Source organism: Drosophila subpulchrella, chromosome 2L, assembly GCF_014743375.2.
Source record: "Drosophila subpulchrella strain 33 F10 #4 breed RU33 chromosome 2L, RU_Dsub_v1.1 Primary Assembly, whole genome shotgun sequence".
NCBI lineage: Eukaryota > Metazoa > Arthropoda > Insecta > Diptera > Drosophilidae > Drosophila > Drosophila subpulchrella.
The window spans coordinates 23,260,016-23,387,694 of record NC_050610.1 but is presented as its reverse complement, the minus strand read 5'-3'; the positions used below and the strand labels follow the sequence as shown (position 1 = coordinate 23,387,694).

General features: G+C 40.8%; 12 protein-coding genes across 23 annotated transcripts; 6 read left to right on the top strand and 6 right to left on the bottom strand.

The window, feature by feature from the left end:
- Positions 1 to 12,572: 12,572 nt before the first annotated feature.
- On the top strand, positions 12,573 to 13,998 carry LOC119547554. The gene is made up of 2 exons (XM_037854454.1): positions 12,573 to 12,605; positions 12,666 to 13,998. The coding sequence occupies exon 2, from the start codon at positions 12,670 to 12,672 to the stop codon at positions 13,996 to 13,998; it is 1,329 nt and encodes a 442-aa protein (XP_037710382.1). The 5' UTR covers positions 12,573 to 12,605; positions 12,666 to 12,669.
- Positions 13,999 to 25,439: 11,441 nt separating this feature from the next.
- Positions 25,440 to 47,907, bottom strand: LOC119548347 (zinc transporter 2). 3 transcript variants are annotated; one of them, XM_037855562.1, is made up of 8 exons: positions 47,754 to 47,907; positions 45,889 to 46,067; positions 40,356 to 40,466; positions 39,434 to 39,554; positions 34,851 to 35,030; positions 26,878 to 27,418; positions 26,176 to 26,323; positions 25,440 to 25,773 (listed from the first exon to the last, which is right to left on the bottom strand). In XM_037855562.1, the coding sequence occupies exons 1-8, from the start codon at positions 47,783 to 47,785 to the stop codon at positions 25,628 to 25,630; spliced, it is 1,458 nt and encodes a 485-aa protein (XP_037711490.1). In that variant the 5' UTR covers positions 47,786 to 47,907; the 3' UTR covers positions 25,440 to 25,627. The 3 variants fall into 3 exon arrangements, with proteins under 3 accessions (XP_037711490.1, XP_037711492.1, XP_037711491.1); XM_037855564.1 differs by lacking the exons at positions 45,889 to 46,067; positions 47,754 to 47,907 and adding an exon at positions 45,356 to 45,689; XM_037855563.1 differs by lacking the exons at positions 45,889 to 46,067; positions 47,754 to 47,907 and adding an exon at positions 43,891 to 44,064.
- Positions 47,908 to 49,005: 1,098 nt separating this feature from the next.
- On the top strand, positions 49,006 to 55,828 carry LOC119547417 (SET and MYND domain-containing protein 4). 2 transcript variants are annotated; one of them, XM_037854268.1, is made up of 6 exons: positions 49,006 to 49,695; positions 50,705 to 50,945; positions 51,334 to 51,614; positions 51,677 to 52,724; positions 53,426 to 53,768; positions 53,826 to 54,351. In XM_037854268.1, exons 1-6 carry the CDS (start codon positions 49,229 to 49,231, stop codon positions 53,915 to 53,917), a joined length of 2,472 nt encoding a protein of 823 aa, XP_037710196.1. In that variant the 5' UTR covers positions 49,006 to 49,228; the 3' UTR covers positions 53,918 to 54,351. The 2 variants fall into 2 exon arrangements, with proteins under 2 accessions (XP_037710196.1, XP_037710195.1); XM_037854267.1 differs by lacking the exon at positions 53,826 to 54,351 and adding an exon at positions 54,390 to 55,828 and having other exon boundaries at positions 49,007 to 49,695.
- A 261-nt stretch (positions 55,829 to 56,089) lies between these two features.
- On the bottom strand, positions 56,090 to 57,545 carry LOC119547419 (muscle M-line assembly protein unc-89). The gene has a single exon (XM_037854269.1). It carries the CDS (start codon positions 57,486 to 57,488, stop codon positions 56,187 to 56,189), a length of 1,302 nt encoding a protein of 433 aa, XP_037710197.1. The 5' UTR covers positions 57,489 to 57,545; the 3' UTR covers positions 56,090 to 56,186.
- Positions 57,546 to 58,166: 621 nt separating this feature from the next.
- LOC119546578 (protein UXT homolog) lies at positions 58,167 to 66,003 on the top strand. Of its 2 annotated transcripts, XM_037852981.1 has the most exons (3): positions 58,167 to 58,302; positions 58,353 to 58,825; positions 65,744 to 66,003. In XM_037852981.1, exons 1-2 carry the CDS (start codon positions 58,256 to 58,258, stop codon positions 58,783 to 58,785), a joined length of 480 nt encoding a protein of 159 aa, XP_037708909.1. In that variant the 5' UTR covers positions 58,167 to 58,255; the 3' UTR covers positions 58,786 to 58,825; positions 65,744 to 66,003. The 2 variants fall into 2 exon arrangements, with proteins under 2 accessions (XP_037708909.1, XP_037708908.1); XM_037852980.1 differs by lacking the exon at positions 65,744 to 66,003 and having other exon boundaries at positions 58,353 to 58,915.
- Positions 58,986 to 67,617, bottom strand: LOC119546577 (early endosome antigen 1). 6 transcript variants are annotated; one of them, XM_037852973.1, is made up of 12 exons: positions 66,643 to 67,617; positions 66,110 to 66,442; positions 65,754 to 65,912; positions 64,819 to 65,133; positions 64,541 to 64,751; positions 64,386 to 64,486; positions 64,071 to 64,193; positions 60,655 to 60,811; positions 60,213 to 60,418; positions 59,885 to 60,153; positions 59,510 to 59,816; positions 58,986 to 59,319 (listed from the first exon to the last, which is right to left on the bottom strand). In XM_037852973.1, the coding sequence occupies exons 1-12, from the start codon at positions 66,994 to 66,996 to the stop codon at positions 59,146 to 59,148; spliced, it is 2,709 nt and encodes a 902-aa protein (XP_037708901.1). In that variant the 5' UTR covers positions 66,997 to 67,617; the 3' UTR covers positions 58,986 to 59,145. The 6 variants fall into 6 exon arrangements, with proteins under 6 accessions (XP_037708901.1, XP_037708902.1, XP_037708903.1 ...); XM_037852974.1 differs by having other exon boundaries at positions 67,404 to 67,617; XM_037852975.1 differs by having other exon boundaries at positions 66,631 to 66,741.
- A 995-nt stretch (positions 67,618 to 68,612) lies between these two features.
- LOC119546893 (cullin-3-A) lies at positions 68,613 to 75,618 on the bottom strand. 3 transcript variants are annotated; one of them, XM_037853516.1, is made up of 11 exons: positions 75,330 to 75,618; positions 74,486 to 74,721; positions 71,981 to 72,364; positions 71,162 to 71,923; positions 70,928 to 71,098; positions 70,698 to 70,868; positions 70,520 to 70,634; positions 70,319 to 70,461; positions 70,031 to 70,254; positions 69,836 to 69,974; positions 69,623 to 69,775 (listed from the first exon to the last, which is right to left on the bottom strand). In XM_037853516.1, the coding sequence occupies exons 2-11, from the start codon at positions 74,543 to 74,545 to the stop codon at positions 69,623 to 69,625; spliced, it is 2,322 nt and encodes a 773-aa protein (XP_037709444.1). In that variant the 5' UTR covers positions 74,546 to 74,721; positions 75,330 to 75,618. The 3 variants fall into 3 exon arrangements, with proteins under 3 accessions (XP_037709442.1, XP_037709444.1, XP_037709443.1); XM_037853515.1 differs by having other exon boundaries at positions 75,445 to 75,618; XM_037853514.1 differs by lacking the exons at positions 74,486 to 74,721; positions 75,330 to 75,618 and adding an exon at positions 72,654 to 73,232 and having other exon boundaries at positions 68,613 to 69,775.
- A 2,264-nt stretch (positions 75,619 to 77,882) lies between these two features.
- On the bottom strand, positions 77,883 to 78,900 carry LOC119546935 (rutC family protein UK114). Its single transcript, XM_037853572.1, has 3 exons — positions 78,742 to 78,900; positions 78,435 to 78,664; positions 77,883 to 78,063 (listed from the first exon to the last, which is right to left on the bottom strand). The coding sequence occupies exons 1-3, from the start codon at positions 78,804 to 78,806 to the stop codon at positions 77,942 to 77,944; spliced, it is 417 nt and encodes a 138-aa protein (XP_037709500.1). The 5' UTR covers positions 78,807 to 78,900; the 3' UTR covers positions 77,883 to 77,941.
- An 11,410-nt stretch (positions 78,901 to 90,310) lies between these two features.
- LOC119547842 lies at positions 90,311 to 91,289 on the top strand. The gene has a single exon (XM_037854871.1). The coding sequence runs from the start codon at positions 90,311 to 90,313 to the stop codon at positions 91,184 to 91,186; it is 876 nt and encodes a 291-aa protein (XP_037710799.1). The 3' UTR covers positions 91,187 to 91,289.
- Positions 91,290 to 97,862: 6,573 nt separating this feature from the next.
- Positions 97,863 to 98,935, bottom strand: LOC119547450. Its single transcript, XM_037854311.1, has one exon. The coding sequence runs from the start codon at positions 98,832 to 98,834 to the stop codon at positions 97,884 to 97,886; it is 951 nt and encodes a 316-aa protein (XP_037710239.1). The 5' UTR covers positions 98,835 to 98,935; the 3' UTR covers positions 97,863 to 97,883.
- A 234-nt stretch (positions 98,936 to 99,169) lies between these two features.
- Positions 99,170 to 100,696, top strand: LOC119547757. The gene is made up of 4 exons (XM_037854762.1): positions 99,170 to 99,349; positions 99,410 to 99,620; positions 99,939 to 100,077; positions 100,137 to 100,696. The coding sequence occupies exons 2-4, from the start codon at positions 99,420 to 99,422 to the stop codon at positions 100,187 to 100,189; spliced, it is 393 nt and encodes a 130-aa protein (XP_037710690.1). The 5' UTR covers positions 99,170 to 99,349; positions 99,410 to 99,419; the 3' UTR covers positions 100,190 to 100,696.
- Positions 100,697 to 106,308: 5,612 nt separating this feature from the next.
- LOC119547404 lies at positions 106,309 to 107,900 on the top strand. Its single transcript, XM_037854253.1, has one exon. The coding sequence runs from the start codon at positions 106,409 to 106,411 to the stop codon at positions 107,708 to 107,710; it is 1,302 nt and encodes a 433-aa protein (XP_037710181.1). The 5' UTR covers positions 106,309 to 106,408; the 3' UTR covers positions 107,711 to 107,900.
- The last annotated feature ends 19,779 nt before the right edge of the window (positions 107,901 to 127,679 follow it).

Sequence of the window (127,679 nt, the reverse complement as noted above, 5' to 3'; positions counted from 1 at the left end):
CGAATGGCAAACAACTCCTCGCCACGCCCACAAATATGTACACATTAGGCGATGGACGGACAACGGACGGGCAAATGAACAAACCATTTGGCTAAAATATTTTTCCAACACAAAATCTAACCAACAACACACTGCGTCCGTGTAGTAGTTCATAGAAAACTCTCTGCCAAAAACTATTCTTTACATAATTTATACAAAATTTCGCACTAATTGCAATAGTTAATGCAGATTTCAACCGCATTTGAATTTGTACGTGCCTCGTCGCCCGCCCACGCTGCCCGACCGCAAAATATCTCATTTACATACAACGCAGAAGGACATGCAGCACATCCACATCCCATCCTGCCGCATCCTGGCACATCCCACTCCATTTCGGAGCCCATCCTTTCGAGAGTCCTGTGTGCTGACCAAAGGCGAACAGCTGTGGACCGCTCATGTGAATTGCATGAAGTGCCGCCACGTGCTCCTCCCGCTCCTGTTCCCGCTCCCGATCCTGTTGTTCCACCTCCGAAACCCCCTCCCCTGGATCCTGCTCCATCAGAGGAGCGGTGGCCAGTGAACCAAATAGTTACACGAACAACCGCAATTGATTTTCGAGGGCTGCGCGGCCAGGGGAGCTTGGCATATCATGTTTGCCGAATAACTGCACTTTTACCACTTTATTAAATTACATGTTTCCCCGAAAAACAATGAAATTAAAACTACTCGAACAGCGTAAATGCAAGACACATGTAATAAATTTAGATTCGTATCTGAATGGGCCAAGTGGAGTGCAGCAAACTTGTGAGTTTTATAGGATATCTTTAGATTATATGGCAGCTTTTGTTTAGGAGTGATTCTTTTGTCAAAATTGCAATCTGCAAATAATTGTAAATAAATACAAAAAGGCTACAGGATCTTTTAAAGAGCTCTTCTTAATAAAAATGACTCGCCTGTGCTTTAAATTTTTATTTTTTGAGTTCACATCTCATGATTCAAATTAAACAGGTACATTTTTCTATAGCAAACCTTTGAGTTAATCGTGTGAGCAATCGATTTCTATTTAAGTATGCCAGACATACGACCGATAAGTGTATTAAGTGCTTTATTAAATGCATGTGATAATCTTAATTGAAATTGCACAATCGTTTTTGGTCACAGACACTTGGCAGGCGGCTTGGACAGTTGAGCTGCTGTTGCTGTTAAGCAGCCAATTAGTTGGACAACAGAACGGAACCGGAAGTGGAAGTGGAAGTGGTCGGGGTGAGGGAAAGGGGAAGAGGAAGCGGCACAAAACGCAGCCGTAACGGAAATCAGGCCGCTTCGGGTCAAATTGGACTTGGATCTGAAGTGGTATGCTGGTCATATAGACACACTTGGCAGGGAAATGGATTACGACGGCTAAATCACTGGGGCTAAATAGACAGCCAAAAAGACGTCCGACGCTTTTGGTCAGTTACAGCTACAGTTACATCAATTGGCAAACAGATGCACTCGCACACTGGCCAAATAGACAGACCCACAAACCTACGAGCCGACCTACAGACGGACCACAATTGTCCGGGGACATGTTGCTCTTGTTGGAATAAACAGCCGGCAGCCAGACAGATATGAGCTGGGAGTATCTCGGGGCGGGCCAAAAGGGGCAATCAAGATTATTATTGTTTGGGGGCAGAAGGACCAACAGCAGGAACAGCTAGCCCTTGGAGCACCCGTTTCGCACACTTTAACTTCAACTCATTCACATTTATGTCACTCCATCCGAACTCAAACCCTCGAAGAACCAACAGAACATTCGGTGGAATTGCTGGGCGTGGCTTGCCTAAAGGACCATTCAAATGCATTGTTGGTGTTTGAGCTCACTAAAACCATAGTTAAACAGAAAAACCAAAAAAAAACACACTAAAAACATTTTTTCATGTTTTATTAGCCCTTGTTTGCATTAACAATTAAGAACTGGGCGGTGGGATGGCAAAAAATGCACATGAACCAAAGTTTGCATACCCATTGTTTGCCTAAAACCATCCGGAAATAAACGAACTTATTATTAGACACGAAAACACAAAAAAATCGATTTTTTAATACAAATTGAAGATGCGCAACGTAATAGAAAACAATTTAAGCTTAATCATATTATATTTGTTCAAGTTTTTAAACCAATTATATTTTTCTGGTTCTAGCACAGCTTAATTCGAAGTGGTCGAAAAGATATTTGTGTCAATTTAAGTATCTATACTTTCTTATTGACATTTTAAAGACAAAAACCAACGTAGCACCTAAATTTATTATTTGTATTAAAATAAATGTATAAGATTAAGTGAAGGAAAGGAAACTGTTCTTTTGGTCGAGCAGGCCACACATTATGTAAAGTATTTTCTTTACCAACCTGAGTTATTATTGTCACAGTTTTGTGGGCAATGTTTAGTTTTCTGCATGCAATACTTGTGTTTGGTCAACCGCCCACAAAAAGTGATGTGAAAAGTACCCAAGTACATACATTTTTATCCTGCCTTTCGGGGAGTATTGGCGTATGTGCAACCCTTTGTGTGCAGGACACTCTCGGATAATGCAGTCCAACTGAAAATATGGAGTACATACTTGTGTACAACATGGTTTTCCATTTGAGGCCTTTGAATAATTAATACCACTCAAAATGTTTGTTTCCCCATTGATATATCATATGTGACACAGCATTATAATACCACATCCACTTGGCACACGTTCGTGTATGGAGAGTTTGTGTCCTGCAGAAGGAAAAGCAAATGACCCTATTCATTAGAAAAATAAATAAGAATTACAAAATGTTTGTACCAAAATGTTGTATAAAATATAACTTGTGTTACCGATGAGAAAATTAATGTGCCCTTACAAGTAATTGACTTTAAAGAGAGAGATTTGAGTTTCACTTCTTTAGATATGATTGAAGACCACCAAAAGAATGCAGTTTAGATATGGCTTTAATAAATATATTGCATTCCTTATTACGCCTGATAGTAAAAACAACAAGCCAACATTGTGTTATGCCTTTGAAAGGGTATACAAAAGCCTTTCCATCCACTTACTTATGCATTGTTGCGGCATACTTTAATTGTCCATTTGTTTAGTCTATGCTGCCTTTGATCATTGGACCTATCTGCAGGACAATTCAATTTATGCGAGATGCTTAAATTTTATGTGGCTGTCGATAGCTGACAATGGACCGCATAAACAGTGGCGAAGGAACAAAGAGATGGGGAGAAAAAATGGTTAAGTGTTCTGGTTAGTATATAAAGAACATGCGGCTTAATCTCTGGACGTTCTTCTTTCGGCTCCATGACAAATCGTCCTTATCACTGGGCCATATAAACATACAAACAAAACCAGGGGAGCCATTCACACGCACCAACAATGCGGACGAAAAGCTGATAAAGATGTTTTTCTAGCAGCTTCTGGTGTTGTCTTTGCTTTTTTTATGACTTCAATTAACTCCGCTCTGCCGTGTCCTTGGACTGCGATATCCTGCCTGGGATATCCGAGCTGTGGATGAGAGGATTTGCGTTCATAATTTTTTATCTGCCCAGCTTAAGTTGTCCGCGTTGTTGTTCTCCACATTGTTGGCCCTCGTTGTTGTTATTATGGTTGTTGTCTGTGGCATGCATCATTAGTTAGCTTAATGTACTGTATGGAATCGCAGTAGTAGACCACGCCCTTCAAGGACCAGGTGCCCAGTCCAACTCCTGAAGTGGGCTGTCGATTGTATGTAGCAGGATGTGGATGGGGATGAGGACGAGGATGGTGCTGGTCATCAGCAGGAACAATAACGCCGGCGTGGCCATGGATATAGATAGCAATCACGATTCGCACACACTCCCAGCACATATACGGCAATACACAAGAGAGAAATTTCCCGCCGAAGAAAAACGGCAATCAATTGCCAAAATAGAACCGTCTTAACGTTTCGCTGCTCTCCGAGCCCGTTGTGTACGGTAGGTACTCGATAAAGAACCTACCTACCTATCTATCTTTAAACGATGCTTAACTTAAGCAGTAATATATATTATTATCATTAGTTATATGTAAACCCTTTAGAACTCGATCTGTTTTTTAGTTATTTCAAGGTAAGATAGAAATTAACTCCATCTTTAATTCTTAAAAGTATTTCAATCACCATAAGTACTTTTCTTTATATTAAAGATAAACAAGTATACGAAATTACTATACTTATATCAAATTTGATATCAATCTTACAATATTTATGATCTCAAAAAAGATTATAGTGGGTTTCTTTTATACACGGCTCAAACGTTCGCTGGAAAGTATGCAATGATTTTTGTAAATTATGGTTTTAAGGTTCTTGTCTAAAGGCTTTTTAATGGTTTTAAATCTCCTTTACAGCTCTAATAATATTTTTACTTTACCCTAATCAAAAATTGCTTTTATCGAGTGCCGCCTGTATTTATCCAGGAAAGATAATCGCAACTAGAACGGCCATTTAGACGGGAGCCTCTGCTTACGACTTTCCAGAGCCTAGTAGTTCCATGGCTGCACTCCAGCTCGATTACCTATACTCCTCCACGGGGATGCCCCTTTCCCCACTTCGCGAACGGCCTTTGTGTGTTTGACGTTTATGTTAACATGTGTGTTGTCTGCCGGCGCGTGTCTCTGCGGTGGGCTCTGCCAGTGTGTGAGTGCGAGTGGTCGTTGTGTGCGTGCCTGGCCGTGTGTGGGTGGGTGGCTGAGCATCTGCGGCGTGCCAGGAGCCCAAAGTCTGGGATCTGGGATCGGGGACCTGGAGCTCGAACCGGAGCCGGAGAATCCCCATCCCGCCCACTCGCCATCCGGCTTATGCTGCGTCTCTCGCGCGGCTAAATCGCTTTTGTGTGCGTCGCACAGTGGGGCAAATGGTGCGGAAAATCGGATGAGCAATCATTTGCGTCTGACTCTCATAATTTAATGGATGACAAAGTACTATCTTTATCAAAAAGAAGACATTTATTCCACGATGGAACAAACCAATACTGTTTATTTTTCCAAAAAGCTATTTTGGACGGTGTAAAATATTATGGAAATGATTAGTATTATTGAAAATACAGATTCAAATAAGAAACATTTCTTATAAGGATTGATAATACATTTTAAATTTAAATTAACTTTTTGTAAAAAAATGTAAATTAACAGAGTTTTGAAAATAGTTAGCTACATAATGGTTTGTTTTTAAATATTATTTAAGGGGGAATCTGCATGGCTATTTATCAAAACGAAATAAGAGTTGTTTCAGATGATACTAAGAAAATCTTTTAAAGGTTCATAGCAACTTTTAGGTTAAGTTAGAGTTCAAATATTCTGATAATCCTTATATCTCTGCTAATCCCGTCCACTGTGCTTTTATGGCCTTTGTTTAACTTTGCTCCTTATAGATGCTTGTTGCTGTCTTTTGTTGTTGTTCTGTTTTGGTTAGCAGTTGAAAAGGCGGGAAGATACCAGTAACAAGGGGAAAGGGGAAGGGTCGAACCCTGATATAAAGATGGTGGGATAGTGGGAGGGGAATACCCATAAAAAAGCGCTCGAGGTTGTTAAATTGACAACGTTAAACACTTTGTTTGGCATTTTCTGCATTATTAGGCCAACTGGCGCCGCTTGTCGCTGTAATTGATGCCAAAACCCCGTCAAGTCTGCCCCTTGGCCTCCCCCTCCACTCGATCCCCATCGAAACAGTGATTTAAATGGCTCAAAAGTTAAGTTTTCGTAATGCGTAAGCGGCTTAGAGGGGTCCGGGTCCTCCATATACATATGAACGATTGGCGCAAAGCCTTTGTAACGACAAAAGGGGTGGCCCACAAGCCGTGCGAACAAACATTTCAGTGTTACAGCCTCGTCAGTTGATTTCACTGTCAATTTAAAATGACATTATTATATTGAAAAGTTTTTAATCCCTTTAAGTGGCTGCCAGCGAGCGGAAGGATGAAATGCGATGAGTTGACTGGATCAAAGCGATGGAGCGCGGCGGGGAAAGAGGAATTGCTATTTTATGCATAAAATTCGATTAAATGCCAGAAAGGTTAAGAACAAAAATCTCTGACTCTGACATCCTGCGCATCCTGATGCGCTACTTTATCCTTAAATTAGGCACGAGCGCACGTAAATCTGTTGAATGTCATGTCAAAAGGGCAAAAAGCCAAAGCTCGTAAAGTCTGCCACTTCCTTTTCCTTTCGTATTTTTTTTTTATTTTTGGTTTTATGACAAAAGGCAAAAAGGATTATACACCAACCGGGCCCCCAAACTTCTCTCAAGCAAATCGCATAAAATGCAAAAACGTATTAAAATTGACAATAAAGCGAATTTTTTATGTTTATGTGCTGGGGGAGGGAACGGCCCAGGATAAGGGGTATCGTTTAAATTTTTTAAAATGCCGAACCACTTTAAAGCTCGTTATGCATTTTTTATGCCGCCTCAAAGGGCCGAACAAGCGGAAAAATAAGCATGAGCACAAGCGAAACCAAAGGAATAAGGCAAGTAAGGTTCTGTTTATTTGCCACTTAATTTGCCTCAGTCTGTTTGCAGCTTAGTTCCACCCGTGCCACCTTGCCACCATCCACTGCAGCTCCACTCGAGTACAAAATATCTGCTCAGCTGCAACTTATGAGGCACCTGCTTCGAACCCCCCACTTCCTTTTCCATATGCATAAGCACGACTCCCTTACATCCAGCAATTCCCAGTTCAAGTTTTTGCCTTTTCATGCAGCCCTCAAGGATCTACCCTATGTACATAGTTTTTCTTAAGATAAGGTGTCAAAAACGAAGTACATAGTACTTAAAAAAATGTATTTAACTTGTATTAGGAAAAACCTTTGCTTATATTATCTTAACATTCAGATACATAGACATACAAGATCTTCTTGCTTTAAAAAACTTCATAATAATGATAATTAAATTATAACTTATTTCTAATAATATTTCGATAGGTTGCCATAATCAGAAGCAATAAGATTTAGCTTAACGAAAAAATTCCTTTAAACATTGTAATTCACCTCAAGCCTATTCCATTTAAATAAAAACATTAAATAAAAACATTTACATAAAGCTCAATCAAATGTAAACTCCGTAATTCATAAATATTGTGATAATTTCTTTTATCAGAGCTCCCTCACTATTTTTTCACTACCTGTAATCAAATTAAAACACTAAATTACATTTGAATGCAAGCCAATGTATGGTATAAATGCAAATCTACCACCATTATGATGATAATTTTTTCACATACCGCATTCACTTACAAAGTGTTTTGAAAAAAATTTGCACTTTGTAAATACGCAGCGCTCACTTTAGTATTCATTTATAATTTATTCATTGTAACACTTGTTTAAATTTCATTTTTTGTTGTCCAAAACCCTAGAGCATTTATGCATCGGCGTTTTGCTTTTGTGGGTTCTGCCAATTTTGCACCCTTTTTTTTGTGTTGGAGTTATTACAGAAAGTTGGGAAGCATAAAAATTTCTTACTACTTGTCTGCAACGAACCGTAAAAACTTATGACTTGTCTGTTGGACGCACACAACCACGCCTTGTAGGTAAAAATAGGAGGGGGTGATAAGAGAGGAACCGGAAACTGACCTGGGAGACGCGGTGCGGAGATCTATATCCGCTTTGTCTGCCTGGAACAGACCTGGGATGATATTGTTGTTGCTTCTGGGCCGCCACTGCCGCTGCACTTTGTTGTTTGTTTGTTTGTGCCGGTAATATTTCCTTAAATCGAGTAAACAAGTGGAGTTCAACAAAGCGGAAACGGAAGCACAACGCGTAGCTTTCGCACACACACCCACTAGAGCACACTGAAACTCACACGAGTGTGAGTGTTGCTTCCTTCACGTAAGGAGCTTCCCAAATGCGAGGGATATTGTCTCAAAATATGGCGGCAAATATATTTTCGCTCAGCTGCAACAACATCCCTGCTCCTCCTGCTCCTCCTTAGACATCCTTTTGTTTTTCTTGGAAATTGCTGTTAAAAATAACAAAAAGCCCGTCGTGAGTTGCTCTTGCCTGCTTGCCAAGTTACATCCTTCCTTTCGCTGCTCGGCTGTTGTTTATCTTAGTTCCACCTTCTCCGCCGTGTCCTCGCATCCTCCAAGGAGGACATCCATGTCCTCCGCCCCTCATTTGCCCACTCAATTGAAATCGAGACCCACACAAAGCGGCAATTGTATTTATTTGCACTGCTAAATGGCATAATCGAAGGCAACTCGGGTCAAGGACTGCCAAATGTTCCCGGGGCCAATTCCACATGGATCCCTGATTCGACAGGCTTTGTTGTCGTCTTGTCTCAATTGCAATGGATCTTGACCTGGTTCTAACAACCCATTTCAGGCACTTAAGATTGACACGCTTTTGGGTTTATATAAGCAAATCAGGGATTCTCCAGAAGGTTGTGTTAATTACAATTAATTATCATTTATATTATTTTAATAACTGAGGAATTATATAGGCTTTGTATCACTTGGATTTTAAAATCACATATAAATGTCAGTTTAGGTGTCTAAAAGTATGCAACAATATTTATTAACTCACAAGTACAATAAATGTACTTGTATTCCAAAAGACGATCCCTTATTGACTGCATACTTTTAGGTTCCTAAAATGACATTTAAAAGAAGTTTTAAAACCCTAGCAATGACGATGGCACCCCTAATAATAAAAACCTTTAATTAAAATGTTTATTTCATTTGAATAAGTAAAACTCAGCTTAAGGATTCCTAGAAAACTCAAGATGTATTGACTTAAAAATACCCATTGACCAATAAATTTATTTAACTAGAGTCGTATTTACTTTTCCTAATTAGTGATAATCAATAAGCAAACAGCAGCTTAGATGGGTTCCCAGCCCCCAAAACGGTTGACAGTTTTCCGTCTCACATTTCAGGAGGCTTATTCAGCTCTTGATGTTGACTAAGAAGAAACCGAGGAATAACTTCAAAGTAATGTTAGGTAAAGTTAAAAAGGGAACATTTATTAAATTCCACTTAACTTCCCTGACGGTCTTTAGTCGCTCCACTCTACTATAGTCAGTCAGCCGGGGGGAAATTCTCGGGAAAAGAGCGGGGAAAGAGCGGGGAAAGCCAACTAAGAAGTTTGAGCTGCTGTTGATGTTTTCGCTGGCATATTTCCCGTGCCTTTTCATCTCTTCAAAACTGCCAACATAGCTGGTCGGTCTCCAAAGGGACGAAGTTCAAGAGTTCGTCGGCAATAACTTTGAATAGGAGAGACACATCTAGCTACCAAATTGTTTGTCATCAAATTATGTATATGGTCGATTGTTTTCGGTTCTCGGCTTTTTTGAAGGAATTCAGTGGGGTGAAAACCACGACGACAGGGTGGAAACCAAAAAACGGGCATCATTAAAATGCTGTTACCGAGCCTTTGGTCTCCGGTCTCTGGTCTCTGGGTTCAGTATTCTGGACTGTGGACTCTGGACTTTGGGCAATGCCATGGCTTGACCCCGAAACTCTTCTGTGTCGACAGAGGGCAACCGCAACCAAGATTGTTCAGGCATATACCCTTTTTTAATTTGCAACATGTCATTGGCAGAAAGACAAGTAAAAGGGAGGTGGGGGATATACCCTGCCACGCCCCCCGCCAGCTCACGCTTTGTTGCCCCTTTTGTTGGTGGGCCTTCTCTCGGTTTTTCCCAACGCTCCTTTTTTGCGCTTTGGCCAAATAACCCAAGCAAAAACAGAATTAGCAGCAACGCCGACGACAGCGACGGGAAAAACACAAGATGGAGCGCAGGCAAAACAGGACACGGCCGAAATTCACGGCGAGGTGTGGATTAAAAGTTATGATAGTATTACGAATATTTCCGAGAGATATTTCCACTTCATATAGGTCAAAAGGGTCCCGAAATCTCCATAAAATCACCAAATCACTAATAGAAGTGCCTAAAAGTATGCAACAAAATATTTGGAAACCAAAAGTCCAATGAATATGTTCTCTAAAAGTTTTTGTTCTGTTTTTACTGCATACTTTTACACAGAAAATGAAAAAAACCTCAGTCATTATTGTGGCACTTCCCATATTTCATTTATTGTATATTTAAAGTTTTCACATTCAATTAATTTATTCAAGACTTTAGTACCGAGTTTGTTTTTTTTATAGTCAATGCTGATGATACACAATATATGTAAATCTTTCATTTTTAGGTATTTGTTAATTTTAAATTGTAAAATTATACTGCTAGTCAATACAGAGTTGACTGACACGTCGAATAGGGAAATATCCTTATTTTTAGTAAGATTTTCATAAGCAATCTTCTGTTTTCACATATGGCACACATCTGTATGATTTATTTCCCAAGTTTCCATTTTGTAATCAATTCTTGCGAACAAATCTTTCAGTCGACCTACGATGGTCACCGCAAAAACATATACAGTGTGATAGACGATGGGAAATGACCAAAAAAAAGAAAAGGCAAGAGAGAAAGGTAGGTGGTTCTGGGGAAAAAGGGAAAACAAAGGAAGGGAGGAAAAGGGGAGATTCGGGAGCAAGTGGGACAGCAGATACAATGTCATACAAATGACCCATATTAAATTTATTACGGCTCCGGGAACAGCACAATGAAATTCAATAGCCCGGAGAGGAGAAAACCTAATGGCAGGCAAAACAAATCAGCACCGCCTAAACCGGCAGACTTATGTTCACATAAGAATATATATTGTGCTATATATAGGAAGTGGTTGGGGGTATACCCTTATAGAGCGAGGGGAAAGCGGAATGCAAATCAGCTTAAAGTCGATTTTTTGGGTAAACTTTTTCCTCTCACTTTTCGTTTTCCGATTATATTTTGTTTCCGTTACTTTTTGGTTACTCCTGGTCGGCTTCCCAAATTGATTTATAATCCTGTCTCGAATTTCCCCCCTTATATTCGGGTGCTGTGGCTGGGTATTTTTAAAGAATGTTTTGCCCCTCCAGCGCAACACTCAGATTTTAATGAAATATTTCAATTACTTTGCGATTAATTGGGAAAACATTTCCCAGCAGCATATTCAAGGTGACGCGTCGCAGCGATTCGTGCTCAGTGGCACCGAATTTTCTTTTTGTTTACCTGCGACATGTGCACGAAGCCCATTATCCTGCAGCTAATTAAGAAACGTGAGACAAATGACAAGCGACTGGATAAAGTGTGGTATGCGACAGCCTCGAAAGAGACATGTACAAATAAAAATGAAAGACAGCAATACTTAAGCAAGATATTGATGGAATATATGAACGAGATTAGAAATACTCAGGGTGTGTGGGTAAATAATAATAAAAGGGTAGTGTTCAAAATATGTAACAAATAAATATCCTATATGACAAGACAACAGTACAATTTCGTAGAAAGAAATAGTTGTCCCTTAACAGTACCTATACTACTCCAGTGTTTTTCTAGAGCTTTTTCCTTATTTTTATGGATTCATGTTCTTTGAGTGATGGAAAAAGATTAAAATATAAAAATTTGTGTATTTAAGAAATCAATCTCAAAATAAAAGCTTTTATTTAAAGAAACTGTTTATTATAATACTGTTTAAAAATATGTTTTTAATCACTTACATTTTTAAAAATATTTTATAATTGTGCAAAACAGTTACTATAATAGATTTGCAATGAATTTAATATTTTTTAATTTTTTTTACAGTTCAAGTATCTTACCCAAAGATCAAGTATACCCCACTTTATGCAAGAATGAGAAGCAAAATAAAACACATAAGCTTAGAAACACATACCCGGCCAATACAGAAGTACATAAAAGCGTGCTGGGCTTAAGACTGTAGCAGGAAATTTATTAATTATCAACTGGCCGAGGTTGAGATTGTAGACATTCTGCCACTTTGGCCTCGAAGGGTCGAGGGAGGAGGTCGCCAGCCCGACAAACACCCACCCAAACACACAGACAATCACAGCAAAGTCCTGATTGGCATTTAAAGCTCTTTAGGATAGCTCTCCAAGCCATCCATCGAATCGAAGGATCTTAGGAAGGGGGGCCCAGGAGATGCCGAGGAGGCTGACAGCAAAAATCGAAGTGAAGTGACTACATTGAGCCTCAGCTGAGCTGCTTAACGCTGCCAGAGTTCTGACATAATCCATGCAATTGTAAATTTAATAAGGCCAACAGAAAAGGGGCAACAGGCGTGGCCCCGGGATTTGTTGTCGTGGTGTTCCATCTCGAGACAGTGAGGAGTCGAGCCAATTAAGCGATCCGAGGGCTGTGGTCATGGGCTTTAAGAAATTAGCCAGGAAAACTCTCAAGTGCCCAAGTGCACCGCCAAGAGCTTGAAAACTTAAACCAATTCCCCTTATGCGGATTCCTTTAGAGCAGGAGTTATGGAAAATAAGCAAGAGCGAATTTAAAGAACCTGCAGATTAGGTAAAACGAGTAGATTTAAAATATCGAATGTCCTTCGGTTGTTTAAAGTAAATATACAAACATGTCCTTTGTCTTCAAGGGACAGTCAGTGCAAATAACCGCATAGGTTTTATTTAAAGAAACCACATTTAAATTTATTAAATCAAGTTGCCTTTGTTCGTTACTTCAAAGGTTGTAAATGAAGCAAGAAAAATATTCAGTCGATAAAGCAGAAGATTATATGTCAAAAAACGTGTGATCAAAAATTTAAAAGGTTTTTAATAGATGCCACAACAAAACTAAGTCTAATATTTACTCTTTTTATAAAGATCAGCATCATGACATCAGAAATCGTGAAAGCCGTATGTTTAAAACTGGTAGAATTTAGAGTGATGGACAATTCGGAGAAATCGGCTAAGAACTTTGCCGAAGATATGCTCTCGAATATGGATCTGTTTTGGGATGGAAAACTGGTGGATGGCCTTCTGGGCTATCTGAAGCACCCAAAGTTCTTGAGGGAGCCCCGTCAATGTGTGAAGTCCTTGAGGGTCCTGCTTGAGATGACCACTCACTGCACTGAAGAGAATTCAAGGCGTCTGGCATTGGGAACGAATATCCTCCATTTCCTAAAAGATATCCTGGAAACCCCGAAAATCCGCGAACTTATCGTGCGCACCTCGCTGGATTTGATCAGCAATCTAGTCCTGTCTGGTTGGCAAGCTCGTGCTGCCGTCGAATCGGATGTACTCGTTGCACTGCTGAAGCTAATGAATCCCCATCGGAAGGACCCCCAGAAGTTCAATGCCTTGTTGGCTCAGATATTATGGTTCCTATATAAAATGCTTGGGTACAAAGTGCCGTTTCCCAATAAGATTGCCCTCGTTGCAATAGCCGTAGCCCTGGAGAAACACTTGCTTCCCAACAGAGATGTGAATATAATCCTGCTCCTATTAAGACTGGCTCGTCTTGTCTCGGAATATAACTCGGTTACGCTGCCGGCGATGATTTACTCGGGTCTATTTGAAAGAGTGGCTCCTTTCGTCCTGAGTCCTGTGACGGAGATCAAACGGGAAGCCATCTTCATTTTGGCCAACACCTGTGAGCAGCCTCGCAAAAGAAGAAAGGATTTACTGTATCGGTTTCCCAAGATCATTATTCTCTATATCAATGATTTCTTCCTTTCGGGAACCGTGGAATTTCGCGTCTTGATGCATCAGCTGCTGGGTGTTATCATCGAAAATAAGTGTATTAGGACGGATATGATGCTGCGCCTCATCCCAAAGATCATTTGGTGTGCAAGTAAAAGAGAACCGGAGCTGGAAGTCCGCCGGGCAGCAGGATGGACCCTGGCCAGCCTGGCTATCCACTTAGAGCCCAAGAACTTCTCACTTTTCATCAAATTCGGTGGCTATCATGTGCTCTGCCAGGTGCTAATTAGCGATCCACCGGCCAAACTTTTGCAAAATATCCTGGCTGTTTTTCTAAAGCTCATCAGATCCCATCCCGACATGAAGCCCTTTCTTTTAAGTGTGTTGCGGCACTGCGGGGTTTGGCCCATTCTTCAGAAGTTACTTGACAGTGAAAACCCCGCAGTCAACACTCTAGCCACTTTGCTGTGCCTTTATGGAGAGACGAATATATATTGTGTTGGGTGGATGGTTAACTAATTATGAAATAACCATAAGTCGATTGGAATGTAGAATTAAACCCAATCACAAAGAACTGTCATTTGAATAAATTCGTTTTAATTTTGTTCTCTGTCCCAAGCTGTAGTGTTCATATCGTAATGTAATCTACTTAATTGTCTTAAATAATAATTTTACAATCCACAGAGTGTTTATAATTATATTATTATATTTATTACTTGTCATCTGTCAACTTTAACAAAGGTTTTATATCTCCTAAAATTATTTGCATAAATTTATTACCAGTCTGAAAAAAAAACCCCTGCTTAAATCAAATTTAGTTACAAGGTTTGAGTAGGGTTAAAAAAGCTTTTACCCGTCAGATGGCCAAGTGTAACCCTTATTAAAATGTCTCCCAATTTTATGTCAAACAACGCACACATTTTCAGTTTATTTTGGGCTGCAAACGATTCAATTATTATTACACACGCTAATTGAATGGCTACCAATCTATGCTAATACATATATTATTTATGCATTTTTCCGAAAATTTGTTTTACTTCCCATTGTTGTTGGCTTACATTTGCGAGGAGAAAACCATAAAAGTTGCTCTGCTGTTGCCGCTTTTACCATTTCAATTTGTTTGTTGATTTTTTTGTGTGTTTCAACATTTTTTTTCCCGTTGCGGTTGTCGTTGCGAGTGTTTGTGCGAATTTACATTTTCGTTTTTGCGCAAAAATTTTCCAAACTAATTGTATGTAAATATGTCAAATGTATGTCGTCAACACCTGCATATTTGTGTGCGTGCGGCAATGGGGTGTGTTTGTATTGCATATTGACAATTTCATAAATGCGGTAACATTTTCAATTAAATATGCGCAGCACCGGCAAACACAGCTGCACAAATCGCCACACACACATTTTTGTGCCACGCCCCCATAGAGAAAGTCCACCCACCCCCCATATGCGCCATCAATCCTTGGAAAGTCGATTGATGCGATATGTACAATGTACATATGTGCAGGTGTGCAGCTTTTTGGTCGGTTACAAATTGCAAATCAATCAATAAATAATTGAAATGAAAATCATTTTGCTGGTTTCAACTTATCTTCTGCAGACTCTTGCTCCGCACTTGCCCCTATGCGATGCGTTTCGATTCGTTTCGATTCGGTTTGGCTGGGTTTGGTTGGGATAGGTTTGGTTTGACTACGTATGCAAATGGGCAAAATTGTGTACATCTATCACTGGGATCGCATCAGAGCCCAAATCGAAATGGCCCAGACAGAACTGGGAAGCTGGGGAACTGGGAAACTGGGCGGAAAGGTGACAGACACCAGGAGCAGAGAATAAATTGAGAGTCCTTCGCCAGGTGTGTGAGATTAGTGATGAACTAAACTATGGCAATACTTCCTATTTCCACCCACTCAAAGCTATACATTTATTTAAAACGTTTGTACCTATAATAATTTGGCCTACAAATGTAATCAATATTTCTTAATTGTTCATATCAATTGGTCTAAAAAATATATGTATATTTGGTATATTTGGATTTCTTAGGAACAATTCAGAATCCATAATTATCCAGTAATTATATAGTATAATTATATAATTCTTATTACCCTTACATCATAACATTAGATAGCTATAATTATTTTTATTACATTATTTATTATTCGGTTTCGGTTTTTAATTCAGTTTTAAATACTTATCATAGAAGTTCAATCAGCCTGCAGTTTTGTTTTTATGTTGTCAAAAGCAGGACTTCAATCTTTAATCAATCGGAGACTTAAGTATATATACCCTCAACTCCCAAATCCCTAAAATACTTACCTTCCTGTTGAATTCCGATTGCCTTATGTTACAGATTTGAATTTTAATTGTATAATAAAAGTGTTTATTTATTTGGTTCGAAAACCAATTTCATAAAATTCACTCTGGCTTTTTATTTTATTGGAAATAATGCTGATAACCGATTTGGCGCCTGCCCAAGCCAAAATGTTTGTCATTTTCAATTTGAAATTCTGTCAAAATCTCGCCATGGGGGTGGGGGGGTTGCCACTTGCCTCAACTTGTGTGCCGGGGGAAAATTCGCTTAGCCAGCCACTCCAGTGAGCTGCTGCATCTACGGGTTAAATTTAATTTCCAAAAAGTTCCCATTTTGTTTCTCCTTTTACTTGCCGCTTTTTTGCTATATTTTTCTTGTTTTTTTTGTTATTCGCGACGCTTTGTTTTTGTCGTTATGCCAAAATCCCGCACAAATCCTTTGAGCCAGCACACGAACAGCTGCTTTTGGCCAGAGTCATATGGTTGTTGGCCCGCCGCTTTTGTTGTTTTAAGCGTTGCTGCATTGGTTGCAGATTTACGCACCAACAAATCGTTGAATTTTATTTTGCACCAGAATAGGACGCAATTTTTCTGGAAAACAGAAAGGAACAGGGGCAGGACCAAAGGGCGCGACATTTTCAATTTGGCCCGTGCACTTTGGCCCTCTGTGTTCGGCTCGATGCCCATCGATCCGATCTTGATTGCATTTTGTAAATACAAACAGCAGTAGGCTAGACAAAACGCACACACATCGCACAATATCCACCCGCTGCGGCGACAATTCAATCAATTTGGACACCTGACAGGTGAGTTCAGGTGACAATTCTCAGCAGGTCTCTCTGCCTGTTTATTTGTCTTGAATCAACTTAAATATTTTACTTGAAGGCCTGTTCATTTTCCATGAGATGACTGGTCATAATCAATTAATTTGTCTAACAATTGAGGGTTTGTGCTGTAAGGAAATTCACAAATAGTTATGCTTGCTTAGCAAACTTGAAGCCCACATTGCGTATGACTAATTTTTGTAATACAAATTTGGAAATCGTTAGAAATTTACAAAGACAAGACAAATTTTACTTAAATGTTAACTTAAAGGTATATTATTTTGTTCTTTGTGGTAGGCAATATAAACTAACATCATTGAGAATTGAAGCCCACAGTGGGTATGATTAATCTGTAAGCCTTAAATATTGAATTGTAAAAATATAGTCCTTCGGATTTTCTTTTTATTAATAGATTTGACTTGATTTATTTCATAATTTACCTGTTTATTTTGTCTTAAGCTGAACGTACTAAATAAACCTTTCTTAATTTAGTAATGTTGTCTATCTGATTTTAATCACCTTACTTTCACGGCCTTAATAGCCTCGCCCATTTAAAGTACATATAGATATTTAGCGAGTAATTTATTCCTCAGTAACCGTAATTTCAAGGACCTTTCATGAGGGCTCGAAACGTTTTTAATTTCTAAATAAACTTTGCGGCTGTGCCAAGGAAGCCGTGTTGGCGATGGCGTGTCAAGAGCAGGTCCTGCCACCAGGACTGGAAAGGGTAAAGGGAAAAGGGTAAGGGGATAAGGGGCAGGTCCTCCTCTGCGGGCCATCACACAGAACCTTGCAATCTAAATAAAGCTGATGCCGAAAAATAACCCGAAAACCCTTGAACCGAACTTTTCCCACTTGCAGCGGCGCAAATGAAGTGCCACATGAGCAAATGCGAATGGTAGTGCGGGTGTAAAAGCGAGTGCAAGTGCATTTGAGCGAGTGCTAGGGCGAGTGTGATTGTGCAAGTGTTTTTATTAAAACGGAATGACAAAGTTTTCCCTCGAACAGAAGCTGCCGTTTCCAACAGTTTTCCAGCCCGAGAGCCAGAGCCCAAAACCCAACAACGTCAACAACAGCCAAAAGCTAATTTACACTTTTGTTGTTTCGGCTACTTTATAGACGGCATCGTATGTTCCTCGGTCTGTGTATGTAACGCCATAATGGAAAAACTATTTTGCGAGGAACAAATGTTGTCAAAAAATTTGTGAATGCTAAAAAACAGTCAAGTGACTGTGTGAATAAAGGAGGCGGGGTTCTGCGGTTCATGGGAAAACAAAAAAAACGAAGTGGTTATAAAAATGAAAAACGGAAGAAAAAAATCAAATCAAATGTGTGAACTTTAACACTATTTACCGCCCGAAAAGAGTGTGCAGCGGAAAAAGTTTATTCATTTAGCTCAACGAGCGCAGACGGCAACAGCCATCCGCCAATTCAGTGCCACGCCCCCATTTCCCATTTCCCAACTCCCTCCACTCGATCCATAGAGCCTTTCGAGCTCATTTTGCACACAAGTGGTCTCAATTTAAATTACGTATGCCGTGTAAGCTCATTAGACTTGATACTGATATGGATGCGGATACCCACATAGTCACAGTTTTATTTTTTATGTATTTATATTTAGGTTTCTCCTTGTCTGTGCACACCTTTGGCATTCGTCTGGCTTAAAAGGATACGTCTCAATTAAAATGTACTTTTATAACCTTCATATTTCCACTTGGTATCGCACGAAGAAAATGTACTGCCTTAAATGTAAGTGAATGTATATGTACATATTTCCAAAAAAATATATATTTAATGTTTATTTTGTTACGCTGGTTAAAAGGATGAAGTATAACCTGCAAAATATAAATCCTTGGAAAAATTATTAGTTATTTATTTAATAATTTTGAGTGTGAACAGTGTGGTTCCTTGTCTGTACATACCATTTTCAGTCCTTAAAGGATACGTCTTAATCAAAACGTATTTCCATAACATTTATATTTAATTTTAGACCCAACTTCAGCCTGGTTTAGTCAAAATTAAATCAGATTAGAGGAATTACAAATGTTTTTAATTTTTGTTTTTAGGAACCTAATTTAAAAGCTCTCAAAAATTTTAGACAGGAGGCTAACATTAATCATAAATATGATTATGATATTATAATATGATGATAAGATAATATGATAAGATGAACAGATATGATCAGTTGATAAGATATGATGATATGATCATAGATGAAGTATTACTATTACTTGAAGCTATATGGCTACTAATTTACCATACATTTTGAACCACCAATCTGATAGTTTATCATTATAGATATTTCCAGCTGATCTCCTGTCTTATACTCATACTTTCAGATCTATCTAAGGATCTATTCCACATCCATCTCCACTCCTAAGTATATTCCCCCGAAAACATGTCTGCGACACTGGTCGTGTAGTTGGCACCCTGTCAGCGGTGAAAAATTTATGTGGATGTGAGTGAAAAAGAAAACCAGCCACCTACCACCAGAATGAAAACAGGGAAAATGCTACAAGCCGGCCAGTGGTGCAAAAAGAGCCTGCTGTCCAGGAAAATGGCTGGGAAAAAAAGCGCGAAAATCTGTGGCGAGTCAATGTGGGTGACCAACTCTTTCGCAATTTTTTCCCCAGCAAACTAAATTGGTTAAGGTGTGGGCGATGGTGGTGGTCATAGTTATTCTAGCGGTTCTAGTTGTCCTGATTCAACTCGCTTGGGTTAATTGTTTTTATTTCGCTAACTCGTCGCGAGAAGCGTGAAAAAATTCAACGAAACGAAACCCAAACCACCGCAGAGCTTTGAATAACTTTCAGCTGCCGCAAAATATTGGCTTAACGTGCCGGGCGTTATATTTTCGGTTAGCATGCAAAAAAAGAAGGGAACCAAGAAAAAAACAGTGGCAAACAAAGGGAATATAAGTAAGAGTGAAAGAAAAGACCCGTGGCTAAGCTGGAATATGCGGTGTGGCCAAAAGAGCAGGTCTCTAAAAAACCCCCCATTTTCTCCACTCGGCCCAAGTTCATTTGCAGTTTTTCTCCGCTAAACCAAGTACAACACAAATAATGTTTAGGCTTCTTTTGGAAGGTGGATTGCAGCAGAGTTGGCAAAAAGTTATGAATGGGCTGAATGCGAATGATGAATGATGTGGAACTGCAGACTGATCCAAAGCCAATAGCTTCCGTGAATGATAAATGTAAAAGCTGTGACATAAAAAGTGTCTTATGGCGGTTTTAAAGCCATTCAAATTGGGCTCGAGGCAAAAAGCCTATGCCGAGTTCCAAAAAAAATGGTTTGGTAAGCCGCAGGGTTTTTTTTTACAACTATTCATACTAAGAATTTCAATACCATACGAACTTACAAACCTTTTTCAGTATTTAAAAGTGAATTAAATATTTTTAGTAGTTTATTTTGATACTTATTTCAATACCGCACAAACATTTGAAAATAAATTAAATCTTTTTTGGAGTTTATTTCGATAGTTATGCATACCTCTCGTAGCTCCCACACTTCTATTGATACACGGTGGTTTTCATACCGATTCAATTCGTATCGGATCGTGTATCTAATTAAATATTATAGGTTGTTCAAACAAAAACACGTTGGCCATGAGCACCAATATCAGTTAAAGTAGTCCTTTTAATCTTTTTAACAACTTACCCCTTTATTGACTTAAATGTATTTATTTTGAGGCCTTTTGTTTGGCTTGCTGTTGTTACTGGTTGTTCGGCGCAATTACACAGTCGCCTATGTAGTTAAACCCTTTTTATTTCCTTGGGTTTTTGTGTTTTGCTTGCATTTTCTCGTTTTTCAACTTCTCCATTGCAATGGCAACAATTGCTGTTTGCTGCCCCTGTGGTTGTTGGCCATTTCTCCATTTCTCCCCCCAGAGCGCATGTATTCCCTATAAATTTTTTACGATTTTATGCAATTGTATAGTTTGCGAAAAGTTTGTTGCAGCCATTTTTCGGTGCCGCCGTCGTGGCATTGTTTTAAACAAAAACAACAATGGCGACTACAATGCACCAGTCGACCCAGAGCGACACGCCCACTGGCCGCCCATCCGCCCTAACGCCCCCTTAACATCCTTTAACCATGGGTCGCCGCAAAACGCGCCGAACAAATGAACTCGAATGTCCTTTATATGCGTTCAGTGTTTATTGTGCCATTTTCTAGGCTCTGCGCTAGAAACTTGGCAACAATTTGTTGGAGCTTCTGCTTTTGCCTCTGCTGGTGGGAAAAAAGAATGCCAGTGCATCTTCAAGGCCCCACTGGCGGACCAGCACAGGCCCACATCGATCCGTTTCGCAAAAGCTTTTGGATTAAATTCTACATAATTCATGGCTATTCTTGCATCAAAAAAAAAAAAACCTGAGAACCCAACAAAATTCTAGACTTTAATGCGGCCAAGTCCTAGATGAGTTCGGCCGGAAGTTGGAAGTTAGCGGAAAAGTTTGTGACACATTGTATCCCTTCTTGTTTGCTGACAAAAAGTGACTGCTTGAACTACTAAACATTTTTGCTGATTGTGTTGCTCGAATTGTTTTGATTCAAACGGAAATAAATAGTTTGTCTCTTAAAAAAAACTTGAAATTGTTTATTATTTCTTTAAGATAATTAATTTATAACATTTTTAAAATATTTAACATTCTACCTCAAAGTGGCTTGGCTAATATATATCTTAATAATATGTTTATTTTCTCAAGCTTGGTTCCAAAAATGTAATGCCTGGTAAATAAAAATCTTTATATATCTGCTTCGCATAAGTACTAAGTATAAATACAGCAAAAGACAGCCTTTTAAAAAATGAATTCCTTACCTTTTTGACTGGCATTTTTCATTTAAGTAAAAGCTGCAGACCCCCTGATCTTTTCACTTCTTCTCTGTAAAATACGCATATTTTGTTTGCCATTAAAAAAATACAGAATTCTGCCCCATTCATCAATTAAATATTTCGCTTGTTCAGCTATGGGCCATGGGGGCTACGGCTATGGCTATGGCATTTTTTAAAGCTTTATTAAGCAACTGCAATGCATCCGATGTGGAATTATATTGGCACTGCCAGCCACCGACTCCCCCGCCCTTCAAAGCCCCCTTCCCCAGCCATCCAGTTGTCGCGGCTTCCTTTCATAGACAAATATTGCACTGGCAGATGCCCTGCAGCGGACCTTCTGCACTTTCCTCATGAACAGGCACGTACTTTCATACCCTTGCGGGGGATATTACAGCTCCACTCGGCTGTTTCGTAATGCAGACAGCTGTGACCCTACAAATGTCAAATGAATAAGATAATTTATGGCTTTGCCAAGGTATTTATTATGCACGATTATCGCTTATAGTTGCACTTTTATTAGTTGCTTAATAGGATATGTCAGTTATGATATATACTATCCACATACTTAATTGAAAATAAATGTTCTTATTGTTTTTCAAACGGTCAACCATTTAGCTACAATATTTATGTGAAATTAAAAAAATATTTCGTTTTAGGTTGTATGTTGTCTATAGCATCTAATATATCAAGTACAGTTTGGAAACTATTTCATGAAGAATTTCCTAAAATTTAACTCAATGTAGTATGTTCCTTCTAATGACATATAAGATAGCTGTTCCTAAAATACTTACGAGGGCATTCAGGTAATATCAGATTTCAATAGTTAGATATTGGATCTATAAGATCGATCATGATCTACAAGCAGATATATTTATTGGAACAAGATGGTATTCTGGGATATTTTTCAAGAACCTACGTATTTTTAGGAATCTGAACCACAAGCACTAGATAGAACCGAACGAGAATTGGTACCAGTGCGTTAAAAAAGGGTATTAACACTTTGACTTTCGGAGGCATGTCTACTTTCCCGTTTTTTTTAATGTCGCTTTCAACGATCTGCGGAGCCTGCTCACATGCCACCCGGCTCGGGCCCCCTTTTCCGAGGGCTCAGGCTCACCCCCCTTTACACAGCGTGGAAATGTCGCGGCTTTTGCTTTCCTCTGCTTTTATTTCAGCTGATTTTTTTATTATGGCTCTTTTTGTTTTGCCGTGCCGCTGTTGTATTGCCGTTGCACTGCCCTTGCCGTTCTGTTCCTGGCCCGGTGGTCAGTTACGGCCACGATGGCCGCGGAGAACGGCCGGTTTATATTGAAAAATTTGAATGCTAGTAAAAAGTTTTAATTGTCGCCGCCACGGCTGTCACATGTTGGCCTGCACGGCGGGGTCATTTAAAAATGCAGCCGCCACCGATGCCTGTTATTGTTAACAATATTTTTCAATACAATTTTCCCTTGATTAAAATATGCAATGCACTTGTTTTCCGCCGGGGCATTCGGCCAATCTATGCCGGCTTAAAGTCGGTGCCATTCTCCTGGCTGCCCATTAATAGTGGCCTGTTTGGTGCCCCATATAAGACGCATTTAAATAAATTTATACATATATTTACAAAATAAAATGCAGCCAGGGATATTTTGCCATCCTGCTCCAGTTTCATGTTTCCAAAAATAAAAAATCTCGCGCCCTTTTCGTTTACTTTGTGCATTTATAATTTACACTCTTCGCCTTGTCTTGCTGGTTGTTTATCTCCCGGCTCGAAAAGTTCGAACTGGCTAAAAGTTTTTAATGAGCAACGACGTTGGACGTCATCGTCTTGGCCCGAAACCCCCGAAAACCCCCTTAAACCCCCTTAAAATTGCACGAGGAATTTCTTGCTGAAATTTGTTGTGCATCTTCGCGAAATGTTGAAGTGAAATCGTGACAGAAAGTTGGGTGGCTTAGTGGGGGGACAAACAATTATCAAAAGCTTTAAGTTTTCCCAGAAATGTTATATTTTAATCAAAAGCTTATCCAATTACGTTGCCAGCGAGAATCTTGGCCAAGCTTGATCAAGTCAATTTATTCTTTTTGCTACAATCTTTTCTTTTGTAATTGTACTATTGTAAGATTAAAATGTTGAACATGTCCTAAAAATGTATACAAATAATTGAATAAGTTTCGAGTATTTAAAAAAAAGTATTATTAAAATAAATTCAAGATCTATGCGTAGGTACCTTCATTTATTTATTTTTTATTTATTGTACTCTGTTGCCAAAAGTTTAAAACTTAAGGTACAAGGAGGAATCGGGCATAGTTGCTAAGACTTTCGGCCGATTATTTATTTTTTATATTTGCCACTAATCGTAATTTGAGTCAAAGAAAAATATTTAAAGCTACAAAAGTTCTCTTTACGAAAAATATGGATATATAGAATATACAGAAGCAACAAAAATGTGTAGGAAAACAAACAAATTTAAAAATAAGTTCTCAATGCTTTACCATATTTATAAACACTAAAGATCATTCAATAAGTGGAAGGGCTTACATGGTTGTAAATACTTACCATAAAATTCACCTTTTGCCAATAAAAATAAAGAATTTAAAAAAATATATACATAGTATGTTCGCTGCTTAACTTTAAAGATACTTAAATTTTACTTGGCATACCTTTTTTCCGCAATCAGCTTATGATGCACAGCCCATTCACCTTTGTTCGAACCTTTCAAGATGATTTTCCTTCATTTATCCCACCGACTTCACATTTAATCTTTCGGTTTTCAAACGGCTGGCATGCAGCCCGTATTTATTATGGATGTGGCCGCTGCATGTTAATCTCTTAAAGTGTGGATCCGCATCCTTTCTGGCGGCGGGGGCGAAGTGCATTCAATTCCAAGTGCAGGTCAAGTGGCCGCCAAAGAAAAAGCCGCAACGTGAGCACATGGACATGGAAAACAAACGACTCTCCTTCGTCGCAGGAGGCTGCTCTTTTTAGACCACTATTCTTTTTAGAACAACAGCAGCTGCGCAGGCGCAAGGAGTGTGGGTTTTGGCCAGCGGTATGTGAGTTCTGGCCACTTTGGGGGGATTACTGGCTCTCGGGGACTCCCCGTACGCAGTCTTTGGTCTTCACTTCAACGGAAATTTGCGGCATTTGTTCAAGGTGACGGTTGGCTGTCGGTGGGATCTTTGTTCGCTGTGAGCCACATGCAAATCTGTCAACAAATTGGCGCCGATTAGGCGCCAACTGTTAGACAGCGACACTCCCGACACTCCTGACACTCCACAACTCCCCGCAGTTTGCTGGTCAACAATTTAGACATAATTTGAAAGCGTCGCTCCGTTCCACACGCAATGTCGCTTACGCAATGGCCACACATCCAAATTATGCATAATGGCATTGACCAGTGGGCCAGGTAAGCCGCCGCCAGGTGGGTTGGCTAGGGAATCTACATCCACCGCCGCCCCCATAAATTGGCATTAGTTTCGGGGCGCGGTGGCCATTTTTGGGTGCAACATCGCCGGTGGCAGCCATCGGCAGCTTAATAACTTTTATGCGTGTTTGCATATCGCTCATGCATCGAATTTGATGGAAAATACGTATACCTACGAGTAGCTTCCCACAGGGAACCATGAACAATTTGCTGGGGGAGAAAAAATAGGGACTGCCATTGGGGAATTCGATTAAAAATTGTAACCAACGAATTTCGATGGAGTTGATTGGTGTCCTCTACCGCTGGCAATCACTTTAATCCGAAATCCATTTCTTTTATCGATTTTAGAGTGGCTTTAGTGGGATAGAGATAGCCAAGCCAGACGAAACACTTTTTAAAAGAGTTTGAAAAATGCAGCGTATTCCGCATTATTCAGATTATAATGTGAGTGATATTTATCACCAGCTTGCGCCATATTCTGTCACCAGCTTATGATGAAGTGAGCGTTATGAGGAGAATATGTTAAACAACTCCAGGTGTTTGACACTTTATGAAGGGTACATGTAAATGCAGCATATATTAATCGAGTCTCAGGTGTTGGCTATGAACTGATAAACAGCTGGGTATATATTTTGTGGCTGATTTGTTTGCCGGATCTAGCCGGCATGGGGAATTTGTTTACTCATTGTGGGGATGGATGGACAGACAGGGTGTCTCAAAAATAAATATTGAATATACATCGAATTATATTATCATATTTTTTGGGGTCATCTGGTATAGGTAGTCTACTTCTCGGGCACATTGCACTGCTGGCAGTTCTCCATTTGGCTGGTATAGTCCTCGATTTGGATGGTCGTCTCGAAAAAATTGTACCGCAAGTGAACCGCCGAGGTGGCTGCATCCAGGATCTTCTTCGGATTGGCATTGGCAGCTGTTTTTTGGGGGGAGCAGATGGGAAACGATTAGGATATTAGAAGGATAACACTAATGGAGCGGGCCAACTCCATTTCTCACTCGCCGGCTCTATCAAAATTGTCCGCGCTTAAAAAGCCATTTCAAAAATAATTAAGCTAATTGCTCACTGTCTGCCCATGGACATGGCCATGAAACAGTGCCAGCAGGGGGGGGTCGGCTTAAAACAACAACAAATCCATTGGGATAATTACCCTCCATGCCCAAAAGCGCGACCCCACAACCCAACCATCCACCCATTTGGACAAACACATGCATCAGGGCAAAAGGCCACCCAACGACCTTTCTGGTCTGATTCGGTTTGGTCTCTGGTTCTGGCCAGTTCTGTTCTGGCCAAAAAAGGCCGGGGGCAGCTACTTACCAATGGCCAAGTGGGCTGATAGCGCCACTTTATTAATGCTCAGCGCCCAGATGCGCAAATTGTGCACCCGCTCAACGCCCTCGATGCCTTGGAATATCTGCAGCACCTCGGCGTAGTGCATGTAGTTCGGGGTCCCCTCCATGAGCACCTGGGGGAGAAGCCAAACGGGGAAGAGTTTACAAGCAATCCGATAAATCAGGGTAAAGTACTCAGCAAACAAAGTACTCAAATAAAATAAACGCAATCTCATGGATCATTGGATAAAGGCTTTCTAAAATGATGATCTCTTAATATTTTAATGATAACAATTGCGTTAATTTTCATCCGTAAGTGAGTCCTTTACTATATGTACATTTTTGTAAACACAAATGTATCTGTAAGCATATTTTTAAGATTTTAATATTAACTGCGAGTACAGTGCGCTTATGGAGCTTCAAAGTTGATCGCTCATACGCACTGTTGGCTTCAATTAAAAATATATTTTAATCCAGGCGGCTTATATTTCAGTAAAACATTTGTTATTTGCTCTATTTAAAAAATATTTCAATGAAAATAAGAGAATGTTAAAAATGAGAGATCTAAATTCCTAATGAAATACGTGTCGTATGAGTAATATCTCTCTCTCTAACGAAAATACCCCTCTATATGAAGATATAAAAGCTAACTAAATTAGGACTCTTCAATATATTATCTTCAACTTACCAGCAGGGCATCCTTCATGATCGTAAACGTGGTGAAGAGTACGATGATGGAAAACACGAATGTGCAAATGGGATCTACGATGGAGTACTCCGGCCAGAAGTAGATCACCCCGGCGGCAACAAACACTCCGACACTCTGGATGACATCGCCGATCACATGGATGAGGGCTGCCCGGACATTCATGTTGACGGCCTCGCGTCCCACGGGTCCTCCATGATGATGGGAGCCTGGAGCAGTCTCTGCCAGAACGGCTGCGATTTCCAGATCCAAAGCGGGATCCACTAACTTGGCGTTCTGGTAGGAGAACGTGGGCAGTCCTCCTCCGGGCAATTCGGCATCTTCGGGAGCAAAGGCCACTCCGCCCTCAATTCGCTGGGTGGGCGATGCGGCACAGGGCGTGGACGAGGCATGGGCGTGCGAGGGAATGGCAGTGGGAGGGTTCTTCTTGGTCGACTTCTTGGGGCCATCGTGGCTGTGGCCATGCCCACCACTTCCTCCGCCCAGACCATGCGAATGACCATGCTGCAGCTGAACGCCCATTCTGACCGAGTTGGAGAGAGAAATTGGAAACGTTATCACAAATATTTAATATGCTTGAAAATGTTGCAAGCTATTTTGTGCCGGTTCTGTGCAGCCACTGCCCCTGCCCCAAAAAAAAAAACCCATCCCCAGACAGGGGGGCACGTTGGCCTGTCCTGGCCACAGTATGAAAACAAAAACGCACCCAAAATGTTTCTCTTTTTTTGTGTGTTTTCCTTGCTGGAAAATGGGGAAACGGGGAGGGCTTTTCCAACGGTATGCGGGCAACGCTTTTGCATTGTTTGGCATTTTATTTCAGCATTTTAATGCACCAACAACAGTCGCACCGCACAGTCAAACAAACACACTCAGGTAACGGACAGTGGAGCCGAATGGCCGAGCAAGTCCCCAAATGGAATTAAACTGCAGGAAGCGACAATCTTTGAATGAAATTTAAAGCGGGAATTGTCAATGGATGCGCCATCGTTGGGATGCCAGAGATTACTGTGCATTTTAATTTCGAAAGTGACATTCTCCATTCCAGAAGATCCAGGATGGATTTTTTGGTATATTTCCACGATATAAAAAAAGAAGTAGTATAATAGAACTGTTTCTAACTATGTATTATTCCCCAAGACAGTACTTCTACTACTACATTTATTACAACTCGACTTTCAAGTTCTTTTTTTTTTCAAAAACAGTCCTAATGGAACATGCAATAAATAAGTACATTTCCCCTTTTAATAACCCAATAAATTCCACTTTATTAAAAGCTATTTTTATGCTTGCCCAACCAAATTGTATTACAAAAAACTGATTCCTTATAAAAATGTAGATAACACTAAATTACCAGGTTTTTAACCTTTTATTTTAGCGTCCATATTTTTTCGAGCCCCTTAACTAGACTTTATAGGTTGTGCAGTCATTTCCATAAATCAATTACACTTTTCTTTTGAAAATAAATAATTTTAGGCACTGTACAGAGTGCCCCCTCATTCCCCCGGTGTGGATGCACCATCCTGCATTCTGAATCCTGGGTTCAGTGCTCACTGTTCACTGTTTTGCTGCTCTGTGTACCGGAAGGTGTGTGCCAGGGGTTCCTCCGAGTCTCCAAACCTCCCAACCGAACCAGCCAAAACTAACCGCTCCCGTCCGATGATTCCGACCGACCCCGGGCCCATCTGGGCTGCTCCAGTTCAGTACGTCCGGACACACATTGCCGCATGCAAATACAAATGTATTGTCGAAAATGGCAACCGGTTGACCAGGCCAGGCCATCCCCATTCCCATTCCAAAACTCCTACTCCTACGCCCATTTCTCCCCAGCTCACGGCATGGATCGGCAGTTAATAGCTCGGCACATTGACTTTTTATTCATTTTAAATGCTCCGACATTGCAGATTTATGGCTTTTCTATTTGGGGAAAAAGGCCATGGTCGACCAAGCGACCGACAGACCGACATGCCAAAAGACCGGCTCTTTCTGTCCGTCGCCGCCGGCTGCACTTAGCCGGCTTTTTGGGGAAACAATGCAGTGCCGGGCATCAATAAATAAACTCGCATAAATTACGCACAACCATTGGCAGGAGCCCACACAAAGCACAAAGTGAGCAGCCACGGAGCGGAACCACTACCATCTACCATCGACCATCGACCATCCTCCATCTAACCATCTCCATCCCTGTAGACCCGGCCAAGTCCCATTCCCCAAAAGGGAAGCTCTGCTGCAGCAATGTCGATCGACTAATTGACGTACTCAATTGATGACTCAAAGACATTTTGATGGTCTTAAAAAGACTTTACGCTGGGTGGTAAAAGCAAAGCATTGCAAAGCATTGCATTGATGGCTTAATTTATTTACCAATTTGACAGTTACGTTCTATAAAAGATACATTTTGGCAAAATATTAACAAAGTGAACTTATAACCCAATGGACCGCTTTTATAAATATATTAAAATTACATTGCTTTCTATAGAAATATTTTAACTATAGTTTAGGGAAAAATTCTAACCATTAAGCTTGGGTAAGTATATTCTATATTAATGAACATGAAAGGTCCCAAATACTGATATTTTTTTATATTTTCACAATAAAAACTTTTACTTTTTTACATACAATTTAGTTTAGATTGAACCGATTAATCGATATAAGTAGGAATACAATTTTAATAAATACTTAGTTAAACAAAACTTATTTTACCGTAAAAAAATCTGAAAAAGTTTCGGCTATTTATTATTTCTGTCTTTATGTAAAAACAAAAAAATAAAGAAAGACTTTTGGAATCATGATATTAAATAATTAATGAATTCCCAGGCTCATAACTGACTCCCAATAGCTCCCAAAATATTTATTTCGAAGCGACCTTTTCGGGAAAATTTACTACAACTGTCTCGAAATCAGGACTAGTCAAATAAATACCAGCTCTGGGTGTAAAATGCGCGTTACGATGAGTGCAATAAACGTGTCCTGTTGTCGTTGTCCGTGGTCCTGGCACTGTGTTCCCGGCTCCGTGGCTCCTTGGACCGACAGCTTAACGAGCTGCTCATCCGGGTGACAGACCAGACCGAGACCAGGATCAGGACCCTCCACACATGCCCCAAGACATCCTCAGTGGCTCCAAATCATGGCAACAGTCACATACGCGACCAAAGCCAAAGCCAAAGCCCAGGGAAAGCCAAGGCGAGCTGAGTCAAGATATGCGCTAATATTTATGTTCCTGTCAATTAAATCAGGACATGGCATACACGCCACACAGCCGGAGCTCTTTTCCCTGGGTCGCAGGACCTGGCTGCTGGTTCCTAACTCCCAGCTACCAACTCCCAACGATTCCCGACTTTCCCGAGTCCTGGTGTTGTCATGGCTGCTGTCGTTTGTTGGCCACTAACGAGGCGAGTAAAGATGCCGCAAAATCAAGGGGAAATGCTTCATTGCGCGCTACAAATTACAGCGCCACAGTTGGAACAACAATGCCTGGGCATCCAGGGGGAAATGGGGAAAATGGGGAAAGTGGGAAAAGTGTGGGGCTCTGCTGATGGTCGGGGAATGTCGCTCGCATTGGCATTTTTTGCGCTCGAGGACACACAGAGCAGGGGGGGAATTGGAGCAGGAGGATGAGGTCCAGGAGGGGGAGGAGCAGCCGTGGTAATGCCTCGGCAATCGGATGTTCAAAGTCGAAAAGCGTATGTGCTCCCATGGAATCCCTGGCGCCAGCATGGTCCACCATCACTGACCACGTGACCACGCTGGTCAGAAGCGACAGATTCGGAGGTGAGATCCTAACAGGCTCTGATATTTTTGGACAATACAAAGTGATGTTTAGAGAAATAAATTCTATATATAAAATATATATAAGATAATTATTTAGACAGTTATTTTTTTTTATTCTGCGTTAAGAGTTTAACTAGCTCCTTTGATCACCAAACCTTTTAGTTTAATTGGAATACGCATTATGCATTTTACATTTCAATTTTAATATTATATAAGCTGGGTCTTAAAAGAAATAAAAAATTATGATATCGGTACAGCAGTAGTCTAATCAGGAACATTTTTATGCATAACGTGTCTGAATAAAAAAATTTAAAGACTATAAAGCTTAGAAACATGGAAGAAAACAAGTATTTATTGACTCCCCTTTAAGTGCTGACCAGGAATATGAAAACATAAATATTTATGGGTCGTTCGAGGATAATGAAATCGGTGTTTTGTTTCCCAGTGATTATATTTTTATACCGGAAAAGGCTGATTTGGCAGCACTGACACCGGCAACTGGAGAACTGGAACTGGTGCTCTGTACAATTTATTTAGTGCCCATCAACGCGATGCCCCACACGAAGCGGCAAAAGAAGCGCTTCTCCTTCTTCATCACCGTTTATATTTATTTCCTCCTTGTTTTTCTCTCCTGGCGTCTCCCATTTTTTTTAGCTTTTTTGCTGTTTGACAAATTATGGCCACATTTGGCCTGGTAACTTCTTCGAACCGAGCTGGCTGCGCCAGCACAGCGTGGTCTTAAGAAATTGAAAATGAAATTGAGTTGTCAGGCTAACAAGCTTTTGGCCAGCTTCGGTCTCAAGTGGCTGGCCAGAATGAAGGAAACCCGACCAGGCTCAATATTCACATGGTGAACACTAAGCATAAACAAGAAGCAAAAATATATCAAGTGGAAGAAGCGAATTCATAAGAGAGATTCAAGGAAAACAATAGTTTTAGTTACTTTATGGTATTGCAAATTGTGGCAGAAACTTTAAAATTGAAACTAAAACTGTACTAAACTTACATTGCAATGCATTGTACAAAACTATTCAAAATCGAATGGCTTTTCAAGCAAGAACAAAACCAAATATTTTGTTAATCCATGTTTGCTGTTATTATCAAGCTGTTATTATCAAAAGTAAAGCTTAAATTGCCACTTTTAATAATGATGTTTTATATTTGTAGTGAATAAATACCATTTCTTATCTAGATGTTACTTAATTCGGTTTAAATTTAGATTGCACTTTTCACGTCCCATTGCCACAAAAACACAATCTGCTCCGTATCAAATTTATTTGATTGCTTTAAAGAAATTTCGTTGTGCATTCATCCATCTGTCCTAACTGCCATTCCCATTGCTAAGCGCCTTCATCTCCACACTCTGGTTGTAATTGCTTTAGCACCTCGCTGCCCCAGCACTTCCCACCGCCGTCCCCACCAGAATAAACCTCTCATATTTCACTGGCATTTGCTCTCGCTAATGTCCCACTTGCAGTTTAAGGTCAGGCTTTATGGGAGTTGGTACAGTAATACCTCTAAATAGGGGTTTTTGTATTTCTAAATTGATGTGATATAAAAATCATTTATTGATAGATCCCTATCAATCGCTATTAAATTAAGATTGGTACTTTTTCATCCCCTTTATAAGAAAAAGTAAAAAAATATTGTAATACTACCTGATATTTTATGTTTGGTTTTTCCATAACAATATATAACCTTATATTTTAACCTTTATCATGATTTTATATGTTTAATAAGGTAATAATAACAATATTCCGATATTGCTTGGTAGTTTTGTGTTTAGAAGTATTACTTCCTAGAAACCAAAATTATAGTTCATCGTTCAGCAATACTGGGTATGTTTCACTCAATATTTGCATCTACATCATTCCTTATAAAAACTATGATACACAATCAAAATGTTCGATTACTTTTTGGATTTCTGTTTATAACTAGTACTTTTCAAGAAACCCATATGATTTTAGGATCAAAACCGCGGTTCATCGGGTGTTATATTACAGTACTTGGGTGATTTCACTCTCTCTTCTTAGATTTCTCGTTCTGTTTCTCCATTTTCCCCGCTTTTGGCCCTAATGGGCGTTTTAACGATGTGAAGTCGACGGACGTCGTTGCCGCCACTCAAAAGTTAACCCAACAACAACACACAAAGCGAATCCGAAAAATTCAGTGCGTATATGTATGTGTATGTGCTGCCCAGCCATTTTCGGCATTGTGCTAATTGAACTAAAAACTCGCAAAAAATAAAATCCAGAGAGTGCTCAACAACTAAATGAAATTAAGTAAAAAGCCTTCAATAACAACGAGAGCAAACCGGACTCTGAAAATAGTTGAAACTTGCTATAAGCTCGTTTGCCCGAACGCATAACGGTAAAAGGTGGCCATTTAATTCCGTTGTTCGAACACAGGTCAAAGGTGCACCGAAAAAAAATGTTTTTTTTTAAATACTTCCTTTCAATATAACACATAGAGTTATACGATGTTTTTCAACTTTACAATGATTTCTTGAAAAAGCCTGGGAACTTGAAAATGTACAATGTTACTTCATTCAATATATTAAGGTGTGTTTTAATATGGCATGTTGTAGTGACCTTAATTCATTAATAAGAATTTTTTGGCAAGTCAAAAAAAGCATAAAACTTCCCTCTAACTATTTTGTAAAACGTAGGATTAGTTAGAGAAGAGTTCTGTTTTATAAAGTCAATTTTTTCTATGTACGAAATTCCGGAGGAAGGGGCAGCCTTGACTTGACTTAACTTCCTACTTTTATGGCAGCTTCCAAAGATGGTCTTAGCCACGCCCCCCGGACCGTCGCCCATCTGCCCCAAGTCCGGTCATCTTCTTCTTCTCCTCCTTGGCCATATCTGTAAGCCAGGAGAGTTGCTTCTGCTGCACGTTTTTCACAATCAATTCACGTAATCAAACAATTCAAGTGGCAAACACTGAAAATGCCAACGTCAACTGGAAAATTTTTGCGCTACCGCCCGACTACCAACAACAAAAGCGACAACAACAACTCGTGCAGGAAAATAGGTGAGCTGAGGTGGGCGTGGCATGGGGTGGTAGATGGTGAGGAGGGATAGGGGTTGGGGTTGCAAGCATAACGTGTGTGTGAGCTCGGCATTGAACGTTGCGATTTATGCGCCAAAAACTATGCTTCGACAGCCACATGAATGAGCATCAATGGGGGCAAGGAGGCGCCGGAAGAGGGGGACGTGGCAGGTATAAGGGGAAAGGTGGGGGGAGGCAGATGCTTGCAGGTTTTGCACTCGACGAAATCAAAACAAGCGAAGCGATTAGTAAATAATCACGCGAACACAGAATGCCCTTCAAAGTCTTTTTTTCTTAAAGGGTTGCCTATTTAAAGGTTCTTGTTTTTACAGTAGTATGAAAATGCGGGTCTTGGGCTTTTAAAATATTTTTCTTTAAACATGCGGTTATTACTTTTTTGATCTCTGGTGTAAGAATAGTTTTAAATGCCTACAATAAAAGGCATTCAAGTAACAAATTGAGTTCCTACAATACATCAGCTCAACTGTTCTGTTCTTTCTCGGAAACGTGTAAAATCAATTGAAAAATTACAATTAAATTAAATAAAGCGTTAAACTTTACCGGCCTCAGTTTATTTTTAGCTTTCCGAAGTTAAAAGAAATTCGATGGCCAGAGTGAGAGAGAGACTCCCCACTGGCCACCGTTTGGAGCATTATCGAAACCCTCTTCGATGGCACGTTACCCCATCCCGCCTAGAGAATTTTCCACCTTTGGGGCTGGCCAACACAAACACCAGCAAACTCGTCGTCGACGCCGCTTTTGGCTTTTGTTGACGCAGGAGGAAAAGTACAAAAAATAAGAAAAAGGGAGGGTAAAAATAGAACGAGAAGAAATTCTAAACTTGTGGAAAAAGTTGTCGCTAAAATGTGGAGAAAGTTGCCGCAACAACTGGCGGATACGTAGGGGAATGCCATCCTGGAATCGCAGTTGGCCTGGGATTGGGATCGGGAGACATTTGGAGTGTGCACTGTGTTGACCCATTTGGTGGCCCATGCCCGGGACAAGTTGATTGCGGCAATTGCAATTGGAAAACTGCCCAGGGGAAAACAGGGGACAAAACTTTGCAGTCGCACTGGCGACGTTCGGCAATCAAAGATCTGCATATCAGGGGAAAAATATACGTTTTTCGTACTCACATGACATTCACCAATATGGCCAGGCCCGAGGTGATCAGCATGATCTTGGCATTCACCTCGTAGTCGCCGCTAATGAGTCGTCCGATGGCCAGCCAGACGAGGATGCCCGTGATGACCCAGATCATGAAGACGGAGGCCATGGCTCCAATAACCTCGGCCCGATACCAGCCGAAGGACATCCTGTCAAAGATAGAAAGAAAACGGAGTGTGCTTAATTAATGTGAAGGCAGGTGAAGATAATGAGGCTGCGATGGAGAGGAGTAGTTTCCACTTGCCACACGATAGCGTTGGCAAAACTTTGTTAGCTTGGCATGGGAATAACTTGGCAAACTAACAAACTATGTATTAAATGCAGCCGCTTGTTTCTAGTAGCCTACAGAAGATAGTCCATTGCATTTAAATTTGTTTAGCATTATCATCTTTTGGTTAAAATTAAGAACATATGGCTAAGAATTTAGTTATCCAAACAAACTGTAAGATCTTTTGAAAGATTACTTAACCTTTAAAAAATATTTTAACCTTCTGAAAATGAAACCTTTATAAAATTAACTGTATGATCTTTAGATGCCTAAGTTTCTAAAACCATTCCATTTCATGTAACATACATGTTCCCTTTAAATTTAACTTGTCCACTTTACTAGAGGAGTGCCCATAAAACGTATGCATAGTACACATTTTTCATAAATTGTCCTTTTCAACAAGGCATCCCTTTAAATACCAGAATAAGTCGCCCTCAATAAAGTGATATATGCTTCATAAAACATCAAGGCAAAGGGGATGTCAAGAGCTGGACTTCTCGGCCGCAAAACGAAACACAAATTGCTGATGACATGAAGAGTGGCCAGTGTGTGGGGTAGTTAAAAATTAACATGAGTTGATAAATGTGACCAAAATTTGTCAAATGCTATTTTAATTTGAGTTCGCTTTGGGGGCGCGGCCTCTTCCCTGGGATGATAATTTTTGGGGTGCAGAAGGAGTGGGGTGTGTTCCCGTATTTCCCTAATGTAATGAGCGTTTTGCATGTGCGCCCCCCTCCGCTTTTATTTCGTGTATTATTTTATTTTATTTTCTGTTTTTTGTTGGGTCAAAGTCAACACCTGAACGGCGGCGGCGGCGACCGAGTCGAGGGTCGTTCAATTAAAGCCCAACCCAGACCAGAAAACAAGCCAAGCCACATCAGGAACAGGACCTAAACGAGGAGCAGGACCAACCAGTAACCGACAGGTGGAAAGAGCAGGGGCGGAGGTGACTACCACTCTCGTTATAAAATTGAAATAATGGCAAAAGGCAACAATTTTGCCAGCCTGCTAACTAATGCGATGCCAGAAGCCAGCAGGCAGCTACAGCAACGAATGTCTCGCCATAATAATACAATTTAATTTCCAGCAAACATCCGTCGTATCCTCACTCCTCAAACCCTATAAAGACCGCCCCGAAAACCCCCTCCCCTCGGCGGTGTCAATGTATGGCGGAGCTTTCTATATGTGTGTATACAAATATATACATACGCAAGTTGGGGCCTTGCAGTTGGCGTTGCAAGTGCAGCCATTTGCTTAATGACCGCCTGCTGCTGGCGGCCCACCCCTCGACCCTCGTCCCCCGTCCTCCGGTCCTTTCTATCCCCCATGGAGGAGCAGCTACATCGCTACCTCAACGGCGGTTCCGGGCACACTGGGACCGGGAGCGATAATTAAAAGAAAGTAGCCAAAACACTTAATTGGGATTAGCGATAATGAAAAACGGTAGTGTGTTATGCCAAACTTTTTGGCAGCCAACAAAAAATTAATAGAGAGAGTGCAAAATAAAACCAAAGCTAGAAAAAGCAAACAAAGATTACGAACATGTGTACATTCCATTTAATATTTATGACCTTTACTATTCTATTAAATAAAACGGATTACTTTGTTTGAAAATAAACTCACACACCCAAAATGTAAATGGGTTATATTCAAAATAATAAAATACTAGCACATAACTCATTCCAAAGATATATAAGAGGGTAAATTATATAAAAAACACAAGAATTAAAATAAGTAAGGATTAAGAGTGATTATAGTTGGTACCTACTACTAAAAATCAAATCAAAATGCATATACAAAGAAAAAATTGAGAACGGAAGAAAGTAAAATTTCGAGAAATCGTCTTCTCACTTTTTCGAGTAGAAACGTTCTTGAAATTTGGACAAAGGTGCTTATGGATTTGTTTTTCAAAAGAAGCTAGCTTTAAATGGATATAAAAGTTGTCTTGGTTTTGTTTTCCGAGACAAAAGTACTTTCGCAAATCGATAAAATGTCATCTTGATCTTGAGATTCTAAGGATGAATTGATATTGGCTCAGTTACGAGGCAGACAGAATGGTTTAAAAAACGGATTCATTTTCTGTGTGTAGGTAAAATACAGGCCAATTGGAATGCATGGCTCGTATCGTTACAAACTAATTAACCCCTTATATAGCAGTACTCCAAAGTGGAGGCTTAATTAACGATCCAATGCTGCTGCAGTTTTAGTACCGCAGGTTATAATTGAATCATTCCACTGTACCGTGCTTAGTTTTCCTCGCTTTTGCATTTCGTTTTCTGCGTTTGCCTTTGCAATTGTGCAAATGTGTTTTGTTTTGATAAATTAGGCTTGTCAACTCGGCAACGCCAGCTCGAGCGCCAAAATGGGTGGTTCTGGGGGGAGGAAAGTGGGAGCTATAGCTAGAGCCAGAGCCAAAAATAAGGTAGAAGGCTGCGAACCGCACTGAAACCAAACCCGGCCAGAGGACCAGGCCCAAAGAGAGAGGCATTCAGCCAGACTGAGACTGGGACTGCTGCAACATGCAGCAACAGCAGCAGCAGCAGCAGCAACAGCAGCAACATGCAGCAACAAGAGCAACTGGAACAGAAACAGCAACTGAAACAGAGGCAGCATCAACGCACAGGAGACGTGGAAGAAGGAGACCCAGGGCCTGAGAGGCTGCGAGTCTGGTGGCAGGAGCGAAATTTACAAAATTACCATGCAACACGCTTGAAATTGCAAAAGTTTTTCATTATTCACTTTGTGGCTGCAGTCGAGTCGTCGAGTGAGTGAGATTTTTGCATGAATGAGCAGAACGTGCCGTTTGCCTCCCTCCTTCTAGTTGAGCCCAAGATGGATGCTGTGGTGGCGGGGGGCAGCAGGAGGAGGGGGCTGTTCCAGGGGCGGAGGCACAGAGGGGTGCTCCCAAAGACCAATTGAAAAATGTGCATCGGCCGAATGTACAGTGCGCAGCAGCAACAGCAACCAACAGTGCTGCAGAAAACCCATTTCAAAAACTAAACATTTTTAGAAAAATATTAAGATAAAGCCTCATTTAAAGTAGTTAAGTACTTTTAACAGACTCTTTTAAGAGATTATGAAACCATCTACAAATTATACAATGATTCAGAACTGCTTATTAACTTTAACCAACCGTTAACTAAACCAAACCCCTTAGATCAAATGCTTTGTTTGTTAGTTTCTAAGCACAGAATTAATATCTCACAATATTTAAAATGAGTTCTTTTAATTAGTGCAACCTTTTAAATTATTAAGTTATACATACATCTCTTTTATTTTTAAAGAGTCAAGCAGCACTTGCTTTGTGTCAAGATTGAACAAAAATAATTTATGCTAAGCAGTCTTAAATAAAAAAAAGATCTATGAAATATAAATGCATATTGGATATTTCTACTATTATGCTATACAAAAATAGACAAGCCCACAGCACTGCCAAAATAAAGCTATAACAACAACAGCAGCCACAGACGCTAGAGGAAGGCACTGAAAATTTGGAAACAGGCTTTTCGCCTAATTAGACGATGGCGAATGGGAAATGCAGGCAGCAGCGAGGATATGGAAAATAGCCAAGTCGAGCGACAGAAATTATGGTGGTAGAGCAGCCGTATAAGAGTGGAATATAAATTGCAGGCCAATGCAGATACACTCGTTAGAGCGGGAGCCTTCTTTAAGATAGGCTTAGCAGGGAAATGGTATATACTTATAAAACAAAACATTCCTTGTTTTCTTCCTCATTGCACTAATACCGACTATACCCCTATGGGAACAAGTTCTTTAAATTATTAATATATTTATAGTATTATATTTAACTTATGATTGACGATTGAATTACTATCGACGTAAATATTATTTTTTTAAGAACTGAACTCCAATTTATTCTATACCTGTTATAACTTTAAACTTTTAACTGTTTAGCACCTCTATAACTTAATATTTGATGTTCAAAACCGAATTTGTTAGATCTTCAAGAAACATATGATTTATGCCATTTACTAAATACTATATTGAATTCTCCGAGACTTCCCACAACAGATATACCCCTTTCTTAGTTAGGATATTTAAGGAATAGTTTAACGTTGTTTCCCTGAATAGGGTCCCAAGTGCCCCAGTTCGGTGATAAAGGAGGACGCAAACGAACCATCGCAAGAGTTGGCAGCCAGCGGTGACAAAAAGAAATGCGGATAAGATTGAATCTTTACGTTTTATTGATTTCCCTTCCCGACTCGCAGGACGACTTTTGGCAGTAGTCGGCTATAGGGTCTTCATTTGGCAGGGAGTACTTACCGTTGCGTAGATGGGCGTCCGGCAATCCAGATGGCAAACAACGAGATCATAAAGCTGGCGAAATCGGTGAGCAAATGTGCGGCGTCTGTTGCGATGGCCAGACTGTTCGATAGGACGCCACCTGTTCCGGGGATTCGGGTGAAAGTAAATAAATGTGCAAAAAATTAACTCGGCAATCTGTGGGACTTGTGGATGTTGATTGGGGGGGGGGGGATTTGGGGCTACGAAGACAGGGTGACAATCCCCCCCGGCTTTAGTAGGGAAAACATTAAAAGGGAGGAGCTGGGATCCCCGCTTTCTCTCTATTTTCCATTATCGCAACAAGAACAATTTCGATTTGAAAGCGAAAGAAAAGCGCAAAGCGAGGGGTGCAAAAATGAAATCCTTTCCTGGGAACTGGGAATTGGTAACCTCCTCCAGGTCCTTCGTCCTTCGTCCTTTTGCAGGGCGAACATTGTAGGTAATTGCAAAGCGATTAACGGCAACAGCCGTCGAAGCCCCGACGACATCGTCGCCACTCGAAAATTAAATGTTTATTGTATAACCAACCCCAGTGCCGTCATAAATGGAGGAGGGTTGACGGCAGACAGTAAGCCCTTCCGGTCGCCATATTGTTGCACTTCCGGTCCTCAGTTTTTAATCGTCTCGCCATCGCCGTCGTCGTCTCCTTCGTGTCCTTTTTCCTCAGCCCTCGCTGCCCGCATTGTTTGACTTTGCCTTTTTCTTTTTTTATCCTTCGCTTTTCACTCTTTACGTTTTGTTTATTTGTTGGCTCAGATTCTCAGAGGTGAGCAAAATTAGTTTGGGAATTGAGAGGCAGACAGAGGAAAAAATGGCAGAAAGGAATTGAACGAGAAAGAGTCCTTTGTGGGGATGGGCTCTGAACGGATGTTGCCCTTCTATGAATATTAACTCGACTCACCCACGATTTCGGCAATCATGAAGACCAAACACAAAATGCTGGCTATGATCAGTTTCCGGCGCGCCTTCACGTCCACGCCCTCGCTGCGGGCCCGATGGCAATGATCCCGGACTGAAAGTTCAAAAATATATCATTAATATCACAATGAAATTTAAAAAAACTAAGTTCAAATTAAAAACCAAGCAGTTATATTGAAGATAGATTTATAAAGATAGCCGGTTATCCTGAAAATTTTCAAAATTTTATAGATCTAATGCGAAAATATATTATGGGCAAGCGAAGAATTATAATAACAGATATTTAACAACTATAGAACATAGTCATAAGACCCTGATCAAACCCATAAGATGCACCCAAAAATCTATCTAGCTATCTATCTCCCTTGCTATCTATCTATCTATCTATCTATCTTTTATTTCAAAGATCACATCAAAATGGATTATAATGTTTGTTAAGAAATATTATAATACATTTAACATTGCTTAATTAAGATTCATCAAAGTCAGTTCTGATTCAGTCCACCAATATGTTTTTATAATGACGTTTTTATTATCATTTTGTCGCATTTTTTGATGATACACAGTGTAACTGATCGATCTCAAAAATTATTTGGTAAGTTCATTTCAATTATATACCACCTTAGTCAGCTTTAATACATATTTTTTTCATAATTGGATTTGCAATTTGTATGCTTGTACTGTTTACCATGATGAATAACAAAAGGAAAGTGGTTTTCTTATACTTTCCGCCAACTTCCACTGAGCTCAATTATTCGTTATTGTTAACATAAGGTCTTAACGCACCCGTTGCTTGAATAAATTGTATGATTTTCTTAAGCCCCGCTTAAGACCGTAAACTTTTTATTTTCGCAAAAGTGTTAAATTAACCATGTGCCACTGCACACATGCGGTGCGCTTTGGACTGCCTTCGGGGAATAAGTTTTCCCTTCGCCCATCTGTTATGCCGCCAAGCATGCAATACATATTTACAAAACAGGCATTTAAATTTATTTAACATGGTACGTGAATAATGACCACCAGCCCAGCTCCCGATCCTGCCACGCCCCTCCCATATGGAAGCGGTATATGGCCCATTTCCGGGAGTTTCTCCGCTTGTTTTTTATGTTATTTCGCAGCCCCCTCTCTGGGTTTTATTCATTTTGGGTGTCAGTGACAGAGGCGAAAGTTGGTAGTTGGTAGTTGCTTGGCTCGGTTGGGTTCGCCAGTTCGCCAGTTGGCTGGTTGGTTGCTCTTGCTCTTGGTCGGCTAGGAGCAGTCTATTAAATACTTTATTGCATTTGTCGCAGCCGTATTTCATGCTTTGTCATTTCCGCTGCATTTTCTTTGCACTTGGCCTGGTGGCCGCCACCCACTCCTCGAACTTTCCTCGCAGTGCAGCTTTCCATTGTCCGGAGCGGGAAAGCTACCGGAGCTACATACTCGTACATGTGCATATGCTCCGCTAGGGGAAGCCCTAGAGATGAGCACGTGCCGAATAGTTTGGCTTTTATTATGCCAAGTGACGGTAATTAAGCTCTATTTTTCAAACGGAAAGAAATGTTGCTTCATGGTTTTAGTAATTAATTCCATAATCCCTATAAAATATGTGTTTAATTAATATTTTTTTGGCCAATTACGAAAGGATAAAAAAGAAAACGCGAATTCTTTAGAACTTCAACTTGCATAGGGGCTTGTCTTATTCAATCTAGTTTTACATCTACTTATTTCTCTCATTTTAATAAACGATGTGTTTCCCTGTCAATGATCATTCATCACTCGTGATGGATATATTTTTTCCTAAGAGTGTTCATCATTTTTTATATAAAGATTTTTTGATAATTGAGCAATATTTTTTTCACTTAGCGAAGAGTAGATTTCTTTCGACGTGATCGATTTATATATTTTTTTCCATTGCAGTACGCTTATTTGTGTGGAATGCATATATAATGATTGATATTAACGAGCCCTGGTTCTAAAAATAATATCATTTATAGCGGGATACAACAACATTGAGGATTAAAAGTCTATTAAAAATACTTTGGCCTGAAATTCATTGATCTACTAAAATATCTCGAAAGTTTTGGAGTACATTCAGTAAAATCCCTAGTTAGTAATATAGGTATGTACAATGTTGTTTAACTACTCTTTTATTTATGGTTTTCCTAGCGTGTCACCCATCATGTGGGGCCTCTCATCTCTGATGTGGTGGCGCTGTGAACGCGGTTTCTTCATTTGAATCCAGCACAAGGCCACCGACGCCTGGCCTGCGTCTGCTTCCTGCTCCTGATCCTGCCACCTCCGCATCCCCACATCGCCCACATCCTCCGCATCCTACGAATCCCTCGCACTCACACAATGGCTGTAACATTGCCGGCAGCGAAATTAAATTCCTGTGCATAACCAAGGCTTGGTTCTCTGGAGGAGCGACTACCGACTGCAACTGCGACTGCAACGACGATTGTGGCACGTGGAAATTTCACCTATTAGACCCGCATCCAGTTTCCCACCTGGCGGAGCTGGCAGAGCAGCCAGTGCCACCAGCTGATGCATAAGAATCGTCATACTTGCAATTTAAACAACTCCGATCCATCTGCATCTTTAATTGGTCGCCTTGGACCGTTCCGTTCGCCTTGTTTGTTTGCGCAATGCGGAAAGTATGTTGGATTCCCGAGGAACTGAGGTTAATGTCGGATTCAAGGAGGTTGTTGGCTGGGTGGCTGGGTGGAGGGCTGCTGGATATGTGCTCTTTCTTCGCCTTCACATCATCGCATATCTGGTTCTGCCATGGCAACAATTGTGCTGTGCCGTGTACTGTGTACTTGTACTTATAAATAATTAATGGAGCCAGGGCGAAGGCATCGGTTGGGCGAGTGCAGGCGCACAGGCATTAATTGGATAGAAATAAATACGCGACAAAAGGCATTCCATTATGTGCAAATATCAATGACAATAACTCGACAGGTGCCAAGAATGTTCGTCAACTGAGATCAAAAGAAGACTATGGAAACACACATATTCTCCCTAATTGTGCAACAATTACACCGAAAGAAAATATGTTATTACTCAAGGTTCAATTTAAAACTCTTCTAATATCAATCATATTTTTCGGTAGCAATGGGGGACAAACCTATACGAAATATCGTTCTTCTCCCAATCCAATATTAAAGTTTTAAAAAATATATATAATATATTCTTAAATGTAATACTTATTTTCATAAGATATTACCTTTTAATATATATATATATAAGCCACATGCAATCTTTTTTGTAACTCAAATTGCATTAGTTATAAACAGGTTTAGAATAATATAACAGGAATAAAAGAAAGTATATGATATATTATCATCTGTAATATAGTGTTGAAGCAATAAAACAAATACCTCAGCCTTATATCCGGCGTTAAATTCCGAGTTTGACTTAAGCTTCAGAAGATACGTTAAGATATTTGATAATGCGCTTGTTATCTTAATAATAGCTCCCAAAGTATGGTACACATAACTCCGCCATATCATCTTTCAACCTAATTAGCCAGTTACCATTGCTTAGTTCCGCCTTCCTGAGCTTGGGCACATCCATAACCCGGAATCCTGAGCACGCGGCGATAACAATGAGCAGGTTCACCCGGGGGAACAATGAACACGGACCTGAGTACCTATTCGCACTGCTTAGTATTCCAGCATTTGCAAATGGTCCCATCTGGAGCGCGTTTAACGAACGACTAACTACGGGCCAGCGCAAATCAAAGCAGCTGCATCGAGCTGCACTTGGCTAGTCAACCTATCTAATGGCAGTTAGTAACTCAAACTATGATTGAATGCACCGAGCGCCCCAAGACGATTGCATAATATATATCTATCTATCTATCGGTGTGCGCCAGTATACATCTCGGCTCCCAGAAGCGGATCCACCTCGTCTAGACGCCAGTTAATTTCATTTCGGGCCCGCTCGTCTGCCAATAAATCGAATCATCGCCAAAAAAGGAGAAATAAATAGGGATTCTTTATTGGAAGTTCGCGACTATCGGAGGCCCATTACTGTTTAGGTTTATAGCTAAAACAAATAGCTTATAAAAATAGTTTACTACTTAAGAAAAAACTTAGAAATTTAGAAAACTATGTTATCTCCCTAATAAGAAAATGTTAGATTGTGAGTATATACAAAACAGAAAATTTGGAAAACAAATAAAACTAAATTTACGGTTAAATTGAAACAAATAAATTAGATCCCCATTATAAGGTTTTAAATGTATAATTTAAATGTTAGTTATTTTCGGTATGGAAAGGTTTTCGTATGAGATTTGATGTAAGACAGGATCTTTCTTTTAATAATCATTCTATAATCTCTAATTTCGTATGAGATTTGATGTAAGACAGGATCTTTCTTTTAATAATCTTTTTTCTAGGATGTTTTTGTATACTGTTATGAGATTATTTTTAGAGGATTTATGATATTTTAACGGCCCATCCTGATAGTCCCGATAAAACACTTTCGCTGTAAACTATCAGAACAGGGTATTCCCCAAAAGTAAAAAATGTAGCCCCTAGCAGACTCCGCGCAGGAAATTAAAATATAAACTTGGCATTGCCACATCGATTTCTCGGTTTCTCGACCCTACGTAGTAGACGTATTCTCACCGGGGGGAGTGCAAAAAATGATCCAAACATTTATTTGGTCCATCGACAATGTCGTACGTAAATTATGGCCAGCGTTACACTGGCTCCTCCGGCGATTTATGACATATGGTTGTAGGGGGAGTGGAACTGGGATGCGGCCGGCTCACAGCGGCGGTATGTCAGCAAAGAGCATAAATTTTGATTATACCACAGATGTGGTGGGCGGATCAGGGACAGTGGGGGCAGATTGGACCGTGGCCAGCCCAGTTCCACCATAATTCGGTTTGCCAACCTCGAGAATCATCATCAGCTGATTGATGACAGAGGGGCAGTGAAATGTGGCTGGGTGGAAATAAGGCCTCGAGTAGGTGGTAAGTTGTTTGCTCACCATATTCGTGCAGCATTTCCAAGCGGCATTTATCCACCGAAGTCGCCTTCCTATAGAGCCGGGCATCATTCATTTCCGACGATTTCCGTGCCGTCTGCCAATTAGCGAGCATTTACCCGATATTACAGCTCCTCAGTCACCCATACATCGGAATGCACGGGTAAATTGCACAGAAATTTCGATTTTTCCCAAAAAAAAATATAACCAAGTAACGCGAAAATAAAAGGGAAAGCAAACAAATAACGCTTAAGAACAATCAAACATCTACATACATAGAGGGAACACGAAAATAACAATGTGAAAACTAATTTGGTTGATTTTCGTTGTTGTCGATTTTGATTTGTTTGCATTTGACTTTTAGTGCAAAGTGCCGCTGCCTGCTGCGTTTTCTTGATAATTTATGAATGACTGCAAATTGCTGCGAGGCAGTCCGCCCTGATTGAAAGCGACACGAAAGTGCCCCGCAGTTTGTCACAGTCACCTTGTCGCCCTTTCACCCCCAGAAGGTTGAAAACCCCTCCCCAACCACTCACCTTCGACGTTGTTGGACCGCCCGTGTAAACAAAAAATTTGCGCAGGTGTTGAGGGCGTTGCCGGGTGATTGTTGTTGCCATTGCCAATGCCTCCGTTCGCACCTGGTTGTCCCTGCTCCAGCAGGTGGAACGAGGGCGCCGTGCCGTAGTTGCTCCGCCGCGAGCGATCCGAGTTGCGCCTGCAGGAAAAGAAGGGCTTAAGTCTGTGGAATAGCCGCGATCCTCCGAAAACATTTTACAGGCACAAGGAAATTACTTAAGAGATTGTAAATAAAAAAAAAATTAACCATTGCCTGTCACTCCCACCACTAAGTTACTTATTTTAAGAAATAATATGCTTTCTTTTACATTTCTACAGATGACTCTGGTGCTTCTTATATTAAGTCTCACGTGCGCCACCTGTTGGAATATTTTAAAAGCACGCATAAATGGCATACTTATCTATAGGTACTAATTTTCCTAACTATACGATTTTAAAACTTTAGAACCAATATTATTTTTTTTTATTTTAATTTTGAAATATAAGATTATAAATTCTGTTTTTAAAAGGCAACGCTTGTAATTCCTATCCTTTTCAATTTAGGCACAGATGTTTATTATTATTATTATTTTCAAAATATATTAAACATTAGAAGTTTATTTTAAGATTTTTTCTGTCATTACTTTAAGATACATTAATTTTAAGATATTGAGATTTATGTTAATTTTGATTTTTTTTAGTTCTCAATTTGTTTACATTATTTGTACTTATATTTTAATATTTTTAACTTCCACAAACTATAAAAATCTACAGCGAAATATAAATTTTTTTAAAATTTTTTTCAAACCTACTTTTTTTTCTTTTCTGCAACACAATCAACCCCAAGAATGAGCTCAAAACCATTTTAGCTATTTCACAACTAATTCTTTAATTAAAAAGTGCCATTCGTTAGCTTTTTTAGCCAAGTTTCTATAGAAATGTACTTGTTTTCCACGGTAAACAAGTGAAAGAAGCTCGGAAAGAATGAGAAGTAAGTGCAGCCGCAGCAGGAAAAGTTTTTCGGGGAAGCTCCGACTCGAAAAACCCCAGCAGAGAATTAAAACGTAGCGTTGCCGGTGCCAACAAAACACTGCGGCATTTAAGCAGACACATTGTATGGTCGGCTATTGCACCCCGAAACCCTCCCCCCCCCCCCCCCAACCCACGGCAAAACACCTCTAAAAACCGTCCATCAGCAGGCAGTTCCCACTGTAATGAGCTGATGCTTCGGAAAGCGAGGTGAGACGCTCGAAAAGGGTTTTTTTGATAGGTGCTAAAATGAAAAGTGCTGCGAAAAATTCAATTTGAAGTTTTGTTACTTAACGCAAACTACGATGACTACTTAAAGGCCACGCCCACTCCGCCGCCCTCATCAGCAGCACGTGTGTGTGCGTGTGATGTGCCCGTTGATAAGTTTTCCACGTGTGTGTGTGAGTCGGTGGGTGTGCCAGAGCAAGTGCGCGTAATTTTTACTACGAAAAGTGCAAATGGCGCTAAACTACTTGCTCTGCAACTTTCCAACGCAATTGCACAAAAGGAAAAAAAAAATACGAAAAAAAATACAGGAAAAAAAATAGCAAAATACGTTAGCCGTCGCACTTTAAGCTTTCTATCCAACTTTTCGAGGCCTCCGCGCACCTAGAAAATCCCAAGACCCCGAGAAACGTCAGTTGTCGTCGGTCCCACGCGGTCCGCTCTTACGCCTATTTAACAAATCAGCAGCTCATTTGGCGCTTTATGTTAATTTCGCCCAAAAGAGATTTTATTTTCGGCCAACTTTTTGCTCGGCGCAACTTTTGTGGAAGAAGTCAGACGATAAACCGTTTCCCTCCACCTCAAAACTTACTTGGCAATTGGTGTATCCTCGTTTTTGGACATTATTTTCCCAATTTTATTTTTCTTAATTTTATCTCTAACAATTAAAGACACAAACAGTACGTTACAACACAAGACTCGAGCGACAAGTGTTTCTTATACGACGGCATATGCTCCACTGCTCCAGAGGCAGTGAGTGATAAGATCCGAGCAAATACCAGATAAGCCCGATTAAACTTACAACTTTCAGATCGGAGAGAGCCGAGTGCAATGCATGTGTTTGTTCTTCGAGCGGGAGATGAGGTGGATCAATCTGGAAGGTAAGCAAGGCAAAAACGAAAGGTACACACCAAAAAAAAATAAGAAAATGTCAAGGAAATTTCTTATATCATTAAAAAAGTCAAATATCATATTATTATGACCTTAAAGGTGTTAAAAATTACCCCAATGATGATCATATTGAATTATGTCTTTTAAGACTCGGAAGACCTACATTTTTATTGAGGAACATAATATTATCCTTTTTATAATAGTTAAAGTCGATATGATCTTATGTTTATATTAAAATTTCTCTGTGTGCAAAGGCAATGGGAAAGAGGAGGAGAGATGCCCATTCTTATCAACAGGGTCTGTCAACTGTGAACATAGCACACGGTCCGTTCAATGATGGTAACGTGCGGTAAGACCACCAACGGTATTTGTTTGCTTTTCGAGAGTAGACTTACCGGGCCGGTAGATAAGAATTTGAATGAAAAAAGCCCCCACCAAAAGTTAGAACTTGGCGCTTTTCATAGTGATGCCAGATGAACGAAAAAGGTTCAATTTGGTAGATTTTTGGTATTCAGAGTGGTTGAAAATTTAAGTCACGATAGACTAGGGCAAGGATTATACAGATGTGACACTTCCAGGACAACCTTTGGGGTGGTTTTTTTCATAGTTAAAATAAAATATGTTCAAATAAAAAACGTTAATAATTTTTAGAAATATGTTAAACTAGTTCAAAATATTTAAAGCTTTTTTTAGATAAAACGATAGACAAGACAAGACTTTATTATTTTATTGCGCTTTTCGGGAATGTGTACTTATCTAAAAAAAACAAAATTAAATTTAATCCATTTAAAAATTTTTTTTTATTATAATTATATTTAAAAGCACTATAAAAAAAATACTTAAATAAATTTTAAATAGATACGTTCAAAGTGTCATCCCCCAAAATAACGGGAGCTCCGGGAGTCCACCCCTATGCGATATGGCCGTTACGACTGGCACATCGCTAGGGCGAAAGGCGATGTTTAAAAAAATCAATATGAAGGCCACAACGTGCGGGAGTTCGTGAAAGTTTAGCAAGCGTTATTAGTCAATGATGTCGGGGCGTTGTGCACTCGAATTGATAGCCAATAACTCGCCAGGACATCCGCCGCGGCAGTGACAAGATGGCCAACTGAAAGGCTCGAAAGCGCGAGACCAGAAAAAAGCGAGCCAAAAGCAGCAACCAGCCACCAAGTGATGGCCTCCTCCACATCCTCTGCGCGTGTGAACAGCAAAGCAGCCCCAGCCGCCATCGCCGTCGCCACCACCACCACCACCACCGCTCCCGCTCCCGTTTCCTCCTCCTCGTCTGCGCCCGTTTCCGGTTCCGCCTCCTTGGCAGGAGCTGCTCCTCCCGCTACTTCTGCCACTTCCGGTTTGCCAGCTGTGACCCTAAGCGACCTGATTGGCCAGCAGCTAAAGCACCTGAACCCCGATGAGCTGCTCCACAAGGACGAGCTGCAGCTGCTCGTGCTCCTAACGCCCGTGCAGCGCCAGAAACTGAGCAGGGATCTGGAGGATGTCGAGCTGGGGGCCAGCACTTCGACGGCGGCGCCACTTTCCCGTCCCGAAAACGCCGAGGAGGATGAGGATCTGATTGGGGCGGTGGGCGGACTGGGGATCTCCTCACCTCCCACGACCAAGGAGCCGCTGCTGGATTTTAGGTGAACAAAACGCTGGTTACGATTGTGGTCATTAACCCTTTTGGGGTTCCATCTACCGATTATTATGATGCTCAAGAACTTTGATTATAGATAACTAGGAAAATCAGAGGTTTGAAATATTGATATCACGAAGCAATGTAAATTAAGATTGGTTTTGTTCAGGAACCGTTCTTTAAATTATTGTTATTTGAAAGTATGTAATACTTATACATAATACAGTTACCAAACACTGAATATAGCAATGTGTTCCATAATAGCTTTGTTTATATTAGAGCAAATATTTATAATGTTATATTCAGAAATAGTTTTCTAAATAATAGTTTTTTGAAATACGTATGCGTATAAAAAAGTACCAAAACACTAAAAATTTACCATTATATAACTAAAAAATTGGTAATATCTGTTTATATTAGAGAACATGTTTGTAGATCTATTTTTTATAGCCACAATGTAGTTTATTTTTTGTATTTATCCAACGTGTTCATCTTCGTTCCATATCGCCCCCAAACATGATTGCCCAACATTTTTGAAACATATTCAAAACGCATGGTCGCTTTGTCGACCAGTGACCTTATATGGGTTAAGTGCCAGGGCGGCCTTCCAAGCCATTATGCAAATCCATAATTACCCCATGAAATTAATTTAATTTGTGGGAGTTGATTTTGCACCCCTGCACACTGGGCCAGATACACGATTTTTAAGGCCTATTCAAAAAAATTAAATTTTATAATAGGGTATAATTTTATTCTAAATACATAATTATCCCGCCAATAAGTTTGACTATCGAGCGGATACGTAATATTAATTTTTTTTATTACCAAAGTTTTTTTTTTCTTTTTTTACGAGTCTAAACCTGGCCCAGTGTGGCCTGAACGATTGCATGCATTCGTACGTTTAGGTTAAGGAGCATTGTTTGCTGTCGAACTCGGAATTTGGGTCACTTCGTTTTGACATTTGCCGTGAATAATTAACCAACCACCCCCTACTTTCCTTTTTCCAAATCGCACAGGCCACACGTACTCAAATGGTTTCAACATCTGCGCCACCAATCGGGCCACTTCAAGTCGGAGGAGGAGTCGCGTCGTCTGCGGGAGGCTGGCAACGACTCGTACCGCAAGGAGCGGCATCCGCTCAAGGCCAGCGATCTCTTCACGGAGGCCATCTTCCTGGCCCCCGCCCGGAACACGCTGGCAGCCGCCCTAGCTCACGCCAATCGCTCCCTGGCCCTCTTTGATTGCGGCCTTTATGCGGTAAGAAGACGGTCTTGAGAAGCCCCCTAGAGTACCATTTTCTATATCTATATTACATTTTTTAATGGCAAAGATGTTACGAATATTTTGATCTTTGAATATAAATAGAATGTTTGGAATAAATCAGAATGTTTTGCCTCATATTACTCACCCAGCATAACAGTATTATTTTGTATTAGTTTTAATAGGGGAGCCACACATAAATATCCTTAAGAATTTAAAAACAAGATAAGATAAGGTAGAATCATTTTATATTCTTAGTTCTGTAAGATATACGTGACCTTAAATTTAGGAATACGTTATATAACTTTGTAAAAAATAATAATATGGCCTATAAGGTCCCTTAAATAAGTATACATTTAATGAAGTTTCCAATTAACCCCACCAGGAATCCTACGACGACTGCCTGTGCGCCCTGGACCTGGGCTATCCGGAGGAGTACTTGCCATTGATTAAGCTGCGCCAAGCCGCCTGTGCCTTAAAACTGCGCAACTTTGCGCTCTGCGAGGAGCATCTGCACGAGCTCCTGCACATCGAACTGAACCAGGTGTTCGAGACGAGGACCCACGAGCTGTGGCACCAGTGCGAGGTGCTCAAGGTGGAGCGCTTCGAGATGGCCGTGCAAACGGGCGATGATCTGGATACCAACGATTCGAAAGCCTTCGAAATGTGAGTGGATAAGATCTAATTTTTAAAAGTTCTACCCTAATCCTTTATATTATCCGATCAAGAGCCTGGTTGGACAACTCATCCTCGCTGCACACCACCCGGGCGTTGGCCAAAAACGCCTTGATCTTTGAGTCCGAGGCGGTGGCCATGGTGCCCAGTGGCAACTGCCGGGTGTGCGACCACTGCGGGATCACCCAGTTCATTCCCTTCCCCTGCATTTACTGCTCCAACCGCCAGGTGGTCTACTGTTCCCGCAAGTGCCGCTTCAAGCACGCCGCCATCCATGCGGTGGAGTGCTTTGGCCACCAGATCGAGCTGTTCGAGTCCTTCGGCGAGGTCTTCGGGATGCCGCGACTCCTGCAGCTGGCCTTCCGGATGCTGATCACCGGGCTGCCGGAGATGCTGAGCCACTGCCGGAAGAAGCCGACGCTGAGCAAGCTCTGGGCGGCCATCAATGGGGGTCTGCAGGAGCGCCAGGACATTGCCTACAGTTCGGTACTCCGCTTGGAGCGATTGCGGGAGGAGCGACCGACGGATACGGTGATTGCCCTGGCCCTCGCCTGCCACATCCTGGCCATTTACCTGAGCAAGTGCACCATGTTCTTCGAGCAGCTGGAGAAGAGCCTGCCCACGGCCTCCCGGATGTCCAGTGCCGAGTGGGAGCTGCTCTGTGCCGCCCTGCTGATGCGGCACATTGGCCAGTTGCGCCACAGATCGCTCACCGCCTGCCGATCCTTCGTCCTGCCCGCTGATCCTCACGTCTTCTCGCCGCTCAACGAGTTCCAGCTGTGGGCCGCCCCCATGCGCCTCCAGGAGGGCCGCCTCCATCTGCTGGCCGGCGAGGTGGCCGTCGTCTCGTACGCCGTCTATCCGGATACCCTCAGTTTGTGCCGCCACAGTTGCTCATCCACGATCTGCGCCAAGTTCTCCGGCCGCAAGGTGACCGCGTTGGCCCTGCTGGATCTGCCGGCGGGATCGGGGATCTACAACTGCTTCGCCGGCGGCAACTTCCAGCAGATGCCGCGGGAGGAGCGCAGCAAGCAGCTCCAGGAGCGCGGCATCAGGTGCCACTGCAACGCCTGCCAGCTGGCGCAATCGGAAGATCAGTTCGTAAGTCAGGGCTCCATACTATCCTTATATTAAGAACAACTTTTTCAACCTCTGTTTTTTAGTTTCTTAACACGAAAGATAGAGTTGTTTTTCAGAATTAAATGTATCCTTACTTACTTACTTACTTACTTACTTACTTACTTACTTACTTACTTACTTACTTACTTACTTACTTACTTACTTACTTACTTACTTACTTACTTACTTACTTACTTACTTACTTACTTACTTACTTACTTACGTACTTACTTACTTACTACCTACTTACTTTTTTACTGAAATATTAGTTTACTTCTGAGTTGAAAATGTTCTTAAAAATATAATTACATTTTTTGAGATGAAAATATTTTCAATATGCTTGAATCAAGTTGAACAGGCTGTACTTACATTGTTTATCTCAACAACTAAAGTATTAGTCCAGTCAGTAGTGTAAAATTATTAAAAAGTTGTTAAATAAACCTAATTTAACTTTTCCTTCATCACCATTTTGTTTTGATATTGAGAACTTTAAACCCGAAATGTACTTACGCGGATTTTAAGAACGAATGTTCTCAATTCAAGAACTATGTACTTGAGTTTTTCTCTCTGAGTACTCTTCTATGTTTTTTGTAAGCTACTTTACTCTGTTCGCTTATACGTTATTCCAAAAAAATATTTGTATTAAAAATCTAATGTTTTTTTCTTTACTTTTATTTCTTTAGCACAAGTTTCATCGCTACCGTTGTGATAATCCAAAGTGCATGGAAATCTTCACGCCCAACGCTCTGCCACATGCCCCAAATCTGCGCTGGTGGCTCTCCGAGGAGTACACCCAGCCGGAGTTCAATGGCGCCGAGCTGATCCAGTGTCCCCATTGCGGGGATTTCCAGAAACTGGAGTGGTTTTGGTCCTTCACCACATCCCTGATCGATTGCGAGCTAATCGAGGAGCGCTGCAAGCTGTACGCGGCCATCGAGCGGGCAGAGAACCAACTGATGGACCTGCACGAGTGCAAGGTGGCTCTGGCCAGGCTGCTCCTGGAGCAGTGCCTCATGGTGCACCGTGGTAAGTCCTCGGAAATGAAAAGCCATTGCAATTTATGTGACTTTCGGTCATTGCCAGCTCACGTTTCTCTCTTGGTTGCGCACTTCTCCCACTACTCGACCTTCCATTTCATTGTATTCATCCTTGTTATAAGGATTACATATCACTAGGTAGTTGTAGAACCAGAAAATAGTTTGCTTGCCAAGTTAGCTTCGGAAAAAAATGCATATCATATATTGTTATAAATGTTATTACAAGGATAACATATCACTAGGTAGTTCTAGCCATAGCTTGGGAATCTTAGCTTTGCAACTTAGAATAAATAAAAAAATTCCTAACCTAATTATAATTATGATTACTTTAATAGTCGCCCTAACAAAAAATATAGCATACGAAAAGCTAGTTAGATAAAATAATATATTATATTAAAAACATTTCAATCTAGTCGGATTAGATGATAATGATGTTTTTAAAGGTCTTTATTTTTATCTTTTATAGAACAGTTTTAGACTTTATAATTGAAATACCCTTGGATTTTCTTTGAATATTTTCAACTTAGTCCTCTACCCTTGAAATCTATCACTGTTGTTCTCTCTTTCTCTGTCTGCTCCTCCTACCTCTAACAACTGCGGCAACCAACAGAGGGCGCCACCGTGCTGGACGACTGGGAGTTCAACAAACTGGGCTCCATCCTGAGGTCCGTACTGCCCGGGGTTATGGCCCAGTACGGCGGTCAGTCGATCGAGTACGTGAAGTACTTCGCGTACTTCTGGGACGTGATGGCCCTGAGCAACTACAAGTGCAACGATCGGGAGCTTATGCAAATGCTAAACGCTTTGGAGTTCATCGCCGATGAGTTCAAGGATATATTCATCAACTACTACGAGGATTATATTGCGCCCAAATTCGCTGAAGAGTCCTATGGCAGTGTCGTAGATACGCAAGTTTAGAGAAAGAGCATACCAAAACCATGAAAACCGAGCAAAGTTAAATAAACTTAGATATATTTTACTCTGTAGCGAAATGAAACGAAATGAAAAACACCCACAAAAACTTCTAGGAAAATTCTATTGTTGACCCATACAAAAAACCATAAATGCATATATACTTTGTGCTATTATTAAAAAAATGGTGCTGAGATATTAAATTGTACGAAACGAATGTTACATTCATTTAGGTGATTAAGTCAAGGCAAATAGCGTGCGAGAGAAATCAAACGATCATATTAGTAGAGAGTCATATCATGCACACATTATGTTCATATCACACCTAGGAAATGATTAATTAACTGATTGATTATATAGCAAATGACTTTTTCATTATGCATTGCGAGCAATATTATGAATTACCAAAGCTAAAAGTGGAACCTGCTTGGAGTGCCCCCTGTATGGATATCTATGATTGGAGTCTTTAAAATTTAGTCAAATTTAAGTAGAACCCTGAACTCGTAATCTTGATGATCTATACAGTGAGCAGAGCCAAAATGGAATACTTAATCGGTAGATAGGCCGAAGCAAATCTAAGTGTAAGCATTAATTTAGCTTCTGAGAAGCTTCTACCTAAGTGTAGCCACTGATCTCGATTGTTTGCCAGGAACACGACGAATTGTTTTATCCACTAAAAGAAGCCCTTTTTCAATCACTTACATACATATGTATTTGCTTGCCATCGGGCAGCCTGACTGTAAGCTTTTAATGCTTAAAAATCAGATAGGAATCAAACGCAATCACTGCAGAAACCAAAAAAGAAATAAAAGGGAAAACAACAAGACAACAAATGAACAAATGAACAATTTAAATTAATGAATATTCGAATTATATGAACGAACAAGTGTTTTTCAAACCTCGCCTTAATTTTTTAAAGTGTTTTGACATACGGTAAAGATAACGAAGACAAAAACAACAGCAACACGCACTGATACAGCATAGGCCAGGCAAAATTCACACCGACACGCCCACACACACGGACACACAATCAGACACGCGAATCTATATAAATAACTAAATACAAATTACAAACAAGATACTCAAACAACTTCTAGCAGCTATAAACAAACGCAATAAATTCTTTTTAACAACAAACCGAACTTGTGTTTTTAATGACTATTAAATATAAGAGATTTTTCAGGAAACATATGCTTATAAGCAGGAAAAATGCAGTCGAAACAAATATTTGGAAGGTAGAAAACTGTGGCTAACAAACTTTTAAAGGAATAAGAAAAGTGTCTATTAAAAAAAAGGAAAAGAATATATTATTTATGAGTATAATTATTCCTTGCCCATTTTTTCATACTTCATTTTGTTCTCTTCAAATGAAACTCTAAAATTCTTTTTTAAATAGAACAATTAACATTTTCATAGGCATAAATAAATTTATTAAAAACAAAAATAGTTTCTTTCCTAGTGCTTAATCTTTAGAACAACTCTTTCATGCTATTGACTACTTCTTGGAAAAGAAGCTCATGATGCCGGCTTGCTTGGTTTTGGGCCCATCTTTTCCAGCCTTTCCGGCTGAAGGCGGCGACTTCTTTTTGCTGGCAGGGGCTGCGGCCTTGGGGGAAACCTTTTTCTTGGCGGGTTGGGCCTTGACCGGTTTCCTCTGCGTGATGACGAAACCATCTTCGTCCAGATACGTTTCGTTGGCTGGCTCCGTGTCCATTTCCTCATCCACTGCGATTACTTCTTGTTCGGCGGCCTTCTTGGGCGGCTGCTCCTCGTCCTCGGAATCGCTGATGCGTCGCCGCTTGGAGGTCGAAGGCTTCTCCACATCGGATTCGTTGTCGGAGCCAATCACCTTGCGCCGCAGTTTGTCTAGCTTCTCCTCCTCGTCGGAGGATTCGGCGCTCTCCTCGTCGAACAGTTGGACAGAGGTGTTGGCCGCCGAAGTCTTTTTAGTGGGACTGGGGGACTTCTTCTTTGATGGTTCCTTTTTGGCTGGAGTGGGTACAGCTTTCTTGGTTTCTTTTTCCTTTTCGGCTGGCGACTTCTGGGCTCCTGGTGGCTGCTTCTTGAAGAAGTTATCCATGGTGCCGGCAGCTGATTTGCTGGGCGTGGCCTTGACATCCTTGGGTTTGCTGGCCGCCGCTGTAAAGAAGCTGTTGATGCTGCCTTTTTTGGCAGCTGCAGGCTTGGCTTTGGAGACCTGCTCCTTGGGCGATGTCTTCTTGGTTTCCGGAGAGGGTTTTCCCTTGCCAACTGGTGGTTTATCGGCATCTGTCTCTGTTTTTAGGAAGGATTTGGATGGTTCCACCTTTACGGAAGACTTGGAGGCCTCTGACTTGATGCCCTGCGACTTGTAGGGATCACTCTTAACTCCATTGGTGGCGGGGACGCCATTGGGAACTGGCTTTCCCACTCCTGGACGCTGCTCCACCTTGGCCAACTTGACCTCCAAGTGCTGCATGGGCTTAAAAGACGCAGCCGGCGATTTGGTGCCCCCGGCGATTTTCACACTATAAAGCTGCGACTCCGCATCCTGGACCTTGGCCAGCCAATCCTTCAGCTTGCTCTCGAGCACCACGGAGTACAGATCCTCGCCAGCAGCGGATCCTTGGGTTTTCTTCTTGCCATGCACCAAAAACCTCTTCTCGAATTTAGTGGCAGGTTCCTGGCTTTTGAGGTAGGCCTCCAGCACATCGTTCACCTCCTTGTAGGACAGCTTGTACTCCTCCAGGAGGTCGGTGACCAGCACACAGCGGTCGAAATCGATCATGCAATCGTCGAGAGCCTTTTTAAGCGACATTTCTGAAATTGTTTGCTAAAAATTGCGCGAAAACAAAAGTCGAGGAACGGGGCTGCCAACTCGTGGAAATTCAACATGCATTTAAATTCACCTCAGTTAGCTAGAAGACCAACCATTTGGTGAATTGACTAAAGAGGTGAAAAGAAACCCGCCAATTTTAAAAGTATTAGCCAATAAATGTAAAACAACATATTAAACTACATTCCATTATAAACAAAATAAAATGAGAATATTATAATATATTTGAAAAGTTAAAAATACTTTGCTGACTGCAAAAAAAATCCGTTTGAGTGCCAAATAAGGAACGCACATTTTATAAAATGATTTTATATTTCATTTTTTAACTGGGGAGAACACAACTTTCCACAAACATCGATTATTAATTCCATATAAAAAGAATTTCTTTAGCACCTTTGTGAACAATGCGTTTGCCACTTTTATTTTCTAGTTCGTTTTACAACAGTGGAAAACACTGATTGTTTTTTGGAGATAGCAACATATTGACTTTAGAAGAACCCAAACTCTAACCCCACATATTTTTTGGTTATGTTTTTTGGTAGTTATTTTGTTTAAAATTAAACGATTAAGTTAAAAAAAAAAACCAAAAAATATCCAGGTTAGGCTTGAAAATAGCCAAATTTCCAACTCTCATGCCTATCGATAACAGCAGTTTGCCGCTATTCCAAAGAGAAGAAAAAGAGCACGAAGTAAACAAAAGAATTAAAGTACTAAGTTTTTCTAATTTCTTAATTTTTACCACTCTTACAATGCAAATAAAACCAAAAACCAGCTCAGAAGCCCAGCGGATGCAGGAGTAAGTAATAAATTACATAGAGAATCCCCTAAAACTGTGAAATCCCACAGGCAGAATGCAAATCAGACGCAAATCACGCGGATTGAGGAGTTCATCAACGAAGTGCTGAAGGAGGATCTCCGGCAGCTGGAGAAGTGTATCGGCCAGTTCAACGAGGAGATCATGGAGTACGTCCAGCTGAAGAACACCCTCCAGACCTTCGACACCCATTTGCCCGAGGGCTACAAGACGCAGGTGAACATCGGCAGCAACATATTTATGCAGGCACGCGTCCGCAAAATGGACAGCATTCTGGTCAATGTGGGCAAGGATGTCTACCTGGAGATGTCCATTCCGGAGGCGGAACGCTTTAGCGACACCCGCGTCAAGATCCTCACCAAGCAATCAGACGTCCTGCGAGAGGAGAGCGTCAAGAAAAGGGCCCAAATCAAAATGGCCCTGATAGCAATAAGCGAAAGAGCCAAACTCATTCAGGATGTTTAGAAGATATGGGATATTCTGATTCTACAGAATTAGAATTAAGGTACTCTTCAAGAGCTATATTAACCACTGTTTTAGAATTCTGTCTAACCTACATACAATAAACCCTTAAGGATGAATCATTGACTACATACAAATATCATTATTATAGTTTTCTAACGATAAGTTAGTAATTACTCATAGGAAACCTTTCCCAAGACATCTTAGCTACACAAGCACTTGGTTTTATTTATTTTCTACCACAATTTACAAAGATAATTTACAAATTACGCGCCTCGAAAATATTGTTGGCCTAGGGATTTTGGGTGAAAACATAGATAAAATGGACGGAGGGAGAGGGAATTCCAGGTTATACATCCGGTCTTACGACAAATCATCCGGGGATCCTGTGGGCCTCAATGTGGACTCGGCCACCGGACGACCTATTCCTGACGGACTACGAGAACTCAAGGGGTTACAGAACTGTTCGTTGAGAGTCCGGTTCTGGTTGGAAATACGCTGGGAGGTGCTGGTCAAGTTCTGCAGTCGTCTGTCCATCTAAGGGATTTACAGGATAGGTTAGGCATCTTATGGAAAATTCTATTACTATCCGTTTCTAGAGGTCCTATGATAATCCAATTTGGGATAATTTTGAAAAGACAAAAGTAATATCAAATAGTTTTCAAATCAATTTGGAGTTCTTGTAAAATATTATCCTTACTGATATTTATATTCTTAACCAACTCACATCGTTTCCCGCCTCGGCATTCGTCCGTCTACCGCTCATCTGAGGTGGGCATGCCAACGAGGAGCTGGACGCATAGTTGACCGCCTGCTTGACCCGGTACATCTCCGCCTCCAGGAGCCCGTGGTCCCGAAAGAGGTTCCGATAGTCCTCGGCCAGCGCCTGGTTCTCCTCCAGCAGCATGTGGATGTGCTCCTCGGCCCGCTTGGCGCACTGGCGCATCGCATCGTCGGCCCTGACCTGTGCATCCTTCCACTTGCGAAACGAGCCGATGATCTGCTCCTGCTGTTGGTTGACCTCGATCTGCTGCCTAGCGGAAGGAGAGAAGATGGCGGCTGCTCTTATATGGATGCACTCCATCCCGAACGGACTACCTACTTCAGACGGGTCACTACTTGCTGGTACTTGGCCTCCGAGGCGAGCAGCTCCTGCTTCACAGACTTCATGACCTCATCCATCTGCCGTTGACTATCGATGAACCGGGCTTCATCTAGTTGCAGTTGTGCATGTAATTCGCGAATTGTTAGGCGCTGCTTCTCCACCTCCAGATGGAAATTTTTCTGTTGGTCCTGAAGTGCCCGCTCGCGTCCCGCTGAAACGGCTTCTTTCTCCTTCAGGGCGATCACCTCCTCCCGCAGCATTTTGCGCTGAAATAGATAGTGTCATTTCTTTACTTGTTTTAAGAAAGCGCCAAGCCGAAACCCACCTCTGTTCTCAACTCATCCTGCAGCTGCTCCACCTGATCCAATTTCGACTGCAGGCTCTGCACTCTTCTATTGGCTGCCTTAAGCTCCTGGCACTGATTCTCGAAGCTTGTCACCAAGTGCCCGTGCTTGGTGCACAGCTCCACGCGTTGCTCTTCTCGGTTGTTCAGCACAGTAGCCATTTCCCGCACTTGGCGAGACAGGTCACCTGGTAAAGGGATATGCATATGCCAAAGTAAATATATTTGATTAAGGGAACTAGTTCAGTGCTGAATTCATGGTCAAATGAAATAGCACTTAATGTGCAAATACTCTTTAAATTCAAATTCAAATCTAGAACAGATTTTAAACGTATGATTTTGTATCCAAAATTTGAATTGTTTACATATGCTCTCGATTGAATGATTTCTTTAATCTTGTAATAATAATAAAGCATAAACTCACAATTCTTCTGCTTGAGTTCGTGTATCTCCCCTTTAAGTCGGTTGTTTTCGCTGAAATCGGAGTAGCTCCTGATCATGGACTGCAGCTGGTCGATCTGATTATCTCGATCCTTTAGATTGTTCTGCAGTCCTTGGATTTGGCAGGCGAGGTGTTCGTTCTGGTGCGACAAAGATGGGAAGAAATCAGGGATTAAAGTTAAGAGCGGTTTAAAAAATAGCTTTGTGGTGTATGGCCAACTTGTATTTCTAGTTCGCAGTTGATTCGCGGGTGATCCACACTGTGGAGCTCTGGCTCTGGACAGGATTGGCTGGTGTGCGAGCTCTGCTGCAGGCGCTGCTGCTGCTCCACCTGCTCGGTCAGCTCCTCGAGGTCCCGCTTGAACTCATCGATAATGCTGAGGTAATTGTCCCGCGTGGCCTGCAGGATTTCCGACTGGGTCTGGCAGTGGAGGAGCGTGTGCTCCAACTGCTGGCGATGGGGGCAGTCGGCGGAGCTGGCCTCAGCGTTCTACGAATTCAAATTAAATGCCGAAATGGATATGGTAGTGGAACTGGGACAGCTGGCTTACCATGGCAAGTCAGAAATCTGTAACTAATTGCCTGCAAATCCGCGCACGGAATCACCTGTCAGTTGTCAATTGTCGATTGCAGATACGAGTGTATATCTCTGTACTCAAATCGCTTTCGGTGTCGAATGCTCGGGAACGGAGCCTTCGTGTCGGCGGCCACAGAAATATATCTCGCATAACCCAGACGAATTTCGACTTCATTACCGTTTCATTTCATTTCAATAATATTGCTATTAAAAGTTTGTCACGAAAATAAAACCAATTCGAGCCGTAGGTGGCAAGGTTTCGGTTTCGGGTTTCAAAGTTTCGTTTCTTTGGCACTTTGGCAACACAAGTTTTGGTGGGGGTGGGGAAGTCCCCCCGTTTTATAGATATTATTATTTGCGCGGCCCGACTGTTTGACACGATTTGAAAATAAAGTTGCCTAGCGGGTGGCAGCAAATAATATCGTCTGTCTGACTCTTGGATGGGTTATAGTTATAGTTATTTATTGGGGAGGGTGAGTTCTAGAGGAAAGCGTGGCTCGGCGCACTTAAAACACTTTTAAAGGCGTATTATATTGAGGAGTAGAAGGAGTTCGAATTTGATAGCCCCGGGGAAATGTGAAAATCGATTAAGACGGGGGCAATGAATTGTTGTGATTCCTTGTCTGTCATTAAACCCTTTAAGCGGCCCCCACATTTCAGTTTTCCACACCTTTTCCACCGACTCAATTTGCACATTTACAGTTTGCACGCTGTTCACATTTTTTTTTTACCTCCCTCAAAACACTCGAAAACAATTTACACTTTTGGCCAACTTTTCCCTCGCGTTTTGAGCGGAAAACTTCGAGGCTAATTGCACGCTTTTCCTTTCGTTTTTCGCGCCGAAAAATACGAAAATTCAAATTGGTTTACTAGGCGCGTGGGCGACTAATTAGGGGTCGTAAATCGACTGTTTTATAGGCGCGGGTTCAGGATATAGCGCGAAATTGCCGACTCCTGGCGCTTCCTTGATTTGTTTCACGCGACTAAACAACAACCGCCGACGGATGACAGGATTCTGAAGCGAACTACTCCGGTTCCCAGCGCCGACGACCCCTTGACTGGGTCTCCTGCCGAGTTGTGTTTGATTTTGCGCCCGGCAGTTTGCCAAGGAGATGATCGCGTGAGGATACTTATTATAATTTTAAAAATTTGTCCAAAATTTAAAAAAAAAAATAGAAATTAAGAAATGTATATTCAAGTATTCAAATATACTTAGAAAAACTTTTTTTTTCTCGCTGCAAGTTACCAAACTAAATGTATCTTTTATTTCGAAATCGGAAAATAATGGGCCTTTAATCTTTCCAAGCAAATAATTGCTCTAACCAACATTTGTAAGATTGGGAATATAGAATATAGATCATTTTAACTCCCTTGAGAGTTTTATTAATATTTACAATGCCTAGTGCAGGGTTACCATATCTAGGGTTTTTCACGCCAGATCTTATTTTTTTTTAAAGATATAGCCAGAACAAATTTGTTTATATTCAATTTTTGAGGAACTTGTAATATAATCCAGCAAAATGTTGCTTTTAAAAAAATTATTTGTTCTTAATTTCTGTTCTATTCCATCCTTTCCTTTTGTATGGCCTAGATATGGTTTAGGTGGCCATAAACTAGTTCGTCTTAAAGATACTTCGAGTTACGGAAGTTCATTTTCTTAATATAAAATTATATATTGTTAAATCTTTTACCGAACAGGAATTACAGGATATAGGATCACTTTATTTTATCCCTAGTTCCCACTCACGAGGATCACGAGCAGGCCTCTTCACTCGAATCCCTGCCCAATCCAATCCCCGCGGCTCTCATCGATATGCATATCACTGCTCGCCTGCCTCGCGTGTCGATTGTGGGTAAATAAATAACACGAAACCTATTTCCGATTCGCCAGTTCCTGGGGGGCAGGTGAATCTGGATGGAGGGCAGGAGGTGCTTCCTCTCTTTGGCAATTGCAGTTGAACATACAGCCGAGTTTCCACAATAAACACATTCGCGAGCGATTTGTATTTGTCGAATGTAGACAAAACCCGAAAGGGGAGTGAAATGGATCTCCTACTTTTGGGTCCGGGCAGAAGGTATATATGGGTAAATAAATCAGAGGACTCGAATGGCAACAATATTTGTTGTCATTCCAACCAGGATATGTACATAGAAAGCATATAAATGGCTTCCTTCGCGAAGGCGAATGTCATTTACCACATAAGAGGAATATTATATTTCAGAGGCATGGCCTAAAATTTGAGAAACATATTAAAGGATATAAGATGTCATTAAAATTATGAGCTAAGTTAGAACTAGGATAACAATAATTATTTCTGCAATCTGAGATTAATTAAATTTAAATTTGTATCTCACAGATAACACTTATAGTTTTCCCCCTTTTCACTGAGCTCCTGGCTTTTTTCGCCCCATAGATTTCAGTTGATTTGTGTACATAAACAAACATTTTTTCTTTTAGTTTTTGGCGGGAACTATTTCGATGATAAATAACTTTACAACTTTGACGAACTTTAAGCTATACTTAACTACTTAACTTGGCTTAGCTTAGCTAAATGTTTAGGAGGGTCAACAAGTGACATAGTTACTTGGGGGTCCTCGATTTTGTCGTTGTTTTCGTTGTTATAGTTTTAGTTGTTGGCTTAGTTGAAGGTTTAGTGGTTGACTTTTGTTTTGCCGTGGCTGTGGGGATTTTGGTGGCTTTGCTGGGCTCCCTTGTGTTTATTTGGGTAGGTGTTTTCGTATCGCTTTTCTGCATTTGATATGACAACCGGGGTTATTGGTATCGCTTAATTGCGGGGTAATCGAAACCGTCAGATACTCACACATGCCATTTGTTTCTGCTCCTGCTCGGATCTCTGCTCGATTATTTCCATGATGGCCGCACAGAAGGGATTTTCCGTCGAGGATTCCTCGTAGATTTCGTTGTAGGAGAACTCCACAGAACCCTGAATTGAAAGGAGTTGCATTAAGCACATAATCTGTATGGTTATATCTGTCTAATTTTTCCTTCTATAAGGAATTTACAGAACATTTCTAATAAAAATATGGTTCTCTACGGTATTTTTAAAAAATATAATATTGTTGTAGAGTTTAATAAAAATAATAATCATAATAAACTATATATAGTGTAATCTAACCAGTTTGCAAATCATTTCGGCGATCTCCTTCAGGATATCGCTATTCCTCTGACTGAAGCCGCTTTCCGATTCAATCCTGGCCTGCAGCTCTGAAATTTTGACTATATCCAAGGTTATAGCGAATCGCCAAGGTATCGTAGGTCAGGAATACACACTTTTTGACTCGGTATCCAGGCGCTGGTACTTCCCGTGCAATTCCCGGTTACTTTGGCTAAGGTTGTGCATCCGTCTTCGTAGGGCTTCCAGCATCTGGGTGTCAGGATCACTAGCTGAGTTTAGCCAGGATTGATCTATGTCCGTTTGAAGGATCCTCAGATGACTACGAATGCTCTCTAGTTTCTTCACGGTATCATCACGCTCGGAAGTCTGAAAAAGAAGGGATATGGATAGAACAAAATGTTATCAAAAACTGGTGTCGGTGGGGATCTCTTACCAACTTTTCGAAGAAGCAGGAGAGTCGTTTCCGGCTGCACTCCATGGCCTGGTAGTCCTGTTTGTGGTGCAAATCGAAGACCTCGTTGAGTTCCCTGTTCAGCATCCGCAGCATCTCGCTCTCCTGGGAGTCCTGAATGGTGAGATTCTCCAGCATGTTGTTTGTGATCGTATCGGCGGTCAGCGTATCGCTGGCGGACTCCTCCACCTTCACCTGATCGTGTTTCAAATCCCCGGTGGAGTTTACATTGGTAGAGTGACCCACGCATTTCGTATGCTCTGACATGGTGGCAAAGCACTCAGTGATCTCTTGAAGCTGTTTATAGGGTATTCGGAAAATAAGTGTATTAGTATGAAGTTTCTGAGTTTTTTGAGTTGAGTACGACTTTATACAAAAACGTAAGCTGATCGGGTTTCCGATCGGGCGTCACAACAGACGATTAAGCGATAAGGAAAATATTCCAATTAGTCTATTATTAAATTCAGAAGCGTCACTAGCTCTCCTGATAGATCTTTAAAACTGATTTATTTTAACAGAAATTCCAATCTTATTATCAATCGGTGGATGGGGGTTAGATTTATTTTTGCAAATAAGATAGTTATATTTACTACTTGAAGATTTTATGAGAAATATAACATTAAATTACGTCACAACAGGCTATTAAACGATAAGATGATTAAACGAAGATTAAATGATAAGAAAAATATTCCAAATGTTCTATTAATAGTTTAAGTAACGTCACTGGCTCCCCTGATAACCCCACAAAACTGATTGTTTTTATAACTTATTTTAGGATCTATCCATCATTACTTTGGTATACTAGATAATTCTAATTACCACTTGAAATTTGTATAAAATTAATTATATTTTTTTAATGTTTGAAATTATAGACCAAAATTGAATGATTTAAAAACTTTGTATGTAGGATATCTCACCTGCTGATGGAGCTGGGCTATGCACTGATCCTTGAGGAGCAGCTTCTGCCTGGCCGTGATGATCACTTCATCCAGGGCGCTGATCTGTGACTTCAGGTGGCAGAGCTCGTCGTGCTTGGCGGCCATCTCGCTGACCAGAGACTTCATGCACTCGGCCATCTGCAACAGAATACAACTCCAATGAAAACCAGGCTCAACAGGCTTAACAAACAAAATATAATATTTTATTAAACAGAAATAGATCAACGAATCGAATGATTTCAACTTCTTGTGGAGTTCCCGACTCTATGGGACTTGTGGACGCACTTGTTCTGGAAATCGCCGTTGCCCCTATCCTTCAAGGGTCTTTGGCCTACCTTCTCGCTCTCGCTTTCCGGCAGGGGCTCATCCTCTCCCACGCCCATCAGTTCCTTCACGGTCATGGTCTCCAAGGACAGGCCTTTCAGGTCCCAAATGCCGCGATGGTGGGCAGTCTGCACAAGTTTAATGAGCTTGCAAATGTCCTTCTGCAACTTGCGATTCACCTCGAGCGCCTGTTGCTGCTCTCCTTGGGCCGACTGAAAGCAGTCCATGATCTTGCCGTAGGCCTCCTCCTCCAGATCCGACATGTTGCCCAGGATCACGTTGTTCACGTGGAGCAGGAAGTCCACCCACTCCTGATAAGTGACCAGACGCAGCTGCGAGGTGTACTAGAGGTAAAGGAAAAATTAGGGGGTTATTTAGAGTATTTTAATTTTAATAGTAGAAAGATATTCCTAATAAGACCTAGTAAAGAGAGAAACTAAAATTATTTCATTTAAGAACCCTGGCTTACTAATATATCACATCATGTTTTGGATGGTAAATATTTCCTTCTCCATTTACCCCCATGGATTACCTATCCGCTCACCATTGCATCACCTCCCTGGCCATCCAGGCTGTCAATCTCGTCCAGCCGCTTGAGGAATATGTTGTTCAGCTCGAAGTTCATCTTGCCGGCGTCGCCGTTGGCATCCGGCAGCTTTTGGAGCAGGCAGCGGTAATAATCGGTGGATATGGACTCCGTGCTGGAATTGCACTGGACCTGGGTCGAGGCTTCCAGCGAGGATCCCTCCCCCGTCAGGACATCCAGCTGGGAGTCATTGCTCTGCTGCGTTTCCTCGCACCTGGAACTGGCGGCTGGCGGTGATGGTGATGGCGGTCTCGAGATATTCAGGCCCATGGACTGGGCGTTCAGGACGAAACCAGTTCCTCGCGAGCTCATGATATCGAACCAAAGCGAAATCCCAAACTACTTCCTCCTTCCGTACCGACTGGTGCAGCGGGATAGCATTAAGTTAGTCCAGTTCTTATGCTGCCGATTCAAAGCTGATTTGGTCTGGCTGGGATTAGCTTGTGTAATTAGACATGTGTATAAGGTTTCCACATCGGAACGTTCACTTCGAGAGCGGCAATCTCAAGGCACTGCTGATCGGAAAGATCGGAGGAGAGCGCGGGCCTCGAATGCAGTTCTCGTCCCCTTGAAGTGCACGCAAATCGCTTGGCAAAAAGTCACAAAACCAACAGGAAAAAAATAAAATCACAGCCGTTGTAAAGTTGTAAACTTATCAAAAACAACCCAGAAATGGGCGAAAAAAAAAAAAACGGAAAAATATAATATCTGATTCGAACCTTGGCGGCGACGTCAGCGCTGCGTTCATATCTTTTGTTTGTAGTCTTCTGACGTAGCAATGTAGTTTTGTTTATTTATATTTTTCTTGTTTTTTTGAGCTACACACACGCGTATTAAGTATACGGTTTCAGCTTGTTGTTTTTATTTCTTTCCCCCGTTGCGATACGATGCGAATTCCGCGACTTGGCCGCACAGAACAACCTTTCGCCTGGGGACCGTAGCAAAAACTGAAACCGTCTCTGAAAACCGAATCTCGATCGCCAACTAAAGCGAACTGAGCGCTTCGCATCCGCTCCCCAGGCCCAGAGAACCCCTCTCTTTATCGGGGGAACTGGAACCCGACTCTCTGCTTATCAGTGCGTCGGATCGGATCGAATTGGATCGCTCCGTGTTTACCCAAGAACTTAGCGGTGCCGAGTTTCTGCTCCCGATATATCTTGCCATATAGTATCCGTATCCGCAAGTCATCGCTGTTTGCCAAAGTTGCGGTTTCGGTTCGGCCAATTTCGCATAATCATTCGATGGGATATTTGCCAATGGATAAGTTTGTTTGGCCGAAATGATAACTCCGATATGGGATTGGTATTGGTGCCCGATAGGCTGAGCTATTCAAAAGGTTACACAATCCCGAGAAAAAAGCTACGAAATATAACCTACTTAACAAATAAGCATACATAAATGGTTTCCTAGAAATTTCGACCAGAAACCTCCAAATTCATGAAATTTCTGTGGTATTTCTTCTTAAAAATATTTGTTTTTAAATTCAAAAACATAAAAATATACCAAACATAATACAGGAAAAATAAAAAAGGATTGGAAGTCCAACATCAAAATGTATCTTTCAATACTATTTTAGAATGTTTTCCATCCTGACATAATTGAAACATAAAAGACCAAAGATGACACATAAAAAGTATACCAAGATTTTAAATCCTAAATCCAAATGTATCTTTCAGTACTATAACTAAACTTTATCCCATCTTCAGTCATCTAGTTTAGACACCAATTGAAAACAATATTTTTTGTGGATAAAAAATGTTACCAAATTAGTTTTATTTTACAGGCGAATAAAAGCATTCCATTGAAATTGTTTTAAAATCCTTTTTAAAAGATAGACAACAACTGTGTTAAATTTTAACGCTCATTATACGTTTTATTTATATCGATTTTTCATACGTAAGAACAAAAATATATTTACAATTTTCAGATCGCGTTTGCTTCCGATTTTCATGCGTTTTTTGTTTGTTCGGCGTTAAATTGTTTTTCGTGTGTTATTCAAAATGAATTCTTTGTGTCCTACTTAACTCAAATCCATTACTGAACTGTTGCCTATATACTTGGAATCGATTCCACATATCAACTAATAGATAAAACAACTTTCATACAGATTATCGTAGTCATAATCACTTCACGTCAAACACTTGCTTTGGGCGCACACAAAAGTAAAGATAGGAATAATCATTGCGATCTTTAAGTTCTGTTCACATAAATCTCAAAACGTGGCTTGAATGTTTTTAGCAGAGGGATTAGGATCTGGATTCGGGTCAGACGTATAAATGTACATCAAACGCTCACTAAAATTAATAATTCATTTATAAATTTATTACTTTAGCTATATTTATAGTTATTAATATTCCTTTTGCTTAGATTTCTGTTGTTGCTTCTCTTTACCTTTACTCAGCTGCTTACAATTAGGGCTTGCATTATGCATTATTTCTCTTATCTGGCTTTACGTACGAATCTTGTGGGTGGATGTGGTGTGGGTGTGGCTCTGAATGGGTGGTGCGGGTGTGTGTGGCTTGGGTTTGGGCTTACTGCTATACACTTGTTATGCGCAAAGAAATGACCGTAAACAGTAGTTAGAGAATATCAAGTAATATATATTAGAGGGATAATAAGTATGGTGGTGGTGTGTGCCTTATGCAATAGCATTTTTAACTGATCAATTTTGAATGTCAGGCTTACAAAAGGGGTTGCGAAACGAAATTTCACAATTCGGGGCGCACTAATTGATATATTTATGCTTTCGGGCTATTGGCTGGCGGTCATCTATAATCGTGGTCAAAAATATCAATGCTGCTCGTGTGCTTAGCTCAGCGCGCCTGCCGTCGGAGCTGCGGATTTCTTTTTCAGTGTACTAGCCCTGGCGATTTGAAGATGAGTGTGATCCGGATCCTGCACAAGTTGCTTGTTGCTCTCGCTGCTCCGCCTGGGTCGCTTAGGCCAAGTAGTTATAGACCTTGCGATCCTCGGGCGATCGTTGCAGATACTCGCGCTCGATGAGGCCCTCAATGCGCTTCTTGATAAACACGGGCGAGGGCAAGAAGCGCGACTTCAGCTGCGACGTCACGTCCGACACTAGCAAGTTGTGCTGAAAATGAAAAAAGATTAAGTAACTTGCCTGAAAATTGCACATAACATTAACACTCACAGCCATGCGCTTGCGCGCCTTCATGATGCGCACAATGGCCGCCTCGATCTCGTGCTTGCGATCCTCGTCGACCTTGCCGCGCGTCTCCTTGCGCTCCGGCTCCGATTCGCCCTTGGCGGCCACCGTCTGGATCTTCACCCTGATTTAATATGGATTTAAGGAACAGCTCAATCTTAGTTTGCTGATATTTCTCACCTGTGGAACTTGGAGACAAAGGCATCGTTCACATAAAACTCATCCGAGGGCTCAATTTCCTTGGTTTTCGTCTTGGAATTTCGCACCAGCAAGCGCTGAGCGGGTTTGCCCATGGACAGCGATTGCAGAGCACGGACAAGCTCCCGTTCCGGTATGTCCGTCTCTTGGTGGATGTCATCATAGGTGAGCACGTCGCGGTTGTTGAATAGCAGCAGCACGCACATCTGTTTTGGAATGGTAAACATATGTTTAATATGTTAATGATTATAAAGACCTATTTAAACTCACCTGGTAGGTGGACACTTGCAGAATGTGCTTGCGCGTGGTGGTGGGCACAGCGCATCCGTTTGAACTGGAGCTGGGTGCATCCTTGTCCTTTTCACTTTCGGCTGCTTTGCGGCCATAAAACACAGCATTGATATAGGCGGTTCCTAACGAAACATATCATTTTAAGTACAGATATCTAATAAAAACATATCCTAATCTTACCCATTTGTGGCTGTAACGTCAGCTGACGTCCTGAGTGCTTATTTAGATAGAAGTTCTTGAAAATGTCGAAGGCTTCGCGAGGTGCGGCGGGTATATTGCAGTTGGGAGTTGCTGTCTGTTGGTGGAAGTTCAATACAGTTCACCAAGTTTCGACTCTTACAGGATTTTTCGAACTTACCTGTGTGGGCCAGAAGCCAGTGGTTAGTATGCGTACCGTTAATTCCACACCGCCCAGGGATAAATTGTTATTATTTACATAGTTCTTAAACTCATCCATGATCGTATTGGAGACTGACATGTCTTTAAACATGCCCTCGAGCTTCGAGGTGAATTGACAGCCGCATTCAGTCTGCAAGGAGGCACAAAACAATTATAATTCATGAAGAGATACCAAGTTAGTCAACCCACCTTTAGTTTGGATATCATGTTCTTCTCGAAATCATCAGAGACTGATTTGTTTAGCAGCAATCTCTTGGCTAAATGCGTCTTGTAATAGCGCTCAAAGACATCTTTCTCCAATAGAAAACGGAAGAGCACCATTGTCTTATCCAAGATGGACTCGATTTCCTGCTCGCTCATCTGTGAAAGAATAATGGAAAGCCTTTATTCATGTCACCAAGCTTATGGTAATGGAACACTCACTCCCTTGCCGCCCTTCTTGAGCTTGTCATCGATGAATAACGAAAGATACTCCGGCGATTTGTTGTTTAGATTCAAGAAGTGCTCAAAATCGGACGAGATGACGTTCTTGAAGATGCGATCGTTCGCGAACGAGTGCACCAGAAACTGGTCGAAGCGATCCTTGAGATCCAGCAAGTTCTGCACGAATGTGATGGGATTCGTGTTGCCGTTTTCCTCCTCCTTGACCAACATGCGTCCCTGCTCGCGCAGATATGCTGACATGGTGTCCGCTATCACCTTGAGACCCTCCTCCTTCAGGCGCGAGAAGAGCTTGTATGTGCAGGCCAGGTCCTCGGTCTTTGAGTTCTTGATCATGTACACCACGCCGGAGTTCTCCATTTCGACAATGGGGCGCATGTGCTTCTTGATCAGCTCCTCCTCGACCACGCGCACAATGCGCGGCTCCGTGTCCTTGTCCAGATAGAGCGCTGCCCGGGAGGATTCCTCCGTGATGCGCGCCTCCACTTTCTTGATGTAAACGCCAGCGTTGTTCTCGGCAAGAAAGTTCTGCGACTCGAATTTGTAAAACGCCGCAGATTGGGCAAGGAATGGCTTTTCGAAGTCCTCCTCGTAGACAGTGCGCGAGTTGATACCCAGTGTGATCAGCATGCTGCAAGCATTTTTAATGGCCAAATGGTTGATGGCCTCGCCGTGTCGCTCTTCCATCACCATGCCAAGCAGCTTTTCCCGCAGTGCTTTTTGGATCTCCGAATAGCGGACCACCTGGTAGATAAGATAGGTTTAAAACATAAACAATTAAAAATCAAATGTTTATCTTACCTGATCCCTGAACAAAATCAATCCCAGATTGTATACGTTGTCCACCTCACGCTGCTGCACATAGACCCTGTCCATGTACATGAGTATGTCGCGTATCATCACCATGGATGTCTGGTGGTCCGTCCAGGCCTGGTTCAGCTTCGGCAGAAAGTTGCTGTGCAGCGCCTCCAACACGTCCGCCCGCACCTTGTGCTCCAGGTGCTCGGAGACGACCTCCCGCAGGCCGTAGTACAGCCTGTTGCCGTGCTTGTGGAGCACCATGTTGTATGCGTTCCGGTAGAGCTGCTCAAACGACAGCCCAGAGTTGTTCTTTTTTTGTATCTCCTGGATAGCATTCTTCAAACTGGCCCAAATGGTCTCCACGTACTTTTCGTCCATGGAGGCCTGGAAAAAGACAACGTTTATTAGTTTATAAAAGGTAATTGGTTGGTTATAGGGATTAAAACCGAAACAAATATCGGTAAGCTGAGGGTTTCTTATAACCGGCAACGCATTTACGATTTAACCCTATATCTATTTAATTACATTCAAACTTTCTCTATTTCAAAGTCTCTATAATATAACCGGTTTACTTGTTCCTTATCGTTAATATTAATTGAAATATTGATATGATTAAATGAATTCGACTAATGGTTGAAGACCCTGTCAGGCATTGTTAAAGAAGTAGGCTAACATTAAAGGCCCTCCGCTTGTGCTCGGGCAGCCAGAGCGGATACTTCCGTCCGATTTCTTTGATCCGCGCTCCCGAACATTCGGCGATCACTGGAGCGGCGGGTTGTGGAGCGGTGGGGGTAGCACTAGGTGTAGTCTTAACGGCAGCGGGAGCGGCAGGAACTGGAGCTGGCGTGGGAATGGGCGTTGGGGTTGGCATGGACATAGGCGTGGACGTGGACGTGGACGGGTGAGCAGTAGTCGCAGTAGTTCTGTTCTCCGTCCGCAATCGTCCAGATCCACTGGCAAGGTGGAACGCACGCCGTTGGGCAGCATTATATCCCTGCGAGGACAAACGATGCTGCGACTGCTCCTGCTGCGCCGAGGAGACGGTGGGCACATTGATGTTCAAGTTGCGCGCCTGTTGCTGCCCAAGAACCGTTTGCCTGGCCACCCGGATGACCACACCAGCGTCCGAATTGCCCACGTTTGCGCCATTGAAGTTGTTGGAGCCGGCCACCATGCGACTGTGGTAGCGGCCATTGGCGTTGAGGTTGTTCAGTGGCTCCGGCTGCTGCTGGCGGGGATCGCGGCCGTGCATGAGATGGCTACGCTGGTCCAGCTCACCCGTCCTGTCCCGGTGGTGGCTCCTCTGATCCTCGCTGGCCCCCAGAGAGCGACGGGCTGTACGTTGGCCCGCTGCTGAGGCCGGTGCCTTGCGGGACCGACTTTGGTTTGACGACTTAATGGTGACGGCTTCTTTGCCACATCCGCCGCGCGGTGCTCCTCGTCCGCTGCTCCTCCTCCTCCTCTGTGCTCCGTACTCCGGCCAGAGTTCTACTCGCGTTTCGGGTCTCGCCCTTCACCCTGCTCTCCACATACAGGTGTTCACAGTCTTTTCGTGTGTGCTGTTGGGGAACAATAATTTCTCGAAAACTACGTTTGAATTCGTTGTAACTTAAAAACTAAAATGTGTTTGAAAATTCCCTGTCCCCGGTCAAGTGTTTTGATGTTTTTATTTGTTCTGGGCATTTTTGGTTTGCTTTTCTTGTCGCCTGACATTTTTTCATGAGAAGTTTGGGGGTCTGGTTAGGGGTGAAACCCTTGAAGACCGGGTGTTTAGGACAAACATTTACTGGGTTTTGCAAACCTCAAGAGGGCAAAGTACGCGGCAGTCCTCGCAACTATCTTATCGGAAAATTTTGCATGTTCACGCTGCGATCGACAGATTTTTCAGGTAATACTTAAACTGTCATCTAAAGTCAAAGTTGTAGAACTGCAAAGCAACTGAATCGTTATTTAATGTTTGTTAGGTTATTTAATACTTTCACAAAAGCGATTAGGACTATGGAATGTAACGCAAAACACTTAAGAGATTACAAGTTGAAATGTTTGCTGCTATCAAAGATTAAAAATAGCTTACTCTCAAACCCTAACCGTATATACAGTCAAGTCGAGCTGCAAGAACTCAAGCCCCTAATTCCAAAAATAAATGGGTTAGGATGGATATCGGGTACCCTACCCACTTACTCCATAAACCTGACCTTTAACTTTTTTGTTGTAATACAGTTATAGATTTTAGGAAAGGAGCCGGGTTTACCGTATATCAATACTTTTTTAAGTAGTTAATGGAAATACTTATATATATATTCTTATTTTTGGTACCCAATACATTTTTTGAACTAATAAACAGAATACTAGTCTTATATCAATACGAACAACTATTATACAAAATTTTTAACATTTCTAGAAGTTTTAAGGAGTATATTTATAGTTATACATGAGACATCAGCTTTAAAGATCCTATAAAACTAGTTTTTTGGGGACTCCCGAAATTCCCTTTGAGGTTCTTACCGGAAAGGCGCGTATACGCATTTTGCCCTCCTTCTTGGGAGGATTTCCCCGTAGATTCATGCTTTGCAAGCGTCGGCACTGCTCCTCCACTGTATTGGCGGTCCGGACTCCGGAGCAGGGAGCTGCAGGAAAAGCAGGTGCTTTTCCGACTTTTCCGATGGCGGAACCTTCTCTCCTCGTACGTAAACAATGTTCCCCAAGACGAGAGCACAATTCCTCTGGTTATTCAGGCAATCCTAGAAGATAGGGAATGGTTAAGGGATTAGTTGCAGCACAATTTCCTTGGGTTGTTTATAGGATTATCCCAGTAGGGTGGCCCCAAGATAAGTTCTCTACTTTTTGCTTTTGTTGTATTTATGCAAACATTCCACGCAAATGTTAGGGTGTCAAGCGCGATGTATATACACACAAACAAACAGACATATGCTTGTGTATGTATGTCTATTTGGGGAAGCGGCGGCGGTTTTTATTCGCGAATAGTTCGCAATTGCGAATGTCCCGGGATCCCGGGGGCGGCAATCCCGATCGCTTAAATGCGCCGTCACTTCCTTTGTGGCCGCCCGTATTGCAGATATCGGGATATATATTCGTTTATATCGGCGTATATATTCGCTGGCCCAGCCGATCTCTCCGCGTAAAAGAAACGGTGAAAAAAAAAAACTCACACGGCGACAATATAATTGTTATGTACATATACGTGCAATTAATACAAGAACCGTTGTTTTACACGCACGCCCGTCCGATGACCGATAAATGTATATCCCAAATGGGCCTCTGCAAATGCCAGACGTTAGCACTCCAATACTTTTATTTTTCAATTTGTTGCTTTCTTTATTTTCCTTACGTTTCTTCTATTTCACTTTGTCATGGAAAAGACGGGCTACATGTGTGTGGGTGCGTGCGTGTGAGTGTGGCTGCCCGTCTCTCTGTTCCGCACTTGTGTGTGTATGTTTTTGTACCTGGCCTTTCCAAGCGGCTTTCCACGGTGTTTTTCAACAATTTTCACTGTCCAAAAATGTCATTCACTGGCGCTATTGCACTAATGTTGTCACTGCTTCTATTTTGCTCGATTTGTTGCTGTTTTCTGCTTTTACTTGCATTGCATATTGATTGTAGTTCGTAATAGGGATGGGCGATAGTCGTTGTTTTGTTGTTGCTTCCCGCGGCGAATGGCGATGGCTATCGATAGATATGGCTTGTTTTACCGATAGTTCCATTTTTTCAGCTTGGTCTGTATGATAAATGATTTTTACTTGCTCAACTAAGTCTTTATAAAATAAAATTTAATAAGTTACTAGTAAATATACCACAGTATTTGGGTTTTTAATATAAAAATGCCTTTTTATATAATTTACTCATTGCCCATCACTAGCTAACAGTGTTGCAAAATGCTAATAGCAATGTGTGAATGGCAGTCTTGTAAAATGTCATCCCTAAAAGTAGGCAATACTATTAGAGAGGCGCGAAATTCAAATATGGTTATTGGTGGGGTCTTTTACTTAAGAAAATAATTTTAACTACTTTAATATCATTATATGTAGCAATATCGTTTACTATTATTTTTCTCAGTAACAACTTGAGATTCTGTAAAGATAAGGACGTTTTAAAGTATTTGTTTACTTCTTAAGATAAGATAAGGCTGTATCTTATCAAATCTTAGCAATCAAAAACCCCTTTTTGAGTGCCAGCAAGTGAAAGCTCAGTTTAACAACTAATTACCTTGCGGCAAGGCCTCGCAATCCGGATAATATTTTAATTATGACAACTTGCAACTGGCCAAAAAACAGATGTAAACGGATATCCAGCGATGGCTACCGCATGCGGCTTTCTTAATTGGCCGAACGAGACCCACTGCCTTGGCTGATAAGCAAATTGGTAAAAATGTACAACAGAATTGTGAGTTTAATTTGGGCATAAACCCCAAGCCCGTGCGTGTAAATTATGCGCACTTTCACCGCTCCAGAGGATCGGGTCCCTTTTCGGCTTCTTTTGTCGTGCGTCGAAATTAATTAGTCGCACTTCAAGTTCCCTTCTGCGTAGGTGTTCGTCCGTTGTCGTCAATCCAGGCGTATTTATTACCATTTATGCACGACTGTCTGTTTGGCGGATGCGCCGCGAATTAATTACACTATGGGGCACATCAACATGGATGTTGCACTCTGCGGGTGCAACAATATCGCAAAGTTGCTGCTGAAAAATGAATGGTTAGCCAGTCGGTTTGGGGAAATAGTCGCAACCATATAACCATTATAAGCACCATATAATCGTGCCGCATCGCAACCACTCATATTCACACCAGGCACTCGCTGCAACAAGGACAATAAATCATCCCAAAGGCAGCCGAGTGCAGACAAATTCACTGAAATTTAAATAAAAATCAAAACAAATGCTAGACAAAACACGAGTCCGGGAGTCGGGGTCCGTAAAAGGCGAAAAGAGCCTGAAAGGCAGCCGCATCAATATGGAGCATACATAGAGGAAAATTGATGTGAAAAAATTCCATTATTATAAAATATGCTACAGAAATAACTAGGATTTTTAGATATCTTATAAAGGAGTACAAAAGTATGCAGAGAAAATCGTAAGTGGTTTTATGAAATAAATACATCCGACTTACGGATTTTAAATATATATTGTTGCATACTTTAAGACACCTTTTCAAGCGGTTTTATTATTAAAGTAATTTCTGTGTCATTTTCGACTAAATGTTTTTGAAGTCTAATGATATCTTATGCTCCTTAATCACTTACTATATCGTATGGTTTCCTTAAAGCTTAAAGCTTTTTATAATGATAAATATAAGCCATCACGTATTTTCTTAATAACTTTTAAACAATATTATGAAATGTAAATATTTTTTTCTGTTTAGCCATCATTTCCAACAACAGCAACAACAACTTAACGTCGGCATTATGAATAACTTTTAAATTTGAATGTGAAATAAACGCTTTGTCTAAGCGGGCTACCGTTAGCAACATGCTGCTCTTGCAACTGTTGCTGCTGCCGCTGCAGTTGCTGCTGCCAGTGATTTATGCAGCAACATTTGATGAAATATAATACAAAAGGCGCACAGCAGCCGCTGCAACAACAAAGATAAATTGCCGCACGCTAAATTGTAAACTATATAAGGTTTAAATGCAAAGTGTGTTGTCCGTTGCCTGTTGCACGTTGCATGTTGCATGTTGCTAGTTGCCGTTTACATAACGCCGGGCAACAAATGTGGCTTTTATGACTTCATTTGGTTTTTACTGCGTTTCCAGCACTTTTAGTATTTTTTACTTATTAATAAATGGATTATATATCATAAAATATTCTTTATGGTCATTTCTTTCGAACTTGTAAATACTTTTTTGTGCCTAACAATGAGGTTATTTAAAATTGGGATAAAGATACACTATTCAATTTGTAACAAAGTTTTATTAAATGGTTTTTTCACAGTTTACTGGGCTTTAGTTGCTATTGCACGGTTTTGGTTTCGACGGATCCGGTCAAGGCGATGCACTCGATCTCCACCAGAGCGTCCATGGGTAACTTGGCCACCTGGAAACAACTGCGGGCCGGGAAATCCTTATTGAACACTGAAACGGCAGATAAGCAAACATGAAGCATACAGTTTGTTTTTAGAAAAGCAACAAGAATTATATGGGAATCGCTGTCATAAAGTGTTTACAGTAAACAATAAATAGGGCGATAAGACGCTAACGATGCCGATTGCCTTATCAGGCGACATCGATCAAAAGGCCGGTATACAGTAGGTATTGCTATATAACCAAAATTAGTGCTAAGGCATTATTAAAAAATAGATTTTAAAAGCCTAATACCTAAAACTGTTTGTATCTATAGATAAGGAAGTAAGAACAAAATTTTTACTTATTTTAAAAGTTTAAAAAATGTAAATTGTAAATAAATTTTTAATATATTCGTCAATATTTATGAGAACAGCACTCACCCTTCTTGTAGACCTCATTGACGGCCCCGAAATCGTTGAGATCCTTCAAGAAGACGGTGTTCTTCACCACTTTGTCCACTCCGGAATCAGCTGCCTTGAGAACAGCCTGGAGATTTTCCAGGGCCTTTTCCGCTTGCTCAGTTGGTCCTCCGGGAACCAACTGCATGGTGTCCTTATCCAGACCCAGACATCCAGACACATAGACAGTGCGGTCAGCCACCACAGCTTGACTATATAAAATAAAACCAATAACAATTTAATATATGAGCTAAGTTGGCGGTTGTGGTCTTATATATATTATACTTACTTGTAGGGAGCCACCGGCTTGGCTGCATTTACTGTGCTGATAAGTTTCCTCACAATCGTCGACATTTTGATCTGGGATACTATATAGTGGAAAAACGTAAAGACAAGTGCAGCTGCTAAAAGTGAACTGATCAAAAGCTGTATTTTTCGTTCAAAGTGGCTTTTCTTATCAGCTTTTGCGTTTCACAAGCTCATTCGCTTTTTTCTCCCGCGCAAACAGGTGCTCTCAGCTGTTTTGCTGAACAGCTGTCTCATGGATCTGTTATTATAATGTTAAGATGGTTAACAAAATATGGTATTTATTCTGTTAAAGATGTATTATCTTATAATATTTTCACACTTCATAGGAAGTTCTAATATTTTAACAAAATTTTATTTAACAATTTAAAATAATAGTTATATATTCTATACTGTAATATTTTTATGTAATCTTAAAATGATATTTGTTTTTTTTTAAGTAAATGATAAATTAAAATAAACTTGAATGCCACCATTATTCATGTGAGACCTGACGGTAATATTGATAAATTAAGTTAACTCAGCTGCTTTAATATCTTAATTAACATTTTTTCTGTGGAATTAATAATTCCCGATCTCCGGAAATTTGGGTCGCACCCGCTTTCTCTAGCTGGCGGACTTTTTTGGCCAGCCGATATTTGATTTAACGCCATGAAAAATGCATGCCATGTCACTTAGCCACGCCCATCTGGGCCGCCCCGACTAATTATTTATTATTTGGCAATTGCTGTCTGTCAGCCGCTGTCAGACGGGCCAAAAAGGTAAAAAGAAAGCCCGGCCGCCGAGTTCCCGTTTCAGAATCTTTACGCATGCCAAAAAAATACCGAAAAAAGAGGAGAACACTCTGTAATTATGTGAAGAAGATGCGGGATCCTGAAATGTGGCAAAGGGTCTTAATCCCGGACTGAGTGCTGCACCCAACTGCTGCATCCAGCGTAGGTGCAACCTCAGAGCAAAGAGAACACGCCCAGCAAAACGCCGCCTCAAGATTGATTGCAGACGCTTTGTTGTTTCTGTGGTTAAGTCACTGAAAAAAATGTTGTAATACCTTTTCTTTAGGTCAAAAATTAGATAATAAGGTTGCCAATTTTGTTTCTAAGTAGTTTTATATCTAAGTAGCTTAAAATAACAATACTTAAAGCCTTTGATACCAACAATAATTGGAATTACTTATCTACAAATTATCAAAAATATATGATATCCTTTAAATTCATTTCAAAAACTGATACGGGAAACCCCATTATAAGTACATAATCTACAATAGAAACTTTTTACTATGCCTTTTCCATTATTATTTTTCCTCAATAAATATGATCTTGTACTAAGATTCTTTTCGAGTGTGTTGCTGGTGGTGCAGGCAACCCACGAAGCTGCAACGAAAAGCTGAAAGAAATTTCTTTCGGCCTCCTCTGCCCGAAGCATTTTGATGTCGCATTTTAGTGCATTAATTACTTTATGATCCACTTTATGTGCATAAAATATGCAAGTTTCAAAATCGCAGGAAAAGCAATTTCACAAGGGGCATCTTCGTGGGTGTTGCAGGCATTTTATTCGAGGTTTTTTTCGAGTCAACAAAATCAACATTGATATTAATTAGCCGCAGCCCGATATTGATTTATACACACAATTTACTTTGTTTAATGATGGCCCCTGGCCTGGGCAAACAATTTTACATTAAATGCTTTAATAAATAAAGCTCTAAATAAGCCAAACGGGAACGAGAAGATGCCATATAATTATTCGGCAAATAACAAATTGCCCCTGAGTTGCAGCACTGCCAAGGTGTGCATTAAGAAAGGGCCGGACCAGAACCAGATTTCAAGACCGATCTCGAACCCTTAAGGATCCCAGAACACCGGAGATATGGGAACAAGTTGCTGGTTCTTCAATATTTATGGCACTTGTTGAAGGAGTTGCTAAAGCCCCCAATCCCATGATTGTGGCCATGTCGATGTGATTGCCAACAGGTGCGGATTTATTATTGCAGAGGGGTAAGGGTACAGTGCTAAGAGATAACCAAGATGTTTAGGGTTTATGAACTTTTAAAAAACTTGATTTTCTATTAAAAAGTCACATTTAAAGCTTAGTTTAAGTAGTGACACAACCCCGCATTTGTATACTACTCTGTAAATTAAGATGTTCATTAGATTAGGTGTTTCAGTAAAACTATAATTTTTGTGGATACGTTTTAAAGCTATGATAAACTCTGAAAACTAATATGTTTAGCAATCAAAATATCGAACCGCACCTGAATATGAAAGATCCTCCGACCCAACCAACTTTCCCTTTCCGCTTGACATACTCCTGGGGATGGGATGGCTCCCCATCATTTTGTGGCTGCCATTTTTTATTGGCTCAAATAACTTCATTTGTTTAAGGCTTTATTGGAGCGCCGCTGGCTAAAAGCGATGCTGGGACAGGTCTCTCCGTGGCGCAAATTACAACAATTTCTCAGACGGCCAAGGAGCTGCGGCTACTGCCACTTGCCGGTCTGGTTATTGGATACTCTATAATTTGCATGTGATTTTTATGGCTTGCTCGATTTTCATGCTAAGTTATTTGATTTTAATTTGCTGCGTAATTGCCGGGCTGCGACTTCAACGTGAGCAGGAGGAGCTCCGCCAACTGGTAGCCAAGTTGTCTAGGTCCACCTCCCTGCCCATTAACCCCTAAATTTATGTTTATGGCACTATTGACGCGACTAATCCGAAACACGATGTTGGGCCACTCAATTTCTCAGAAATAGAATGGAAGCCGTTTATCCAAAAGGGGGTGGACCGAATCGAATCGATCGAACTTCAAGGACGATCCGTGAAGAAACGCACCTAGCAATTAGCGGTGTAATTGTAAGGGCTTCGTAGATGAAATATATAGGCTGTAACTTATTTCTGGCACTGAGGTTTTGTGATCTAAATATAAAATGTAGGTATGTTTGGTGAAAGTTTTCCACAAAGTTTTAGTGTAAGAGCACCTGTTATAGATTTGACTTAAGCTTGATTTATTTCAAGATTTGATAAATGTGAGCATAAAAGTTAAATGTTTTCTGTAAACAAAGAATTGAAATAAAGTTTAGCTTTCATGTACTTCCTCCTGCACCCAACTATAAATTTGGCTGATATTTTTTTGTTTATATTCAAATGTAGTGTTAATAAATACACAAATAAACCAAGACATAAATTATGCTTTATGTGAATGCTATTACTTGTGAATTTCCCAGCCCCATTGCTACCTTTCTATTGCTTTTTTGGGCAGTCGAACCTCTCATATCCACAACGCCCACGATGGAATATCTGTCAGGGGTAACTCTCGACTGGCTTTAATTACCGCCGACCCAACTCCGCCCCGGATTCCGCCTCTATTTTCACTCGATCCACAGCCGAACTCCACAGGATATGGAAAACGGAGTTGCAGTTGACATGCAACTGCCAAAACGATGCTCAGGAAAATGTTACGGTCGCGCAAGTGAAAATTGCACTTTTAGTGTGTGTGTGTGCTTGCTTTATTTTTGTTAATTTGCAATGCAAAATAGCTGCACGATCCCGATCCACGGCACACGCCCTAAACGCCACAAATGAAAACTAATGATTTTCACTTTATAACTTCGACGGAAGGGAGGAGGCCAGTGGAGTTGGGAGTCCAACTCACGCAAAACTCGCCGCACGGAAGCGAATGGGATTTCGGGCTTTGGCTTGAGTGGCTTTGGGCTTGCATGGAAAATTTGAAATTTAATCGCTGGCAATTAATTTGCTCCAAATGCAGTGAAAAGCGTTTCCGAGGAGGAGAGCGGAGGGGGGGGGGGGGGGTAAGGGGGAGCAGTGGGTGGGGCTAGGACTGGCGCCCCCACAGTTGCAGCAGCTGCACCGCCCGCTGAGCGTCGAGGTGGGTCAGTCGCATGTCCACCTGTATCGATTGGGAGCAGCAGCCGCCACGGGAGCAGGTGCACTGAAAACAAAGTGGGATTCATTAATATTAATAACCTTATAAAATTAATCAAGGTTCATAATTGACTTTATGTAGATATTTTAGTGAACCTTTGTTACCATTTATTAAGACCAATTTTAAATGTGATGTGATAATATTAAAGTAAAGTAAATAAAGAATTTAATAAGCTAGACATAATATAATATAACAATATATAAATTAATTCAAATAATTAACATTTGTTTTTCGAATTTAAAATATTGAAAATGGGACGATCTGTAAAGGCATTCTGCTATTAAGATTTTAAAGATGTATCAATGTGTATGCGATGTCTGTCGATATTTATTGTTAGTCCCATGCTTAGAATCTCATTATAATTAAATTGTTTTTAAGAAATGTATTACTTCATGTTATTTAAAGTGTTTTTTATAATAAGAGATGTAGAACCTATATTCGTTTGCCCTGCACATACGAATGTTTTTATATATAAGATATCTCTTAACTCAAAATGAACATTGTAATATTCATTTAAAAATTAGATATTTTATTGATGATACATTACAATTTTAAGCAAAATATATTAAAAATAAATGTTGACTTTATTTTATTAGAAAACCTATTGTAATATTGTAGGTTAATTTTTCCCTGGTGCACCCCAGCCCAGTTGGAGCGGCGTCTGTGTGGTCTAAGGGGTCCATCGGGTCTCAAGTCTAAGTCTTGAGTCTCCCCGGCTCGATGACAAACGAACGTTCAGCATCCAGCATTCGGCACCGGACATTCAACATTCGCATTCGGCATCCAGCATCCAGCATCCAGCATCCAACATCCAGTATCCAGCATTCGACATTTGGCAAGTGGTCAACCGCTCAACGTCGCAGTCGGTGGGCAGGAAAATTGAAAAATTAACAAGTATGAAATGTGCAATTAAAGTGGGCTAGTCCCGTCCCCCACATTACCCGTGGGTAATTCGAGTCGCTTTATATCCCGTCTATGTGGCCCCCTTTAAAGGCTAGGAAAGTGAGGATGACAACGACATCGACAACGTTGTCTACACCTGAGCAGCTCCTCGAAACCCACAGAAGGAGGCGAATTATTAATCTAGTTTTAATTGCAGCCACCCGGAGGAGCTCCTTAGTCCAAGTACTAGGCACTAGGTACTTGTTGTGGCACTTGGCCCCACCCCGAAGATCATGCCCCATTGATTAATGTGCGCCAATTGTGAAATAAATGCTTCCCTGCCCAAATCCCCCTTGCTACCTAATTGAATTATTGGCAGGGGCAAATTTGTGGCAGACACATATTCATATACGTAAAGAGGGGCGTGGCAGCTGCCTTATTGATCGTTGTTTGCTCAAAGGCGGAGTGGTTAAAAAAATATTATTGGGCCTGGAATAAGAGGGAGACGCGTGCGAGATATGAAATCTGCAAAAGATGTTAATGGTGGGCACAATTTTTCAAGAATTTTAAACGGATTCTGTTGGGTGAAGTTTTAAGAGGGGTATGGACTGAAGAATTTTATTTTAAATTGTTTTTAAACGCAATTCTACTTTAGAAGCCGCCTAATAATTCCAACAGGTTAACAATATTAAATAGTCAAATTCCTAATAAATATACCATAGGTGTATCCAATTGATCCCTACCTTTTTTTTTCTGTGCCTTAGATATAAGAAAACATTTTGAATGCCCGAAGAAAATACTTGCTCCCAAAACTAGCCACATCACGTGTGACCCACCTGGCCAAAGCCATTAGTCTTAGTACCTCGTACCACAGCCCACAAGATTGCATCACATGACCCAATTCGATCATATTTTCCAACACAAATATTGACTTATTTTGCCATTTTTCTGGGTTTTCACCCACTTTGCCTTTGGCCTCGACATGATCTCGGCGGGCAAAGTGGCACACTTGGAGTTGTTTCTGCAGTTTCCAACTGGGAAATGCAATTGCAGCAAATTGGCCAGCAACAAACATTCAACCAGGCAACAACCACAATAACCAACAAGGTACAACGAGGTCAGTCTAGGGCGATGGCGATGGCGATGGCGTCGATGTCGATGGGTCCATGGGATGCGAGTCGCCAGTTCTCCAGTTGCTCCTCTTGGCCATGTTCTCCCTAATGTCAACTCATATTGGCCGCGGTGGGTGGAGTGCGGTGCTGCTTTTGGCCTACTTGGCGGGAATAAGCAGACACACTGAGGAAAGGTTAGGAAAACTATGGTCAATGCTTTAAAATGGCATTCGATTTTTTTCGGAATATATATATTTGGTTTTTCACGGGCAGAACTATTCTTTAAGCTCTTAATAAAGTTTCTTAAAATAAAAAATTATTTTTATTACAATTGTACTGCTTTTTCTTTTGGTTTCACAACCTTATCTATATTTTTTCCAGTGCCAAAGCAGCAGAAATAATACCAACTTTATTCGCATTGTTCGGAGGTGGTGTCACTGGGCAAACAGACACGAACTTTGCATTTGGTTCTCTTCTTCTCAATTTGGCAGTCTTGCCAAAATGTTATAAACTTGACCATAAACAATTGAATGGGCCGCGGTTGAAGGACAGAACAAATGCATATTCCGGATGGATGCGAGTATTCAGGGCGTTGCCGGAGTTGTTGTTGAAATTGCGGTCCCTGGTCATGATATTCCCGCCCAACTCCCCCCGATGGCCGATTGATAACACCCGAAAATAAAAGGAAACTCGAGGCCCCGAAGGAGACATGCATCTGCAGTTGTCCCCAGAGTAAACCCATAGTATCCCCAGACTTCCCGCCTTCGAGTTGGCCAAAGGCCTCTTGTAGCTGTCACTGGGTGCAGAAAAAGAAAACGACGGCAAAAAAATTCATTAAATTGAAAAAAGGGTACCAAGTGCAAAAGGTTACAGGTAGAGCCAGCACACAAAAAAACAACGAACCGAAGAAAGGGATAAGAAATAAAAATCACAATAAACCAAATGAAGTAAGCAGGAAAATTATTGTCTGTTGGGAGAACTTTTCATGCTCTATCTATAGGGAATTTAGTTTAATTACTTGAAAGTTTTATACTTATTTGTATTTCGTGTGGAACTGGAACTGGACTATTAATATACAAAATTTGGTATTATTATTATATGTTATAAGCGAATTTCAACAATAATAAAATTCTTTAATCATATTATTAAATATTATAATAATACACCTGTAAGTTTATTTAATACTAGTTTTTTAAATACTTTTTTTTTAGGTTTATGAGTTTTATAAAAGTTAATTGAATTGTTTTGGAAGATATTTATTTTCACATTCATTAAGAAATACCTTTATAAAAAATCCTATAAGCCAGTATCACATAAAGACCCTTAGCCACAGAGTATGGGAATAGTGTACACTATACAACTTGGCCGAAACAACAACACCAGCAGCAGTAAAAAGAAACACCAACGAAACCGAGAAATAAATCTGACTAAAGTTTTTCAGTCGCAGCTTTGACTTTAGAATGGCCCGATGTCCGATGATGAAGTGATTTCCAGGGGCGGGGGCGCTGGTTTTTTATTTTGTCTATAGGGATGGGGATTCAGGGGGCTAAGAGGGGCCAGAGGGAAGCCAACTCGAAGCCGGTGGAGCGACTTTAATGCGCACGCGCTGCCTGCCACTTAACGAGCGGAGGCCACAAGGAAAGAAAGCTCCTGCTGCCTTCGAGGGCGTTGTAAGATCTCCTCGACTGCTGCAAAAAAAAACCTCGAAAAAAGGGAAAAAGAGGTGACAAAGTCACGAAATTCTTGTCAATTTTCAACTACAGACCAATTTGTTTGTCTTCTCCCGGCTGGCAGAAAAACAAAAAAAAAAACACAGAAAAAACCGCCGAACCGCAAGGAAACCAGAAAAAAAAGCATCGTGACAAATCAAGCTACCAAAATTGGAAGCCAACTCCGCGGCGGCTAGAAGAGTCTGCAGTCGGGTGCCCCGGGGCAATCGACCCATATTAATAACTTTTTCCCAGCCCAATTCTTCTCCCCAGCTGCCTCAGTTTTCCGCACACTCGGTTTTCTCACATGGCCGATTTTGGTCGGCCATAAAGCCAAATGAAATCGTCTTGGCTAAGTGTTTTCCCCAGTTTCCAGCCATATATAGTCGATTGATTGCTCCACTAAGCGACGATTCTTGCCCCATGGCGGCAAAACCCTCTTGGATCTTCGATCTGGAATGGGATATGGGATCTATCCCTCGGCCATATCAAACAAAATAATTTGTGCAACACTTGCGGCCCAATAAATTTCAATTACAAACGTTTTAAGGCACTTTTACTGCCACCAGAATTTGATGTTGATGTAATGTTTACTGCCCCAGTGTGGGAGGTGTGAATGGATATGGTTTTCGTTACCAAATATGGCTAAAAACCTTTGTTGGCCTCAGTTTTACAAAAATACTTTGCATTTTTCGCACACTAAAAAAGATTGCAACTTAAAATCAATATTTTATATTTTGATATCATTTTTAATATACCACATATCTTCGTAGGTTCTTGAATATAATAAAACTATTTATTAATAATATGGATGTCTAAAAAATTTTACTTTTAAAAAGAATCCATGAAAAAGAAGAAGGATATGATTTTTTCAGTGCCCATTGCAATTTTGATGAGTGTGCGAGAGGCCAAGTGAAATATTTTTTAGAAAGTCCCCAACTGACCCCAGAGAGGCTTCCACTTTGCCGGGAACATGGAAAATCAATCATGTCAGGATGGGAATAAGATGTTGACAACGGGGCAGATCAAAAGCCGTATCGGAAACATTATGGCTGCATTGTGTAAGTTGGTTGGCTGACTGTTCGGCAGGCTGGCTAAGAAAATGCGTAACGAATTTATGGGCCCAGATGGGGATGACAAATCCACCAAATCCGATCCAATTCTGGGCACATATCACAGCGGCGACCACACCCGAGATCCCAGTACCAATACCCATTGCCAATCCAAGTCCCAATCCCAGTCGGCCCACTTGATCCTGGCTGGAAAACTGCAAGCGCCACATGTTCGTGCCTTGTTTTGATTTACTCTGGCGGTTGGTTTATTTATAGACGCCTGCTATGGGCTCCCTGTTGCGTCATCTGGGGGCGGCGGTGGGTGGCTCGCGACTCACAATTCACAACTCTCGATCTCGAAACCACCCAAAAACACCCAGCTGCCCCCCAAAGAAAAACCTTCTTGGAACCGCCGTCGCTGTCGCTTTTTAATTTGGCAAATTTATACACACCACGCGGTTGCAGAAGTTGGTTGTTACTTCTCGGCAATTGGTTTATTGTGCCCAGAACAGTGGTAAGATCCTACAGGAAAGTCCCTATATATTTTGGAAATAACAGAGATATAATAGTTAGAGAGGTCTTTAAAAAAATGATGTATTTGATCAGTATGTTCACGAAACATACATAATATATAATAGTTTTTCATTAAAATAAAGTTCAATAAAAGGTATTTCCTTTATAAATATATCAGACTTGATATACTTTGTCCCACTGTACTGTCAGTTGATTCATTCAGCCGAAAAACCGTTTCCAATCCGGACCACCCACTGTCTTAAATTTCAGCAAATCCACTTCGGAAACCGAGACCAGACTCTCGACTTGAACGGGTCATATTTATCAAATTGTGCAGAGCAAAAAGGAAATCGCAACAGATGCTAAACAAATGTCGGCTTAATTAATAGATTTATTGGTTTTGTCTTGCATATTACAGCGGCGAATAATTGTTAACGAATTAATCCTTTCAAGGCGTGCAAATTGCGGGGCATTACTCATACGCCCCGATGTGCCCCCGAATCCACTAATGAGCCAGTGGCTGGTTGGATGGTTCGCCTCCCTTGGGTCAATAAAAATGGTTAAAAACTGCATTGGCCGTATGCCCAAATATGGTAGGCCAACTCGCTGGCGCATCTCTCGCGGATATTTAAAATTTATGTGAGCCACCGAAAGGTTTTGTGCCAGTTCCAGTGAACGCCGAACACCGAACACCGAGCAGCTCACAGCTCACAGCGGACAAAAAAGAGCAGCCATTCAGAGGCACTCGTAGTCTTAGACTCGTAGACCTGGCCAAAACTGTGGGTCGCGTTCCGGCTGAATCTTCGACAGGCAACACATGTTCGGCCAGAGCCTCCTCCTCACTGGGCCCAGCTTGCGTTTATCATGCCCCAGTCAACATGATGATGACGGCGGCGGATGACTATGGGTTCTACGCTGTGCCAAAAAAATAGACGAGACCAAGAATATTAAAACCTTTTTATATATCTGTTTTTATAAGTCTTACTGCTAGTAAGATTAGTTTCAGAGGCCGAATTAAAGTGCAGGGATTGATATGATTTGAAGAGTCTTATAACAGAGCCACTAGAGCCTCATGCTCTGATAATTCTTCTTATCTGAGAATTCAAGCCTTTTCTCCAGCTTACACTTACATTTATATTTAATTTGAAGTAGCTCTTTTCAGAAACTATAGATTAGAAATAACGAATTTTAGAAATAGTTTATTTGTAACATTTCTTGGGAAACCCTGAGCTAAGATTATTTTCCCAAGCCCTTGATTTAGGATTAATTTAACATTAAGGTCCTTTGTTTAACACTTATTAGGAAAACCTTATTTTATTTTTAAATGTTTTCTAGTGTAGTTGTACTTAGATTTAACTAGAGGTTAAAAATAAAACATTTTAAGATTAGTTTATATATTTAATTTTTAAGTAAGCCCTTGATTTAAGTCCCTTTTTTTCCAGTGTAGTTGCACTCTGCTACTGTTCTCTGGTCTAGGGTCTGGCACTTCCACTTCAACTGCAACTGCTACTGTGCGCAAAACTGTCAAAAAGCGAGGGAACAACTGATGCTGGTCGCATGGCCTGAACTCCATGTGGGCTTGATTTAGTGCTACGTTCTCTGACTGCTGATGCCGCGAATGAAGATCAGGATGGGGATCGGGATGGGAATGGAGGGGATTGCTGAGTTATGACTTGAACTCTGCTGCTTTGCTCTTGACTCCGGGTTACGGACCTTGATCCGAGCGGAATTTTTGCAGCCCAGCAGTTTGTGGGTCAATAACAATTCGAGTATCAGTGTTACTTCCCTCGATTTGGGGCTTTCATAACTATCAACGCAAAAAATACAGGCTTCCCTGGTTAGTACTTGCCAATTGATTAGGTTCTTATCTGTCAATAAGGCTTTTCCTTGAAGAGCACTTGAAGCAAATGCTTGAGTAGGTATTTGAATTAGATATAAATTATAGTAGGTATTCCCTAATTATTCTTTTAAAAATAGCATATTGATTTTTATTTAATAAAGCCATTACTTAAATATATTTTTTATTTAATTTTACATATTCTAATAAATGTAAAAAATATACCAACAAAATTTAAAAGAATAATTAAAGTAGTAACTACCTACTGTAAATAGTAGTAACAGAATCCCAAAAATAAAGTAAAGTGAGTTTTATAAGAATGATTTATGTTATAGTGTACGTGTTTTGATTACCTCGGATCTTAGCCATTTGAGTGGGTTCTTATCACAAACAAAAGACTTTTTGCAAACCGAATCGCTGCTTATCACTTGGAAAATAAACACTCAATTTTCCGCATATAAAAAGTGGGCCAATCAACCGGCAAATAGTCACAAATCATTCGAATTCCACAATGGCAGTATCTACGAAATTTGCACTAGTTTTTCTACTTGGCTGGGCTTTTTTCCTCGCTGGAATCTTTGCTATAAAGCCAAGTCGTCAGGAAGCGGAGGAGAATATGTCCAGGTTCATGAGTGTCCTTCGAAAGGAGCAGTTAAGTGCCGGTTCCCCTCGATTCAATGATGTTCTGGGCAACGCCAGGGCTATAATCGAGTACCAGGAAACAGGATTCATTGGGATTCGCAGCATTTTCCAGTGGATGACCAGCCCGAATCCTCGCAACGATGGCGTCTATAACTTTCTGCAGTTCTATACCACCGAATCGAGTGGCTACATAGGATTGCAGAATTACGACAAGAGCTCCAAGTACACGGTTCTATTTTCCGTTTGGGATGCCACAAGTGCAAGTCCAGGTGATAATTTCGAGTGTAGTACGTTTGGAGGAGAGGGCATCGGGTACAAGTGCTTCAATTACACCTTCCCGCTGATCAGCAATGCCATATACTTCCTGGATGTGCAGATCGAGGGTTCTACCTTCAGGGGATATATCTCGGAGCCGCAGGAGAATCTGGACAGTGTGACCAGCAATCAGGTGACCCGTCATTTGATTGGCGAGATCACCACCCCCCATGAAAAGCTGACCAACCTGATACCCTTTGGCTACTATAATGAGAACTATCGCGATAAGGACACCTGCAGGGAGGCCTTCGAACTTGTGACCGTCAACCAGGCTCCTCATCAATATACAAAATATGGTCATGCCAACACCAAGTTCACCGAGGCCTATCTCTATAATTCCGAGTGTGAGGTGGAGAATATTTTGGTGGCCCTTACGGCAGACAAGAAGAGCACTATCTATTTCACAAGACCCACTGCTTTGGATCTTTAAAATAGAGCATATAATGAGGTATAATTCTCTTTGTTACATTTATTTTATTATATTTACGAGCAAATACTTATAAGCAAGAACTTAATTGGAAATTCGATTAATCTATAAAACAGAAAAAATATTTATTGAATTATTAAAACTAAATTTGTTTGGTTGGTACTTTAAAATTACTAAAAAGTAAAACCAAGTTCTTAAAAAAAATATATTTATCTTATAAGCAACATCTTTGTTTATCCCCAGCTCCTACAACTTCCATAGATCATAGCGCTTTAGCATAAAACCCAGGCTCACTTGTTCCTCGCCTAAATCTGTTTTCAGGAAACTTATCTTGACCACACTTCGCTGGCAGCTCCTTTTTGCTAGTCCCATTTCTGCTCATTAAGACCAATCCTCTGGCCCAATGCGTTCTTGTTTTTTGCATGTCCTACGCAGTCCGGCACTAACTTTTTATTGTCTGTGCGGGCAGGCGGACAAAAAGTGGCCGAGGAGCGAAAAAAATAAATGAACTGTCCCATTGTCTTCTGGGATTAGGGCTCCTCGGGAGCTCGGCTGTGCATATAGCTTCTGGTTGGAAGTCCCGGGACTTCTGCGCCGATGGTGGGTGATAAATGTTGAGAGGCGAGCGGCGGCACTGGCACAGACTCCATTGAAATTAGTTATTCACGCGGATCGTTTAAGGCAATCCAACACCAGAAGGCACAAACTTGGTAGCTGCCTGCTGCTCTACTGTTGTATTTATTTAGGATACCCTGTAGTTAGAGGGACGAAAGGGTATATGGTAAATATACATATAAATAAAGTAATCTGGAAGAATTTTTGTGTGTGCCTAAGATTATAATTTAAAATGTAGTTTAACATTGGAGGGTTTGGAGGGTTTGGTAACAAAAAAATCTTGACAACCGTTTCAATAAGTTTACTGAAATATTTCATATATATTGTTTGATTTTAATACTTTTTGATTAAATTAAATGTTAGTAAATGCACCCAAAAAAAATTTAAAGATCATTTTGATATTTCCAATCACATTCTTTATAAAAAGGTAGGTCTATAATTCTATTTTAAAGACAATCTTTTAAAATTTCCAGTTTTTTTTTATAACACCTTAAGGTAGAACAGTTCTAAATGCCGGGTATCTGAAAGTCGAAGACCCCTTCAGAAGTGCACCCCTTTTTTTTTGGCCATTGCTCTTGGTCATGGCTTGTCAGTGATGGCTCCTCGGCTGCCGCTTTTGTTTTAATGATCGTGCCCGGGATGCTCATTTACCGCTGCAGTTGGCCAACTGAAAACAGCAAACTGCAAACGGCAAACGGGATGACTCCTTGGCTTTGTGTCTCTTATCAGTGCAACATTTTGCATGTTGGCCAGGAAAGCGCAGTGGCCAGAGGCACGTCCTCCTCCTCGGGCTTAAGCATTTGTCACAGTCCTTCCCCCGCTGGAAAATAAGGCCCAAACACACTCATACTCACTCGTAACATGTGTCTTTTTATGTATGCTTTTAGCCAGTTTTATCGCCGGCTTTTGGCTACTGCGGCGCTCCATCGCCTCTTGGAATCCCCTCCTCTAATGGCTCATTTCCTCGAGCGGCCAACAACAACGGTAATTAACCTGTGCATGTTAATGAACTTCAAACTGCAAACTCCTACTCCACGACACTGTGCGAAAAAATGGAGGCTTTTATTATAAAAGATATCATAAGAATCCTTGATATATTTAAAACCTACTTTTTCTTTACCATAAGAACGAGTGAAAGTTTCTTGGAAAGTGTAATGTTTGTATAGTTACAAAATTATTCTTATTTCGAAAAGTATAGGTTAAAGATTGCAAATTTTTTTGAATTTTAAATTCCACTTAATTTATAATAACATGAAAATATTTTTTAGGAAGCTGATTATATAAAAAACTAAATTCCATTTGGCTTAAAAAGTAAGAACTCCAAAAATAAAAAATATTAAAAGGTTCTATTTATTTAATTAATGTTTTTAAGTTTAAGGATAAAAAAGCATGATATCGGTTCTTAAAACTAGTTCTTTAATTTTTTCTCAGTGACTGCCCGACCAACTGTCCAAAGTTTATGTAGATTTTTGTCTTCTCTCCTCACGTTGGCGCTAATGCAAATGTGAAAAGGCATTTTGTGAGCCAAAATGAGGTTGTTGTCGTGCCGCTGACAATCTAATTAGAATACAAAATGCTTTTAGAGGCAACTGCAGCTTCAGTTTAAAGCTCCTGCTCCTTGGCTTCAGGTCCACTGGGTCTTCGGTGGGTTTCAAGTTCATGGTGTTGACATATGTAGTTGGTAGTTGGGTAACCCCGTATATATCGTCTCTGGTTGAATAACATTTTGACAGCACACTCACCGAGATTTGATTTCACCGACTAGGACATTATTGTGATGAGATGGCTGAAAGTCGGGAAAGTCGAAGTCATTTGATGGCCGCGATTGAGATGCAGCCATCGATGAACTGCGGGCCAGGACTGTCAGCTTACATTCATAATGAGTGGAAAGTCGAGGCAGCCAGGAAAAGTAATATTGCAGCTGGATTATCTATGCTTTTTATGGAAAATTAATTCAGGTTAGTGTTTTGAGTGAATTGTCCATTAAGTTTCAGTGGGCTTTAGGCTTTGACCTTTGGCAAAGAAGCTTTTCTATGTTAAACTAGGATTTATTGATTTTGAAATAGAAACTCAAACATATTTTGGTTGAACCCACATATCTTACACTTAAAATTTATAGAAGAAATGAAAAATATTACTAAAATTGGTATGCACTAATGAATGTTAACATATTAGTTACGAATAACAGCCCCAAAATTTCTAATTATTTTTGGACCAATCAATTTTAGTGCCCTACCACTTACCCAAAAGAAATTTCCCTTCCACCGCTCATGAAACATGCGTCACGTAGTTTACCCCATCTGCTCCACCTTGTACAACAAGTTTCAACTTTGAACTTCTACAATCGATTCGATGTGCCCACTCATGCCTGCCCAAGTGGGTTTTGTACCAGGAACTGACATTGTATCTTATGGTTTATAATATGGTATATGGATGGAGAGGCAGGAGAGATCACAGCACGTGCAGGGAGTCAACAAGGCAGGCACACATATCGGGCTAATTAAGCAGACTTCAAATGAAAGCCAACAAAAGAAGAGATTCGATCGTGGGCCAAGCGACACCACCTGGAGCTGAATCTCGAGATGGAGCTGGGTCTAGAGAGGGTCTGTAGAGCACCCACTGAGGTTGGGGCACCCATGGCACGCGATAATCAATCAAAAACCATTAAAGCCAAGCGTTTCAGCCGAGAGACAAAGACAATCAGTGCGGAGTAGAAAGCATTTCGCTGGAAAGAAGAAAAGGCGGAGAAAATGGGGGAGACGCGGCGGGTGGGTGTGGCAAAATCAAATATGCGTCAAGACAAGTTAAAGATCAAAATCAAGATCAAATAGAGCACGGCGGGGAAAAAAATCAGTTGCAGCGCATGATTGACAGAATTAGAATAGGAAATCGTGAGCGGTGCGGGGGAGCCCCAAGTCTCGAGTACCGAGTACCGAGACCCCTCTTTGCGATTACGAGTATTATTAAATGACCCAATTGTGGCTAAACGGCTTTTTGTTCGGCCCAAGAAAAGTGAATGGAGAAGAATGTCGCCTGTCTGGGCTTCGGTTTCAATTCCCCCCTCTTTCCGCTGGCCAAATGTCGCTCAGAGTTGGCAAATGCAAATTAAACCCCACCACCACATCGACTTCCCAGTGCAACTTTCTAAATGAAATTCCGATCGCACTAGGTCCATTTTCTCCCGGCCCCCCTCGAAAATCCCCCTACTTTTGCCCCGCTCATGTGTGCGCAAAATTACAGAAATAATTTCGAGTAAAAATATACCAGCTGATTGTCACCTGGCAGGCGAGCAAAAATGTAGAGCCTTCATGGGTCCGACTAAATCAAAGCCATGACATCTCAGACCCCTTTCTAAAACCGTTTCGGTTAATTTACATTGGCAAATGCACCTGGATGTTTTGGTTTTCAGAAAAAGCAACGTACAAAGTTAAGGGAAAAACTAATAAAAATAATAATAATAAGTAGTGAACCTAAACTTACCTTACCTACATTTATTAAACTAAAATATTAGATTGTACAAAGGTAAGTTTCTTTGCCACTGAATAATAGTACTAATAATAATAGCCATATTAAGAAAAGGAACCCTAAAACATTCCTAAAGCATCTTTTACTTGATAGCTAAAAACAATCATATGTTTAATATTATAGGTTCCATTTCATTTTTTATTTCTTGTAACAAAAAGATTAGACTGAACCCTGTGTACCCAAATTTTCGCTTTGTGTACAATTTATCTACCAATTGTCTCCCCAGTGGGCTCAATTAGAGACGCATTCGCAAATTGCCTTGCACTTTTATTGTCACCAATCGCGCGACTCTTGGATTTGAGTGCGGTGGCATTTTGTCGCGACGCCTGCGAATACGTCTGGGTCCCATCATCAGTCACTCCCGGACAGGTCCAGGTCCAGGTAATTGCCCCCGACAAGCTAAGGCTGCCCCAGGTCCAATCCCCGACCACTTGTAGGCATTTTGTTTGACTTGGATTATCGCTAAGTGCATGGGTTTAACATTCCGCGGATGGCGAGCTAAACGACGGATTAAGCGAGACCAGTTGTTGGGTGTTGTGTTCAGGTCGATCCCGACCTTGCATTACAAGGAATTATTGAGAGCAGGCTCTGGAGGTGAGGTGGACTTTAAAGTCACTGGGTAATTAATTTTAGTTTTTTGTTTTATAATTTTCAAAATTGTTACAATTTTTCAGCCAGTTAAAATTTCTGTAAGCAACATAAATAGAATGTTTAGCCCTATACAATTGTACAGACTGGCAAAAACAGAGAATTCTTTTTAAATATATTGTTCCTACAAGGTGCAAAATTATCCTCATTTTTGTTAAATTATATGAAATATACTTTGTTGAATAATGATTATTTTGACCATGCTTACCATCATATTGTTGTCAATAATTATCTTATGACTATCATTATCTTAGACTATCATTTATTTTTAAAAGTGATGGAAATCTATGAAAAGTAAGAGATTCTACAGCTCAACAATCATGTTTAAATCAAGTCTATTTGGTTAATGAGAGATCAATATCATAAGGCCTTCATTTCCTTTACTTCCCTTCTCTTCTAAGCAAACTTATTCTAACCTTTCTCCACCGACCTTAACATGATTAACTGAACATTATAGTCTCCTTTCTGGGTCTATTCAAGGTAATTCACCCACAGCAACAGTTTAAGGCCAATCTATTCGGCACATTCACACTGCGCTCATGATCCCCGTAAACGGAGTACCCGCATCCCATGCCAAGTGCCCATTAAGCCGCATATATAAATCACCATTAATTTGACAGTGGATTTTTACATAACTCAGGCCAACAGGTGAAAGCGAAAAGCGCACAGCTGCCGGAGGACAGTGGAGAGATCATGGAGTGTCATGGAAAACTCGCCACTTGCACTCGTGGAAATTGACTGGTTCCCCCGGAGACCCTACTCCCAATCCCAATCCTCCTCCTACTCCAAATCCCCATCCTCCTCCTCGGGGCTGGCATGCAAAATCGAATTGTGTGCTAATATTTGGCCAAAATGCAAAGAGCCCGCGGTTATCGCCTCACCACGAACATGACGAAGTGACTCCAGGTGGGGGAAGTTTTCAATGTTGCCGCTGCAGTAATAAAAATCATTACTTTCAAGCCCAAATTGGCAAATGTTTGCAGGGGGAGGATGCGGGAATTCCGCCTGATCGACATGCAATGTCAGGAAAACGACTGTCAAATGGGTAAAAGTTGAGGTGTATAGCACACTAAAAGAAAGTTTATGGAATACCTATCATGATGTTTTGTTTAAATTCATATCAGCTTAATTTACCAATATTTATATTGTCCATTGTAACAGAACTCTTAATCGTTTGGCTTTCAAGTCTGGAAATTAAATGTTGTGTAAGAAATGTAAAATTGCCAAAAAAAGATTGTTAGCTTTCTATAACAGTGTCCAAAAATGGAATGTCATACCTTGATGAGTTCGTATTAAAATTCCCATTCAATTGGCGTTAGAATCTAGAAATTTATATTTTTGACCAATTCTTGCAAAAAATCATGATGCTACCCCTTGTAAAAAAAGGAAAATGTGGTCAAATTTTAATTTTTCTAAATCTAACCAAAATAAATATGGATCGTTAGCTTAGGGTTTTAGCTACACAAAGCAGTCTGCTTTTTGGCTGGGGAACTCATTTTAACAGAATTATGACGAAAATGCACATTAAAAAATTCCTGCTTTGGACATAAGTTTTTTGTCCTCTTTTTCCATATACCAACCCAATTATCTGCTTTTAATATTGGATAAATATTTTATGTGTGATTGTGGCTTGAAAATAATCATGTGAGGTAGAACTGGGATCGAACCCGCTTAACCCTTTTCAATGAGATGCCACAGAAGAAAGCTCACCCATGACAAACGTCTCAAAAAATAGCTATGGAAAAACTGTGCCGTGGAAAAACACGGCTTTTGTTTTAGCCCTAACCGCAGACAAGATGTCCCAGCTAAAAGCTTTTCCCGACCAGATTCCAGACCCCTATACCCCCGTCCCACCAAATGACCGGCACAATTTCTCAAATAGTTTTGAGGCAAATAAAGAAATCTTTTACTTTCACTGACGACGCACATTCTTCAAGCGCCGAGTGGCCAAGTCTCCAGAGGAGTCTCCTTTGAGGAAGGCGGCCGCCTCGCGATCCCGCTTCCAATCCTCTTCGGTATACTGATGCCGCCAATGGCCATGTCCTCCACCCAATTGCCTCATCAAATCCTTTCGCTGGTTGAGGAACAGCGAGGTGTGGGACTTGGGCACCACCAGCATGTTGACCAGGTGCATCTGCATGTCGTAGTAGAGCTCCCTGGTGGTATTGCGTTTCGTCTTCAACTGATCACCCCGCAGATCCAGCTCTGAAGCGGTAGAATCATCGGAAGAAGTTTCAACCTGACCCGGATCAGAGCTCGACTTGATGGAGAGTGATACAGGGGATGGGGAAGCATTTAAGGTAGCTGGCTTGCCCTTTATGAGCTTCCTATTCTGATTGATCAGGATGGGCACCCACTTTTGCAGTGCCATCATACCATTCGCTAAGGTATCCAAGCGGGCTTCCAACTTGGTCAAAACCATGCTGGGCGTCAGCTTTACCGGTTTTCCGTTGTTCGAAGCAAAGGAAAGCCTTACCCTATCAGCTAGTTTCTTAACGGTGGGATCCCTGACCCAAAGCTCCACCATTGAGTCCTTAACTTCCTTGTTCTGCTTTATGACCATTGGTGTTTTCTTTTGTAATTTTCGCTTGGGCTTGGACAAGATGGTCATTGAAATTGGACGGGGCACCACAATGGGCCCCTCGGCTAGGCCTTCAGTGCGTCGCCTGATCTCCAAAGGAATGGGTTGAGTGAATGTGGAGGGTGCTCTTCGTTGGGTTTCCCTGCTATCGCCCACACACTCCACCTCCCGAGGATTTCCTGGTGGTGTTCGCTTCTCGTTTCCATGGGCGATTATATCCTCCACCAGATCCGCTGAGAGTGGCACCAGGAGCTTTTTTGGGGATGCTTTTACGGGCCACATTTTATCACTCTTATGTTTTATACTTTTAATTTTGATACAAACTAGGTGAGCCAAACTACAATCTATCTGCTTATACAAAGTATGAAAATTGAACCGTTAGTATATGAGTGATAGCAAAAGTGATCTAGATTTAGTTTTCTTTAAAATGTTTTGCAAGTTTTTTTAGATAAGCAAAGTAACAACGGACTGTATCCTCTTTATTATACATAAACGCGGCGGTTCTACATAAGGTCCTGACTTTCCCTATTTGAAAACCCATTTTATAAAACTAGATTTTCGTTATTCTGAAAGTTTATTATTAAGATGCTTTTAAAATGTTGTCATTTATTTTCCCAAAATATTAATTTGTACACAAAACACTAAAGGAAGTCCTGGATTTTCCACATTTTTTTTTTACTTAAATTGATCAAAAGGATTCCTTTCGAAAAATTGTCAAATGTCGTAGAAAATTCGAATACCTGACTACAGCAATGGAGCCCAAAAGTTCCACAGCTAAAGGTCGCTAGAATTGTCAAGTAAGTACATATCATGATATGAAGAAAACTTATGCGCTAACAAGATCCTAACGATTTCAGGATACCAATAATGAAAAAGTTTTGCTGTTGTCTTAGCTTACGAACCGGTGCCCTTTCAATTGCGATTTCAGGCCTTACCGTAGATATATTGGAATCAGTATGGACTATAATAAGTAAAGAGCAGTTCTGTGGTGATATTTTAATAATCTGGATTATTTCTGCTTTTTGGAACATCCTTTCGGATATGGTTCTTTTCACAGCGATTTACAGGGTAAGGGATTAGGAGATACACTCAGTAATCAAAGAATTCACTTGATCTGAAAAGTGAGCTAAGATGGATTTATTCTCAAGGTCTTAAAATAGAGATGAAGTGCTCTCAGTTTGCGAGAGTACATTCGTCTCTAAAAACAAAACCAAGATTAATTGTATGTCTATTTCACGATCGTTTAGACTCGTATACCAAACTCGAGAGTACTTTCGTCTCGATTTCAAGAACGTTTATTCTCAAAAAAGTTGGGAGATAGTTATTAGATTAAGATGGGAAATCTTTTAGTTATTGTTTTTATCTGAGCGTAGTACTGTCTTTCAGCAAAATCCCAACCTGCTGCCCGTCCACCTGGTGACCTGTCTTGCTGGCCTGATTCTGGAAATGGTTAGTCACATGGTGATCGCAGCCATCGGCATGAGTGACTACTATTTGGTGGGCTATGCGTTCTTCAAGATTGGGTGTAAGTACTACTTCCTTTCAAGCACTTCCTCCTCCTGTACCCCCTTCCATCCTCCACAGATACCACCGCGGACATGGTGATCGTGCTGAGCTACTACCATTCGGAGGTTTAGTGGACCGCTTCGATTACCCATTAACCCAGGCGACTGGGGCGCAGCGTGTAGCATTTTGTGGTGGCCGCGATTAGGCGCGAAAATTTATTTGGAAAATGTTGCGCAATCGGGTACGTGCATAAATCGTGGCCAATTGTCACCAGCGGATTGGATTGGATTGGCAACCGAACTCCAGCGACCTGCGTTTAATTATCGCCCCGACAGCGCCCGGCGAGCTACATGCGTGCTAATTGACCAGGCTCAAGCTCAGCCCCAATCCGTATACGAATACTGAATCCGAGTCTGAATCCGAGTCCGAATCCCAGTTACAGTCCAGTCCAAATGTCCAAATGATAACCGCGACGATGAAAACGCATGCTGAGCCAAATGAAAATTATGTTGCAATCGGCGAGCGTGGTGCCCGCTGGCTGGTCACTGAACCACTTGGCTACCATCCATCCACGGGCCTTAATTAATTTCCTTGATTAATTGAAAGTGCGCCTGGCTCGCAGTATTTTCGTTTTCTTACTTGTTTTCTTTTATATTATTTTTTTTTTTTGGTTGGGCCCTGGTATACATTTTCGGCAGTGCAAAGTTGAAGGCAATAAGAAAAATCGCCCCGGATTCGATTCGGTAGTATGTGATGGGCGTTGCCCTGGCCAACCCTTGGCCATTACTCTTGGCCCGATCCGTTCCTTTCCTTTTCCTCGGCTCTGGTATTCGATTATGGCTGAAATTATGATCCCTTGAAGGGGTATATTCTGTTATTACTTCGGGATGCTCTGTAAAATGTAAACAAAATAATTTCGTTATTCAGTCATTTTTAAAACATCTAGTAGACAAGGCTTACCATATTTTACAGCCTAAATATGTTAGTTACTATGCTATAAAAATTCTACTGATTATCCCCCTAAATAAATTCTTAAAAATATGTCTCTATACAAAACCATTCAGGTCATTGAACATAAGCAATTCCCATACATCACCAGCGAATCGAAACCATAATCTTTGACCTTGTCAACCCACTGAGACCAGCAAGTACATCAAGATAAATTAAGCCTCAATTGCGGATTCAGCATCGGTCCAACTAACATCCGTCATTCCAGTTTTATGGCCGCACAATAGAACTCGAACCCAAACCCGAAACCGAAACCGAAAACCCAGCCAGTCAACTAAGTTGCAACGCTCACCGAATATTCACTGATTTCATAAAATATTACGATAAATGTCGCTTTCAACGTTTATAAGCCAGAAGGATTTTAATACTTTATTGCTTATAACCGCAAAGCGACAGTAAATGCTCCTGCTTAAAGAAACAAAATGCAATCGCATCGAAGGGAATCGAAAATAAGGAAAACAAGAAAAATGAATTGTCTTCATTTTGTAATTTAATGGTATTTTATTGAATTTCTGATGTGCCTGGGCAGGGACAAGGCGGATTGCCCCCATCCTTGGCTTCTTTTTTTTTGGGATCATATCGGATCGGTATCTGTATCGGGATGGGGATCCCAGCCCATTCCATCCTGTTGACATTTAAAATATGGCCGCGTGTCAATGCGACTGCCCTACGCCCATTTTTAAGTCAGGTTTACATTTCGATTTCGGTTTCGATTTTTAATTCGCCACTCGAACGAAATCGCGAAATCCCAGCGTAAATTCAATTTGAAGGTCCGAAGGCCTGCAGAAAAATGTGCTTTCACTTGACCCGCAATGCTGCGTAAATAAATTTTATCGCTCCGCTGACACGTGCGCGTAATATTTCATTAAATTCAAAAAACTGCAGCAGAAACCCAGAAAATAAAAAGTAAGCAGAAAAAAATATGAAAATAAAAATAAATATAATCGCGTTCGGTTCAAAACGGCAGCATAAACAAATCGGCGATTGCATCGTAACTTCGTTTTCAATTTGGCAAGTTTGACACTTGGCCAGTTAGTGAGTGTCCCCCGATCCCCGCCAGGCATTCCGAGTGTCCAAGCCAAGTGCCACCTACGTTGGTCGAAAGTAAGTCCAACTCCAGCTCCAGCTCCCGATGGGGACTACCTGTCGTGGCTATTTTCGCCTGCCATTCACTTGCCGGCAGTGCGTGCTGCAGTTGCTCCTGGTCCTTCTCCAGCTGCTCTGATTGCAAATGCCAATTGTTGGCGATGCAACAGTTACAGCATGCCAATGTTTATGATGGCCCATAATTTGTTTGCCCATGGCTAGGCTCATAAAACCCAAGGGAAAAGCCTGGCTAATAACCAAAGTAAATATTGCAGGAATATGAAAATGATGCAAGTATAAATGTTCATTTTTCAGTACAGGTACTCGGTAGTTTTGTAGTTATATTTTCAATACATTTAAATATACCCTCTTCAATTCTATAGGTACCATTTAAAATGTTTTAATTGGAAAAAAAAATAAAGGGGTTACTTATATGTATTTATGATATTAAGAATTACATAAGACATATTTATTCATACTTAATAATCTGATTCGTACATTAGCTTTTTATAAAAGTTTAATAACATCATCATCAGCAAATTTATTAGAAGCACCAAACTAAGTGTTTTATTTGTCTAAGATAATATTCTAAAATTGATTTTAAGTCGCATATCGATGTAGATTAAACTAATTACATTAAATAGTTTTAAAACGCGAACGGTCAAAATGAGAAAACACTTTAAGAACATAAATTACTACCTTAACAAATAAATTATTGTCATAACTTTTAAGTAAAACCACCCATCCTACATCATATACTTCCAACATCAAAGAAAAATGTGTAATATATTTATTTAAATTCATTTTTTTAAGTAGTGCAACTTTGAGAGTTTAGTAGCTTTTGCAACATGGCCAGGTGCTCGTAAATAAAAAAAACTTGACTAAGCGAACGCCCACAAAGACGAGCTGTGCAAGTCCCAAGAGTGATCTACGCCTATTGTGAATAATTTTTAAAGACTGCCAAGAACCCCATAAACATATGGCCATTATGCTGAACGCTTTGGCTAATGGCCCGCCTGCCACTAAGCCCACTGAGGTGAGGAATATGCACACATGTTATATGTTTTGGCTGTTCCCCCGGCCAGAGCTGCAGTTCCAATGAGCTCGTAAAATCCCAGAGCTTCTTTCGGTGCTTAGTGATGTCTTAGATGCAACTACAAGTGCTGCTCCCGCTGGTCATTAGGCGACATGGCGGCACGCACCCAATGGATCTTGGGGTTTGGAGCACGGTCATTTGGGCCGACGAATGGGGCGTCACTTAGGCCGATGCTAATTTCCATAATGCACGACTTGATGGCGGCCAACAGGTTCCACACTCTGCACATAAACAGTGGGGGTTAAAACTATGGTTCTAGGTTTCAAAGTCTTAAAATATTTAAGCAAGTAAATAAAATGAAGTCAATTTAATATTTTTACAACGTTCATAAGAAGACCAAAATTCATTTTAATAGTGTAAAATATATCATAAATCAACTACACTACTTTTACCCCTACACAATATATTTTTAAATCTTGTATTTTTACTTTTAAATATTAAATTGAATCTCCTTTTAAAATGTTTTATTTTTTCACCCTCCAGTGTAGATTTTTGTATAAAAAATAAATGGTTGGGTAAACTTAAAAGTTTAGCTTTGGGAATGACCACGCGACACGTCAAGTGCGGGCGGGTAATATCCTGAAATATATAAAATGAGTATTTCGCAATCAAATGAAAGCCAAAATCCAATTTAAGATCACCTCCAGTTGACACCTCTCGGCGATCAGCTCGGCGGCCTAGAGACTCCACTTGCTCTGGCTATGGTTTTGGCCCTGGCCCTGGCGATTTAATGGCTTCGCAATTGGCCTGACCCATCTCTTGGCCAACTGCCAGGTGATCGTGGCCAGTGGACTGCGCATCGTGGAGCCTTTTCGCTGTCCCCGGCAACATGAGTATGATTTATTGAAGTTTATGTGGCCGGAGCAGCTTCTGCCCGCAGTTCGTGATGGCTTTGCTTGGCTTCGTTAGTCGGTCCTGGGATCTGGATGCTTTACAATACCCTTTTGGAGGGTAGTTTCAATACATTATGGATCTTTAATACCACGATTTTTCTTATAGATGTTATATAAAAATAAATCGAAATTTACGAATCAGATCAGTACATTATTAAGCTCAAAGTACGGCAAGTAAATACAATTTTAAGGTATTTAAATTTTAATTAAAACAAGGAAGAACGCTATAGTCGAGTACCTCGACTATCAGATACCCGTTACTCAGCTAAAGGGAACTTGCGCTGCGCTCTAGCCTACGGAATCTAAATCTGAAATCCCATTTCTCTGTCTTTCATATTTTCCGAGATATCCGCGATCATATTTACGATTTTTTGAAGTTTGTGGGCTGTTTGTGGGCGTTCTAGTGGGCGTCGCAAACTTTTTTTAGGTCAATTGATAGGTATTGATAAGAACAATACATTTCAGTTAAAATTTTTATTCTAGCATGAAAACTGTAGGAGCCACAGTTTTGGGCGGTTTGTGGGCGTTAGAGTGGGCGTGGCACTCTGCTGAAACAAACTTGCGCTGCGTAAGAAGCTCAGGAATCTGCACGCCTAATCGCAATGGCGTAGCTCTTATAGTTTCCAAGATCTCAGCGTTCATCCGGACGGACAGACAGACGGACAGACGGACAGACGGACAGACGGACAGACGGACAGACGGACATGGCTAGATCGACTCGGCTAGTGATCCTGATCAAGAATATATATACTTTATGGGGTCGGAAACGCTTCCTTCTGCCTGTTACATACTTTCCGACGAATCTAGTATACTCTTTTACTCTACGAGTAACGGGTATAAATATCAGAAGACTATATAATATTTGTATTATTATATTACGAAAATACATAAGTAACAAATAGTCCCACGACTTTGGTTTTATATTACAAAATAAGCCATTGCTATGAAGTTTATATTATAACAGTATTTTTATGTTTTAGATAAAAGCGATATTACGATATGTTAAATATATATTCTTCTATGGAAGAATTGACAATTTTCAATTCACATACATAGGTTTTAGGAAAGTTTTCGAAATGGTTTTTCAAAGATCTTGAACCTACCATATATTTAAAAGAGTATTACGATGTACGGTTCTGAAACCGTTCCGAATTTCTTCGTTTTTCGTGTGCTGATCCTGCACTTGGCCGTGCTTATGTGTATCATTTTTCTTGGCCAGCGGCTGGGATTCTACGTTATTGTATTTTTATATTATTTGTGCTTAATTTGCGGAGCACCCATAGGTAAGGAGCAGTGGGAGCCGTGCACCTGATTCCGCGAGTGTTGTGACTTTTGTGGCCGCTGGACAAGTTCGTTGATTTGCGGCAGGCAAATGACCACATACTCCTCAACTTTTTGTGGGCAGGAGCACTTGGGCTATTAGCCTGATCTTCTTCCACCTCCTCGTGGTCTTCTGTGCTCCTCCGCTGCTTTAGCGGCCTTTCCTTTGTCAATTCCCAGAGACATTTGCCTGGCCAAAGAACGAGATTTATGTTAGTCGGGTGTCACTTTAAGTTAATGGGTTATACTCCCCAACCAGTTTTTTTAAACTTCTTTATAGATGAGCCTTTTTTGTGCGTCTTATTTTTCTTATTTTTTGTATTTTTTGCACAGTTTTAATCTTTTTTTCTACGTTTTCTTCGCCAGCTGCAGGTGTATTTCCTTAAATTTATGACTGTAGCTTTTAAATTGCTTTATGGCAATTTCCGTGGCACCCACACAAGGCAGACATTAATTTTCAGAAAACTTCAAATTCAGGTTTTGTTTGATTTTACAGTTTTTAGTGGATGGCTATAAACAGCGTTAAAGTTTTTTAATAAAAATGTTTGGTTTTAATAGCCCAATATTCAAACATTAAAAAAGTATTTATTGCTTTTTTCAAGATACCAACCAATAAATATTCAAAAACGAACATTGTGCTGTTGCCAAAGAAGATTTTGAAATAACTGCTTGAGACATCTAAAATTCATGTGTACTTAAAGTTTTAAGTTTATAGTTTAACAATTACAATTAAGCCATATATTTCCCGGAAATGAGATTAATCGTTAATCTGTTATCGAATAGTCGAGGATTTTTATGATAAAAAGTGTTGGAAAACGGGTGTTTAATATCATTTTGGCGAAGCAAGCAAAAGTATTGCAAAGCGGAAACCGTCACGTGTGTCATTTCTTCGAAATTTCCGAAAATTTCAGAACAAGCTCTGAGTTTAATATAAATCCTGAGTCACGATGAAGCGCCTTATCACCAAGATCATGGATGACCAGTCGACCAGTTCGTCGACCCCGTCTCCCATCGTATCGCCGCTGTCGTCGCCGAATTCTTCGCCAACCAGTGGGTTTCCCATCCTCTACGTGGATGTGGTGAAGAACCAGCCCAATCTGGAGCCGCTGCCACCACTTCCACGACCCCAGGTCTCTGCCCCGGAATTCAGTATTTTCCGTGAGGATTTTCCGGCTCTGCCGGGAACTTCAAGATTACCCTCGGCTCCCGCAGTTTCCGACGACTGGACCGCCATGTTGAGCGAGGGTGACCAGGTGGAACTGGCCAAGTTCCGCGATATAGTCATCGACAACGAAGCCAACGTCAATGTGGGCTGCAGCGAGGCCTTCCTGCCGAAAAACCAGAACCCGGAGCAGCAGCAGGATATGGAGTTCCTGCCCCAAGTGTACGGCTATGTGGCCAGTCCTCCCCGCTTCGATGTGAGCCTGATCTTTGGCAAGCAGTTCCTGCACGAAGGTGTCCGTCAGAGGGCCATAAATTCGGCCCATAAGGCTTCGGTCCCGAATAGAAGTGCAAGCGGCTTCCATCCACCTCCCGGTTTCGAGAACTCGAAAATCTTTGCCCGCCTGAGGACCACCAATTCGGGCATGCCACTGGGCGGAGTCAACTTGGAGCTGGGATCCCCGCTCTATGACAGGGTTTGGCAATTAAACTTTCACCCACCGGGTTCCGCAGTCGAGGGATCTTTTGGGATGCTGGGACTGGCCAAACGTCTCGGATCGGCGCAGCGTAATCCCCAGCTAATGCCTCATATTTTCGGCAATGATGTTCCGCCCAATGTAGGACCCGGAGGCGCCACAAACGATGCGCACTCCACCTTCGCCGGGCCCTTTGATGGAGCCCGCCTGAATCCCCACGAGATGAGCTACAATGTGCCATTGAACTATCTACTGGCTGGAAGGTTGAATCTGCAGCACCCGAAGACGGAGGAGATGCAGGTGGAGCTGTTGTTTTTCTTCTTCTACACCTACACGGGCGACATGATGCAGATGCTCGCGGCGGCGGAGCTGGCGGAACGCGGCTGGCGCTACCACAAGTTCGAGCGCCTCTGGATCAAGCGGCAGTCGGACAATCCCAACTACTCGTTTAGGGGCTTCCAGGAGTCCGGCGAGTACAACTACTTCAACATGTGCCAGTGGAAGATCCTGCCGCGCCACTTCCAACTGGAGCCTGACCAGCTGGAGCGTACCCTGTCCAAGGAGGAGCTGTACGAACTGCACGGATACCATCCCCAGATGACGGGCCTGTAGGCGAAAGTCCAGTCCCCATCCATTTCCCAGTGATCATGTGGCCTTTCAAATTGTCGTCGTCGCTGACATATCTTTTTTTTTATGAAACCAAAGCTTTAATCGCGTGTTAAAACAAATAAGAATTTTTTTGTAAAACTATATTAGCGTTTTATAAAAAACCAAGGCTGTAAACGCGTATTAACAAATAAGAATTTTTTTGTGAACATTGTTTAGTGTTTTATTATATTAGACCTGGTGGTGAGTAGATATATTAGGCATCAAAACATATCATTTAGTTAAAAAATCATTTGGAGTTCCAAGTTCCAAGGTGGATGAACCTTTTAAAGGTACTTGTTTTACAAATCTAAACCAAATCCTTTTTCATTTCTTCTGTTATCTGTAAAATTTTGTATAAATATGTTGAAGTTTTATCTGAGACGACCATGGCAAGATTTCTGATTTTAGAGAAAGATTAAGGATGATTGGAATTTTTTTTCAATAGGTAATATTTTTAAAGTGATTAAAATTTAGGTATAACTATTTATTTTTTAATGTTTTGATTTATTTCCATTTTTTTCTAGTTAAAGTACACGTGTAACTTTTATCTTACTTAAGCAGAGCTATTTTAAAAATAAACAACCAGTTTTAGAGCCACACATGGATGGCCAACCCCAGCCACCAGCAACATTGTCACCTTGCAGCTACCAACTGACCCACCGCCGAAAATCTAGGCAACCACACCCTCCGAATGCCTTCGCAGCGAAAAGCACACAAACCCACTGGGTACCCAGCACCACCTCTTAGCCAAGCCCCAAAGATACGACCAAAATCGCAGCGCTCATTAGCAAAATGGAGCAGAGGCAGACGGACAGCTGGACACATGGACATTTCGGCACTTGGAGTCGCAGCTTTCCGCCCAGGCACGATCTCTTGGCCAAGTGTCGCCGTCATTTAGCCCGCTAATTGCCACGTAAATTTGCAACCATTTTTGGCAGCTCATTAAATTTATTATTAAAACAAAGGCTGGAGCGGAGCCAAGTTAATTGCCATCAAATTGATATGCGAGCCGAGCCGGTTGGAGACGGACGACAACACCCGCCTGGAATGGCAGCTTGGGATTTGGTTTGGGTTTGGGGACTCGAGACTGGGACTGGGACTAGTCGCCGGTGCTCGCAACTCTGCGCATGCGTATTAATTGCTATGGAAACTTCATAATTTCATGTGGAAAAATGTGAACGTTAGGCGTGCTCGACCATTATATATAGAGCCGACCGCAAGTACAATGTGTAATTTAAGCGAGGGAGACTTAAAAAAGATTGGAGTGGAACCGGGTTTTTGGATCTGTCCACTTGGCGGCTTATTTATGGCACGGCGAAGTTTGATTGAAATGTGTTGTCTGAGAAATTGACAACTTGGGTGAGATTTGCACGGCTTACAGCTGGATCGGTCTCGGGTTTGGATTCGCTGTGGGGTTGGGGCACTGGGAACAAGTGGTTAGACCTTTACAGGTCTACTATAATTTAGAAAATATTATAATCATACAACAAAAATGTTTCTATGAAATATGTATTTAACTAAAATAAAACCTCATCTCTAACCTGGTTTAAAAATATCACTTCCCATATCATGGGTTTTCTAATATAATGTTTGAAAATCCTTAATGTTTAAGATATAATAAGTTAAATATGTTAAACTAGATCTTAACTTCATCATATACTAAACCACTATAGGTCCTCAAAATTTTTGATTTATAAAGATTTTAAGTTATTATTAGCGCCTTTTTCTTGCAGTGCGCCTATCTGGAGCCAATTAAGCATGAATCATGCCCGAAAGACTCGTGGCAGGAGCGTTGTGCAACGAACGCTCTGATTAATAAGCCGCCCGCACATGGCCAGGAGTAGGCCGGGAATTAACCCCGAACCCGAAGTCCCGATCCCGTAGTGCTCGCAGCGCGGGGATAATACGATCGCGAGGCATAACCCCGGCGCACGCATGCGCAACTGCAATTACCGTTAGCCACGAAGGAGGAGCGAGACAGGTAGGGTGTCAACACGGTCGTAACTTGCAATCAACTTAAGATGACAGTGGAAATGAAGCATTGACGCCTCGCACGTACCACATATGTATGTATGTGGGGAAGGAAGCCGCCGAGGAAAGTGCAGCCAAGGCAGCCACATCTCATCCCATGGTCCACCATGGTGGTGGGCTGGCGGAATAAAAATAAATATAAAAAGGCTCGGCTGCAATCAGGTTTCTCCCTCTTTTATTTTCCTTTCTTGTCCACTCCGAGTGGGTACCAAATTAGACACATTTTATTATTAAAATCCACTTGTGTTGAAATAAAACACGACTTTCTGTGTCGCACATAATGAAAATATATGGCAAGTTAATGCCAGAATTTATTTATCAGCACGTAGGCACTGTGGGAAGATGGTCTTTAGAGTGGCAGGAAACTATTTGGTAGTGAGGTTGGAACAGAACTTGGAAGTGGTTGAATTGTAAAAGACTATTGGTATGATATGATAAGAATTTTGAGAAATTCTAAAATAAACAAGGAAGAACGCTATAGTCGAGTACCTCGACTATCAGATACCCGTTACTCAGCTAAAGGGACCAAAGGGAAATGGAGATCTGCAAGCAGCAAAGCGAGATTTAAGTGCGCCACCTACCGGCGGAAGACAGATTTAAGCATTGTGGGCGTTAGGGTAGGCGTGGCAAATTTTTTTTTGGATCAATCGATAGGTATTGACGAGACCAATACATTTCAGTTAAAATTTGTTATCTAGCATAAAAATTGTGGGCGCCACAGGCTTGGGCGGTTTGTGGGCGTTAGAGTGGGCGTGGCATATTCGCATAACAAACCTGCGCTGCGTACAAGGCTACGGAATCTAAATCTGAAATCCCAATACTCTATCCTTGATAGTTTCCGAGATATCCGCGTTCATATTTACGGTTTTTTGAAGTTTGTGGGCGGTTTGTGGGCGTTAAAGTGGGCGTGGCAAACTTTTTTTTGGGTCAATCGATAGGTATTGATGAGAACAATTCATTTCAGTTTAAATTTTTACTCTAGCATCAAAACTGTAGAAGCCACAGCTTTGGGCGGTTTGTGGGCGTTAGAGTGGGCGTGGCACTCTACTGAAACAAACTTGCGCTGCGTAAGAAGCTCAGGAATCTGCTCGCCAAATCTCAATAGCCTAGCTTTCATAGTTTCCAAGATCTCAGCGTTCATCCGGACAGACAGACGGACAGACGGACAGACGGACAGACGGACAGACGGACAGACGGACAGACGGACAGACGGACAGACAGACAGACGGACATGGCTAGATCGACTCGGCTAGTGATCCTGATCAAGAATATATATACTTTATGGGGTCGGAAACGCTTCCTTCTGCCTGTTACATACTTTCCGACGAATCTAGTATACCCTTTTACTCTACGAGTAACGGGTATAAAAACTCAAAAAGTATTTTAGATAGTAAAATGAAACAGACTTTAAAGATAGTAATATGTAATACCTATTAGGTTTTATTATAATACTTTTATTTTAACTCTGTTTAGACCCATTTTGATACCACTGCTGTCTCTCTCAATTGCCTTCGAAGACCATTAGAATCTTCAAGTCCATTCTGGAGAATCACTTTTTCGTGGAGGCTGCAACTTTGGAACTCCGACTTGGCAACAGCCTCTGGAGATGCAAGAGCGAAGATCAATGAACGCTGCGATCAAGGATTTTGTCATCGGGGGAGCGCTTTCATTCAAGTCACGTAGCCGTCTTTATGCATATATCAATCCGGCAAAGAACCTAGCGATGCTAATTGCCGGAGCCAGAAGAGGCGTCTTCCTTTTGCCCAATGCTGGGCGAATTTGTAATTTTAATTAGTGGCCGTCGAGGGGGAGAACTCCACCATCCCCATTTGCATGCGAAGATCGCGTCAGGTATATTTCGATTTTGGCTGGTATTTGCTTATTTATTGATTTATCTCTCGGCTTTTTTCGGCGTTCGGCGGCTGATGCCAGTGGCCAGGCCAGCGGGTTCGTTGTCTCATTCATCAGAGACGTCTGACTGTCTGGCGACTTCGCTGGGCATTATGCCATAGCCAGACCCATGGCTATAGATATAGCCATAGCCCTGGCAGGGAGTTCAAAGACACAACGGGACATTCAACCTGGACGGGGAAGCGACAAGGCCACGCCAACGACACCACGCTCCACACCCACGTGTGTCCAGCATCTGGGGAGTCGTTGACCAGGCGGGTTGACTGAACTGGAGCTTCAACATGCACTGGGAAAAAAGTTGGGGGAGGTAAGAGGGGGTCAACAAAGTTCATAGGTTATAGGAAAAAATTCTAAAGGTATTTTATTAAAATTTATTGAATTTAAATTAAGCTTTTAGCATTCTTATAGGAACCTTTATTTTCATTTGGAGACTGGATGGATGTTTTTCAATGGAAATTTAATTCCTGTCACATTCCATTTAGTGTTATAATGATGCTCATATCTATAGATCCTAATTAACTTGAATGTAGCTTTAAATTATATTATATTATCTTATTTTAAAACATTTTAAAAGTCGGCTTGTACAGTGCATAGCATGATTTTTTTAACCTTTTACAGGTATATTGGTGTATGTTATTGGTTCTTTATATAAAGTGGTTCCAATATTTCTTTAAGCATTTCTGTAAGGAAGGACCCATATTTCATCATTCAGCATTTAATTTTTCGCTCTAGAGAAAATGGTAGAGCTCAAAAAGAGACTGCTTCTCATTTCTTCAACTAAATTTCAACTAAATTTTGTTTTTCGCAGTGTGGAAAACGGAAAAACATCCCGGGAAGAACTGTTGTTGCTGCCTGCCCCAACAAACGGCAAATTGCAGCAGTGAGAACTATGGGCCTGATTTGCAATTCAGCAGTAGAACAATGGTCCCAGCATCCGCATCGATCGCGGAACGGTGATCTGTGATCGCAGATCGTCTTCCCGTAACAATTTCCCTTCTGCTTTATGCAGCATGCACGGAATTAACGGGTTTCGAACCGATCCGATTTGATCTGAGCCGATCCGATACAATCGATACTACACAATCCATTCCGGCGATCCCTCCATAGCTGGCCACTGAACTGCAGCGGAGAAATCGATCGATCGGATCGAGAAAAGCGAGCAACACAAATGTAGGTGGTGTGCATATTAATAAAGCGAAAGTGCAAGAACCACAAAACAGCCGTTCATTGTGCTACAATGGAGTGCACCACCCCCACGGAACTACCCCGGGTCTCAACCTCACACCCCTCACATTTTCCCCAACATCTTGGATGCATAATAGAGTTGCTACACTTATACGCGTTGTATCTAAACCGGCATCGATATCTGGCCGGCTTATCTAAGCATTTTAAATTTCTTCTGCACACTCGAAATTTGTCAAAACAAAATCTGAATTGAATTTGTCAAGGCATACGGTCCATGTACCCGAACCGCAAGGATATTATGTAAGTTTAATTAGCATAAATGTGATTGATCCCCCAGACTCGGCAAGTTTTCTCGTATTATTTGATTTTTATTGATCTTTTTTTCCGAATGAAATGCAAAAAAATTCAATTGCATTTTTCCGTTTTTGTTTTTCCTTCCAATGCATTTTGTTGTTATGAATGCTGAACGTAACTATACTTGGAAATCTAAGCTCTAGAGGCCAAGTGCTTACCCTATCATCTGTCTTTCAATGAAATCTATCCAGTATCTCTAGGAAACTGGATTGGATAATCTATTATGTAGGTGGTGATGGCTTGTGAAGTTTAATCAAGTTGATGTAAGTATATATTTCTAGATAAATTATATTAATTTTAGGTATTTATGTTAACCATACCTATGTAAACCAAAGTATTGAAATACATTTTTACTACTTTAACCCAATCTTGCTCCATTCGAAATCGATTTCTTGATGAATGCAATTAAAATACTTCCATTCAAGCCTGCCGTTGAAATGGGAACAATGAACTTCCCATTGATCATTGACAGCTCCACAATCTGATGGGTATTGCCAGTGTCCATAACTTCTAAAGACATCCATCTATTGTTTAAATTTCCATACCATGTCATGCACATATTTAATAGCCATTCTGCATATGACAAAATATGCAAGCCCCCTCGGAAAACCCAAAACCCAATCTTCGGTGCAGGTGAAATTTGCATGGTCATATCTATGACTTTATACGAGGTCATGGGGGAGATGAACTCGTGGCCAGACATGAGAAAAGAACCGCAACTTGGTATTCCATCTGTGCATTATGCTAAATTAAGAATGAGCCGGGCCTAGCAAATCATTTGATAGTTAAATTTTTGATCTCTGATCTGGTTTTGTAATGAGGAAGATGGTTTTCTATGATGATAACAGGTATTATATTCAAAGATATATTATGTTAAATAGAACAAACTTTTGCCTTTCTTAAACGAATCATCATACATGTCCTTTTTTAAAAACTCTAATTAATGTGAGCTATCTTAATTTAATTTGAACAGTTGTAGCTCTCTAAAGTCGTTTGTTCGTCATCACTTTTAATCAATTCTAAAATCCGATCTTTTTCAGACAATGATCCTCAACAAAGCTACGCGTAATTCGAATCTACCGGCGAATCGTCTTCACAAGAAACCTGATGGCCTCATCAAAATCCTCATTAGAATCAATGCCAGCCTGGGGGCCAGATTCCCAAGTGCATATAAAAATTAATCAGGCAAAAGGCTCCCCGCCGCAAAAGAGCGACAAATTAACGAAACGAGCCCGAAAACGGCAGCAGAACAAGCAATAAAATCAAACTCAAACTCAAGCCGAGCTCAGAGTAACCACAACAATGCCACAAGTTGCAAATGCGAGTGGGGCAGCAAACAAATCTCCCCAGCGACAAAGCAAATGAGACCCACTGCGAATTGCACCAAAAAAAATTTTAGGGTAATAAGTTGAACAAATTAAAAAACAAATAAATTCTAATAAATTAATAAGACACTTATTGGTTTTTCAAATACTTTTTAAATTATTGAATTTTTTGAAGCTTAATCTAACATGGATGAAAGTATATACCTTCTTAAAAATTATTCGAGTATTCGGGATGAATAATACGATATGAAATATATTGTTGCCTCCTTTTAGACACCTAATATAACATTTAAAAGGGATTTCAAAACTATAAAGACTTGTATGGCACTCCCAAATAATATTATTCGAATGTTTTTAAAGAAATTGCTATAAAACAATATAGAAAGGATTACATCAAATATTTTTCTCTCTGTGTAAGGAGAAGGCGCAGAGGCTTTAGTCGGGCTCGAAGTAGGAGTTGGAGTTGGAGCTGGAGCAGCAGGCCAGTGGGACAGTTGGCCAAAACCGGCCGTCGACGGAGTGAAGTTGGGTCCCTCGCACAGGCCAACGCTGTTGCAACATGTCAAAATAAATCAATTGATTGATCTTGTTTTATTTATGTCCAATTCAATTTCGATCAATGAGCAGCGCACACGAAGGCAGCATGTTAAGCGGCCCGGCCAAGATGCCCCGATCCCTGCCAGCCGAGGAGGAGAAGGAGGGGGAAGAGGAGTGGCTAGGGAGTTGGAGGAGGCCTGTTAGCCCGGCCCAAAGTGGACCCAACTGGCGCTTAACTTGGACCGCAACTTGGCCCGCGGGGCGCGTGCGTAAAATTATGTGGCCAGCGGAAAGTGGCCCGAACTTCGATTTGGCCAGGAGCAGATAAGGCTCGGAAGGCGTATGCGATGCTACGGGGCGATAAGCCCACTTGGTGTTTGCGCCGATCGCGAAAAGCGAGCTGTACTTACGTGTCGATTATGTTTGCGTAGTAAATTAATTAGGAGAGTGGCAAACTAAACAGCGATAGTGGGTAAAGTTAGGATAAGAGTATGTTTAGATCAGAGGAATTTAAACTAACGAAAATTGTACCCAAGTAAAGTATAAAAATATTAATTTTTCTGATAGTTATCGTGGATGAAATCATATAAATTTCACCTGTAGAGCAGCTTGAATAGGGTAGGGTAGGAGTAGATAAAAAACGAGCTAATAACGAATATACTTCGTTGCTTTAATAAAAATATTAAATATTTTTTATCAATGTTGGTAGATCATCAAATTTTCTGATATTTCTTTAAATATCCTATTTTCATCACCTTTTCTCTTCAATAGTATGTGCAATGCTATGTTAAAAATGTACTATATTAAAATTCAATAATGCCAGCTCTCCCTTTACCTTCTATCGGATCCATGCATTATGCATGACACCTCCTCCAGCAATCTATCCCATGACAAAGATGGAGAAAGAGCAGTGAGCCCATGACGACCTTAATTGCCTCACATGTTCTGCCACCCACATATGAGCAATTGGCGTTTGGAAATAGTTTTCACCGATCCGAGATCCAAAGCCCAGATCGAGACCCTACCTTTCCGCTGAGGCAATCGAAAGTGCGGCGTGCATCTGTTCAGATTAATTGTCAGCTTTCTATGCGCGCGCAACTGTTTAGGCAGTTTCCCGTTTTCCCATTTCCATTTTCCATTTCCCCATTTCCCCACTGCCGGGCTGCCGCATCACGTGTCACAATTAAAGGCAAGGAAAATGGATTGTGTGGAAGGTGAAGGGCTGCAATTTTTATGTTTTTTTTAACTTCCGTCGAGCACTTGAAGAAATTGTAATTAATATATTTAAACAACATAGGATAGTTTTTGTTAAGTGTAACATAACATATATGAGTATGGAAATATGATTATGATATAATTATAAATAAAATCTAATATAAAACCGGGGCTATCAACATTGCCACTGTCGGAAATTTATATTCTTATGAAAATAGGCTTAACATTTATTTTTAAATACAAATTAAATTATTAAGAATGTGAACATATTAAAAAAATGTTGTACCATATAATACTTAATATAAAACCTATCAAAATTCCGTTTTGAAAGAACTCTAAGAACTAGGAGTAAGTGAAAATTTTGTATAGTGCAGGAAAACAGACGTAGAACCGTCTTTACAGCATTGAATGGCGGAGAAAGTGCATCAATTTCGGGTTTCCTCCTCTCGAAAAATGATAAATTAGCTTAGAAAAGTCACGAGTGTCAGGGCGTGAGTGCGCGAGAGAACTGGAGTTGGGAATAGAGTGGGTTAGCCGAACCTGCGTGTGTGGGGACTTGATTAATGCACTTGCACTCAGGCCCGACTCAAAACCTCAGACGGTACTAGGTATATGTGTAACCATATATCCATGACACGCCTTGCACGGCCCACGGCCCGAGTCTAATAAAGTAATTTACTCCGCTAAATAGTTGCCGGCAGCCAATTTTAAACCCTCCTTTATATTTTCGGGGGCCGTTTAACAAGCTGCTGGTCCCTCAGTCCGTTCCATTGCAAAATTAGCATTTTAATTGAAATGTCACGCCAAATGCCGACTGCCAAGTGGCTTTAGTCACAAGTATTTCCATTTTATTTCCCAGACACGACACGCACTTTTTCATATGGGCATTTACAAATTTATAAACTGATGTTTTCATTAGCTTTTCGGCTGATGAATGGCATTTCGGTAAATTTGCCAAAAAACTTGTTCGGCTTGTAAAACGGCAGTTAGTCTTTAGGTATGCTTATTCAGAGTTGTTTTTTTTTACTTTGAGAATGGTGAATTGATGATGACGAATGACAAATGTCGAAACTGGAGCAAAATTAAGGTGCTGAGTCCATTTTAAGGGAAATTTGTAAGATGAAAAACTAAAATGTACTTCAATAACATAAAATTAATACATATTTTTAATCTTATTCGTTTTACATGTATCCTAATATAGGTAGTACCACCCCAATTAGAACATTCGGTTTCCTCTTTTCCCGGAAACTTGGGAAAATTCCCACCTTTATCCCAATTGGAAACATTTGTTTTATCTTGTGCACCCACCTTTGCCGCAGAGCTGATTGGGATTTTCCCAGGCCCATCTACTTCTTATGAGGAAAACGAAAGCCAATTGATTGGATATTTCATAAATAAGAAACACATCCCCCGAAAACGCAAATGGGGGAAAGTCAAAGTCGGGCGAAAGGTGACAATCCTGAGAAACAAATTTGAAAGCCATCTATGTCGTCGTTTCCCTTTCGCCTCTTCCCCAGCTGTATCTCAAATCACTTTCCAGCTACCACAGATGCACTTTCCTCTTCCCCAAACACTAGATACCGCATGTGGCTGCCATAATTATTGTTTATAAATAATACAATGCTCACGTGTGAGGCTAAATCTCCGTTTTTCACCCGCGAACACCCCTCATGCAGATGAGTTATGATCAAACTTCCTGCAACTCCACTTTTCTAATACAGAGAAAATACATTTAAAACCTTGATATATTTAATATAGTTTGTAAAAAAAGAAGTTAGATTATGAGCTTCAAATCTTCAGTCTCTCAGACGAATTTCTCGTATTTTTGTTTGAAATATTGAATAACAAACAAACGGTGACCTACAAAATATTACAACCTACATATAACTAAAAAAAATCATAATAATGTAAAACCCTCACGATAAATTATAAGTTAACAGAGTAAAGTGTAATAAATAATTTTAAAAAAAATGTATGTTGACTTAGTATCATCTATTTTTCTCACTGTACCCATGCCTGATTTCAATTCAGCTTCATCTTGTACAGCCACCGTGTTTGGCTACTTGCCGCGTTAATAAATTTAAGCATTTTGTGCATAAATTATACCGATTGCATATTAATTTTGGGGTTACGTACGGTAGCAATGTATTGCAGTTCATAAGTGATAGGGTTTCAGCTTACCCGAAAACTTCTGCCATGTAGATGACATTATTTATGGAGTTACACGTGTTATGATGGCACCCCTGGGGCCAAGTGGCATTACAAGATCCAAAAATGTTTGTATTAGGGTTCAGTGAAAATGGGATTAATTTCAAAACTATTTGGGGAAGAAAGTGGATCAACTATCGAGTGGCTTTCTCAGCCTTCAGTTTATAAATATGATCGAATATCCTCATACCCTCAAATATCATTTATCGCCTCATAGAAATAGTTAACACCAATAAATCAACGCCAAGTGTGCCAGCCGTGAGTTATTCTGGATTTATTCTATAGGTACTTTCTGAAATCGATTTGATGCGCCAAACCATAAAAATAAGTTATGCCGCGTGTGTGGCACAACTTATTTAGAATTATCATATAGATTCTATTGAAATTCTGGACAAATCGAGAGAGTGTCATTAGCATTTGAAAGTGGCCCGTTTTCTCCGCTAAAGAGCGGTTTCTTTGTTTCATTTCTGGCCCTTGTTTATTACATCAACAATTGTTGCAGGTGAGCCGAAGTGAGTCTTATATGGTCATTGTTTACGAAAACCCAAAAATATAATATCAAAAGGTATAACTTTTATTTCTATTGTGTGGCATTGTGGGTGAAAGTACCTCACAAGCCGCTTAGTACACTAAAATAAGTTTTCTATAGTTTTATTGAAAAGATCAAGTATCTAAGTCATGGGATAAAGTTGAAATATGTTATATAAACATTCCAACGTTTTTAAATTTACAAAACCAAGAATGTTTATGTTACCCAAGAACAGCATTGTTAAAGTTGATTAAAAATAAAATACCCATACAATATTTGTATCTCTCTCTCTTTCGAGTGCTTTTGTTAAAGTTCGATCTATAATTTTTTCGAGTGTACCTTGCTCTGGTGTCATTATTAACCCATTGAGCGGTGTATTGTGAAAAATGTGTTAATTTGGCGGGCAAAACAATTGCCGAATTACATCATCGCCAATCCGAGAAATACATACGAGCCTCAGCCTCATTTGAATATGCCTCCAAATGGCGTCGAGGACTTCCGCCAAATGCGTTTTAGTGCAACTTTATTTCGATTGCGAAATTTGTACAATTGTGGCCACAACAAACAAGCAAGCACTACAAAGGCCCATGTCCATATTTGCGTTATGTGTAGCGAGTACAACGCATTTGTGGCCAATTCCCCGATTCCAATTCCAATTCGGTATTTATAGCTTGACATTTGCGCCAACATGGTTGCCTATCCTATCCCATATCCCAGCCCCCCCCTGGGTTTTCCATTCTGCTCACCTGGCTTATGTGGTTAACATGTGTTTACCTGCACCTGCACTGAACCAGCCCCCCACACCGCCCACTCCATAAAGTCCAAAATTTACAATGCCAGCCATTTTTGGCTCTTGGCCAAGATGAAGATGTCGTTGCCGCTCGTTGTTTTGGTCTGAAAGTGAAATGTTCAGCGTTTTGTGGGGCCTCAAGTGGTGGCTAAATACCCGAGTCCGTTTTGACTCCGCTGCCAGGCTATGGAGGTCAACTGGCCGTTCGTGAGATTCTCGGAAGAGACGGCTATAACATTGTACCGGGTTCAGAAAACAGTTCGGACTGGCCATAAAGCACCAAACGGACGGTGGAAGACAAGGTAAGAACTCTAAAGTTTTAAATGATAAGGCAAAGAAAAACATTAAATGCCCTTTCAAAAGTTACTCGAAAAATTTAAAACAAATTAAAGCATTAGATCTTGTACTTTACTACTATTTACTAATCATTTTATATTTTCGACGAATAAAAGTGATAAGTATATTTATGTACCTCTTAATAGAGGTAGATTTAGTTTAACAATTTTCTTTTTTATATATATTAAAAATTGTCTTAGCTTTCTTAAATTTACAATAAATATTTCAATGCATGTATCCGTAAGATTGGATTCATAAGAACTTTAAGTGCAGCTGCGTTTTTTAATAACATAGCTAACGTGACTATTGGCCAACTTTGTGTATTATTCGCCCAACTATTTAATTCTAGAAAAAATTTATAAATAGTAAATTTAAGTATTCTTTTTTTAAATTAAAAAGATTTTTATAAAATAATTTATCTTGTATTACATTTATACAATTTTGTTCATCCATACTACATAGATATTAATAAATATCTAAAGGGTAACATTATTATAAATAGAATCTTTATGATTCATATGCGATTTTGACAGCATAGCTACCAAAAATATTTATTATTTTCCACCTTATTCTACTTTTCAAGTACCATTCTATATTCTACGTACCCCAATCACTGCCAAACCCCCAAGATATCACCCAAAAGAGCGACACGCACCATTTCAGAGTTCAAAAGGAAACAAGCTGCACGAAGCAGAAAGCCGAGAAACAAAGCATGAAAAAAGTAAATTTCGTTTTACAAGCGTACAAATTAAAAATGCCCAAAGTCTGCGCTTTAATTAGTCAAACTCGCGCCAAAGCCACAAAAGCGAAATGGTGGCGGTGGTGTCGGTGGTTTTCTTGGCGGTGGCGACGCACGAACCACAGACGAGAAAAATAAAGCTGGAGCCGCCAAAGTCGGAATCAGAGTCGGAATCGAAATCGGGGTTCCTGAGGCTTGAATTCAGAGTCAGGGCTGCGACACATGGCGACAACTTTGGTCAGTTTTGGGGGGGGGGGGGGGGAATACTTCTTGGTATTCCAGACGGGGGGAGTTGGCGTGCGGCTTCGACTTCCGCTGCAGTGGTCAGAAAAAAATACAACCACACTTGTCCAACGGTTTTTAGGCTAATTTTTTAGTGGCCAAGTTTTGGAAATTAAACTGCCTACCGGCCAGATTTATGCGCCGAGTCTAGGATCGCTTCTAAGTGGCACTTGCCCTGCCACACTTGGGGCCAAGCTACACTTTTACAACTAAATTTCCAAATAAACTTGCTTTTTACGACCGCCCCACAGCGATCTCAATCACATTTCCCGGTAACTTGTAAATGGAGTAACAAGTGGATATGCCTACTGCTCTCGTTTATATTTCAACTTTTTCGGATTTCAAATGCTTTATGGCTGCTTCTTTGAATTCTCATTTCTCAGGGGTTTGGGCTGAAACACAAAAAATGAGATATTATGGAGTTCGTTTAAATTAATTGCCCGAGATGCGAGCGGAGATATCCGCGATACGTGACGAGATCGCGAGAACAGGAGCCCCAGTCTCGAGTTCTTTTTTATTTTTTTGATGAAAAAGATGGTAGCGATTGCATCTCCTCTGCACTCGGCAGGTTGTGGAGGAATCCTGAATGGTTTACTGGGAAGGAAAAGGGGAATGGCCAGTGGATTGGCGCCAAGTGTGGGGAATATGGCACTTGGGGTTCTCAATGGATTCTATTTTTATTTCATTCATCGATGGTGTGCTTCGATCTGATATCAGTTGTGTGGAGATTGTTCTGAGAGATTGGAAGATATAGGGGATCTTGATGGAGTCAATGGCCCAGTAGTAAGGCCCTTACATTTCATATGTCTTCTGTTTTAAAAGGCATTCTAAAGATTTCTCGCTAAGTTTTCTAAGTGGAAGTAAATTACTATTAATGTCTGAAAACTTTAGATCAACACACTAAATCAATTCAATTGTATTTTATATGCGGTGTACTTAGCAAAAATTAAAAAAATCAAATAGTATAGAGCCTAGAAAATTTCCACAAATGTAAATGAGAATAACGAAATAGATTTATTTTATTTTCTTCATTATCTTTAAGATCTCTACGTGGTTTTTTTTTATTATATTCTACTTTAAGATCCCTTTTTTCTACAATTCTCCCAGCGATTAGCAATTTTTTTCGAGCTGTATATCTCACCCCAATCGATTTACCCAACATATAGCGCATCCGTAACGCCAACACCCTGAAAAAGTATCGGTATCTTTAGAAATGCGTTCCCCGAATGACAGTAGCTACCTGTTGATGCCTGTGCGGATCCGAAACTCAAGCACTTGTTGTGTGGGCGTAGGCCGAACAATTTTTAAAATGAATTGCTTATAGCGAAAGACATGGTTCACACGCACTTTTGTGAGCGACAAAAATTCCACAATCCCTTGGCTTTGTTTTGGCAAACAAATAATTACCCCGGCGAGGTGAATGATATCGTCTGGCATTCAATTCTCTATTATTTTTGTTTTTGAGGCTGGGAACACCCGGACGGACAGGTACAACTCGCTAGTCGGTGAAAATATTCGAATTTCTATTGATTTGCCATTTGGGAGGAGAAAGCCTTTGTTGTGCTGGCAGCGAGTGTGTGTGGCCCAGTGCAAATTGAAATTTCGGCTTAATTTCTTTCGGCTGGAAAGCGGCTAAAATGCGACTCCATCGCCATTGTTCCCGCCCATTTGGGGTCAAGTGTGTGGCAAGTTCGCTGCTTAAGTCTTTCGTTTTTGCCCTGTTGCGTTGCCCGTTTTCCGTTTCTGTTTCTGTTCTGCTGTCAGCGGCTCATGTCAGCGAATTTGTTAAACAAACTGAAATGAAATTTCGTTTTGGGCCTCGTTTAATTAGTGAAAATATGGCTGTAGCACAATTAAGGCGATGCTTTGCATTCGTCGGCGGATTAAATCAGTCCCATTCCGGGCTCGGACAGGCAGAAGGAGATGATCTCGTTGTTAAACTGCTAACTCATAATGCGAATGCCGCGTCGGTCTGGCTCACTTAGTGCTTATTGTGTCCGCACGTCTGGGACGTGCCGGGCCCACTGAAGCTCCTCAATGGAGTGGCCAGACGGATTTGCACGGCAAATGAAACGAGCCGAGAGATGCACAAAAGGCATTCAGCGGCACTGGGGGAAAATGTTCTTTAAAATATTAAGGTAAAAATATGTATAATCCAGGTAAAAAAAATTGCCTTGCTAATTACCTTATCGAAATAAAAAATCGATTAAGAAGGCATCGAAAGTATTATAAAATTGTCTCTGACTTGTTTTCTTATTCTAAGTTTTACAAAAAATCCTCAAAACAACTTAAATTATACAAAAAATTGATTAAATATAACGCCATTAAATTATTTATTCTAACCATATCTACACATTTAAATTGTTATGTGGAAAGAACATTTTGTCTACTATTGATTTTAAAAATTCGTGAGAAAGTGTTTTTACAAGTTGAATTTCCCTTTAGACTGATGAACTGTGAGTAGCCAAATAACTTAGTTCAAACTCTATTTAATCTCTAATTAAAATATATATATTCTAACCATATCAACATATTAAAATTGTTATAATGAAAGAACATTTTGTATACTATTGATTTAAAAAATTCGTGAGAAAATGTTTTTACAAGTTGATTTTCCTTTTAGAGTAATGAACTGTGATTTTCTAAAAAAGTACTTAATTATGCGGGCATTTTTAATTTGAAGCTACTTAAGAGTTCAAGAACTAAATCTTCTGAAACAGATATTTGAATTTTACATTTCCCGTATCACTTTCTCAGTGCAAGTCACGTACTCGGCCGTAAACAAATTTCGTTTAAATCCGTAACTGCAGCGTAAAAGAAGCCGAGGTGATTTTCCTCTGTTTTTGTTTCTGTCATGTCATGGCCTGAATGGTCGACTGCCTCTCTTCTTTTTATTTTTTAAACCGACTCCCCCGAAAGTGACACACTCGCCGGTCTGGATTTTTGATTATTTTCGATGTTTTCTCATCTGGCTTCGCCATCTCTGGCCCCCTTTCAGTGGGATTATTTTCTGTATATTGGTATTTTACCCCCCTTTGGGCTGAAGTGTCGTGCCGCAATTGAGTCGCTCGCCTCTCGGTACTTGTCAACAAAAATGGGGGGTAACCCCCTTTTTTCGGGGGAGTTGCTGACTGGGGACATGCCTGTCACCAAGTTGGAGCATTGTCTGTACGTCGAACAGGTGAAGTTGGCTTTGTGTGGGGCTTTGTCGTTTTGTTTTCTTGGTTTGTTGTTTTTTTTCGATTTTTTGTTTTGTTTTTTGGCAGTGAAATCGAGCAAAGCAAGATTTTCGTGGGTCTTGGCTGGGATCTTGATCTCCTCCTCGTTGGCTGGCGTTGATTTATGGCCAACAATTTAAGCAATTTCATTTTATTTTATATTTCTGGTTGCCTTTACGGCAATGGCTTAAATGTAATGTCAACTGTTTTGCATGTCATTTGAATCGAGGGGTGGGGAATGGCTGTACCTGTCACTTGGCCACCGAGCTTCGAGTTGTATAGGAAATGATTGGCCAACAGAAAGAGTTATTTGCCATGGTATGTCGCGGAGAAAGTGAAATGAGATTTGATGGAAATCTATCGGGAAACGAGTGATAGTTCAGATTAAGGTGAAGAAAAGTGGGGATATCGGGGAAAACATAATATTACGACTCCAAATTGACCAAGACTGCCTTTGAAACTTCCTAAAAAGGAAACTAAGTATTTTTAAGTATCAATATAACTGTATTAAAATATGAATAATGCTAAAGAAATATGTATATTACTTATATTATGACCTACTTAAAAACCATTTTAAGCTGTAGTAAAAAATATAGATTTTGTTTATCAAAGTGGTATCTCAAAATATCATCTGCCCCAAGGAGCTTTACATTTTCCACTTTCAAATCAGTTAATAAAGTGCAGCACCCAGCGAACAAAAAGAACAATAAAACGTCGCTTTTTACATTTTTCGCTTGATTTGTGCTCTCGAAAATATTATGAAAAAATATAAAAGCCCCGAAAAATATCACGAACTGAAAATGCGTGGGAATAAATTTTGCGTGCGATTTAAAATTCGAATTTATAGCGCAGAAAAACAAAAACCGCAAAGAGAATCGAACAAAAATCCAACAAAAGGTGGATCGAGAGGAGAAAAACTGAAAAACTAATCGCGCAAATATAAATATGACAATAAAAAAGTGTTTAGTGGCCGAACCGAATCGTTTCGTCCAATTGGGCAACTGTAATAAATTATCGAAAAACACGAAATGCCCGCTCCAAAGACCCAGTTGCGATCTATTAAAAAAGCGAAAATAACCAGAAATTTGCGAAAATTTGAGGCCACAGATTAGCATCGAAGGAGAAACAAATCTGGGTAGGGGTAAAACAGGTTCACACGCTAGCCGAGGCAGGACCACCTCATCTGCAGGAAGTGTAACTGAAATTGCAGGGGTTACTGCTCCTTGGACTCCGCCCTTTCTACCTGTCCTGTTCTGTGGCAGCAACAAGTGAATGACAGGATAATCGTCCTGGGTACCTGTTCAGCTCCTTTGTTCCCCCAGGTTTTGTGTTTTTTCTCCTTATACCCCTGCGATGCTGCCTCCTTTTTGGCATGTGAACAAACTCGCATAAAATCTCTTAATGTTTGCATTCTTATGCGGCTGTCGTCTCGTTTGATGCGTGATCTTGTTGATTATGCTGATGTCTGGAATTGAGATCGAGAATTTCGGTTCCCTGTTTCTCAGGCCCCATGGCAGGTTCACTGCCTCATTCAGGTTCATCTCTCTTTTTTATTCGGAGTTCCATTCCGGCGAGTGTGAAATTTTTGCTTGTTTGGCATTCATGGAAATTGCCTATGCCTCGGAATTTTGTGGGAACAAGTGCAGCGGCATCGGAGGAATCAACCACATTACGTGCTCTTTTTGCTCGGAGGCAGGGAGGAAGAACCCCCGCAGGCGGGAGCGTGTGAAATTCAAGTTTTTGGGAATGATTTTTTCGGGTTTATGGCGAAAACGGTGTGGGAAGTTAGTGGGAAATTCAAGAGGGTCATGGAAAAAAAGGATATTTATTTGGAAAAATATGAGTAGTTTATGAGAATTTATGTATAAATAATAATAAGCACTTCACTTCAGATTTATTTGTTCAGGACTTAAATTTAAATTTTAAATTCAAGCTTATTTTTGGGTTCCTGGCAAAAACGGTGTGGGAAGTTAGTGGGAAATTCAAGTGGGTCATGGACATAAAAAGGATATTTATTTGGAAAAATATGAGTATTATATGAGAATTTATTAATAAATAATAATAAGCATCTCAATTCAGTTGTATTTTCAAGTCAGTATTTTAATATACCCTATGAAAATGTTCAGGATTCAAATTTACATTTTAAATTCAAGTTTATTTTTGGGTTCATGGCAAAAACGGTTTGGCTAGCTAGTGGGGAATACGAAGTCGAATGAACAAATATTTCTATTTAAATCTGATATTAAATATTAATATGAATATATACGTATGTTTTCCGTTGTTATTCCCATTTTTAAAGTTCTCAAAAATGTATCAGAATTATTATGAATTTTCAATTGACTTGTGCCTGGACATCAATCATCCAAAATCGAACAGCTTTCCCCCATCAATATAGCTACTTCAACTGTGGATACCCCTGACCAAGTTACGCACCTTAAATGGAACTGCCCGCGTCCCATTTAATTAACATTCCAGCAACCTGCTCCTCGCCTTTGTTGTGGATCCGTCCTGATCCCGATACCGCTCCAGATCCCGATCCCGATCCCGATCGATACCCGATGTGTGTTTATGTGCCCTAAAGTGCTGTCACCTTAGTGCGGCACGCATCGTGATTTATGCTCTCGCAGCGAGAAAATTAAATAATAAAACTGAAAATCTGTAACAAAATGCTGAAGACCGCTGCTCTTATGGCCGCTGCACATGCGCAATAAATTCGGTTTTTATGACACCTGACAAAATACGCAGCAAAAGCGGCAGCAGCAAATGCGCCTGGAGGAGTTGGGGTTAAAAATGGAGATGGAAGCGGCTGCTTCAGTGGAAAAATTGTTTAATGACTAATGGTTTGGCCAAATGCACAGAGAAAAAATTCCAGTATTTTAAATAAAAATATATTTCTATATAATCGTTTTTGTAAATCTTAAAGTTGTTCTATATTTTCATTATTAAAAGAAATGTTTAAAGAATTATATTATTAAAAATTGTTGTTTATATTTTGTTATTAATCAAATAAATTCTTTAAAATTTCTTGATATTTTGTGATAAAATCTTTAAAATATTCTTTAAACAAGCCAATTTTTCCCAGTGTAAGTGACAGGCTGCTCGGGATGCCTGGTTTCGTTTATTGCCCTGTGTCTATTGAAGATTAATTTCATTTACACAACTTCATCGCCTTGCCGCCTCGGCTTCAGCTTCAGCTTCATTTTCATCTTCATCTTCGGCGTGGCTTAACACTTTGTTGCCCGCCTGGTTGCGTTTTGAAGTTAATAAAGTCAT

Bases quoted from the DNA above. Each gene is read 5' to 3' on its own strand.
- LOC119547404 (XM_037854253.1), top strand. From the start codon at position 106,409: ATGAAGCGCCTTATCACCAAGATCATGGATGACCAGTCGACCAGTTCG.
- LOC119547554 (XM_037854454.1), top strand. From the start codon at position 12,670: ATGACATCAGAAATCGTGAAAGCCGTATGTTTAAAACTGGTAGAATTT.
- LOC119546935 (XM_037853572.1), bottom strand. From the start codon at position 78,806: ATGTCGACGATTGTGAGGAAACTTATCAGCACAGTAAATGCAGCCAAG. The intron at 78,665-78,741 runs GTAAGTATAATA...TATTTTATATAG, and splicing joins AAGCCGGTGGCTCCCTACAA to TCAAGCTGTGGTGGCTGACC. The intron at 78,064-78,434 runs GTGAGTGCTGTT...CTGCCGTTTCAG, and splicing joins CAATGAGGTCTACAAGAAGG to TGTTCAATAAGGATTTCCCG.
- LOC119546577 (XM_037852973.1), bottom strand. From the start codon at position 66,996: ATGAGCTCGCGAGGAACTGGTTTCGTCCTGAACGCCCAGTCCATGGGC. The intron at 66,443-66,642 runs GTGAGCGGATAG...CTTTACCTCTAG, and splicing joins GCCAGGGAGGTGATGCAATG to TACACCTCGCAGCTGCGTCT. The intron at 64,194-64,385 runs GTTAGATTACAC...CTTTCAATTCAG, and splicing joins CCGAAATGATTTGCAAACTG to GGTTCTGTGGAGTTCTCCTA.
- LOC119547417 (XM_037854267.1), top strand. From the start codon at position 49,229: ATGGCCTCCTCCACATCCTCTGCGCGTGTGAACAGCAAAGCAGCCCCA. The intron at 49,696-50,704 runs GTGAACAAAACG...CAAATCGCACAG, and splicing joins GAGCCGCTGCTGGATTTTAG to GCCACACGTACTCAAATGGT. The intron at 52,725-53,425 runs GTAAGTCAGGGC...TTATTTCTTTAG, and splicing joins CGCAATCGGAAGATCAGTTC to CACAAGTTTCATCGCTACCG.
- LOC119546893 (XM_037853514.1), bottom strand. From the start codon at position 73,232: ATGCACGGCCGCGATCCCCGCCAGCAGCAGCCGGAGCCACTGAACAAC. The intron at 72,365-72,653 runs GTTAGCCTACTT...GTCTTTTTCCAG, and splicing joins ACAAGCGGAGGGCCTTTAAT to GCCTCCATGGACGAAAAGTA. The intron at 71,099-71,161 runs GTGAGTGTTCCA...ATTCTTTCACAG, and splicing joins TCAAGAAGGGCGGCAAGGGA to ATGAGCGAGCAGGAAATCGA.
- LOC119547842 (XM_037854871.1), top strand. From the start codon at position 90,311: ATGGCAGTATCTACGAAATTTGCACTAGTTTTTCTACTTGGCTGGGCT.
- LOC119547757 (XM_037854762.1), top strand. From the start codon at position 99,420: ATGAAAAAGTTTTGCTGTTGTCTTAGCTTACGAACCGGTGCCCTTTCA. The intron at 99,621-99,938 runs GTAAGGGATTAG...ACTGTCTTTCAG, and splicing joins TTTTCACAGCGATTTACAGG to CAAAATCCCAACCTGCTGCC. The intron at 100,078-100,136 runs GTAAGTACTACT...CATCCTCCACAG, and splicing joins TGCGTTCTTCAAGATTGGGT to ATACCACCGCGGACATGGTG.
- LOC119547450 (XM_037854311.1), bottom strand. From the start codon at position 98,834: ATGTGGCCCGTAAAAGCATCCCCAAAAAAGCTCCTGGTGCCACTCTCA.
- LOC119548347 (XM_037855562.1), bottom strand. From the start codon at position 47,785: ATGTCCAAAAACGAGGATACACCAATTGCCAA. The intron at 40,467-45,888 runs GTGAGTGGTTGG...TTGAACTTTCAG, and splicing joins GCGGTCCAACAACGTCGAAG to TCCGGGATCATTGCCATCGG. The intron at 35,031-39,433 runs GTAAGTACTCCC...TATCTTTGACAG, and splicing joins GGACGCCCATCTACGCAACG to GATGTCCTTCGGCTGGTATC.
- LOC119546578 (XM_037852981.1), top strand. From the start codon at position 58,256: ATGCAAATAAAACCAAAAACCAGCTCAGAAGCCCAGCGGATGCAGGA. The intron at 58,303-58,352 runs GTAAGTAATAAA...GAAATCCCACAG, and splicing joins GAAGCCCAGCGGATGCAGGA to GCAGAATGCAAATCAGACGC.
- LOC119547419 (XM_037854269.1), bottom strand. From the start codon at position 57,488: ATGTCGCTTAAAAAGGCTCTCGACGATTGCATGATCGATTTCGACCGC.